General features: G+C 39.6%; 1 protein-coding gene across 2 annotated transcripts; it reads right to left on the reverse strand.

Annotated features, from left to right (window-relative positions):
- Positions 1–3,019: 3,019 nt before the first annotated feature.
- FYB1 (FYN binding protein 1) lies at positions 3,020–110,841 on the reverse strand (the record flags this gene model as incomplete). 2 transcript variants are annotated; one of them, XM_080705230.1, is made up of 18 exons in its annotated part: positions 109,695–110,841; positions 61,289–61,433; positions 45,882–45,928; positions 43,308–43,327; positions 42,817–42,851; positions 41,595–41,715; positions 37,179–37,338; positions 36,293–36,437; positions 31,821–31,843; positions 30,484–30,553; positions 29,578–29,715; positions 27,604–27,629; positions 24,975–25,041; positions 21,516–21,615; positions 20,725–20,887; positions 8,069–8,102; positions 3,993–4,024; positions 3,020–3,042 (listed from the first exon to the last, which is right to left on the reverse strand). In XM_080705230.1, the coding sequence occupies exons 1-18, from the start codon at positions 110,818–110,820 to the stop codon at positions 3,020–3,022; spliced, it is 2,475 nt and encodes an 824-aa protein (XP_080561356.1). In that variant the 5' UTR covers positions 110,821–110,841. The 2 variants fall into 2 exon arrangements, with proteins under 2 accessions (XP_080561356.1, XP_080561357.1); XM_080705231.1 differs by lacking the exon at positions 29,578–29,715.
- Positions 110,842–144,179: the final 33,338 nt, after the last annotated feature.

The following is a 144,179-nucleotide window of genomic DNA, read 5'->3' on the forward strand; positions in this document are numbered from 1 at the left end:
CACCACACCACAGGTTCAGGCTCATGACTCCAAGCAATGGAGTTCCGTCCTGGGGCTTGGACTCATGGGTGAACTCCTCAAGGGCAAGTGTTCATTTCTGTTGCTTGCACCCAAAAATGCTCACTGAACCATTACCGGAGTAGGAAGACCATTAAGAGATTGTTGTTGAAACACGTTTTCTGAAGTTTGAAAAGTTCTTTCAACTCAGGCTATGGAGAGAGTTACAGAAAAGCTGATAAACCCCCAAGGTGAGAGGTGCCTGTTGGGCTCCTATTACTGTGCCACAATTGCCATAAACATGAATGCTGTGACTGTGCTCCAGTGTACTGTAGAAGAACATACATACAGTGTACTATTTTCTCCAAGTTCACAGAATGAAAACTGTCCCTGAATTAAAAAATAGATGCCTGTATTAGAAAATCCAGGATGATTTTGCCATTGAAGGATAGTTTTACAAAATACCAAACAAAAAATCATGAACCACACTGTAACCTAATACTCGTATGTGGGAGCTATATCTGATTGGTTTCTTTCTTTCTCTTATTATTATTTTTTCACTCATTGCAAAAAATGGATTTTCAACCAGATTCTACTGACCTGGTAACTACCAACCAGGGTGATGAGTGTACTAGTTAGTATCAGACACAAAACAAAATGCTTCAGTACATTTTCTCAACCAATTATTGCAATAAACCTATAAACTAGTCATTTTAATACTATATAGAAGAAGAGTCTGAGTCTTATCACAGTTCAGAATCTTGTAAGCTATGTAACCTCATAGCTTAGCTGGTGAACTCAGAAGAGGAGACAGAACCAATATAAACCCTTAAGTATGTAACAAGTTTGTGACCACATAGGCAACATCACCAGGTATTTCCAAACTAGTCATAATAATAAGAATAGGCAATATTTGAGTCCTTATAATATGCCCAGAACAATGCTTAGCATTTCACAGATGTAATAAGAATTTTTAGGAAAACAGTATTTGTAATTCATAGTTTATTTCTGTCCAAATTCATGTTTTATCAAGAAACTTTGCTTCTTAATCATCTCCTATCTCCCTTACAATTTTTATCCCTTTCAACTGGTTCCTTCTAACCAGCTTTTGGATGAGATTAAGTCTTTTCGATCTTAGAAAAGAATTTCCCAGAACAACGTAAATACGACCTTTCTTCACTTTATTTTCCCATATGGCCATCATTTACACCATGTTCCTCTTTTTATGGTAAAATTTCTGGAAATAAATCTCCATGTTTTGTCTCAGTTTCCAACTCCCATTCACCTCTCCATCCCTTTGTGGAGAAGATGGGCTGCCAGAGCCCCTTCAAGGAAAGATTTGCTGCTGCCTGGGGCGGGGGGGGGGGGTTGGCCTTCATCTGTCTGCTTCTTCCATGTGTGCCACAGCTGCAGCCATCTCGTACAAGGTCATGCTGACCTTCCCAGGGTGGCCCACACATGGTGATGAGCTGGGAGAGGGAGGGCCATTTTGGCCTGAAGGGAGATACGCGATGGTGGCATTTCCTCCAGAGGCGCCTTCCAGTTGGCTGAAGTTTCGTCAGGTCTGCATTGCAGTTCACCTCGTTTCCTCTAAATGCTTCCTCTACTTTCTTTTACAAAGATTGATCCCTAATAGACACCTCGAAATACAAACTATCCCAGCATCTGATTCCAGAAAGCCCATCAGGGACACCGGCATAACTGGCTTCTTCCTCATTGCTCTATAAGTCTATCTAAGGTCACCAGAGACTCACATGTTGATAAGTCTAAGAGGCCTGGCTCAGGCATCGAGCTACTGCAGTTCCTAAAGCATCTGACGCAGTAACCACAAAACTACAGTGACAGCCCACTGGGTAACATGTTCTTTGTAGACATATTATTCATTTATTCTTTTATTCTTGAACATACAATGAAAGGCTTCAAATAGCATTTAAAACATATGTAAAAAAAAAAAAAAAAGCCAGGCGTGGTGGTGCACGCTTGTCATCCCAGCATTTGGGACGCTGAGACAGGAGGATTGCAGCTCGTGGACAGCATCAGCTAATAATGAGACCCTTTGCAACTCAGTGAGACCCTGTTTTAAAATAAAGAATAAAAAATAGGGTTAGGGGTATAGCTCAGAGGTAGAATGACCCTGGGTTCTATTCCTAGTACCACACACAAAAAAACAACATAAAACCCCCCAAAACCCAAGACAGAGTCCTTGTATTCTGAGAGCTCCATTTAATGCTTAATCAAATGTGAGGAATGAAAGCACAGAAGAGCAGCTTGCAGGTTTCAAGCTGGGGTGATTGGATGATAGAGAGGTCACACTTGTAATCCCAGTACTTGGGAGGCTGAGACAAGAGGATCACAGGCTTGAAGCCAGCTCAGCAATTTAGTGAGGCTCTCAGCAACTTAGTGAGACCCTGTTTCCAAACAAAAAACAAAATAGGTCTGGGGGTGTAGCCTGGAGGTAGAAGGCCTTTTGGTTCCATCTCCAGTAAAACACACACACACACACACACACACACACACACACACACACACATGATCATTTGAATAAAGAATATAAGATACTATCATAAATAGAGGTACAGATAACAGTATTTATTCTTGTGGATTGTTTTAAAATTTCTTTTTTACATTATTTCTTCTTCTTTATTATTTTTTAAAGACAGAACAGCTATCTCTTCTGAATGATTTACTTTTTTTCTTTCCTTTTGTGGAAGGTGGGGCTAGGTGAGATTGTCTATTGATGATCTAAAAGGAGAATATTGACAGTTGTAGACAAAGCAGAAATGGTGTATTTAATAATTCTTATACCCTACTAATACAGTCTTTTGGGATATTGACAAGGCAGGGAGGTTATTTTAAATTGGCAGTTCAAAATTATAAAATTGTATAAAGTTGATCAGAATTTCTTAAAAAGTGGTAATGGTTTTGTACATTAGTTTTCTATGATACCCAATAACATATACCAGTTAGAGCCCAGACTTCATGTTGGCAACTAAGGAGATAGCAGAACAGAGCAAGCTGAAGACTAGTCATTGTCATAGATGCAACCTGAAGGAAAAAGAATACAAATGTAAATGTACTTTATAAAATATGTACTCGTTCAGTGTTCCAAAGTAATTCATACTCTGTTAGTTTAGGATTAAAAACAGTAGTAAAACAACCCCACTTTATGAGAAACTAGTTAAACGAAAAACCGTGTATTTAATTTTCACTGCTTAGAGTTCGGTTCCAGAAAAATTCCCAGATAGATTTACTCACCATCAAAATGAGACCCAAGATATATTTTTTTGACCTGAAACTTAAATAAATCTGCTTTTTTGTTATTGGTCTGAATGAAGTTGAAAATATAAAATATCAGTATTATTTACTTTAAAACTAAAAAACAAAATCAGTATCACTATACTCACTAAGAGTAATTTAAGTGATAATTTAGAAGTGCATAATGCTCATACTGGTATTATTAGTTATGAAATAAGTACCTATTAATTGAACAAGAGTGAATAAAAGAAATTCTTAAGAGTCATGGCGCCAGCAAGGAGTGATGGTGCACATCTGTAGTCCCAGTACTTGGGAGCCTGATTCAGGAGGATTGTGGGTTTGAGGAAAGCCTCAGCAAGTACTGAGACTCTTAGCAACCTAGCAAGACCCTGTTTCAAAACAAAATACAAAAAGTGAGCTGGGGGGTGCAGCTCAGAGGTAGAATGCCCCTGGGTTCAATCCCTAGTACTGTCTCTCAAAAAAAAAGATTCATGGTACAATAAAAAAAAATCCACCAAATATTTTTATACTTCTCTTTTTAAAGAAAATAAGAGTTTTTATCTTAATTTCCAACCCTATGTGAAAAATAATTCTTCTCCCATGATACCAGAGTGTTTTCCTTTCCTTAAATTCTGATCAGATTGGAAGGCTGTAATTAATCCAACAATCTATTTTCAATATTGTATTAAGAGTAAATTCAGTGTTACCATTCTCCACAGTAGGTGCTATATGAGACTTACCGTCAGCAATATCATCATAGATCTCTCCATCACTGCAAATAAAAAAATATTTTTATTTTATAGACAATGTCTTTCCAACATTAAAGCAGCGGATAGAAGAAAAGGGCAATAATATACTTTTTATATTTTAGGCTTTCAATGGCAAGGAGTTTACATGTTATGTGTTTATAAGTGGAAAGAAGTTTCACATTCCTTTGCTTCTCTTCTTTCGCTGACTTTATCTCATCTTGTTGTTTTAGTCTACAAATGGAATAATTGAAATCTGCCTCGAGTGCACAGAGTAGGCCCTGCCCATCTTTAGAATGTGTGGCCAGAGCACAGCCGTGCTCCCTGAGAAGCGATCACGGTCAGCGCTCCACTAGGGCCTTACCCAAAAACGGGAGCACATTTTTTCATTTATTAAAACCAGATTCATACTTTTTCTTGAATTTCAAATATTGTATTGTTTTCACATGGTTCTAATTATAACTTGTAACTATCAGTTTAAAAAATATAAATATTAGCTATATTACGATAAACAGCCAAGATACTGTTGTTATATAATCCTAAAAATATTCAGGTAGCATCCATAACAGCACTTTGGGCTACCTTTATACATTTCAGGTTTTGCCTGGTCCTGAATCTGTGAAGTATTCTAGTCAACAAATGTATCAAGGCCTTCCTATGTAGCAAAAGGCATAAATATGAATAAGACACAAGCTTTGATTTTAAGAAGTTTGTAATCTGTCAAGCACAGTGGCACATGCCTCTAATCCTAGTACTTGAGAGGCTGAGACAGGAGGATCGCAAGTACAAGGCCAGTGCACAGTAACTTAGGGAGACCTACTAAGGGAAAGAGAGACCTGTAAATAATAAAAATATGACATTATAAATATAAACACAATCTTGAAATATGGGATACCAAAATTCAGAAACGTGAGGTGGCTTTATCACTCAGGCCAGACCACTCTGGGTTCCTGTCCCATCTCTGTGCTTTATCACAAAAGCAGCAGCAGGGCCTTCACACTGTTGCCAACTATGGCAGATGCTGTGAGCGCCTGTGTCTTCTGTTTGGATCCTTTCTCTGAGGTTGAGGGAGGGTTTGGCTGATAGAAATATGATGCAAATGCAAAGAGAACAGATTTTTCTGTCATTCCTTCAATAAATGTTTATTACATGGTGAACCAATCTCTCTCTCTCTCTCTCTCTCTCTCTCTCTCTCTCTCTCTCTCTCTCTCTCTCTCTCTCTCTGCACTGAGAATTAAGCTCAGGGTCTTGAATTGCTAGGCAAATGCTCTACCTATGAGCTACATCCCCAGCCTTTTTTTTTTTTTTAAGATATTCATTTAATGTCTTCTACCTATAACTCCCAATTTCTGCAGAAAATGTTTAAGATGTTAAGATGTGACCTTTATAAAGAAAGAAATGTTAAAAATCATCTAACGGTATATCCTATTCACCCTCACCTGATTTTAAGAGCTTACTCTGAAATCATTTAAATTGCTAATTTCTCCCCTCATTCTATAGCAGCAGCATAAATGGAACTGCAAGATAATACTGGCAAGCACAGCAACAAATTTTCACTGAAAACCCCAAACAGTGAATTCTCTCTCTCTCTCTCTCTCTCTCTCTCTCTCTCTCTCTCTCTCTCTCTCTCTCTCTCTCAGCAATGGGGCTGGAACCCAGGTACATTCTACTTCTGAGCGACACTCCCAGCCATTTTAGTCTTTATTTTGAAACAGGGTCTCACTGAGTTGTAAAGAGCCTCACTGAGTAACTGAGGCTGCCTGCGAACTGTGATCCTCCTGTCTCAGCCTCCTGAATGCTGGGATTACAAGCGTGTGCCACCACGCCCGGCTGTTTTTTCTTTTTCTTTCTTTTTTTTACTTATTTTCATTTTTACATTTTTTATTGGTGTATTGTAGTCATACATCTTAATGTAGTACAAGATGGTGGAGACATACACACACACATCACCCAATTAGCCCTTGCCTAATTCTTGCTCCATTCTCTTCCCCTTCCCTCCTTTTCTTGTTTGGCTTAGTGATTGAGTTTGATATGTTTGTTAAAGTATATCATGAACATTAGAGAATTTCCCTCTTCCCCACTCCCATCCCCTCAGTTAGGTTGCTTTATTTGCTGATCAATAATATCTCCTTCTTTGTCTATAGTTCCTCCTATGACACATTTTTCCCCTAGCTTTTGCATATTAAAGCATCCGATTTCTTATTTTTTGTGCCTGACTAATCTCACTTAGCATAATGTTCTCCAGTTCCATCCATTTTCTTATAAATTACATAATTGCATTTTTCTTAATGGCTGAGTAAAATTCCATTGTGTACATATCTCATAGTTTTGTAATTCATTCATCTGTTGACAAACACCTTGGCTGGTTCCTTAGTTTGGCAGTTGTGAATTGTGCAGCTATGAACACAGATGCACATGCATTAGTTTGGTAGTTTGGTTTCCATTCTTTTTGGGTAGATACTCAGAGGTGGTATTGCTGGATCATATGGTAAATTCATTCCCATTCTTCTGAGGATCCTCCATACTGTTTTCCAAAGTGGTTGCACTAATTTGCAATCCCACCAACAATGTATTAGAGTTCCTACTTCTCCACATCCTCACCAGCGTTTGTTGTTGTTTGTGTTTTGACTGATTGCCAGTCTAGTTGGAGTTAGGTGAAATCTCAGCATACCCAGCACTTTAAATTTTTCTTTGGATACAGGGTCTCATTAAGTTTCCCAGGCTGGTCTTAAACTTGTGATCCCCCTGCCTCAGCCTCCAGAGTAGCTGGGTTTATTGGTATCTATATTTTCTCTTAAGTCATTCTACAGTAATTGATGTTGAGGATGTTGTCCTCTTTGTTACACATTCTTTACATAAAATTTGTATATTTCATTGAACAAAACCCTCTTGAAACATCCTATGCCTACTACTGTAATTGATACTCTAAGGAAAAATGATTATTTTTTTCCCTCAACTCTTTAGTAGTTTGCTGATAGTACTCTTAACATTGATTTGTCTCTTTCTGATTCTCTCTCTCTCTCTCTCTCTCTCTCTCTTTCTCTCTCTCTCTCTTACAGCAATGGGGCTGGAACCCAGGTACATTCTACTTCTGAGCGACACTTCCAGCCCATTTTAGTCTTTATTTTGTCAAATTGTTATGGATAAAGAATTTGGGAATCCTCTTTGCTTTTCCCATTATGGTGAATTCCATAAATCTTTATATTGGTATAAGACCTAACCTGATGAGAGTTTATTTCTTGCACTATGTTTCTTGGAGTCAAAACTTAAAACATTTTGGAGGACTCCAGTGGCACACAGTACCAGGCTGTGACAATATCTATTCATAAGGGGACAATATCTATTCATAAGGATAGAAGGATAGAAAAAAAAGACCACTGTCTTTTTTTTCTGGCCTGTTTCCAATAAAGGCAACACAGTAGTCTACTATGCCTGGCATACACATAGAAATATTCTCAATTAGGGACTGAACTATAAGCTGTTATACTAGCACTTACTATATAGACACTATTTGGTCCCTAATTCATTCAATGCTATCACTATATTAATTAGCAAATGGAAGGTGATTCAGAGTGGTTTTGACCAGTTTTAGTGACTGAGTGGAAAGTCCAATGAGTATTTAAAATTATGAATATATAATCATGAGTGAAAAGGGCTTCCTACCTATTTAAGGTGGCACTTAATGAAAACCTAAACTTTATTATGAATACTACCATATTGATATTAGTATAACATATTATTTTCAGTTTACTTATGATGGTCCAGTAGATTATGTTAAGTGATATTAGTAATCTTTCTTTTTTTGTAGGTCTGGGGATGGAACCCAGGGACATTCAACCTCCGAGCTACACCCCCTGCCCTGTTTTTTTATTCTTTATTTTGAAACAGGGTCTCACTGAGTTGCAGAGGGCCTCGCTAAGTAGCTGAGTCTGTCAGCGAACCGCGATCCTCTAGTCTCAGCCTCCTGAATGCGGGATTACAAGAGTGTGTCACCACGCCCAGTTAGTAATCTTTCTTAAAGAAATTCACAGGACTCTTTTTTCAAATATAGTAGAAGAAAATGGGCTTACTTGTCTACTAGATGACTCCGAAGAACATAACCATCTATGAAAGAAAAAGAAAATAAATTTTATTTACATGTACAGGTTTGAAAAATCTTTAATACTTATTTCAAGAAATTGACAAATGAATAATTATTACATATTTTATTGAATAATTATCTATCTTTGAATATGACCCATTTTAAAAGTTGAGTCCACTTTCTCTTCTTCTTTTTTCTCCTTTTCTTCCTAACTTTTCTCCCTCCAATCTCTCTTTTTTCCTCCATTAACAATCTTTCCTTCTTTCCTCTTTAAATTAAAATAATAATAATCTTTTTCTCTAAACTTCTACAGCTCAAAGCACATGTATCACTCAGATTTTAATCTATTTCTTCAGTGTGTTACTCATATGACCCAGTTTTAGAAAGATTTGAGTAGGCACAGATTAAAAAAAATCTGTTTATATGTATTTAAATATCACCAGATTTAAGACTTAACCTTTGTGATTTTTATCATGTTGAGCAGATTCAGAACTGTGTTCAACTCCTCTTTCAGATGCCATTAAGGTAATAACTTCTTGGGAGAGAATGTTCCTTAAATTGTCACAAAATTGCTCTCACATGTATGGGAGAACTTTCTGTACAGGTTTTTGTCACTTGTGGGTGCTAGCATTTTATATTTCACTATTTATGAAATAAAAGTATTCTTAGAAGAACACAAGCCAGAGATTTTATTGATGCCCAGATTAAGTAGAAAACAAACATTTTTTGCAAGACAACTAAGGTTTTGTTTTCTTTTTATTTTTGTTTGGGGGCAGACCTTGTATTAGCCCTTAACTATAAAAATTTTACTCAGGAAAAGTATGGACTATTTTTCTTAAGAATGTCTGCTGACATCTTACAAACCCTGGGAATTGTTCATTTGGTGTTAGTGCCTACAATTTGTTATATTCTTGAGTTTATTAGTATTATTGCACCTTCAATATAGTCTCTAAGATGGGTATGGTGGCGCATGCTTATAATCTCAGTACTTGGGAGGCTGTGACAGGAGCATCACTGTTCTCGGACAGCCTCAGCTACTTAGTGAGACCTTCTGCAGCTTAGCAAGTCCTTGTTTCAAAATAAAGAATAAAAAATATAGGGTTGGGGGTATAGCTCAGAGGTAGAAGACCCCTGGGTTCAATCTCTAGTATTGCAAATATACATACATACATATATGTATATGTCTCTAAATAATTTCTCACTAAGTCAATCTGTTGGTCTTGTTATATTTCAGATCTAACTTTGTTTCTACATCAGAGTAAATGTGTTACAATTAAATAGGAAGCCATAAGCAAATATTCATACAAGTGAATATTTTAAAAGTAAAACATTTAAATAATACTAATTTTATTTTGCAGTTGATTCAAAATGCAATTATTTTCAAGTACAGACAATTGAAATTATAGACTCAATTTTCAGAAAATAAACTTTTCCTTGAGGTATTCCAGGATTAAAAAGAAAATTTTATAAAACATTTTATCAAGAAGCATCCTGGAACCCAGGGGCATTCGACCTCCGAGCTACACCCCCTGCTCTATTTTTTATTCTTTATTTTGAAATCGGGTCTCACTGAGTTGCAGAGAGCCTCACTAAGTAGCTGAGGTTGTCCGCGAACCGCGATCCTCCGGTCTCAGCCTCCCGAATGCTGGGATTACAAGCGTGCGCCACCACGCCCGGCTTAAGAAGCATCCTAGTTTTTAAAGAAAACTGTTCATAAGCATCATATCTGGGAAAAAAAGAATCAAAGCTATCATTGGATTTTTGTAGTATAAAAGTAATGAAGGTTATATCAAATAATAACACAATAAAGTAATATTTTTCTCAGTATGAAAACTTAGACCATGTTATATCTTCTAATTGCAATTAAAGTGAAAGTAGCAGTAATTATTAATGTAAGAATGCTTATAGTTAATTTCTATGGTCTCTCGGTAACCTTTGATATCACAGATCATTTCAAGTTAATAGAGTATGTTTTTAAATTAAGGGATATATAATAATTTAGCATAATTTTTGAAAGGGGATAAACTCATGTCTAACAAATTATATCTTTATATGCCTCTCAAAAGAAAATAAATCTGTGCAGATAAAAAGCTTGTAGAGCGGGGCGTGGTGGCGCACGCTTGTAATCCCCGCACTTGGGAGGCAGGGACAGGAGGATCGCGCAGGTTCAAAGCCATCCGCGCGCGCTGGTTTAGGAGACCCTGTTTCCAAATAAAATGTAAAAATAGGTCTGGGAGTGCAGCCCGGAGGTAGAAGGGCTTCCAGGAACCCCAGTACCACCAAAAAAAAAAAAAAAAAAAAAAAAAAAAAAAGCTTGTAGAAAAACTGTAGATTTGTTTTTTTCTGAGACAAAGTCTAAGTTTATCAGGCTGGCCATAGACTCCTGGGTTCAAATGGTCTTCCTGCCGCAGCCTCCTGAGTAGCTGGGACCTCAGGCCTTCCCTATCAGGACCTGCTTGAATTAGATTTGTGTGATAGTTCCAGCAACTGAAATAGTCCTTATCTGTATCTATATTTGTGGGTAAAATAAAATTTGAAGTTCTCTAGAGAATAATAATTACAGGGTTTTTTATTAGTTAAAATTGATGGTTTTATTTTAAAATTAGATTTTTTTCTTTAGGAAACAATGGAAAATAAAAAGTAGTAAGCATTTCTATTTTCTATGATGTATTCATGTTTATGTTAATAATTAAGAAATAATGATGTATATGAGCTAAAGTTTTAACATTGAAGTCAATGATATTATGAGTGCCATAAAGTCTCCCAACTAAAATTGGAAGAAAATTATACTATATATATATATATATATATATATACACACACACACATATATATATATATATAATTATAAACTTTTAAAATACTGGGATTAGTCTAGCATCAAATATATTTAAGATTTTTCAAGAAAAAAAATTAAGAACTCTAGAAGAGGCAGGCACAGTGCCATATGCCTGTAACACTACTCAGTGAGGCCCTGTCTCAAAATTAATATTTAAAAAGAGCTGGGGGCTGCAGGGCGTGGTGGCGCACTCTTGTAATCCCTGTGCTTGGGAGGCAGAGACAGGAGGATCGCGCACGTTTGAAGCCAGTCTCGCTGGCCTAAGAGACCCTGTTTCCAAATTAAAAAAAAAATACAAAAATAGGTCTGGGAGTGTAGCCCGGAGGTGGAAAGGTTTCTAGGAACCCCAGTACCACCACCCCCCAAAAAAAGCTGGGGGCTGAGATTGCACAGGTTCAAATCCAGCCCCAACCTCAGCTACTTAGTGACACTCTCAGCAACTTAATGAGACCCTGTTTCTGTTTCTAAATAAAACATAAAAATATAGGTCTGGGAGTATAGCATGGAGGTAGAAAAGTTCCTGGGTTCTACCTCCAGTACCACACACACACACACACACACACACACACACACACACACACACGAGAGAGAGAGCTGTATAGAGTTCAGTGGTAGTGCACTTGCTTGGCAAGTGTAAAGCCCTGAGTGCAATCTTCAGAACTGAAAGAACAAAAAACAAAAATGAAGAAGCCTCCAGAAGATAGTAGAAAATAAAGTTTAAAACAAAGAGAATATGATCACCATTTTCAAAATTTAAGAATTTTTATTTTCCTATGCTTTTAAGTAATTTACTTTTTTTCTGAGGTACTGGGAATTGAACCTAGGTGCATTTTACCTCCAAACTACACCCCCATCCCTATTTCTTATTCTTTGTTTTGAAACAGGATCTCACTAAGTTGCAGAGGGCCTCACTAATTAGCTGAGGCTGGCCGTAGACTCAGCTGTGATCCTCCTGTCTCAGCCTCCCAAATACTGTCATTATAAGCATGTGCCACCATGCCAGGCTTAAGTAATTTACTTTTGAAAATTGAATTATGCTAAAAATTTGCAGGCCTGGACAAAGCACTGTGTGTTAAGAACATGATAATAGTTCTTTCTATGACTAGAAATAGTAGTTAGTAGTTTGTGCCTGCCTTAGCTTTTCTTTTATTGATGAATCTATTGGGGGGGAAGGAGGGAGAGAGAGAGAGAGAGAGAGAGAGAGAGAGAGAGAGAGAGAGAGAGAGAGAGAGAGAGAGAAGGGAAGGGAAGGGAAGGGAAGGGAAGGGAAGGGAAGGGAAGGGAAGGGAAGGGAAGGGAAGAGAGGAGAGGAGAGGAGGAGAGGAGAGACATCAATGACTATGGATTTATGTAAGAAAATGTATCAAGGAGATAGAGTGTAGGATGGTACCGTGCTGCTATATTTTAGTTCCCTGGTGATATGATAATTTAGGGTTCACTAGTTATAAAATCACGTATATGGTGTTTTTTACGGTATTAATGACTTTCAACATAGCATAGGTTTTGCTGTCTAGTACCTTTAAGAATCTCTGTTCAAACTTCATTCTATTAAAAGCATTATTCATGACATTGTCAAAATAAGTGACTTACCATGAATTTTATATAATCTCTCCATTATAGTTCCTAGAAGTATTTTTTGCAGTACAAAAAATACTCTTTGCTGAAATGTTCTATGTGTATTCATCATAGAGCATATTCATAGAAAAAATATTTTAAAAACAAAATAAAAAATTCATCATGGTTCCCTGCCACGTAGACTGGCTGCTGTATAACATTGTGAGTTCCAGGGATTTTCACATATCATGTAAAATTATCACTTGAAGATTTCACATTCACAGAGTAGAACACAGTGACTTGAAGCAAATGTTTTGAAATATGTGGTGGGATAAAGCTAGTTAGGAAGGTAACACCCACCCCCATATGTGCCAATTCATTTCTTCCCAAATGTTTGCTATAGGACAGATGTGTTTCAAGACTAATGACTCACCTTTTAGCAGGATATTGGAAATATAAGGTTAACAAGAAGAAATATAAGGTTACCAAGAAAATAGAAAGTGATCATGTGTTTCTTTCTTTTTTTTCTTTTTTTTTTTTTTTTTTTGCGGTTCTGGGGATGGAACCCAGGGGCATTCAACCTCCGAGCTACACCCCCTGCCCTATTTTTTATTCTATATTTTGAAACAGGGTCTCACTAAGTTGCAGAGGTTCTCACTAAGTAGCTGAGGCTGTCCCAGCCTCCCAAATGCTGAGATTACAAGCATGCGCCACCATGCCCAGCTGAAAGTGATCTTGTGAAAAAGAAATGACTTTTTTTTTTTTTTCGTGGTACTGGGGATGGAACCCTTCTACCTCTGGGCTACACTCCCAGACCTATTTTATATTTTATTTGGAAACATGGTCTCTTAAGCCAGCAAGGATGGCTTTGAACATGGATCCTCTTGTCTCTGCCTCCCAAGTGTGGGGATTACAAGCGTGCACCACCACGCCTGGCAAGAAATGACTTTTACTCCAATATATTTATTTTTTACTTAAAATGACAATAATGTTATTTTCTTATTATTTTATTTGATATATATTCAGAAATAAAGTTATGTTTACTCAATTTGGCTTCATACAGTTAGAAATAATAAAATCATATTGACATATTTACCTATGCAAGGGAAACAAGGTCCAACTTCAAGGGAAAATGCAGACAATACAATGGAAAGAAAAACAACGTGTGGTATATAATACTGTATATAAATTATTTTGGTTTTATAAAAATATTCTCCATTTCTTGTATTTCTCTGCAGTTTCTGGGGCTTCCTATCTGAATGACTTTTAAAAAATCATTTATGTCTATTTGACTCTCTGTACGTATGTATTGAGGCAGGACGCCAGGCTTTGCCCTTCCTTAAAATGATCTTTGGCTAAAAGCAAAATGAGAGGAATAAAGCTTCTTCACAATTTCCTTTTCAGATGTAAGCAAACAGGCAGTAAGAAAGATAAGACAGCCCAAGGCTCACTCAGACATACACAGAGCAGAGTCACCCAGGACAGCGCAGGGTTTCCAGAACAGGCTCTCTCAAATATAAACAGAACAGTGACGAAAAGAAAAACAGTCTAATGATTCATATAATGATGAATTTCTTGGTCTGCTCCTATTATCATGCTTATGTTAGAGAACACACTCCTCATGCATACCCCTCCCTTCCCAAGAGTTGGTGACCAAATGTATAAAAGAGCTTGTATATTTTGTCATCGGTCCTCAGACCCGAAGCACTGCTTGCTGAGGCTTCACTAGTAAATAAAGAGACCTGCTTCCAACTCTGATCTTTGTCACCTAACTTCAGGGACCTTGCTTTCCTGCAACATATGTATGCCCTGAGATGTTGCCTGACTATGTTCCCCAGGCTGGCCTTGAATTCCTGGGTTCACGCAGTCCTCCTGCTTCAGCATCCTGAGTATCTGCTTTTACAAGCGTCAGAGAGACTATTTACATTTTTTAATTAAATACACGTCTAAATTTAATTTTTTTCTTCAGTGAGCATGTGTTCTTTTTAAAATGAAAAAAATTGACTTAAGTAAAGAAATGATTGATTGGATCCATGAGGATCTAGAGCAGTTTAAAGCCCGTCTTTCTGTGAGGCCCAAAGGAAACGGTGAGAGCACCGAGACACATATAACTCAGCTCCAGTCTCACTCCACACTCTCTGTAGAGACTTTTTCTCCAGTGACAGGAGGTGGGAAAATTCATGGCTTATGAGACACTGAGTTCTGGAATAGGCACAAATATTAGCTAGAAATTTGAAACATTTGGGAATTTGCCAGAAATACATATATTTAAGATCCCAACGCCTACACAGCTCGCGTTCCTACACGTCAGTGGGTGAGATTTGATGAAATGTAATAATGAATCTAAAGTGGCTTGTGCTCCATTCTACAATGGTAAGGGATTGTTTCCATCACTACCAGCCGCAGGTGGCTTTCTTTTCTTTGATGGACTGCAGGAGAACGGAAGGTGAGGAAAACAGAGTCACGGTAGTGCTGGGCTACCAGTGCCTTTGTTATTCATCAGAGGATGTGGAGAGAAGGAGCAGAAAGACTCTGAGGTTCCTCAAGGACACACAACAAGCTGACCCTCCCACGGAGGTGACATTAGAGAAATTCTGTCCACTAACCAGCTAAATCACTCAGCTGACTTCATGCCAGTGTCCATATGCCAGACTTTCATCTGGCTACCCAACAACTTCCAAATTCTTGCTGGCAATCTAGCAAGCCCCTCTGTTGGCAATACAATGCCAAGCACGTTTCCTTGAAGTTACTTTTAAGCTCAGAGTCTAGTAAGAGAAACAAACTGGTAAAACAACAATGCCGATTACAGCAGCAGCCGCCGCCGCCGCAGCAATGTCATGGTGGAGCTGTGGAGAGGTTAATCGTGACGGGGTGGCTGGGAGGAGGGCATGGGTTGGCCTCATGTTAGATAACAACTGAGTGGCTTTTAATAGACAATTGTGGGCATTCTTAGTAAAACAAAATAGCATGGTGGGATGAACCAGCAAAATCTATTCAAGGAATGACAGGAACGTAGTATATTTGCGGAGTGGAGGTTGTAGATGAGAGAGAGCAGTCAGTAAGAGTAAGGCTAGATTGTAGAGGGTTTTATAAGCTAGCCTAAAGACTGTGTGTGTGTGTGTGTGTGTGTGTGTGTGTGTGTGTGTGTGGTGGTGGTGGTGGTGGTACTGGGGATTCAACCCAGAGGCATTCTACTTCTGAGTAACACCCTCAGCCCTATTTTATTTTTTCTTTTACTTTGAAATAGGGCCTCATGAAGTTGCTGAGGCTGGCCTTGAACCTATGGTCCTCCTGTCTCAGCCTCCCAGGTACTCGGATTACAAGCATGTGCCACCTCGGCCAACAAGACCTTGTGTTTTTAGTTATACATTTGGTTAGCAGTGTGGTGTGGGGGTTGGCTGAGTGTAAGGAGAAAGACAAACATACCATTAGAGAGGCTATTGCAATTATCTAGGTGAGGGAGGGTTAAATCCATATAACAATCATCCAAAATCGTACAGAAGTAAGTGAAGAACAAATTAGATATTAAGCGAAATTAAGAATGATCAAGTTAGGTGTGGTGGTGCACGCTTGTAATCTCAGCATTTGGGAGACTGAGACAGGAGGATCACGGTTCGAGGACAGCCTCAGCTACTTAGTGAGGCTCTTTGCAACTCAATGAGTCCCTGTTTCAAAATAAAGAAAAAAATATAGGGCTGGAGGTATAGCTTAGAGGTAGAATGTCCCTGGGTTCCATCCCAAGTACAAACAAACAAACAAACAAACAAAAACAAAAAACAACTAATGATCAAGGATACAGTTCATGGAAGGAACACAGAAAGGAGAAAAGGAGAGAATGGAGGTAAAGCCAGGCGTGGTGGCACACCTTTGTAATCCCCACACTTGGGAGGTGGAGACAGGAGGATTGCACAGGTTCAAAGCCAGCTGTGCTGGCTTAAGAGACCCTGTTTCTAAATAAAAATATAAAATAGGTCTGGGAGTGTAGCCTGGAGGTAGAAGTACCATCCCGAGAATTAAGCAGGTATGACAATAAAATCCTGGAACAGTATTTAATCTGAAAGGCAGCAGCAGATATTCTCAGCACTCCTCCCTACCCTACCTCTTGACACCTTGAGTATCTATTGGTTGAAATTTCAATGGACAGCTCATGCATTTAATTTGATTTTTTTCCACACTGAGGCCTTTTCTCTGGCTTCCAGAATTCTCTTTGTTTACTTGCTCAGCATCTGAAATAATTCCTCACCTGCTCAGGAAGAGGCTTCAGTTAACTGGTGCAGAAAAACCCCAATTTGTCTCCCACTGGATGGGATGCCACTGACGCTCAGAGGTCCACAGCAGCATTAGCCTCCAATGACTCGAGAGATAACTCTTGTGATAGCAAGGCCTTGCTGTCTGCTCTTCCTTCCCTGTCTCACTTGTAAAGTCAAACCAAAACACAGTCCAACCCAAAGAAAGCCTTTCCCTAAAAAGCAGCAGGTGTATAAGTGCTGTGGATACAGACATGTGGTTCCCACCCAGCTTGAGGTAGACCCACACACCACCCAAGAATGAAGTCGTTATCACTGAGCTTAGAACACATGATGTACATTGGTACTGAACCAGAAAAAAGGAGAGAGGTAAAAGTTACATAAAACGCTTGATTGTGATCTACCAGAAATATATGAGAAGCTTCGACTATCATTTCAAAATTATGATAAAACATCTTACCGTATGAAGAAGTCGGGCCTGGAGCATGCCTGTAAAACTAGTACTTAGGAGGCTGAGACAGGAGGATTGCAGATTCCAGGCCCTGTTTAAAAAATAAAAGGGCTAGGCGTGTAGTGTGGAGGTAGACTGTTCCTGGGTTTAATCCTCAATATAAAAAGATTTAAAAAAGCTAAATTTTAAGAGTATAGGAGAGGCCTATCAGTATTCTTAATAGTATCTAGAACTATTGATGTTCAACTAGGAAATGATAGTAGATTGAAAATGATCTCTGAATTTCCTTACTCTCACGTTTCACTGGTTCCTAGGAGGATAGGTGTCTCTTCTCTGCATTTGCATTACTGACTCAGTATCTATTACTATACAACTGTAGCCATACACATCTGTTGATGAAGCCATCTGCATCTTTCTTACTCAGAGTATGTCACCTAGACCAGCAGAATCAGTCATCTGGGAGCTCAATGAAAGGTCGATGTAGACCTCGCTTCAGACCTACTGCATTAGAATTTGCATTTTGAACAAGCACTCCACTGATTTGTGCATAGCTCTGAGGCAGTGGAGCATTGCTTTAGATATGATTGTTCCTAGACAAGAGTCTCTAGGGTCTCATGGCAAGATTTTCTTTCATATACCAAGGGCAAGATGTGTCTAAGCTTGTGCACTGGAGTGGGATCCACATGACAAATAGTAGGACAATTCTGTTGTGGAAAATGTGAAACAATTTGGAGAGTAGAAGGAAGAAAACTAATCATTTAGACTCATCATCCTAGCCAGCCACATGAGTACAGTGGTATAATTTCTTTTAATTTAGTTTCTTTTACTTGTGTGTGTATGTGCGTGTTACTGGCAATTGAACACAGGGGTATTCTACTGTCAAGCTCCACCCTCAACCCTTTTTTTAAATTTTTGAAACAGAATCTAACTACTAACTCCTAGATCATTGAAAGTCTTGCTACATTGCTGAGGCTGTCTTTGAACCTGTGATCCTCCTGTCTCAGTCTCCCAAATCCTGGGATTGTAGGCAAGGGCCACTATATCTAACTTACATGATTTATTTTTCTGTTTGTGTGGTACTGGAATTGAACCCAAGGATGTTCTATCTCTGAGCTATACTCCAGCCCCTTTTATTTTAAATTGTGAAACAGGAACTTGCTAAGATATTGCGTACCATTACCTGATTTTTTTTTTTTTTGTACTGGGGATGGAACTCAGGGTCATTCTATCTCTGAGCTACACCCCCAGCCCTATTTTTATTCTTTATTTTGAAACAGGGTCTCACTGAATTGTAAAGGGTGTAAAGTAGCTGAGGCTGTCTGCAAATCATGATTCTCCTGTTTCAGCCTCCCAACTCCTGGGATTACAAGCGTGCGCCACCATGCCTGGCTCATTACCTGATTTTTTTAACATAGGTTTTTGTTTGTTTGTTTTTATTTTTATTCTAAGGTTTGAACCAAGGAGCATTCTACCTCTCAGCTACAATCCAAGCCCCTTTTATTTTTTAACTTGAAATAGGGTCTTGCCAAGTTACTGAGAGTCTAAGTAATTTGCTGAGACTGGCTTGTGATCCTCCTGTTTCAGCCTCCCAAGTACTGGGATTATTGGCATGCACCACCATGCCTGGCTTCCACATTCACTAGATTTATTATTTATCCTACTATTATATCATGATATATTCACTATCATAATAACAATCATTTAGAGTATTAAACTGGAGCTAGGTGTGGTGGCGCACTCTTGAAATTTTTGTTCTTGGGAGGCTGAGACAGGAGGATTGCAGGTTCTTGGTCAGCCTCAGCTACTTAGAGGCCCTTTGCAACTTAATGAGAACCTGTTTCAAAATAAAGAATAAAAAATAGGGCTGTGGATACAGCTTGGAGGTAGAATGCCCCTGGGTTCAATCCACGGTATTGCAAAAAGTGAATATTACATTGTGTATATTCAACATGATATGTAATTGTTTGAAATTTTTTGAACATTTAATAATTTTGATGAGCTTTTAATAGCCCTAGTTTTTTTTTTTTTGCATTTAATGCTATCTCTTAGAGTAGATTCCCACATATGCTAGTTTTACCTTTTCTTTTTTTTTTTTTTTTTTTTTTTTTTTTTTGGTTTTCAGTGGCTCTGTCTACCCAGGACCAAAAGTGAGCATCTAATCTCACGATTCCTGTCTTTTATCTTTTATACCCACAACTCCATATTTTCCTTTGAAAGCCAGTGACACTTCCTCCAGTCACTTTGATCCATTTCCTCCATCTTTGGGTCACAGTGTTTTATTCTTGAAACTCCATTTCTGTTCCTGTCCCTGAGTCACCTTCCTCTCATGTTTTCCGTGCAGATAAAACTCACTGTTATGGGGGCAGCCATATTGGTTATCCAATTTCAAATATAGGACGACATACTTTAAACAAGCTTCTTTTTAAAATTTGACAACAATATTTCCATATGTCAGCTTTCGTAGCCTGGAAAGTCAAGGAGGATGGGGTGGTCTTGTATTTAGTTTGAAAGTGTATTTTGTATTAAGTGCATCCAAATGGGAAAGGAAGGCAAGTGAATTTGCAAGGTAGAAAACCATAAGCTCTAGATGTGAAATGTGCTCTTTAACTTCAAAATCAGGCCAGGGCAAGAGTCATTCATGACAGTAGCACAGTGGTTCTCACTTGCCTATATTCATGAACAAGCCAGGGAGGAAATTAAGCTTACAGTTTCCATCTATTTCCCAAAGCCCGTGATTGGGCAAAAAAAGGGTTGTCCAAGCCACTGCAATTTTAAAACATATACTAGGGTTTTCCTATGCTGTTGGTCCATTGTGGTGTTGTGTGTGTGTGTGTGTGTTTTGTGGTACTAGAAATTGAACTCAGAGGCATTGTACTTCTGAGCTACACCCCCAGCCCTATTTTATTTTATTTCTTATTTTGAAACAGGGTCTCACTAAGTTGCAGAGGTTTCTAAGTTTCTGAGGCTATCCTCAAACCTAAATTTCTGAGGCTATCCTCAAACCTGCGATCCTCCTGTATCAACCTTCCAAGTAGTGAGATTACAGGTGTGTGCCACTGTACCCAGCTTGTAAGTATCTTTCGTGAATCAATAATTTGGCATTACCTTAGACATCAAAGTGTATATATAGTAGGTGGCAAATGCAAAGAGATCAAAATAAAACTTATTTATTTTACCACAGCAAAATCTCCAGTTTCTTGTTTTCCATAACCCACAAAGCACAGAGAAAACAAGTTAGTAAAAACAGTGTGATAGAGCCAGGCGTGGTGATGCACGCTTGTAATCCCAGCACTTGGGATGCTGAGAGAGGAGGATCACGGTTTGTAGACAGCCTCAGCTACTTAGTGAGACCCTCCACAACTCAGTGAGACCCTGTCTCAAATGAAAGAATAAAAAAAATAGGGCTGGGAGTATAGCTCGGAGGTAGAATGCTCCTGGGTTCCATCCCCAGTAACATACACACACACACTAAAAACCAAAAAACCAGTGTGATCACTGTAAGTTGGTGGTTAAGTGCTATATCTATATAGTGCATAGCATAAGCCGTGACTTACATTTTCCTTCTTCATTCCTGCAGAGAACTTTTGTATCATCTGTGCTTTGTATAACTTCAAGAGATTCACCAGGTCTTATCTGTAGCTCTTTAGTCCCCCACTTCTTAGAAGTGAGGGAGGGTGTAACTTTGGTTGAGTATAGAACTCTAATTTCACCATCATACTGGAAAATAATAAAGAAATACATTTAAATTATTGCATGATGCATATTATTATAGTTCATTTATTAATAAATTTATTGAGAAAGTCTTGTTTTCAAAAGACATTTGTCAGGGAGAAATCACTCATAACTTCACCAACATTTTTTTTTTTCCGTACTGGAGATACAACCCAGGACCGTTCTACCACTGAGCTACACCCCCAGCACTATCTCTTTTTCTATATTTTGAAATAGGGTCTTACTAAGTTGCAGAGGGCCTCACTAAGTAGCTGAGGTAGGCCAAGAAACATGATCCTCCTGTTTCAGCCTCTCAAGTACTGGGATTACAAGTGTGCAACACCACGCCCTGCTCCTCGCTGACTTCTTGTGCCAGTATTTTTAGATTATCTTCTTATCAAGATTCAAAGGATACCTAAATTTAAGATGATCATAGTATAACTATATTGTGCATGTATGATCAGATGATTAATTTGTTTTAGGAATACATATAAGTCTAAAATAAAATTAATAGAAAATAAAGGAGCTATGACAAATAATTATAATATTGATGACTGCTGAAAGTGTTATTTACTTATTTTTGGATTGTTTTTATTAGCACTTTGAATTTTGTATGATATTAAATATGACATACTTTAAATTTTTTCCTGAGTTCTTTTTCTTCTCTTTCCTGCTTTTTTAGCTTCTTAGAGTCTTTTTCTTCTGTCTTGGCCTTCCCAATATTGACTCCTTGACTAGAGTGGTAGAAAACACATAAAATAACACTTGGTTTAACAAATAAAAAAGAATAGATTACCACAGAGACTTAATTCATAATGCTAAATTATTCAGCATTGCTTCAATTCATTTTTTCATAGAAGACTAGTACCATTTATTATAATAAAGGATAACACAGAAGAGATTCTTCAAGAGAACACAGATTTTAAATTGTTTTTGAGAAATTCTCTATTAGATTGAACCACATAAAATCACTGAGTAATACTTGAAAGACCAGTGGTTTTATGAGTCAATCTATACTTGAACGCTTCAAATTTTCAAACTCTTCCTAGATAACTAAATGACTCAGCCAGTTTCATAGAAACAGCTAAAAAATAATGCTATTTATTTATTTATTTTTGTTATACTGGAAATGGAACCCAGGGGCATTCTAACTCTAAGCTATACACCCAGTCCTATTTTATTTTTTTATTTTGACAAAGGGTCTCACTAGGTTGATGAGAGTCTCACTACTTGCTGAGGCTGTCCTCGAACCTGTGATTCTCCTGTCTCAGCCTCCTGAGTTCAGAAATTACAGGTGTGCACCACCATGCTTGGCTCAAAAGAATACTTTCTCTTTTGGGGGGGCCTAAATAAAGGATTTGGCCCCCCCTACAAATGGCACTGGGGAGTGGGTCTTCCATACACCACATTTCCCACTCCAAACAAAAGAATACTTTTTATTTTATTTTTTTTCTTTCTTTCTTTCTTTTTTTTAATTTATTTTTTATTGGTGCAATGTATTCATACATCATAGTGGTATAAAGAAAATACTTTTGTAGACATACATGCACATCTCAAGAATACTTTTTAAAAAACAATTTTTTTTTTTTTTTTGCCAGAAGCTGTGGTGCATTCCTATAATGCCAATACTTTAGAAGCTGAGCGAGAAGGATTGCAGGTTTGAGATCAGCCTCAGCAGAATAGCAAGACTTCCAGCAACCTAGTGAGATCCTGTTTCAAAACCAAAAATAAAAAGGACTTGGTGTGTAGCTTGGAAGTAGAAATTCCCTGGGTTCAATCCCCAGTCCAACAAAAACAAACAAGCAAACAATCCTCCCTAAAATGCAATTTTTATAGTTTATAAAGTGTATCTATATATTAATATTTTCATATCTACTTAAAATGGAGCCAGAGGGGCTGTAGAAGTAGTAGTGCAATGATAAAGGACTTGCCTAGTGTGTGTAGGCTCTGGGTTCCATCCCCAGCGCCACAATAAATAAATAAATAAATAAATAAATAAATAAATACATACATAAATACATAAATACATAAATACATAAATACATTTTAAAATGGATCTAGAATAGGAGAAATAAAATGTTAATTAAAAAATCTTGGGTGAAATTAAGATTTAAGATTTTACATGAAAGGAGCTTCTTAAATAAGATGCTAATATTCAACCTTTATCTTAATCACTTTATGAAATTTTCTTTTTGATTGGGTATATCAGAGAAAGACATACTTAAGTGACATTAACTTGTAACTAAAGTTGAGATCCATTCACTAGAGTTAAATACTAATGTTAGGGAGGAGCTGAGAATCTTTGTAGAAAGCAATAACAATAACAAACCTAGAATATTTGTGAACAGTGAAACATTTTACATACTGATAATTATTATTTAGATTATCTAAGATAAAGACATGTTTGTGATCAGTTTAAAATGTCTTATGCTAATTTTTAAAAAATTTTTATTGGTGCATTGTAGTCATACATCCTGATTCTAAATTTTTGATTCTCAGCGTGTAGTTCCTTCACTGGGAACAGAGTCAGCACCGTACTCTGCCTTAAGTCCTGCATCTGCCCTCAGTGTCTCCTGCCTGCTGATAGTCTGAGCGTTTGATGGAATCGCTGGCCTAGATTAGTTCTCTGGGGCTCTCAGAATATACATGAATGTTAAAAATGCTCCACATGCCATTTTTGAAAATGATTTACTTAAAAACAGAATGGTATGTTAAAAAACATAAAATTTGTTTTAAACGTTGAAACTATGCAACGGGTAAGAAAACAGTCCATATCAGATAAAGTTTAATCAGCTGGAGTGTGTTTTGCTGGAAGAAAAGGGCCAGTGTGTGACTCTGGGTTCCTGGAGAGCAAGTGTTTGGAATGTGGTGGCGTTTCTACAGTAATAAAAAACAGAAAAGTGCATTAAAAACTCTCAGAGAGAGGTACGACCTCCTGATGGTGAGGAATATTAAAACTTAAATGTGTTAGCGAAGGTTAGGTTTTTTTTTTCTCATGGAAAACTGAAAAAGCAGAATAATTTTCCTTTTATCTTTCTTATTTGTTGTTCCTGTAGAACTTGATCTTCATATTTGAATGACAGCATATTTGCCTTCAGATTCTTTGATCTTGATACTGTCTCTAGTTCAGTAAAATGAGTTTAACAATGTAGGTAAAAAATAAATAGTAGGACTTTTCTTATGTATTTTTAAGTATGGCTTGGTAGACACTACTTCTTTTTTTATTTATGTACCTTTGTCTCTTAATTAATCCACCATGTCATTTTCTTAGTTGCTTTTTCTTTTGAAAATGTTATGGAGTATTCTTGCTTTTATAATATATATGCAGAGCATCTTACATACTTACTTAAGAATCAGAAAGCATCCTATCAGGTAATGTTTTACCTCAAAAGAATTTGTAAAACGTAATCCTTTTGTGTTAACTGATCTTAACAGATTTTTATATAATTTTAGCCTAAAATTCAATTGAAACCTCAAGAATGGTCTCTGTTCACTGTTGACCTAAATTTCTTTTTTCTTAATGGAACTTTTGAGACTCTGACACTTTTGTGAAAAAAAAAAGACATACTTTAAATTCTTTTAAACAACAACAACAAAATTCTTTTTTTTTTTTTTCCATAAGGGAAACAATGTGGTGGAGGACAGAGGTCGCTTGAACAGGAAGGCTGAGGGCGGAGAGGTAAGACGTTTACTCAAGACAAAAAGGGCTTTGGGGGAAAAGTATAAATAAAAGGAGATGAGTTATTGAGGTCCTTTGTGATCAGGATCTCAAATAGCTTTTCCCAGTGAATGAATGAGCAAATGAATTCAGACATCAGTGAGTCACCAAGCTGAGGCTGGTCAGGAGATAAGGAGCAGAGCTGCAGAGCCAGGGGGCCTGGGCGAGGAGGGTTACAGGAAGAGGGAAGGCGGAGGATGAGCGCAGCAGGCTCACAGACCTAGCAGAGAGGTTGGAGCTGAGATCAGAAGGGAGGACGGAGCCAACGTGATCGCGTGCAGTGGACACGCACCACGTGGGGGCATTTATTCCAGTTGAATTTTCTTGAGCAATCTAATTTCCAATCCTTGACTGTAATGAAGGCATTTTACTTACCTCATCTCTGCTGGTGGAGGAGGGAAATCAGAGGCATCTACATCATCATATACTTCTTCTCCCACGTCTAACAACAGAGAACATCAGGGGTAGAAACAGAGTTGAGTTCTGATGTGAACATTTGCTGATGTTTTTTAATATAAAAAGTGCCTCAAGGAAAATGAGACATTTCCTTATTTCTGTGTAGGTATCTCCTGCAAGCAGTTTGCTTCTCAAAGGAGAAGGAGGACTCTTATCTCCTTGGATGTGAGCATTAAATTTCCCTCTAAAAATAAAACCAAATCCAAAACAAACAAACAAAAAAACCAAACAGTGACCATGAGTATAACTATCATTATTTGGAAACAAAACAAGACAAAGAAATAATAAATAAACATGAAACAGTAATTGTAATTATCTGTTGTTTTATTTTTCTTCTCTCGATACTGGGGATAGAACCCAGGGACATTCTACCTCCGAGCTATACCCCCAACCCTATTTTCTATTCTTCATTTTGAAACAGGATTTCACTGAGTTGCAAAGGGCCTCGCTAAGTAGCTGAGGCTGTCTGTGAACCACAGTGCTCCAGTCTCAGCCTCCCAAACGCTGGGATTACAAGTGTGCACCACCACACCTGGTTTAGTAATTGTAATTATCTGAGTATCCACATGTGCAATTTGTGTGAATAGCAGGCTTAGCACACTTTGACAAACAAAACAATATTACTGGTCATTGGCAAGGCCACATGGAGGTTGAAATCAAGATTCTTACAGGATTTGTGGTGCTTTGATAAGATATGCCATTCTATTTATCTATATTTCTATCATCCATCCACCTATCATCTATCTAATCTATCTACCTACCTTCCTACCTACCTTCCTGTCTTCTATATCTTACATGCTGATCTGTTCTTCATTAACTTTTACCTTACAGTGACATTGGGTTGTACCTATTTCTTTTCTCTTCTCTTCTTCTTTCTTCTCTTCTTCTTCTTCTTCTTCTTCTTCTTCTTCTTCTTCTTCTTCTTCTTCTTCTTCTTCTTCTTCTTCTTCTTCTTCTTCTTCTTCTTCTTCTTCTTTTCTTTTTCTTTTTCTTTTTTTGTACCAGAGATGGAACCCAAGGGCTTTCTACCTCCAGGCTACAATCCCAGACCTATTTTATTTTATTTGAAAACAGGGTCTCACTAATTTGCTGAGAGCCTCACGAAGTAGCTGAGGCTGGCTTTGAACCTGTGTGATCCTCCTGTCTCAGCCTCCCGAGTACTGGGATTACAAGTGTGTACCACCATACCTGGCTGGGTTGTACCTATTTCAAATGAAAATATTATTTCTAAGAGTAAGATACTTCTGATACAAGATATTGAGTAACAATATTGGTAGAAAAGTTGCTATGATCTTAACTGGTTCAATTATTTTTTTCAAACTATGAATATTTTTCTAGCCTTCTTGTTAATAAAGTCAGAAAAAAATGCTTTCTCTCTGAACCCGAGCTGCTCCACAAACAAATTAAACTGGAGAAATGAGATGAAAAAACTACAAAACTTTCAAGGAACGATTATCACAGAATGTTTAAATTCTATCTGGTAGTACAAGGAATCAATTTCCTTTAAAATTTTCAAACTAAGCTGGGAGTGGCGGTGCACTTGTAATTCCAGCATTTCGGAGGCTGAGACAGGAGGATCATGGTTTGTGGCAGCCTCAGCTACTTTGTGAGGGTCTTTGCAACTCAGTGAGACCCTGTTTCAAAATTCAAAAATAGGGTGTATTCACTCCAGTTGCCCCCCCACCATGCCATTTCTGAACGGTATGGGGCTTTAACTGTCTTCTGTATTTCTATCTTTTTAATAAATTTCTTTAAATCTTAAAAAAAATTCAAAAATAAAAAAAACAGGGCTGGGGTTGTAGCTCTGAGGTAGAGAGTCCCTGGTACTGTAGGGTGAGATATTATTAAAAGAAGTGAACTGGGTTCCATTCCCAGTAACACACACACACACACACACACACACACACACACACACACACACACACACAAGTCTGGGAGAATTATCTCTGTTAGACTGCTCTTCTAATATATTTATAAATTAATCTTTTTGAAAGCCCTTGAACATCCTTGTTAGACAAGATTTTATTTTATTCAAGTAAATTTAAAAAACTTTAAATGATTGGTCTCAGCAGCTAAAATCGTAAACTAATTGAAATCATACAAGGAAAAAACTGTGTTACATTTAAAACTTCCCAAATACAATATAAAGTATGCATTTAAAATTTTTAAAAAATTAGATTCAGATGGACTTTGGTGACATAATTTTAGATATCTTGATTGAATGTTTACATATATATTTATGCAAGAGTCCTATATATCCAGCATGGACTAAACTGGGGGATGCTGGTATCCATCCCTTCCATTTATCGCTAACTCCATAGTGGTGCCTCGAAGAATACTCTGAATGCCATTGACCACCCCTTTTTTCTCATCCTGCTAATTTATTGCTGAGAAACCAGAGCCACTCAAGATGAAGTTACTTGCCAAGGTTACATAATTTAGTATTTTCAGCATCAGAACTTTAATGCAGATACTGTGACTCCTTCCAGTGTTTCCCACTACCCCAGCTGTGAGAAATCAAGATATACAGTTTGCTTTTATTACTTACCCAATTGTTTAGTAGGAGAAGGAAAACTGGAAAGAAAATGAGAACACAAATATAATCAGACCAATACGAACCCAGATATTAATTCCTTTATATAGGATAGGTGTGAATTAATAAGAGCCCAGCATCTTCAAAAGGTTAATTGATCTGTTGACCATCATTCTTTTCTTATCCTCCATTTTCCCACAAAGTCTTAGATTCTGTCCACCAATTTGGAATTTAGCAAGACTTTTCTTGTGATCCAATGTTGGCCAAAAATGTCAATGGACTCATTTCATTTATTTTGCCCACAGCCATTGGACCAATGTTTTCAGTTTGTTCTGAAAGCACACAACAAAATAAATTAAATGGACTCAATATTCTGCAGTCCTTATGATATAGATAGCTCTGGTCCCAAACTGTTTCTCTGAGTTGAAGAGTTAAAAATGTGGAGTAAAAATCAACAGAGGTCATAGGACTGTGAGCACATTTCCTGAAAACATAGGTATATACCCCAAAACAGGAGAATGGAGAATAAAAAAAAATATACCCACTTAAACTGTAGGGTGAGATATTATTAAAAGAAGTGAACTGAAATCGGGATTAGGTGGCATTTAGTTGCAACACAGAACGACTTTTGTTTTTATTTATTTATGAACTTCTAAGGGTATACACATATGTAAACCATGGAGAGAATTGTGCACAGGACAGAAATGTCTGGTTAAAGTAGAGCATGAGGGGTCATTATATCAAATTATCCCATATCAGAATTGGGTGGTATATATTGAAGCAGAAAAAAAGTCTCTTTTATTGCTAAGTAAGAATTTTATATGAGTAATGCTGCTCAAAGATTTTTTTGTTATATCTTCTTAAAATTTCAAGTGTACTGTTTATTGACTAAGGTTTTGGTGTTTTGCAAAGGAGTTTAAAATTAGGAATGTTATTTGGAATTAACAACTTTATCTTCAGTTAAATGTGGTGAATACTACATTAGGTACCTATAAAACAGGACTTTCTTGTGCCAGAGAGCATGATTAAGATCTTTCAAATTTAAATGTATGGGATATACATATAAATATGTATAAATATGTACAAATAAATATATGTAAAGGGCTATTTTGGGGCAAGAAAGGGAAACTTGCCTTTGTTTTCATTTAGACGAAAAGGATATTTAGGATAATTTAGTATAGAAGTGTAATTCATATAAGAATGAAATATCACCATTGTGGAAGAGTTACACAGACTTTATTTTTTAATTTAAAATTTTTTTTGTGGCATTGGGTATTGAACCCAGGGGCATTTTACCTCTGAGATACATTTTTAGCCCCATTTTATTTTTATTTGGAAACAGGATCTTGCTAGGTTGATGAGAGGCTCCCTACTTCCCGAGGCTGTCCTTGAACCTGTGATCCGATCCTGCTGATGCAACCTCCCACATACTGGGATTACAGATGTGTTGCCACCACACAAGCCAAAGACTTTAAAACTATATTAGAGAAAAGAAATTACAAACTGTATCCTTTACCTCTAAGAAATTAATTTTCAATAGGAAATACATATTTTGATAAGGAGTCAATATAAAATACTATGTACTTTATGTATTTTATTATTTATAGTATTGGAATTATAAGCCCTTAGATGAATACTATACTTAAAAATCTTATTATTAAATGGAGTATGTATTCATGTATGAACATGTAAGTATAATCGTGGGAGTGCACATGTATAATTGCTGTGTTTATACATGTTTGTGGGGAAAGTAAAATATATCTTTAAACCTTATGGTGACTTTTGAATACTTGGGCTCCTCTTATGCAATTAATTGTGTGAGTTTAAGCATGACATCATACATGAGTCTAAGATGATTAATGGGAAATAACATTGACATGGCTTAAGCCTATCAGGATTTGATTATTGGTTACAGAATATTAGTAGCATTCATTTTAAGTTAATATTAGTGTAGTTATTGTGCACTAAGTGTGGTTGATTGACTCTTACGATGAACCTTCATTATTGTCTGACTCAGACACTTTTCGTTTCTCTCGTATACTTTTCTTTTTGTCATCTTTTCCCTTTAATATCTTCAAAATCCCCCAGGACCACGTGCTACTCTTCTCTTCATCCTGTAATGTGGAGCTTTGAAGCACGCAGGCATTGATCAGAATGCAACAATCAACAGAACGTGAGGACGCTGGGCGGACACTCGGCATTTTTACGACTATGTTGCTCTTTGTACTCAACGAGACGGTGATGTTCAACTTACAGAGGTTGGGGTTTGAATAGTGATTCCACTAGGCTGTTTACTTTTTTCTACTTAGTGGTATTTCTCTTGGTTCTTCAAATATAAAGCTAAGTCAGGATCAGTTTAAAATATCAATTTAGCTTTATTAAAACTAAATAATAAATCTTAAAAACTTTAAAACACCATTTCAAAATGATAAGAGAAAATGTATTATTAACCCAGATGACTATTATTTTTATAAAATTTTATTACAAATATAAATATATTTATCATGAAGCTAAAATATTAATATTCAGTACTGGTTCTGCCACTAATAAGAAATGTCTCGATTTACTTGGGTTGCTTATAATTATATTACTGTAAAAAGATAGCCATATAACTGATAAACACCCCAGAGATAGCTATGAAACTATTATTGATTGATAAATAAATGATTAGAAAAGGTTTGAAAAAAACATCCGTAACATCGTAACTCATCCTTTTCATTTTGTTTCTTTTGCTAGAGTTGTTGAGATCCTTCCAAACAACCTATCATTTCTGGGGGATGTTATAAAGAAGACAGTATTTTGTTTCTTATCCTAACTGCAAATCAACACTAAACTCCATATATATGCACACACGTGTAATATTTTGCAAAAGGGCAACTCACTAATTATTCTTACCTATCATTAGCATCCTCCTCTTCTATTCCATCATAAATGTCGTCATCATCTGGTGGTGGTGGGAACATTCCTTTATTTGGATTACAGAAAAAAATCTCCTGTTACTTTTATAACTTGATCTTATAGTGGTTACTCAGATTTTTATAATAAATTTTTCTTATTAGACTGCAGAAAGCATCCCTCTCTCATATTAACCACTTAAATAAAACACTTTAATTCCCCAGTTTTACACACATAACAGGTAAGTTAATTGATTTGTTGCTAATTTTATACTAATTTCGAGGGCTGAAGTTATAAAAAGGTGTACTTTGAACTTGAAATAAAAGAAATGGGGGAGAATAAAAATGAGAAAAAGAAAAACTGAATAGGGGATAAAGTTAGATACTTATTGTGGAAAAAGAGAATAAATGAAGGAATAATGATAAAAGCTTAGTTAACAATGAGTGCAATTCAGAAAAATATATTGAGCAAAATATGATTTTAAGAAAATAAAATGGAATTAAAAGTAAATCTGTACACTGATGGTTGTTAAAACAAAAATGGAAGATGACATAGTAATAAATATGTTTTAAATTTAAACCCTTATTTCATTTGTTATGCTATACTTTTCAGAAACCTTGCTATTTGATAAACATTTAACAAATACTGGTACTGGGGTTCTACCTCCAGGCTACGCTCCCAGACCCATTTTATTTTTTTATATTTTTATTTGGAAACAGGGTCTCTTAAGCCACCAAGGCTGGCTTTGAACGTGCGTGATCCTCCTGTCTCCACCTCCCAAGAGCAGGGATTACAAGCGTGCGCCACCATGCCCAGCTTAACAAATGTTTTCTAAATACCTTCTATGTACAGGAATATGTGCAGTGAACTTGAAATTGAACTTTTAGTATGAGAACTTGAGTCCTGTGAGCTTTTAATTCAAATCTCTAATTTTGAGTCTTTAGGAGCCGTCGTCAAGGTAACCATATAAGTTTTCATCTAAACAAAGGTATTTGTGGTAGTGAAGGAGCATATTATCGCTAACTGCACTCACTCAGACAGTTGGAATAAACCAAGACTGCCAGACAGTTGGAATAAACCAAGACCACCCTGGGCACGCTGGACCACCCCACGCACATCGTGAGCTTGGAAGAGAGACGTGACTTGCCCAGGACTAGAGTCCAGGCCATTGACTTCCAGGCCAGTGTTCTTCCTTCCTCTACACCAAGATGCCCTCCATAACTGGCAGAATGAATCATTTTTCATGACTACACTCAAAAATGCTGAAGATGTGTAAAGAAATATTTTGAGGATTTGCAAAAAACTTGTAAACAGTGATAAAAAGGCGAGTGACTTACCTCCACTTCCGCTCTGACTATGGCTAGAAAAAACCAAACATAATTATCAGTATGTGAATTACTTAGCTCTCAGAAAGAGAAGTACATATACGGCTCAGTTATGTAAGAGATAAATAACCGTCTAGTTACAAGTTGTCCAGATGTCATAGGTGAAGAAGATGAAAAATGTTTCTTATCATAACAGATGCATAATAACAAGGCAACATAACAAAACAAAAACCAAAAAGAAGCAAGTAGGCTACTACAGATGATATTCAAAACAATGATGTTCTTTGCTTTGAACATTTTCCCATGAGGCAGTTTTCAGATTATATATTATTACATCAGGCCATAGATGGACTATTAAAAATACCCCTAGAGTATTCCAGGAGTAATAAAGGGGAATAATCAATGCATTAAATTCAATTTTCTTTCTATATCTGAGAATAAAAGCATTTTATTCATAGTCCAATAGCATTAAACTTTTTTTTAAGGAAAAAATACATATATATTTTACAGTACTGGGGATTGAATTTAGGGACATTCTACCTCCGAGCTATACCCCAAGCCCTATTTTTAATTTTATTTTCAGTCCTGGGGATGGAACCCAGAGACATTCTGCCTTCAAGCTACACCCCAGCCCTATTTTTTATTCTTTATTTTGACAGTGGGTCTTACTGAGTTGCAGAGGGCCTCACTAAGGAGCGAGGCTGGCTACGAACCTGCGTGATCCTCCTGTCTCAGCCTCCCAAGTACTAGGATTACAAACATGTGCTGCCACGCCTGGCCCAGACATATTTGAATTGTACCTTACATATCATTTTTTAGTCCAATGTTTAGATAAGTTAGATATTTTTTATTCTTTATTTTGAAATAGGGTCTCACTGAGTTGGGTCTCACCGAGTTACTAAGTAGTAGCTGAGGCTCTCCTTGATCTGTGGTCCTCCTGTCTCGGCCTCCCAAATGCTGGGATTATAAGCGTGCACCACCACGCCTGGCTTTTTATTCTTTATTTTGAAACAGGATCTCACTAAGTTGCAGAGAGCTTCACTAAGTAGCTGAGGCTGGCTGTGGTCCTCCTGTCTCGGCCTCCCAAATGCTGGGATTATAAGCGTGCACCACCACGCCTGGCTTTTTATTCTTTATTTTGAAACAGGATCTCACTAAGTTGCAGAGAGCTTCACTAAGTAGCTGAGGCTGGCTGTGGTCCTCCTGTCTCAGCCTCCCAAATGCTGGGATTATAAGCGTGCACCACCACGCCTGGCTTTTTATTCTTTATTTTGAAACAGGATCTCACTAAGTTGCAGAGAGCTTCACTAAGTAGCTGAGGCTGGCTGTGGTCCTCCTGTTTCAGCCTCCCAAGTACTGAGATTATCAGAATGTACCACCACGCCCAGCAAGGAACAATACTTTTAAAATTGAAATATTTAGGGGCTTTTAAAAAATGGGTTAGCTCCTGAGTCTCTAAATTTAGATTAACTGTGTTTCTTTTTATTTCTATTCTATTTGTACTTTCTCTATTTTAGCTTTTAAAATGATCTCTTTTCTTGCCTGTAGTTTCTGCTAACGTATGTATGCCATGAGAGCAAAGGAAATGTAGACTGAGGACTATAAAATCCTCAGGAGTCTCTAGTCATTCAATTCCTTCTTATGCAGAAAAGAAACAGAGGCCTTGAGAATTTAAGTGGCTTGACCAAACCCATTTCTCCATCCAACAGCCCTCCCTGTACCCCTATTTTTGGCCTTTGGATAATATTCCAGCAACAGATATTATCTTGATATTCCAACCATATAGGAAAATGGTATTCTCATACCTGATTCCTTAATGTTCATAATCACTAGAAAAATTGATCTGATACAGCCCTTTGGCTCATTTGGAAATAAAACATACCGCGGCTAATGGAACTTTGTAAGAAAACATGCTATAAACATTATCCTCTATAAATAAGAAATTGGTTCTTGAAGTGAAGTCTACCCTGCACTCGTTTATGTGCCATCTTCACATCTCTTTTCTCTGACACCTTCCTCTGAGCGGGGACCTGCAGTCAGAATCAGTTACATTCTGCCTGGCCTTGGCTCCTGGCAACTAGGTTTTCTCTTGGAGATTCTCATACCTAATTTCTAATGAGAATGGTGATGGTGCACGAGGAACAAAGCCGCCACCCATCTTTTTCTTTTGCAGAGTATTTCTCCAACTTCCTGTGTAGAAGATAAAACCCCTGCCAGGTGAAGAAGAGGTGGGGAGAGGGGGTGGGGAAGGCGCTTTGCTGTGTGAGGAGGGAGTGATGCCTGCCTTTGCAGGGTCCTTTCCTTCAGTGTTTCGGAGTCATGACAGAATTTGTTGTAGCTGAGAAGACAGAGGGAAGGACCTGTGTCAGGGCCTGTGCTTTGTGTGAGGCGCACAGCCATCTCCCTCACCCTAGGGAACCTGGGAAGATCAGGTAGGGGGTGGGAGGCGGCAGGTGAGGGAGGAGGGCCAAGGGTACCCTGGTGCCTCCTCTCCTTATTCTGGCTCTGGCCAGCTGCGGGCTACACTCAGTGCCCTGTCTTTCCTTTTTCTGCTAAGGACAAAGACTGTTCTGTTATGAGAACTCTGCTAGCAGCAGCTGTAGCTTCAAAAATAAAACACATATAGAAAGAGTTGCTTCTTTAGTTTTCTTATTATATATGCATACAAGAGGGATAGCTGTTAGTAAATATTGTAGTTCTATACTTATTTATGATATTAAGAATTAAAACCACACACCTTCTCCAAACCCATCCTTTTATTAAATAGAACACTCTTTTTCTGCTCCATGTTTACTAAGAGCATGTCTTTTAGAGTTATAATAAATATGGACTGGATAAAATGAATAAAGGTAATAGCAATAGCTTTGGAACATGTTTACCTACAGTGGTTAAATATTACTTTTAAGAACATCATTTCTTTTCTATGGGCCTATTTTTTTTCTTGAATATATATGCTAGGGTAAATATGTATTTGTCAATAAAATGGGTTTCTTTAAATTCCCCAAAAGAAAAAATTTTTTTTTTTTTTTTTTTTTTTTTGCAGTACTGGGGATGAAACCCAGGGACATTCTACCTCTGAGCTACACCCCCAGCTCTGTCTTTTATTCTTTATTTTGAAACAGGGTCTCATTGAGTTGTGAAGAACCTCACTAAATAGCTGAGGCTATCCATAAACTGTGATCCTCTTGTCTCAGCCTCCCAAACGCTGGGATTAAAAGTGTGAGCCACCACACCTGGCTGAAAAATGCATTTAAAAAAAGACAAATAAGGTCAAATATGATAGCACATGCCTGTAATTCTAGCACTTGGGATGCTGAAACAGGAGGATCATAGGTTTGGAGCCAGCCTCGGCAACTTAGCAAGACCCTCTACAAGTTAGTGAGACCCTGTTTTAAAATAAAAAATAAAAATAGGGCTAGGTTGTAGCTCAAAGGCAGAATGCCCTTGGTTTAATTCACAGTAACACACCCACACGTGCACACGTGCACAAACACACAGATGTACACACATACATACACTAAAAGGTAAAAGTAAAGTATTTGCACTGGTAATATACTATGTATATTCAGGTCCAGAAAATTCTGTAAATTACATAATATGAGCATTGAAAACTTTATCCCCCTCCAAGACTGGCATTTACTGACTCTCAAACAAGGTCGATGTGGTTTTTGTTACTAAAGCCAAATTAAGATACGTAAACTCTAGTGCATGCACTATAGGCTTTGACATATATTGCATAATTTATGATTATAAAATGGTGAGAAGGCATAGCAGGCTATAATTCTTTTTAGAAAGACAAAACTACCAGGAAGCAATATAAATTAAGCTTAATTGATGACATGAAGTAAAAGAACATAAGAGGGAGATTTAATTATTTATATATAGATTATGTATGTTTGGTACTAGGGAATGAACCCAGGGCCATTCTGCCACTGGACTACACCCTCAACCCTTTTTTATTTTTTATTTTGAAACAAGGTCTTGCTAAGTTGCTGAGACCGGCCTGGAACCCGTGATCTTCCTGTTTTACCCTCCCAAATACTGATGTTATACCTGGCTTCTTCATATGCTTTAAAAGTACATTACTAATTTGGTAGTTTTGTATTTTTTAAAATATTGATATTTTAAAAGATTTTCCTTTGCAATTTGAATTATGAAGAATGCAGACACAGTTTTACCCAGGTAAAGATCTAGCAGGATGATGCTTTTTGAGATAACAATAGAGGTTCCCGAGTTTCATAAGGAAAGTCACCGTCTCCAGAGGCCCAAAGCAATGATAGTACTATTCAACACATATAACCAAAAAGTAAAGCAAAAGACTATGGCTTTCCAAATGACTTTCACCCATACTGGGGTTCTCATAAATGGTGACTGAGTTTAGTGATAGCATCAGGAGATATGCAAGGCAAAATGCTAGGATCTTAATCAATCATCTCTGACAAGGAAACAGTTTGTTCTGCCTTCCGATACGTATGCACACATACCTGTTGCCAGCATCCTGCTCTGCGACATCATCGTACACTTCCTGGTCATCCTCAATAGGTTTTGGGGAAATAGTGCCGAGAGAGTTTTTCTTCTTCTTTAAAGAATCATAGTCAATCTCTACAGAAGTTGTTTTAATATAGCCATCTACCAATAAAAAGAAAGGCAGCTTCAGGGAACTGTCACTTACATATTTTAAAGTTGTGAATAAAATTTTAGTTGCAGACTTGCTATTTGAAATTGCCTTTATTATTTGCTTGCAATTCTGAGTTATAGACCTCCCAGGTAGAAGCATGTTTTACTGTACTCCACCAAAGTTTCATCCCGCTACACTTCAGAGTAAGCCTAGAGCCTATTTAAAATATTCCCCAATGAGCCTGAAGTTGGTGGCGCATGCCTGTAAATCATAGTACTCTGGAGGATGAGATAGGAGGATCACAGATTCCAGGACAACCTCAGCAATAGAGCAAGACCCTCAGCAGCCCAGGGAGACCCTGTTTCAAAACAACAACAACAACAAAAATAAAATAAAATAAAATAGGGCTGGGTATGTTGTTCAAAGGTAGAATGTCCCTGGGTTCAATCCCCAGTAGTAAAAAAAAAAAAATTCCACAATGATTTCCATGAAACAATTTTTCTCCTTTTAACACGAATGAAGAAAATGCTGAATTTTGATTTTTCTTGAAATAACATAAAACTTTACATTGTTCTTTACTAAAAAGAGCACGATGAGCTGAAGATGGTACTGATTGCTGTTTTACATTTTCCTGTCTTTATTCTCCCCCAGTAATACACTCCTAACTTGATGATAATTGTTCTGGAAGAATCTCAACATTTAATATTGTCCCCAAAAGAAGATACTCTGAAGTCACAGGGAGGTGCACTCACATGACCCCCTTGCTGTCCTGCCCAGCCATTTCCCTTCAGGGTTGTCTGTGATGCGGATTATTTCAATTTCCTCTCCTTGCTTGAAGCTCAGTTCATTCTTTCCTCCTTTGACGTCACAACAAGCTCTTGCTTGATGGATGACTTGAATGGGGCCTGTTAGCTGCATGGAGCAAAAAATTCATTAACACGTTCATTACGTTAATTACTACTCTTTACTTTTAAGGGACACAGTGTGGGAAGACAAGCCCACAACTTGCTAACCTAGAAATAGAGGGCTAATGTCATTCCTGGTGAATGTTCTTAGAAGGAGAGTTAGAGGAAAATCACTGAGGCCAAGCAGGGCCAGCCAATAACAGGTGAGCATGTGCTTGGGGCCCAGGAGAGATTGTCAAGGCGCTGTCGATGCTAGGACTCTGTGGGAGGCCTGCAAAGGCCACCTCAAATAATTGAATATCGTTTATGTGCAATAATCTATGCAAAGTACCATGTGTTTTTATAGAATGTGCTGGTGGTCTGTTTGGTAGATGGAGGTTTTCTTCATTTTACGTTATGTTGCTGTCTCTCTCTCTCTCTCTCTCTCTCTCTCTCTCTCTCTCTCTCTCTCTCTCTCTCTCTCTCTCTCTCTCTCATTCTTCCTTTCATCCTGGGGATTGAGTGAAGCCTGGCCTTGCATGTTAAGCCTGTGCATCACCACTGGGATATACCTCGTGCCCCTTGTGTAGTTATCTTGATCTTTGCAGCAAAGAGAAAGGTAGGTAGGTAGTGGCGGTAGGTTGTACTTTTGAGAAAAGCAATTTCTTTTCTTTTCCTTTCGGCTTTTTCTTTTATGTCAACTGTTTGTCTATACATTTGGAATAGATGTTACTTGCTATAAACAAGATACCATTTTAGAAATAGCTTTGTAAATAAAAAACAGTAAAAATATGCTTTGTGAGGTTTTTTTTTAAAATAACAATAATATCCTGAAATAGTGTGGTGGTTTCTTGACAGCAGGGAAATAATCTAGTTTCCAACAGGAATACTAAATTTCAGACTTCCTCATCCTAAATTGGTGTCTTCAACAGATTTCCTAGATCTTTTGATATGCATGGTGAGTTTTTGAGGAACTGCTACTTTATTTTATTGAATTTATGATGCCATGAATTATAAGACATATTATTAATTAGGTACATAAGAAACTTATATTATACTATGCCACGATATTGATGAGACCCAATTCTCAAATTTATTTAATTTTTTTTCTTACCTAGTATCCATTAAAATTTGTGGGAGGAATATAGTTTGTAAAGTCTTAGTCTTGACAAAGTTTTGAGTTCATAGTTATTGGTATGACTTTTTTTTTTTACTAAAAACTATGTTTTGAATGAGTGAAATAATGAAAATATCATTTTCCAGAACAAAAAACAAATAAAAGCCTCACATGATTCTTTGAAAACTATAAAGCAACTATAAAACTATAAGCAACCGGTTCATGAAAAATGTAACATATAGCCAGGTCTGGTGGTGAACACATATAATCCCAGCTACTTGGAAGATCGAAGCAGGAGGATCACAAGTTCAAGGCCAGCCTTGGCAACTTAGTGGAACACTTTTTGTTATTTTCTTTCTTTCTTTCTTTCTTTCTTTCTTTCTTTCTTTCTTTCTTTCTTTCTTTCTTTCTTCTTTCTTTCTCTCTCTTTCTTTCTTTCTTTCTTTCTTTCTTTCTTTCTTTCTTTCTTTCTTTCTTTCTTTCTTTCTTTCTATTTCTTTCTTCTTTTGCTGTACTGGAATGGAAGCCAGGTGGCATTCTACCTCTGAGCTATACCCCTAGTCCTATTTTTTTAATTCTTTATTTTGAAACAGGGTCTCACTAAGTTGCAGAGGGCCTCACTAAGTAGTTTAACCCAGATCCTACTGTCTCAGTGTCCCAAGTACTAGGATTACAGGTGTGTGACACCATGCCTGGCTGGAACCCTGTTTTGAAATAAAATTAAAAATATAAAAAGTCTAGGATGTAGTTCAGTGATGAGATCTTGACTGATGTGAGGTTCTGGGCTCAATCTTTACTACTGCCAGAAAAGTAAAGTATTAGATTTCTTTCCTTCTTTCTCCCTCTCATTTAAGGAATTCGTTTTTACTTGAAAAATATAGCCATGCATTCTGCATGAGTAAAATATTTATTCACACTGAATTATAGTTTTACCTATATATAGTGAGTTTTAAAAGTTAAATGAAAATCTATAATAAATATAGTGGTTTTGTGCAATATTTAATTTCATAAAAAAATTTCTGAAAAGTTACCACTTATTCTTGCTCTAAAGAACAAGAATTTGAGTCTCAGAGAAGTTAAGTTATAAATCTAAGATCATGCCGAGAGTGGTGGCGCATGCTTGTAATCCCAGCATTCGGGAGGCTGAGACAGGAGGATAGTGGTTCGAGGACAGCCTCAGCTACTTAGTGAGGCCCTTTGCAACTCAGTGAGACCCTGTTTCAAAATAAAAAACTAAAATATAGGGCTGGGGGTGTAGCTCGGAGGTAGCCTGCCCCTGGGTTCCATCCTCAGTACTGCAAAAATGAATGAATAAATAAATAAATAAATAAATAAATAAATAAAATAAACCTAAGTCACATAGCTCATCTGTGCATATGGAATTTGTATCCACATCTGTCCAACTGACTTAGAGTGGTATATTTCCCCTGTACCATGGTGTTAAACCTTTGCTTTCATATGATAATTGTACTGGGAAATAATATATAAATAAAAATTTGATAATTTAAACTATAATTTAAATGGTCCAAAGGAACAAATATTTAACATCATATGAATTCTTTCTTTTTTTTTTTTTTGGTCCTGGGGATTAAACCCAGGGTCATTCTATTCAAAGCTGCACCTCCAGCACTTTTTATTTTGAAATAGGGTTTCACTAAGTTGCTAAGGCTGGCCTATCTCCTGTGTCTGCCTCCCAAGTACTAGGACTACAGGCATAAGCCACCAAGACTGGCATACAAATTATTTTCAAAGTGAAGAATGGTTTTGTAATTCATATAATCACCCTATGTATATTAGAGACGCTGGACCGATCCCAGCTGGGCTATGTCACCAAAGATGGTATAACTAAGAGAAGAAAGCCTATGAGTGTGGCATTCAGTGGTGACAGTAATAGGAGTCACATGATTACCAGTGATCTAGAGAATACAGAAATCAGAAATCAAGGGACACAAAGAGGGATTAGAAATAGCAGGGCTCAGAAGTAAGTATGTATATCAGCTTAAAATAGAAGCAAAAATGTTAAGTCAGCGTCGGACACACCGAAAACCCCAGCTACTGTGGAGGTTGAGGCCGGAGGGTCACAAGTTCAAGACCAGCCTGGGCAACTTAATGACGCCCTGTCTTAAGGTAAAAAATAAAAGGGGCTAAAGATGTAGCTCAGTGATAGAGTGTCCCTGGTTCAGTCCCTAGTACTAGAGGTGGGGTGGGGAAATCAAGCCCAAACATCAGCATCTAAAGTCACTAAAGAAATGTTATTCTGAGAAAGTCTGGTTCATCCAGGAGAGCTTTGTGTGTCTCTTGCACCACGACATTACCTGCCACCAGGAATTCTATGTGGTCCTAAACTCATGGCGTAGATAGGCTAATAAGTAATATGTAACAGAGAGCCAAGTTGGACTTAAGTAAAAAATATTTATTCATTTGAACAATGTAAAATTTCCTGGGTACTTACTAATTATAAGTCCTGTATTTCATATATATATATATATGTGTGTGTGTGTGTGTGTGTGTGTGTATACACATATAAAATATATATGCATATATATTACACACACATGCTATGTGTAGGTGTATGTGGTACTAAGGATTGAACCCAGGATTGAGCCTTCATCCTTATTTATTTTTGCTTTTGAAACAGGGTCTCATTAGGTTGTTGAGACTCTTACTATATTGCTAGTGATGTCCTGGAACCTGTGATCCTCCTGTCTTAGCCTGCCAGGTACTGGGATTACAGATATGCACCACCACACCTGACTACAATTATGTTTTTTTGGGCTTTATATTTTTAGTGCAGAGTTGAGATGGTGCTTGGGACAAAAATATTGTTATGAAGGTAGGCCTTGTTTCGAAAGTAATATAATTCTCCAACTATGTTGGTTTTCAAGCATGGTGCCCCTCTCATGAAATTTTTGTTGTTGTTGTTGGTATTGGGGTTCCTGGAAGCCCTTCTACCTCCGGGCTACACTCCCAGACCCAGACCCATTTTTATACTTTTTTATTTGGAGACAGGGTTTCTTAAGCCAGCGAGGCTGGCTTAGAACCTGCACAATCCTCCTGTCTCTGCCTCCCAGGCGCGGGGGTTACAAGCGTGCGCCACCACGCCCGGCTACCTCTCCTGAAATCGACAAAAGGATGTTATTGTTACCCATCACCAAGCAAACTCTTACTTTAAATTTCTTCTTTAATTCTTGTTCTTTCTTTTCCTTCTCCTTCTGTTCCTTTCTCTCTAGCTCCAATCTCTTCTTTTCTTCCTTTTCCCGTTTTTTATCTCTCTCTTTGGATGCTTCTCTGTGAACACAAATTGTTAGGTTGTCTCTGCATCTATAAGCACCATGTGTCAGGACTCACTATCCAGGGAGGTTTCTACCCAAAAGAGAAGTTGGTCTCTGAAGTGTGGATGAAGGTCAAAATCCTGGTGGTTTTTAAAGTGACTAGAAGGCACAGAGCTGGGGACATCTCCCAGTGGCTCTTCCTTCCCTGACAAGTTGTGCTAGCAAGGGAAAGGCACTGTGAGCAAGGCCCTCCTGCATGCTGGCATTAATAAAATTATTAATTTCCCTCTGTCTTTTATGGGCATGCACAAGTAGTCACTCAATCAAGATTATGCAAATCTTGATTCAGAAACATAAGTCAAAATTGGTTGAATAGAAACTATGTAGGTAAAATTAAGATATCTGAGCTTGCCGGGCGTGGTGGTGCACGCTTGTAATCCCTGCGCTTGGGAGGTGGAGACAGGAGGATCGCGCAGGTTCGAAGCCAGCCGCGCTGGCGTAAGAGACCCTGTTTCCAAAAAAAAAAAAAAAATAGGTCTGGGAGTGTATCCCGGAGGTAGAAGGGCTTCCAGGAACCCCAGTACCACCACAAAAAAAAAAAAAAGATATCTGAGCTCAACATCTGATAAAAAATGTTTATTTCTACTTTTACCCACTAGCATTTCGTAATTTTAGACCACCTAGAAACTCATTTTGGAGCCATTTTTACCCCGTGATAGTAGGTTGTAATGTCAGCAGGTGTGATGTTAAACTCTGTCTCACAGCCTGTGCCCAGGTGAGGAAGGTAGAGCCCCCAAATCAATTCATTTGTTTAAGGAACCACCAATAAGAGGAAATACAGATTCCTATGTCTGATTTCTTGTCTATGGTCTATTTAGTAGTCTGAAGGTCTCTGGCCTCTCACATCATAGATTGTTAACAAAGTCCTCTGTAAAATCCTTAGAGAACTAAAGAACTTTCCATGTTTTGCATTGCAATAAAGGTTATCATTACATGCCAGTCACTTGAACAAATACAGCTCATTCCTCTTAGTGTTTGCTATGTGCCCACGCTTCCTCTTACAAAACATTATATTCCTCTTAGAAGAAAACTCTTTTGGTAAAAATGTAATTCATACATGTCTTCATATGTTTCTCCTTCACTTTCTTTTTCCTGCCAAGAAAAACATGAATAATGATTGATTTTGATTCTTCAGAAAGTAACCTACACACATTTCACTGATCAAATATTTTGTAAACCAAGTGCTTATGAGTTTATGTTATTTACATATATGTAAGTTTGGTTTGTTTGATTTTTTTTAATCTTTAGAGACAGACTAGGAAAGCAACCCCCAAAAGATTTCATTTTGTATTTTGCTGTCATTCAGACGTGTAGCCAGACATGAGTTCACGTTCAGCACCACAACATACAACATTACACGAGTCAGTGTACTGGCTGCTCTTTAACGTTTCCAGCATTTTAGATGAAATAAGATTGTAAATGAAAAAAATATCATAACTACTCATAAACATTTCAATTTGGTTTATGCCAACAGGAAGTGAATAATAACAATAATTGTCAAATATTCTAATTATAGTAGGTTAGTATAAGAAGAAAAAAAAATCTGACCTCATCTAGATTTCCAGGACCTAAAGGATTAAAAAGAAGATTAAATTTAATACATTATAGTTAAGAAACACCTTAATGTGATCATTAGATATTACTTGATAATATTCAAATCAGTTTATAATCTAACAGAACTCATTCTTTTATCAAGGACATAGAAGAACAAAATAAAATACATGCCTTAGATTACCCACTATGGCTTTTTTTTTTTTTTTTTTTTGGTGGTACTGGGAGTGGGACCCAGGGGCTTTCTACCTCTAGGATATACTCCTAGACCTATTTTCTATTTTATTTGGAAACAGGGTCTCACTAAGTTGCTGAGAGCTTCACTAAGTATCTGAGGCTGGCTTCGAACCTGTGCGATCCTCCTGTCTCAGCCTCCCAAGCGCAGGGATTACAAGCATGTGCCACCATGCCCGGCCCACTATGGCTTTTTCAAAACTTGAAACTTAATTATAAAATCATTTTATTGAATTTTATAAAATAATGCAAAAACCAAAATATAGTTAAGACTGCTTTATTCCTTTTTATATAAGGCAGATACATTTGGTCCTATGAGCCTATGTGGAGCAAATATTATAAAAATAACAAGAAGTGCTGGGTATGGTGGCACACCCTTGTAATCCCACCACTTAGAAGGCTGAGACAGGAGGATCATACAGGTTCGAAGCCAGCCTCAGCTACATAGTGAGGCTCTTAGCAACTTAGTGAGACCCTGTTTCCAAATAAAGTATAAAATAGGTCTTGGAGTATAGCCCAAAGGTAGAAAAGCCCCTGGATTCCACCTTCAGTACCACACACAAAAAACAAAACAAAACAAAACAAGAAGTTCATACGTTCGACTTACTTGATTTTAGGGATTTTCTCTCATGTAGCAAACAAATCAAGTTAATTAGATTTAAAAAAATATTTTACTGCTCAAAAATGTAGTGTTATACCAATTATCCCAGATACCAAGACATAATATAATATCAAGAGGAATAATATAATAATTTTAAGAGCAATTTAATAAGTACAGTATAGTGTTGGTAAAAGAACAGAAAAGGAGGCCAGATAATAGACCATAGAGCCAGTGACACATACAGAATTACATATATAGACTCATATAATACAGCTATATATGTATATGTATATATATATATATATATTTGGTGTTATATATATATATATATATATATATATATATATATATATATCCAAATACACACATATAGAGTTTATATAGTATAATGGTGGCCCTATAAACTAATGAGAAAGGGATGTACTGTTTAGCAAAACTGCCTACATATATACTATAAGAACAAAATAGTTCATTTAGTATAATGGTGACAATATAAATTAATGAGAAAAGGATGCATTGTTTAACAAAACTGCCGACATATGAGGCAAAAAATCCAGATTTCTACTAAGTTCTCAAAGGGAGTCTGCAAAGAGGTCAAAGACCTGAATACAAGTGATAAGGCTCATGGAAAAAAAGGGAGAACAGTTATATTTCCTAGAAAGAAAAGATTTCTTAAGCAAAGCTTAAAATAAATAAATTGTAAAGAAAAAATTAATGAATGTGATTATAACAAAATTTAAGTTCAAGGAAGGACAGCATGAAATAAATTAATAAACAACTGATAAAATGGGAGATGTTTGCAGTGTTTGAAATTGACATGGGATTAATACCTGAAATACAAAGGAATTCCTGAAAGTCAACCAGGGAAAGATGCAAGCCCAAAGGATGGAGATGGGATTGGTCGAAGGATTAAAAACTGGCAACTTACAAAAGAGAAAATCACAAAGATAAATCATCAAATGAAGTATTTAAACTCAAGAGTAAGAATGATAAGTATAAATACTAATATGTATTAAAATATTTATGTTAAAAGAGATGTAATTTTATACATATAAGACTGGGAAAACACTGGGCATCTTAATGATTTAATGTACTGGAAAAGGCACCTTTGTGTGGAATCTTTGTTCCTGTTGATTAGAATGTAGACAGGTGCATCATTTTTGAGGGTATTCCTGACCTACTCAGTCAAAATAAGTATTCCGTAGCTTCTGACCAGCTATTCCGCTGCTGGGTATATATTTCACAGAAAGTCTCTCAGAGGTCCATGTGAGTACCAGAAGATGTGCCATAGTGTTATCTATAGTAACAGGAGGCATTAAAATGAGGATGCATCCCACAGAGTACTGCATAGTATTTAACAACAACAGAGTAAGCAAAATATGGTGTCAAGGATGGGCCCAGAACACATTGTATGCTGAGTATTAAAAAAAAAAACAACAACCTGTAACACACTGTTTATTTAAACTAAATATATGTGCATGTACCACATAAGAGAATATGTATGAACAGACAGATACACGTTAAATACATTAGAATATTTTTTATGGTAAGAGAAGAAAGGGAGTGAGTTATAAGAATACAAAGAAATAAATAAGTCAAAGAACAGAGGTCTTGCTTGGACCGGTGATGGCATCCGCACATCAAAGACACTAGGAGAACGATTGATTCAAACTTCTGTAATTAAATAAAAATAACATAGTGCATTTATTAAACACTATACTGCTTTTTCTCCTTACCATCAGAGTGCATGCCACCATCTTGATTTTCTTCATTTACAGGATTTCTGAAAGCAAAAAGAAGAAAAAGTGAAAATAGAACAGGTGCTTACTTAAGCTGAAAAAGAAAAAAAAATACTGTTGGCATTAATCTTTTCTCTTTAATTTTTGTTCTGGTTTAAAACTTCCGATATCACTAGAATGAAATTTAGTCTTATTTTTATGCTGCTACCGTGGCAAAAAAAAAAAAAAAAAAAAAAAAAGAGCCGGGTGTGGTGGTGCATGCTTGTAATCCCAGTACTTCGGAGGCTGAGACAGGAGGATCAGGGTTCGCGGACAGCCTCAGCTACTTAGTAAGGCCCTCTGCAACTTAGTGAGACCCCGTTTCAAAATAAAGAATAACAATATTGGGCTGGGGGTTTAGCCAGAGGTAGAATGCCCCTGGATTCAATCCCCAGCGTCTCCCCCCAACACAAAGCAAAACATAGCTGGGCATGCCGGTGCATGCTTGTAATCCTAGCATTTGGGAGGCAGAGACGGGAGGATTGTGGTTCGAGGACAGACTCAACTACTTAGTGAGACCCTTTGCAACTCAGTGAGACCCTGTTTCAAAAAATAAAAAGACTCGCCAGGCATGGTGGCGCACGCTTGTAATCCCTGTGCTTGGGAGGCTGAGACAGGAGGATCGCACAGGTTCGAAGCCAGCCTCAACTACTTAGTGATGCTCTCAGCAATTTAGTGAGACCCTGTTTCCAAATAAAATATAAAAAAAGGTCTGGGAGTATAGCCCGGAGGTAGGAAGCCTCTGGGTTCCACCCCCAGTGCCACCAAAAAAAAAAAAAAAAAAAAAAAAAGACTAAGACTAAAAACTAGGGCTAGATGTATAGCTCAGAATGCCCCTGGGTTCCATCCATAGTACCAAAAAACAAAAGAAGAATTAAGAAGCTTGTGTGCATTTGGGGTGGATTTGGGAAGTCATGTTTTCCACTAAACCTGTAGTAAATCAATTGTTTAACTCTGGGATTCTGAAGGTATTTCATAGGTTCCATGGCATATGCACCAAATGGAATTGGTCTTAATCCCAACTCCTTTCTCTTCTCTAGGTTTATATCTGTCTTTCCTCCCATACTCTTTGGCTTAGACTTCAAGGTGCTTCCTCTGAATTGCTTAACCACAACAAAGTCTAGGCTATGGGTAAATACAGTATTCATGAACATTTTGAATTTTTTAACATAGTACAAGGAATTTTGTTGATTGCTTTTTCTATAATGCAGTTTATGTTTCTTTTCCCTCTGAATGCCCTATAGATTGGTAAATGGATGTGGAGGTGACTTGACCAAGTTTAGTTCTAATTTTATATTATTGTGCTATTTTGTTTGGGGGTAAGATTCATTTCTAGATTATGGTATATTCTTTTACTGGAAGCTCATAATATCTACTTGACTCTTCTTTATTGGATGTGAGACACCTCTGGTGCTCAAGACCTAAAATCCTTACTTTTCAACTAAAGTTTTAAAAGTTGAAATTACCATTTTAAAACTGAATAGCCTCTCATTTTTCTGCTTCCATTAGAAATACATCCTGGCGTACTTAATGTCTCTCTGGCCACTACTCCACAATTTCCTTTGTGTTTTTTTTTTTAACTTCCCCTCCTAGTGATGATGTTCCTTTACCTGTGTGTTCTGTTCTTGACTCTTCTTTTTTTCTCCCCCACTCTGCAGTTATCCCTGAATGATTTCATATACTCCCATGGCTTCTCCTCTTATCTCAGTGTTGGTAACCTTCTTGTTGAAATCTCTGGCCCTCTTACACTCTCTGGTCTCTTGTCTGAATTTCAGACTATTTTGATGGTCTCACACAGTTCTGTATCAACATCTCAGAAACAGGTTCTCTTTTCTTTGCCAACCCAAACCTGTTCTCCCTGGTAGTTTTTACATCTTGGTGTATGGCACCACATTCACATATCCACACACGCACATAACAAAGTAATCCTCCAGTTCTGTCATTTTCCGTATTTCATATCTCTTATACTTCATTTAACTCTTCTATCTCTCACTTTTCTCCTGATAGATGCAAGAACAGGATCACATCATTTCTAGCTATGTCCTACACTAGCCAATCTGGCCAGTCTTCTAATGATCAGCTCCACCTCTCTCCACCTGACAGTCCCTTCTCTAACTTTTGCTATAATCTTTCTAAAACAAATGAAAACACGATCATATTACTCTCAAGATGAATACTCAAAGCACTCTGAGAATGAGAAAAGAGTCTTGGGTCCAAGAGAGAGACACTATTTGCAAAACAAACCCAATTTGAAGAGTGTGTGCTAGCAATGTCTCCTGAGCATAAAAAGGGCTCTGTGGACATATTTGTGGCTTATGAAGAATTTTTATTTTAACTTAAACATTTTTCCATGGGTTTTATTTATTTATTTTTGGAACACTGGAGATACACAGGCAGGGTGTGGAAATGATATAAGAAAAATGAGCACCTTGTGTTTACATGGCTTGGAGTCTGTCCTGCTCCCCAATAGGGTGTATTTCAACACTTCCATGGAGGTCTCTTATCCTTAAAGTTTCCATTTATGGCCCTTTTTCAAATTCACTGAGCTTTCGTTTGATTTTTGATCATGATAAAACACACACATCGATATTAACCATTATAACTATTTTAAGGTGTGCAATTCAGTGTCATCCTGTACATTCACAATGTTGTGTAACTATTCCACCACAAGTTCCAAAATTTTTTTTTTTGTACTGGGGATAGAACTCAGGGGCATTTTATCTCTGAGCTACATCCCCAGCCCTATATTTTAGTCTTTATATTTTTTGAAACAGGGTCTCATTGAGTTATGAAGGGCCTCGCTAAGTAGCTGAGGATGTTTGCAAACCCAGATCCTCTGGTCTATTCCAAGTGTGCGCCACCATGCCCAGCCCTCTGTTATTTTAATTGGAGCATTGTAGTCATGCATCTTAATGGGGTGTAAGATGGTAGAGGCACGAATACACACATCACTCATTTAGCCCTTCCCCAGTTCCCACCCTCGCCTCCCTTGACTCCTTCTCATGTTTGGCTTAGTGATTATTTTGATATGTTTGTGAATGTACAGCATGCGCATTAGGGAATTTCCCTCTTCGCCCCTTCTATCTTCTGCAGGTCACCTTTTTTTATTCATTTATAGTATCTCCTTCATTGTCTAGAGTCCCTACTAGGACCCATTTTATCCCTAGCTTCTGCATATTAGGGAGAACATCTAATTGTTTACTTTTTTATTGACACAATATTTGTGCATATTCATGTAGTACAATAAAATAATCTGATACTTGCATGAAACATTTCATGATTAAGTCACAGTAATTACCATTTCTATTTTCTCAAATATTAATCATTTCTATGTGTTGGGAACCTTGAAACCCTTTATTTCTAGATATTTTGAAATATATCATAGATCGTTGTGGACTATAGTTACTTTATTATGCTATGACCACCAAAACAAACTTCTCCTATCTGCCCAGTTTGGGGTGTGATCCAGGAAGAATTGCCATGGACATACATGTCTCAGTCTCTACCTGAGATATAGTCTTTTTTAATTGAAAATTAAATTTATATTTGCTCAGCTATCTATTTAAGTAACTATAAAGGCCCAGTTAATCAATGTATTAAATTTGTCCTGAGAAAACATTTTATTCACTTAATTTGCTTTTATAGTTCATGGAAAACTTGGAATTTAGTATAGAAATGATGGGATAGACTAAACTCATCATAATTTTTTGTGGAATGTTTTATTTTATTTTTTTTTGTGTGTGTGGTACTGGGGGTGGAACCCAGGAGCTTTTTCTACCTCCGGGCTATACTCCCAGACCTATTTTTTTAAATATGTACTTTATTTGGAAACAGGGTCTCACTAAGTTTCTGAGAGCTTCACTGAGTAGCTGAGGCTGACTTCGAACCTGTGTGATCCTCCTTGTCTCAGCCTCCCAAGCACTGGGATTACAAGCATGCGCCACCACGCCCGGCTGTGGAATGTTTTATAAATATTGAAATACTATATATAAATAAATCTCTTAAATATTTGTAATATTTAAGACTTGTTATATGAGAGAATATTCAATTTAAAAACTGTGATTTAGCTGGGCTTGGTGGCACATGCTTGTAATCCCCGTGCTTGGGAGGCGGAGACAGGAGGATAGTGCAGGTTCGAAGCCAGCCATGCTGGCTTAAGAGACCCTGTTTCCAAATAAAAAAGTATAAAAATATAGGTCTAGGAGGCAGAAGGGTTTCCAGGAACCCCAGTACCACCAAAAAACAAAACAAAACGAAAACAAAAACAAAACTGTGATTTAAACTTTTTAAATTTTATTTGAGAAGTAAGGATTTTATTTTTTAAATTTTATTTATTTATTTTTTGCGGGTCTGGGGATGGAACCCGGGGTCATTCGACCTCTGAGCTATACCCCTGCCCCATTTTTCTTTATTTTGAAACCAGGTCTCACTGAATTGCAGAGGGCCTCACTAAGGCTGAGGCTGTCCGCGAACCACGATCCTCTGGTCTCAGCCTCCCAAATGCTGGGATTACAAGCGTGCACCACCAAGCCCGGCAGAAGAAGTAAGGATTTTAGATCTTAAGCATTAGTGGTTGCTCACATTTAATAAAGGAGAGTTAAGTGAATATTATGAGATTTTGATAAAAGAATATACCAAAATTTAGGAATGTGACTTACCCCAAAACAAAACAAAGCAATAATATAAAATTAGAACTAAACTTGATTAAGTCACCTCTACATCCATTTACCAATCTATAGGACATTCAGAGGAAAGAGAAACATAAACTGTATTATAGAAAAAGCAATCAACAAAATCTAGGCTACAGCTAAATATAGTATTTGTGAACAACTTGAATTCCTCAATGAAAAAATACAAGAAATAAAAAAAGGAGGTGGAAGATAAATCTGTATCTTACAGAGAATTATAAAGTATATAAGCCAACAAAGATGCATAGGCTTTGAATTCTTATTTTAACAAACTTAAAACACTCATACAATGTAAGAGGCAATTAAAAATTTGAACCCTAATTTGTTATTAATACAGTCTTTCTTGTAGAGATGGCTACTGGAATATTTGTGGATAAAATTATATAGTCAGCTGTGTTTGTACATACCTGTAATCCCAGGACCTAGGAGGCTGAGACAGGAGGATTGCAGGTTTGCAGCCAGCCTCAGCAACTTATTAATGCCCTCCACAACTTAGTGAGACCCTGTTTACAAATAAAACTAAAATAGGGCTGGGGACAGAGCTCAGATGTAGAATGGCACTGGGTTCAATCCTCAGTACCACACACAAAAAACAAATTAGATATTTGAATATTAATATGGATAATATCAATATTGAAATGCAAATATGATATATTAATAATGTAAAAACAAAGAAAGGTTAAGGTATAGATGAAAAAAGATTGAGCATATGTTTATAATTGCTGAAATTGAAGATTGGGATGTAGCTCAGTGATATCATGATGCCTTGGTTTTAATCTCTATAGTAATTGCTGAAGTTTGTGAAGGGGACATGAGCGCTCATTACAATATTGACTCTAGTTTTTATATGTTTTAAATTTTTAATAATAATTATACATTTAAAAAAGTATAAGAAGCCAGGTGTGGTGGTGCATGCTTGTAACCCCAGTACTTAAGAGGTTGAGACAGAAGGATCACAGGTTCTTGAGCAGCCTCAGCTACTTAGTGAGGCCCTACACAATTTAGTGAGATCCTGTTTAAAAAATAAATAATAAAAAATAGGATTGGGGGTATGACTGGTGTTGTGGTGCATGCTTGTAATCCCCATTCTTGGGAGGCGGAGACAGGAGGATCGCACAGGTTCGAAGCCATCTGTGCTGGCTTAAGAGACCCTGTTTCCAAATAAAAAAGTATAAAAATAGATGTGGGAGTGTAGCCTGAAGGTAGAAGGGTTTCCAGGAACTCCAGTAGTACCACCAAAAAACAAACAAACAAACAAAAAAAAATAGGGCTGGGGTATATCTCTGAGATAGAATGCCTCTGGGTTCAATCCCCAGTACCTCAAAAAAATGTATAAGAATAATTCAATTGCCAAAGCTATTATAATATTTAAGAGAACTGGATGTGGTTTAATTTAATAGATTTATGAGCCACAGAAAGTTTTAGCCTAGTGGGGTCATTAAACTTGCCCATTCAGTTGTTTGAAATGCTTAAAAAATGAAATTCAATATATTTTATTTATACATGCAATATGAAACATCAGAAGGAGTTTAATTAACTAAACTTATAAACAGAGCTATCGATTTGAAAATGTTTAGTCTGAACCACCTGATCTGTCCAATCATCAGAGATCCTCCTGAAAATAATTATTTAAATAAAAATTACTGGATATGTAAATAGATCAATAAGTTATGCAATATAAATGTAAGAAAAAAAATGTAAGTACTTACGATGAATTAGGTCTTTGCTTTATTATTCTTAATAAACATTGGCTAAAAAGATATAAATACTTTAGGTATCAAGAAATACTGATTCAGCCAGGCGTGGTGGAACACGCTTGTAATCCCAGCATTCGGGAGGCTGAGACCTGGAGGATCACGGTTCGCGGACAGCCTCAGCTACTTAGTGAGGCCCTCTGCAACTCAGTGAGACCCGGTTTCAAAATAAAGAATAAAAAATAGGGCAGCGGATTTAGCTCAGAGGTCAAATCCCCCTGGGTTCCATCCCCAAACCCGGAAAAAAAAAAAAAAAAAAAAGAAATACTGATTCTATAAAAAAAAAATCAATAGTCGTTTTCATAAAATACAAAGGTTCATACAATCAGCTCTGTTTTTTATGTTTTTTTTTCTCATATTTCCCCTCTTCTATCATTTCTCTTCTAGTAGTGTCTCGCTGGACACACTCTGTTTTTCTGTGTCTCCTTTTTCTGGACTAATCCTTCCTTCTAGTCATGCCCTCTGTGGCCTTTCTGTAAGCATTTCCTAAACACTGTCTCCCCTGCTCCCCGAGGCCCACTCATCACTGCTTCTACATGTCATCCATCCATCTTTTAGAGTAATTATCTTGTACTACTTTGAAATTATAATCCTCTCACTGCCAGACTATAAATCCCTGACAGAAAAGGATTGTCACTTTTCTCAGTTAATTTATTATTAAGATTGTAATTTTTAGAAAGCTATTAGAATAATTTCTGCCATGATAAGCCTTTGATTTTTTATGAATTAATAATGTGACATTAATAGCAAGAGAATAAACTAACTTTTATTACTAAAGTTAATTATTATCATTCGAGAAAAGATATTAAACCACTGGAATTATAGTTTACTTCTGAAAACACCTGATAAGTAACAAAAATACTTGTAAACGAAGGGTAATTGAATAGTACATATATATAAGTATGCTTGTACATTTATGCAAGGCATTTATTACCCATGCATAATGTGTGCTTGTATACATTAACTTATGGACCCAACGTTATTGCATATAAATCTTAATGTCATTTTATATAGGTCTGAATGTATGATCTGTGTAATATTTAAAAAATTCAATAAATATGAAGTAGTGATCACAATAGCAAAGATAGTGAAGAATAAAAGGGAAAAGAGACGAGGCTGAGAAATAGGTACACACATCCTGAATAAAGCCAGATCCAGCCGTCACCAATTGCTCAAAGGATTCCAGGCTTTGAGAAAGCTCTGCAGAGAGGTCAAGAGAAAAACAATGGAACTAGTCACAAACAGTCAGAGAAAACTGAGAGGGAGGAAGGAAAGGAGAAGAAAAGGAAGCTTATCAGTTGTGATAAGAAGTCTATTCAAGAAGGCCTGTCACTACAGTTGTTTGTTTTTATGCCACAGCATATGGAATCAAATAGGAAAGTGACGTTAATTTAGTATTATCACTGTCACTTTTAGAAAGCTCTCAGGACTCTATTTCCTGACATTTAAAGATATACCGCTGTTGCTATTTCTACATTATTTGCTATTCAAGAATTTAGTTTTTAATTACCAGGATTTTTGTTTGTTTGTTTTGTTATTTGTGGTACCAGAGATTGAACCCAGGGGCATTCTTTCTTTGAGCTACACCCCCAGCCCTATCTTATTTTTTTTTTACTTTGAAACAAACAGGTTCTCACTAGGTTGATGAAAGTCTCACTACTTTCTGAGGCCAAGAACCTGCGGTCTTCCTGTCTCAGCTTTCCAAGTGCTGGAATTACAGGTGTGCACCACCACGCCCGGCTGCATTTTTTGTTTTTGTTTTTTGGAAGAAAAAGGAAATCTAAGGGACACATGAAACTGTGATACTTGCCTTTATCGAGAATGAAATCCTGTGGCCTTTTCCCTGGGTTAAGTTCTATACTTAACCCATGAGGAATTTTTAAACCTATGACTTGCTTCAAAGATTTCCCCATGGAATTAGGTAAGACTATCTGGCAGTGGACACCTGATATGGAAAATCTCAAGTTCTGGAAAATTTGAAGCATTTCTAATGACTTCAAAGGTTATCTTGGTAAATTCTTATCTCCAAACAACCCCTTCAAATAAGTATAAATGACTTCAGGGGGAGAAGTATTTACTCTGCCTTTTCTAAAACTAGTCACTTTCCACTTTTTACTATTTCTGATGACCTCACTTCTGTCTCGTTGCTATTAATAACCATGTAATTTGTTTAATCATTGGTTCCGTTTTCATCCAAGAATTAGTTATGCTGCTAAAAATCATAATTCCTTTTAAAAAATGGTCCTGAGCAATGTGCCACATTAAAAGCTGTTCATTTCCACATTTCTAATGATAAATGTGATTTTGATCCATCACGAGTCTCCAAATGCCTGAGTAAGAGAGCAGAAGAAGTAATGGACTGTTTTCTGACCACTAGGTGGGGAAATAATACAATTTAAAATATGTATAACTGGCCTCACGGCTGAATTTTTGAAATTTGTGTGATTTCTGATTCTTACCTGCCTTCAGTCTTTTTACACTTTCATGGCTTCGTAACCCAAAGAGCTTCAGAAACAGGCAGCACAGGCTGCAGGTGATAAATAGGTGCCCTGTCTCCTGAAATTCCTCCTTTGATCCAGTTAGAGATTCCACTGTCCTCCCCTGGGAGAACTCCAGGCCTTATCAGTCATTTGTGTTTGGGGCGGCCAATCCCTCACTAGGTGGAAGCTGTTCCAGTCCTGGATTCCAGGAATTCTTTCCTCTCTCCCATTATCACCCCCCCCCCCCTTTACTGGATTTTTCCCACCCACATATAAACATATTGCTATTTCCATCTTAATTTTTTTTCTTGATCTCATGTCTGTGAACAGTTATTGTCCTCCCCACCTCCCCACTGTTTTTTTTTTTTTTTTTTTTTTTTTTTTTTTTTTTTTTTTAGTACTGGGAATTGAACTCAGGGGCATTCTACCTCTGAGCTACACCCTCAGCCCTTTTTATTTTGAAATGGTCTTGCTAAGTTGCCACAGCTGGCTTTGAACCAGCAACCCTCCTACCTCAGTGGATCCCAAGTCCTGGGATTGTAGCTGTCTATCCTGGCTCTCTTCCGTTCCTTTCTTCTCTTCTTTCTGAGCTACTTGGGTCAGGCTGGTGCTGACCGCCCACTGACCTCTCTCAGCAGCTCCTGCCCCACCTGCTCATGGCTCCTGTCAGGTGCTTCCTGTCCTTGGCTTCCAGGAAGCCTACTTCACTTGTTCTTTCTTTTTTATTCTCTTTGCCTCTCCTCCTTCTAGGCCTCCTGGAGTTGAGCGGTTTCTTTGTATACTCCTTCCTTGGTCATCTCAATCAGCCTTTAAGTGTGGGGTATGTTCTTAAGACTCTCAAATCTATTTTTAAGTCAAAACTTTCTCTGAAATACTCCACTTTTTATACCCAATCGCCTCCTCAACATTTTCACTGAGTACACCAGGCATGATGGTGCATGCCTATAACCCCAGGACTTGGGAGGCTGAGACAGGAGGACTGCAGGTTTACAGCCTCAGCTACTTAGGGAGACTCTGTTTCAAAATAAAACATAAAATAGGGCTGGGGGTATAGCTCAGAGGTAAAAATAAAAAATCCCCTGGGTTCAATCCCTTGGACCACAATATATATATATATATATATATTATTTATAAATCCATAATCTGGATACTTCTCACCTTTGCTCACTCCTCTAACCATCATGGTTCGAGCCAGCTCTAGACTGTGGGCACTGAGGCCTGGCTGGAGGAGGTTGAGAACAAAAGAACTCCAGCAGTGGTAGGAAAGTGACGCTAACCATCCCCCTGCCCCAGCCTCATAAATCTGCCTGTCCTGGCCCCTTGGAAAAGCCACGACTGCCTAGCTCTTCTCCCCTTCCTAATGTCCCACAAAAACCTCCTAGTCTGTGATGCAGGAGCCCCTGACTCTTCATGGACTCTCTCAGTCAGATGTCTTTTAAATTTATCCCCAAATAAATTCTGTTCCTGCTGTCAAGCTGTGCACTCCTTGTCCTGATATTTACTAACACATAGCTTCCCTGCATTTCTGCAATATCTATCTAGCTGGTTTTTCTGCTTTGACATTTTCCCACCTACTGTACAGATGTTAAGATGATCTTTCACAAAACATAGAAGTCAGGTGCAGTGCCACAGGCCTGGAATCCCAATACCTGGGAGACTGAGACAGCAGGATTGTAGGTCTGGGGCCAGCAAGACCCTGGTTCAAAAATTGTTTTTTCTCAAAAAAGGGGCTGGAGGTATAGCTCAAAGGCAGGATACCCCTGAGTTTAATCTTCAGTACCATAAAAAATAAAAGTAGCCGGACGTGGTGGTGCACGCTTGTAATCCTTGTGCTTGGGAGGCAGAGACAGGAGGATCGCGCTGGTTTGGAGCCAGCCTCACTGGCTTAGGAGACCCTGTTTCCAAATAAAAAAAATATAAAAAATAGGTCTGGGAGTGTATCCCGGAGGTAGAAGGGTTTCCAGGAACCCCAGTACCACCAAAATAAATTAATTAATTAATTAATTAATAAAACAAAAGTAAAATAAAACCTAGAAGATGTCATTGCTCTGTTCAAGCTTCCAGAGGTTCCTATTTCACTTGGGGTGAGAGCCAGGCTCTATGACATCCACAAGGTCCACCTAGACTGTCTCTTTTCCTGCTGTTACCTGCCTTGCTCTCTCCTCTCTGGTCCCAGTTACCTCCTCCCTGGTCCTTGAATACCTTGGGCCTTTGTTCTGTCTGCTCTGCTCTCTGTGCTGGAACAGTCTCCCCGACATCATCAAGCCTAATTCTTTCAATTCCTTTGCCTCTTTGCTCAATTGAGTGACTTCACCTCTCAGTTAGGTTGCAAACAGCTGTCCCCATGGACTCCCCACACTCCCCACCTAACCCTGTTCTGTTTTCCCCCTAAGCACTTGTTACTTCCTAACCTACAGGTTGATTTTTATTCCTTTTTTATTCTCTTGCCCCCTGCTTTGTAAAGACAGGAGTCTTTGTTTTGTCCACTGATACTTCCTGAACTTGATTTCGAATGCACAAAGGAGCAACTAAAAAAAAATATTTGTCAAATGAAAGTAAAGAATCTAATAGATCTTGACCTGAGAGTGAGCTTTGATTAGAGGGAGGAAAATTTGTAGGCCGGCATAGGGAGCATTTGGGAATACTTCATGTAGATTATTTTGTGGGGGTGGTACTGGGGATTGAACACAAGGGCATTCTACCTCCAAGCCACACCCCCAACTCTATTTATTTATTTATTTATTTATTTATTTATTTATTTATTTATTTAGTGTAGGAATTGAACCCAGAGGCATTCTACTTCCAAGCTGCCCCCCAAGGCCTATTTTAATTTTTTAATTTTTATTTAGCAATAAGGTCTCGCTAAGGTACTGAGGCTGGCTTTGGCCATGTAGACATGTCGAAGGGTGGCAGGAGGAGAGGCACGAATCACCTAGGCCGTCCACATTTCTACCTGGAGAGCAGCCTGTAAACTTCCCTTTCCTGTGAAATGCAGGTCTTCTACTTTCAGTATCAAGACCATTTTGGTTTCATTTCCTCTATGTGCTTATCTAGCTTCCCCTTCCTGGGGGAAGTTCTCTAACTTAGATATTTCTTCATTGTGGAATTTACTTGAGCCATTTGATAGGAGCTTGAATATTTTTTACACTTTTTTCCTTTCCTTTTCGGTACTGGGGATTGAGCTCAAGGGCATTCAGTCTCTGAGCTACACCCCTCTGCCCCCTTTTTTGTGGTATTGGGAATTGAATCCAGGGGAACTCTACCTCTGAGCTGTTTAATTATTTTAATTTTGAAACAGGCTTTGGCTAATTTGCTGAGGCTAATCTTGAACCTTTGATCCTCCTGCCTCAGTCTCCCAAGTGACTTGGATCACAGGCATGCACGACCACACCTGGCTGACAGTTTTCTTTCAAAGAAAACTTTAGCTTATGGATGTCCTCAGCTCTCATGTCTTCTCTTTTCTTCATCTGCTAATTAAATTCAGATGCCCCAGCTATAGATTATCCAGGCACTATAACATCCATCAGTTTGCTTCTGTTCATTTTTCTTAAATAAGATGTGTTTCTGAGACTGTCAACTCTTAGATAAATCACATCTTAATAGAAGTTCTTAGTCAAATGGAAAGAGAGATGAGGTAAATTTTACTACTATTGATAGATTTTGCTAATATCTGGTGAAAACAATACTATAAGAACTTGAGCCTGGCTGTTGGTAGGTCTTATTCAATTTTGTCTTCTTTGTAAAAACTCCTTGCAAAGCTGGAAAATTGGTGAGCATCCTGAGGAAGTAGTAGCCCATGGCATAGGGCTGTTTTTGAAATCATTTCTTCCTTTGACAGCTTATTTTCCTACTTTATCATGATGGATTCCTGAGAGGAGGTTTGCAGAAAAGTCACTACAGAACATCTGGTTCTGTATTTTTTAGAAGAATCTACTACCAAGGTTGGACCATTGTATATAAAATGGGAACTCAGCTTCTATAAGATCCATACACTGATATAAAGAGTTTAATTGACAAGAGTGTGCTTTGCTGTGATTGGAATATACAAACAATGTGACTTACGGTTTAATACCTGCTTTCCTTCTAGGACTTTGGTTTTTAGTAGTTGCTAGGCAGAAGGTGCCTAAGTGACCTAACTCTAGTGGACACCCTGGGCACTGTCTCTGGTAGGCTCCTGGAAAGAAGCTACATGAGACACAGAGTGCATTGTCATAGCTGGAGCAAGGCACACTTTGGTGAGCCCCTCCTGGTTTGCAAAAGGAGACCATCCGAAGCCCATGCTGGAACACCTCCAGCTGTTGCCTCTACCTTCCCTTTATTTCCTGCAAGGAATCTCAGCTGTTAGTGGTACTGTGTGTTGAGGTCCAAGAATCCTTTCAGTGAACTATCAAATTTTTGTTTGGTCCAGGGGACCACTGAATATTGCTAAATACTTGTCCTCGCTACAGTTTCTTCAATCACACAATTACCAGGCTTCATGTCTTATAACTTTTCAGGAATTCATCCTCACATCATTTATTTAAGTTACTCACTGGAATTACACTATATCCAAAAGTCTCTCAGATTAGTAACTGGGACAGGATCACATAATAAAATTCAGAAGCACAAAGATTGAAATCTAGTGAGTTAAGTTGGTCAGAGTAGGAAAAAGTAGAAAAAACAGAATTTTATACATCTGAAAGGAAAAAATAAATATTTTTACATATAACTCAGGCATATATGAGAATAGTTTTTTTTTTTTTTTTTTTTTTTTTGTAGTGCTGGGGATGGAAACCAGGGGCATTCTACCTATGAGCAACACTCCCAGCCCTAATTTTTTATTTTTTATTTTTGAAACAAGGTCTCACTGAGTTGCAAGGGGCCTCACTAAGTTGCCGAGGCTGTCGTTGAAGCGCGATCCTCTGGTATCTGCCTCCAGAGAGCATAGTTATTTTAATTAAACTAATTTTGTTTAATCCTTACATGAGTAGGCAGGTACCTGCTACTCTTATTTTGTAACTCTTATTTGGGTCACATGGGGGTACTAGAATCTTAAAATTAGCATTCATAAACTCAATTACCTGGATAGACAGTTAATAAAAATGCACAAAGAAGGCCACATATAAGATAATAACCACCTACCTGCTCTAGCATATTTATTTACTAACTTTAAACTCAAAGAATGCATAATGAAGTGATACTAGCAGGAATGTCTGTGATAGATGTGTTTTCAATACCTGCTTTAAACAGTAACCACAAAACACTTAAGGAAAGCTATCAATCTGATATTGTTCTTAACAGTTTTTATCAGAGGCATTACTGATAGAAAATATATTTACTGTATAGCCGTTAACTTGGTAAGGGAATTGAGGTGAAACAAAACCAAATTGTATTCTGTTAGTATTTACTTATTTTTAGTATAGAAAAACAGTGTGAAACAATTTTTTAGAAGAGGTAAGGAAAGATCTAACATTTTTGTCATAACAATCTTTGTTGAATCTTGGGCATTCTCTATCTGACATATATCCTCAGCCCTTTAAAAAAAAATTTTTTTTTTAAATTAGGGTCTTGTGAAGTTGAGGCCAGCCTTGAACCTGTGATCCTCCAATGTCAGTTTCCCAAGTACTGAGATTACAAGTATGTGCCACCTTGCACAGAATTTCATTTTACTTCATTATTCCTCTTGCTTTTTTCTCAAGCAGCTATTCTGGTAAATCATGAGTAGAGCCCATGCATACAAACCCATGGAAGTGACATTTCTAAAAAGTCAGAAGTGACTTTGAAGAAAATTTCAGCAAGAGTAGACTTGAATGAAAGTTTTCTAGGTTCTTAAAAACCCAAACAAATTTCTGAAGGATAAGAAAAAAAAAAAACCTGTATTTTTAACCCAATTTTAATTTAATGAAAGCTATTTAGCTTAGTGGTTCAAAGCATACATTTTCTCTGTCCTCAGACTAAGATTGATTCACATTTCTCCTCTGCCCTATATTACACTATCATGTAATCTTGGAGAAGTTATTTGGCCCTTGTGAGGTCCCATTTTCTCATGCATGCCATGATAATAATGCTACCAACTCGATAAAGCTATAGGGATTACATGTAGAAAGTGCCCAGCTCATCCTCTGAAGTTAAGTGCAGTTAGTGATGATGATAACAGCGGTTGTGATACTGGTGAGTAAAATGGTGGTGTGCTGATCTACTCTACTAAGAGAAGATGGTACTGATCTGCTGATCTCAAGGAGGTTTTAGAACTCTACAAAAGTGGTGGAAATTTTCTTCAATGAAGAAACAGATAAGTGAGAGTTGCTCAGACATAGAAGGGAGGAGGAGATGAGATTTGCCTGCTCTTCCAGCCCTTCTCTCTGCCAGCTTCCCACAAATGTGCCCCAGAAGTTTGCTATGGAACCTTTGGCCCTCTATGGCAAGATAGTGTTGAAAAAGTGGCAAGATCATCCTTTGCTTACTTTAGGTCAAAGGAAGGCTTGATGTTTCTGGGAGGTAGGCTCGGGACTGGCGGTTGGGTTGGGTGACATGCTGGCAGGGGTGGCTGGCTGGCTGGATGCGGTGGTGGCAGGGCTGTTGTTGAATAAGATGTTTGGCCTTTGGTACCTAAGAAGCAAAGAAAACAGTGTCATGAGTTAAGATAAATCTCCACAACACAAAAACTGCCCATTTGAAGTATGCAGAATCAGGAATCTTGACTCTAGCCATGTCAAGAAATACGAATGCTTTAAAGAATCTAATGTTTTAAGTATCATGGAACCTGGTTTTTAAACGGTCCATTTCATGAGATAGATACATTATCACAGTTTAATCCTTGTTATTAAAAGAATTTTTCTTTCTTTTTTTTTTGTGGTACTGGGGGTGGAACCCAGGGGATTTTCTACCTCCGGGCTATACTCCCAGACCTATTTTATATTTTATTTGGAAACAGGGTCTCACTAAGTTGCTGAGAACCTCACTAAGTAGCTGAGGCTGGCTTTGAGCCTGTGCGATCCTCCTGTCTCAGCCTCCCAAACTCTGGGATTACAAGCGTGCATCACCACGCCCGGCTTAAGAATTTTTATTTTTTTAAGCTTTTATAAACCTTAGCTTTAATATTCTGGATTTTGTGAACATGATTCCATCAACTTTCTACCATATTCTCCATAATTTTCCAGATATAATTTTTAATTGGAACTATTATTTTAGACCAGAGAGGTTTAGTTTTCATGTCAGCTCTAACAGGTAACACACATTTTTTTGGCAATTTCCTTACATCTTTAATAAGATGTATTTTATTTGGAGTATATATAATATATTATATATTATATAGTATATATAATATATTATATATTATATATAATATATATACATATATATATAGAATCTTATATATATATTATACTGGGGATGAAACCTAGAGGCCTTCTACCTTCAAGCTATACCCCCAACCCATTTTATTTTTTATTTGGAAACAGGGTCTAACTAGATTTCTGAAAGCACCAGGGCCCTCAGCCCTATTTATTTATTTACTTTTTTCTTTTGAAATGGGTCTCCCTAAGTAACAGCATGCTGGCCTCGAACCTGTGATCCTCCTGCTGAGTACTAGGATTACATGCATGTGCCATTATGCCTGCCTGAGGTATGATTTTCAAATACAGAAACCTAAAAGTATATATACAAAATAATTCTAAGGGAGGAGGTTGCATCAAGCACAAGGAAACAAAGCGATCCAGAGATGCAGTGTCCTGAGGCCCCGGCTGTGCAGCGCAGTGGGAGTTAACTTCAGCGTCATCTTTGAAATGGGAGGGGCTGGAGAAGCTACAGGACCTCTGAGACAAGGCGTTTGGAGAACCTAGAAAACCTCCCAGATCAACAGTGCTTGGATTGCAGCTGCCAACAGCAACATCTGGTCCAAATAACCAAGAGGCACTAGAGCCTGAGCCTGAGTGCTGAGCACACCCCAATTTGCAGGCTGGCGGCTGACCATCGTGAGCTCTCCCTGGCCCAGTGGTCCTGAAAAGCAGTGTTTTGGGAGATGGCCTGGTGTTCTGTGTCCTTCCTCACAGGCCTTATGTGACTCATGATGCTCTTCCAGCATCCTCATCACCTCTTGCCTGTCTTTCCGAGCACAGACTCCCTGGTTCTGCCATCAAGCCGTAAAGCGTTTGCTTTCCTGATAAGCTGGCTCCATGTCTTGCAGGGCTTGTCTGTCTCTCTTCTCCCAGAGGAACTGCCCCATGACTAACCTTCACATTGGCCACCCTCCCATCTGACCCCTGCACCTGTAGACACGAAACATCTCTTCTTTTTTATACTCAGCATTCAACTGGATCCTTGGAACATTCTCCATTCCTGGTCATGTTAGTCTGGTGGGCACACTGGTACTCTGGGGGTCTAGGGATAGAGCCCAGGGTCTCACACCTGTGAGGCAAATACTCTACCATGGATCTATACCCTGGCCTGATGCCAGCAGTTTTAGGGTTCCTCTTGCTGTCCTCATAATGTCTCTGATGGCTCTGTCCTTTCTCTCCATGTGTCCCCCTCAGAAACCTCAAACCAACCATCCCATAGCCTTAGCTTTTGTGTCTACCGACAAGATTTTAGGGTTGATATTTCGGCATGTTCTTTTCTCCAAAGCTCAGGTCCTGCACTTCCTCCTGTTGTGTTTTCTTATCAAACCCAAAACAGCCTCAAAGTAAACTTCCCCTTTCCACGCCCACTGGTTCCCTCTCAGATTACGGAGGTGGTCAAATAAGTCTCTATATATTGAACATTCAAATCCAATAGGTGGATTAGTAAAAAATGGAATCCTTCTCCTCCCACAGAGAGCCTAGTTTTTAATTCTCCTGTTCCTTTGCCACGTGGTGATTGGATGGATCCCTGGTTTCTTATCCCCCCTTGCCACTCTTACCTCCTCCCATCCATTTGCTGTCACATTCTAACCCAGGCTACCATTACTTAAAGTCTTAATTGTAATTGTATTTTGTTGGTATCTCTTAGCCCTTTGTATCTACCATGCTATTCAACACACAGCTTGGAAACTCCCTAGAAGAACACCTTGGTCATCTATACCCTCCTGCTTAAAACTATCCATTACTCTTCTTGTTTTTGCAGGGTCTGGGAGATATGGCGACAACTCATAATCTCAACCACATCTTCATCATAGTTATTCCTTATATATCAATTTTTAAAAAGCTACATTAAAGTAAAACAAAAACAAGAAAAGAACACGCTGCTTTATTTGCTCATCTGTGCCAGGTAGTTTGAAGAATGAGAAATAACAGAAATGTTTGTCTCAATAACCTGAATTTCTAGATTCTAGTTTCAGGCATGTATAGTCTATGCAAGCATAGTATATACTGTTTGTTTAAGCAAGCTGATAGTGCGATGGTTTATATTCATTTACTTCAAATGAAACTGAAGTTTTCAAGATTTGGTTTTTGCCCCAATTTTCTTTCTGGTGTGAATGAAACTTTAAAAGGCCTCAATATATTTTAATTATTATAAAAAAATAATAATTCTAAGGAAAAGCATCTTAGTTATTTTTCTAGGGAAAAAGGCAAATAGAATAACCTTAATGCAAATAAACTATATGCATATAAAATATATAGTTACTAACAAGATTAAATGAATATGCATTATTCATAATAACATCATTCACTAATAACTACTGAGTTGCATGCATTTTAGAACCATTACCTAAATAGAAGAAAAATATTAGCAATTTGTGACTTGCATTTGCGTGCGTGCATGTGTGTGTGTGTGTGTGTGTGTGTGTGTGTGTGTATGTTTGTATTTTAGGGTGGAGAGGGAAGAAAGGAGGAAAGGAGAAATGGCCAGAGAGTGAGAGATAGATAGATAGATGATAGATGGATAGAGATTGATTCTGGGGATTGAACCCAAGGGCTTTCTACCTCTAAGCTACTCCCCCCTCAGCCCTATTTTATTTTATTTTACTTTATTTTTAAACAGGTCTCACTAAGTTCCTGAGAGCCTTGTTAATTGCTGAAGCCAAGTACTAGGATTACAGGCATTTGCCACCATGATAGCTTGTGACTCACCTCTTTACAGAGAAGATTTTGATATGCGGGCAGCCTTACCACAGGACAGTGAACTCAGGTCTGGAGGTGAGAAGCTGTAGACACAGTTTGGGGAGTGGCAAGTGTTTTGTTTTGTTTTGTTTTGTTTTGTTTTGTGGTACTCGGGGTGGAACCCAGAGGCTTTCTATACTCCCACACCTCTGGGCTATACTCCCACACCTATTTTTTGGAAACAAGGTCTCACTAAGTTGCTGAGAGCCTCACTAAGTAGCTGAGGCTGGCTTCGAACCTGTGTGATCCTCCTGTCTCAGCCTCCCAAGTGCGGGGATTACAAGCATGCACAACCATGCCCGGCTGGCAAGTGCTTTGAATTAGAAACACTGGAGGAGGCCTAACATGGAAGCCTCTGGGCCTTTTTGCTTGTATGTAGGCTTAGAGACTTCCAAATGAGGTCTCTGTGGTGGATTCCTTGTGTTTTGTTCCCCTGGCATCTTGTCTCCTTCCCTTGGTTATTATAATCTGAGCAAAAATCCAAGGGCATCTTTGCTTTTTTACTGAACTTGAAACAAAAAGGTGACTTTCTGTTGCTGGCAGTTGTATTGCCACCACCAAGCCAGGGCTTGCCTGAGAGTATAGTAGGGCTGGAAGATGCGAGAAACTGGTTGGATTTGAAATAAAAATTACCGTTGGAAAATTGTTTGATTGGTAAGATTTAATGAGACACTAAACTAAGAAAGTATCTTGTTCCTCATCAAGACTGGGTGAACCTATATTACAGTCTTCTTGAGTTACACTAATAGATATCAGGTATTTTGCTTTGCAAACTCTACAGTCACTTTCAAATACTGTAAGGAACACATTTGCATATATACAAAATAATTCTAAGGAAAAGCATCTTATTTCTTCTTGGAGCAAAAGGTGAGTAGGCCAACTTTAATGCAATATGGTTAACTATAAAATTTCAAGCTGGATTTCATAATGAATACTAAAACACAATTAGTTATACTGAGATTCTCAAAATGAAGTGTTTTTTTCATATGGAAGGAAGAGATATATTGAAATATACTAAACTAAAGAGAGACAAACAGAAACTAAATCAGTAGGGAATTTCAGAAAGTAATGATATTAAACAATCTCAGTTAAACAATTTTAGCCAGGTACCATATTGGGCACTCTCTGCACACTTAAACTCAGGGGCATTCTACCTCTGAGCTACAGCCAAGCCATTTTTATTGTTTATTTTGAAACAAACAGGATCTTGCTAAATTGCTTAGAGTCTTGCTAAGTCTCTGAGCCTGACCTAAAATTTGTGATCTGTCTCAGCCTCCCGGCCTCCGAGGGTTTACAGAGATGTACCGCGGCACCTGGCCTACATATGCTTACTTATTTCTCTAATCAACCCAAGAAAGTATATATATTATTATCTGGTTTCCAATTGATATTTAGGAAAATTACCCAAGTTTAGATAGTTATAAGCAGTAAATTGGGGTTCAAATTTAGCCAGAAGTTGAGCCCTTGATCCTATTTCTTGTGCTGTCTCTGCCCTTTCTGTTGTGTTCTCCTGCTTCAGAAGGTAATGGCATGGAAATTACTGGTATGTTCAAGTAGACATATTAACAACTTTCCCAAGATTGAGGGTGAGCCCAGATTTTTTTTATTTATTCCCTTTTGCTTAGTGCGATTTTATGAGTGTTTTCAGTTTAATGCAGGGCAGAAATGTCTTTAGAGACTATATAGTTCATATATATTGGTGTTTGAAATAATGTATTTGCGATCCTTCAGAATTTGACTTTGGAAACCAGATAGCAGGAGTGTAGACATTCTGGAGCTAGTGTAAAATAGGCTTCAAAGAGGACTCGTGTGGACTGGTAGGGGGAAAGAAAATCCCTTGAGAACTGGAATTGGGGAATTTGAAATAAAGTCATGAAGGGGAAAGAAGCAAAAGTTTAGACTTTAGTTGGCATCAAGACTAAAATGAATACTCTGACCTACATATGAAACTTCCCCCCAACTCTAGGTGGTCTATGGGTTCAAGATCTTGAAACTGAAAATATAATTTGGAATCCCTTCCTCCAACAATGACAGGATGGATCCCCATAGCTAGGGGCAGAGCTGTCTTGTGGACAGTCAGGAGGGCTCAGCAAGTGGGCCGATCGGGCACTGCCCACTCTCTCCTGAGACAAGAAGGAGCTGGGCTCTGGGCATATCACAGCAGCTCAAGGCTGCAAGAAGAGAATAACGTGGATTTTGCTAATAGAGTTTGAACCACTAATGGCAGAAGTGAGAAAGAATTGACGTGTGTGTGTGTGTGTGTGTGTGTGTGTGTGTGTGTGTGTGTGTTAGGAAACAGTTTGTGTTGGTTACCAAAGAAATGAGGAGGGCTGGGAATGAAGGGGAGAGAAATCGCAAAACCTTTTAGCTCTCAACGATCTAGGAGGTTCACATCATTCCTTCAAATTTTTCATCCCTTTTAATTTTGAAAGTTCAGAAAAGCCAGATGGGCGGACCACTAGAGCCATTCTGTGATGAGAAAAAGAGTAGGGACAGTTCTATGAGTCAGAGAGTGCCCAGGGGGCAGGCTCCAGCTCACTGACACACAGGATACCCTGAGTGGTGAGATTTTGTCAGGTTCTAAAATTCTATAAACAGAAAAACAGAATGGAAGGGAAGGGAAGTAGAGTGGGAAGAGGTGGGAGCTGGTGAATACTGAGGACACAGAAAGGAGAGCTCAATACCCATAGGAAATAGAAACTGTACTATTTCACAAACTTTGCATTTTAGATCTTTCTGCCAGCCAAAATACTGGCAGAATATTATCACAATACCCTTGCAATGCAAAGAGCTATAAGAACTCAAGAAATCTACCCTGGGGGCTCTGATCTTAGTGCCATTTGATTAAAAGGGTAGCTATCACCTTGATGTCTTAAGAAGTCTCAGGAATAGAGACCTAGCTCCGAAGTTCCTTTTAATCTGTGGATTCCTTTATGAAACCAAAGACACTCTGCCATATTGCTCCCAGTTACCACAAAACCCTAATCCTAAAATGGCATTTATTTATTTATTTTATATTGATTTATAGCATTTATTTGTTGTATTGCAGATTGAACCCAGGGGCATTCGAACCTGTGATCCTCCTGTCTCAGCTTCCCAAGTTTTGGGATTACAGGTGTGTACCACCACACCCAGCTTGTCTGGCCATTTTTTTTTTTTTTTTTTTTTGCGGGCCTGGGGATGGAACCCAAGGGCATTCGACCTCCAAGCTACACCCCCTGCCCTGTTTTTTATTTTTTATTTTGAAACAGGGTCTCACTAAGTTGCGCAGGGCCCAAGTAGATGAGGCTGTCTGCGAACAGCGATCCTCCTGTCTCAGTCTCCCAAATGCTGGGATTACAAGTGTGTGTCACCATGCCCGGCTAGTCTGGCCATTTTTAATTCTGACATTGTTGGGATGTCTTTGTAGGCATTAGAAAATGGTTGATTTTTCCACCAGTTCTATCACCATAGAGCTATTTGTTTTTGGCAAATCAGTTAACCTTCAAGTAGTTTCTCCATGTGTCAAATGGAAGTAATATGAACCCAACCACTTTATAGTGGTTTAAGGATTAAATGAATTAATAACTGAAAACACCTTTAAAAGCCTGAAGCATTGTATAAGCATAAAGGACAGTAAAAAAATAAAATAATTTCTGTTACCTTGACTTAAACTTTGAAAGTCATTCACACAAGTTCCTCATTCACTTATTTGGAAATTATAAAATATTTGTCCCAGAATTTAGCCATTGAACTGGCAACTTGGCCTATAGACTTCTATTACCCCTGGGCCTGGTAGGCACATAGAATCGTCCATCCAAATAGGAAGCAGAGCTCTAGCATCTGTATATCCCTTCCAGAGTGTGGACTGGAGAACTGGAACCAAGTAATTTGTGATATGATGCAGGTGGACCCTTCATGGAACCTCTTACAGTCGCATGGCCACGCGCATTCATTTCCACCCAACTAAACTGACTTAGGCTTTCACAGGACCAAGTTTTACGGAGACCTTAATGAATTTCCCATTGAGGTTGTTTCCAGCTGCCCCACATTTCCAGATCCTCCCCTTGTTTTCTTCATTCACCACAGATAACTTTCCTATTTTTACCAAGAACATGGGAACACTCCACCTGACCAGCCCTGCTCACCCTTTGTTTTAAAGTAAATTTTCTTTATGTCTTGCTCTCCTTTATTTTCTTTGTTCCTGGTTCTCTACAAAAACATAATGCCTCCTTGCCAATACTAACTGATGTTCTTGGTTCCCATCAGTGCCTGCTTCATTGTACAGTCTGCCCTTTCACTTGCATCAAGGAAGAAATATTTATTAAGCTCTTACTATGTGCTCTGGGCTGTGTGTTTTATCTTTTAAGATACCCTTTCCAGCCAGGTGTGGTGGTGCACGCTTGTAATCCCAGCATATGGGAGGCAGAGAGAGGAAGTGAGGCCCTTTGCAACTCAGTAAGATCCTATCTCAAAAATAAAGAATACAAAATAGGTCTGGGGGTATAGCTTGGAGGTAGAGTTCCCCTGTGTTCCATTCCCAGTATGACAAAAAAATTATATATATATACCCTTTCCATCTTAAACATAATCTGATCTCCTCTACTCCAGAAAAACACAGCATGATCTCTTAGCCCTTATCCCCACCCTAGATAACCTACTGCTCCTGAACCTCCTTTTCGTAGTCAGGCTTCTTGGAATGAAAGTTTGTATTTGCCACTTCTGTATTGTTAGTGTGTTAAGGTGGTCTCATGGTAGGTGAAGAATGAAAGGGTTCTGGAGGAGTAAAGAGGCTTTGGTTTGAATTCAGACTCCATAACTTTTATGTTAACCTTCTATTTTTTTTCCTTTCATTTTCTTTTCTTTTCTTTCTCTCTCTTTTTTTTGGTACTGGGAATTAAATTAAACTCAGGGAAATTTTACTTATGAGCTAGGTCTCCAGCCCTCTTTCTTTCTTTCTTTCTTTCTTTCTTTCTTTCTTTCTTTCTTTCTTTCTTTCTTTCTTTCTTTCTTTCTTTCTTTTTTTTCAATACCGAGGATGGGACCCAGGGGCATTCTACTGCCAAGCTACACCCTCAGCCCTATTTTTTAGTCTATTTTTAAAATCTTTGAAACAGGGTCTCACTGGGTTGTGAAGGGCCTCGCTAAGTAGCTGAGGCTTTCTGCGAATCATGATCCTCTGGTCTATGCCTCTTGAATCCTGGAATTACAAATGTGTGCCACTCTGCCTGGCTCTTATTTCATTTTTGAAACAGGATCTTACTAGGTTGATGAGAGTCTCATTACCCGCTAAGGCTGTCCTTCAACCTCTATTACAATGGTCTGTAGCCATGCCCAGCACCTTCTATTTTTCTGAATTACTCAATATGGGGACCTGGGTAGTTGCTTGACTTCTACAAGACTTCGTTTTCTTATCTGTGAAATTGTCATATAATCCAATTTGCAGAAGCACCTGACACATTAGAGATCTTAATAAACGGTCCTACTCTTCTTAGCTACTACTTGAGTCAGTAGTTTGCTTCACTGCACTCTACCCAACTATATTGTAATAAAGCTAAAATAAAACAAAAAGACAAAACCAGAACTTTCCCCCCAAACCAATCATCCCTACACTTGGTTCTGTTAGAGAACTTTAGAAGAGAATAAGAAGTTTAATTCTAAATCTTTAAATCTACTTAAATTAAAAAAACATAAACCAAATCATTCTTTCACATTCTTGACTCTTAAACACCAGAAGCAATTTTTAACATCATAAACTGAATAGTTTAGTAAAAAGGATACTACTCGTAAACCAGTAGTCTACTTTTGGCCTCTAAAGATTTATCTGTACTGGACTTTCAATTTAATAGGATCATATGGTAGTTTACAACAGTTTTTTTTCCTGTTTTTTTTTTTCCTTTTTTTGATGATACTGGGGTTCCTGGAAACCCTTCTATCTCCGGGCTATACTCCCAGACCTATTTTATATATTTTTTTAAAATTTGGAAACAGGGTCTCTTGAGCCAGCGAGGTTGGCTTTGAACCTGCCAGATCCTTGACTGTCTCAGCCTCCCGAGCAGGGTGATTACAAGCGTGCGCCACCACGCCCAGCAAGTTGTTGTTGTTTTTTTATTTTATTTTTTTGCAGTTCAATCATGTAGCAGATAGTAGTAGTTATTTCTTCCTTTTTTTCTTTTTTTTCTCTTTAGTCCTGGGGACTGAATTTTGGGGCATTCTATCTCTGAGCTACACCTCCAGCTTTTTATTCTTTATTTTGAAACAGAGTCTCAATAAACTACTGTGCACTGGCCTCAAATCTGTGGCCCTCTTGTCTCAGCCTTCCAAGTACTAGGAGTACTTTATTCATTTTATGACTAAATTATATTTAACTGTGAAGATCTATCACATTTATTTATCCATTCATCAGCTGATAGACATTTAAGTTGTTTCCAATTTTTAGCTATCGTAAGGGTACTCCTTACATAAGAGTGCTACTATGGACCTTCATGTAGAAGCCTTTGTGTGGGTCTGTATTTTCATTTCTCTTGGGTATATGCCAAGAGAAGGTTGCTAGGTAACTCCATGTTTACCCTTCTCAGGAATTCTAGGTTGTTTCTTATTTTTTTTATATTTTTTGATGGTTTAGACAACTGCAATTTAAAAATTATTCTTGTGTTTATATCTTTGAACATAACTGTAAATATAAGACAAATTCCTACAAAGAGGAGTTTCTAAGCCAAAAGAAATTGAGCATTATAACATTTTGGTAAATAATGCCATTTAGTGAGATTTTGCTAATGCATGTGTCCTGTAGCATGGGAGGAGAATATCTGTTTTACTATAACCTTACTAACTTTGTGTGTTATATATTTTAGGTCTCATTACTAAAGGGGAAAAATGGCATACAATATTACAATTTAACTTGCATATTTATACATAAAGCTAAGGAACTTTTTATATGTCGATAAGATGATCTATTACTGTGCAAGTGTTTCCTTTGTAAAGAACATTAGAAGTACAGGAGGGGAAGGAAAGCAGGGAGAGGGAGGATCAATGAAGGAATCACTTCCATTGACATTGTATACATATATGAGAATACCAGTGCTGATCACAATACCCTGTATGGGGAAGGGAAGAGTGGGGAGGATGCTGGGTAGAAGCCCACCAAGTGCTGTGTGCATGTATGTTACTATCGCTGTGAACTACATTATATGAGATTATTATGTATCAATGAAAGATTAAAATAAATAATATCAGAAGTACAGTACCTTAGACAAGTAGCTGGGAAAATGAAAGTTATTTCTTTTATGATTGGTATTTGACCTAATATAGGCTATCATATACAGTACAGGCATATGACTAGATTGTGCTATGCAGGTTAAGGTGTCTTGAGATTTTTCAGAGCATTCTAAGCAGCCTTCAAAGGTAGGACTTGAAACCTCTAAGTCGCAGGCTTAGAAAATCTAGTTTCTCGGGATTTTTCCTTGGCTAATTCAAAGTATTCTGTTCTTATCTTCAAAGGATTTGTGAACCACAGTGGATGGGAAATTTTGAAAACCAATCTCGTTGAAAACAAAGCCCTGTAACTATATTAGTAAGAAAGTGTTTGCATTGAAAGCAAGCTGCCAAGAAAATGTTGGCCAGCCTAGATAAGTCTGTCAAAATGGAAAGAAAAGTAATACTGAAACATCAGTGTTTGCCTAGTTAATCAAAGCAGAAATGAGGATGGAGGTGAAGAGGTAGAGATCAAAACAATAAGATGATCAATGAGAGGAAACCACGTAAAGAAAGGCTTTGATCACCATCTTAAACTCCTGCATCTCAGACCTAACTGTAACAATGTCACCAAATGCTGTTTTTTTGTAGTTCTTAAAAATTCCCTTCCTCAATAACTTCTTTGGCTCTAATTGTAAATTGTAAACTTTTTATAAATTATATAATTTTTTATAAATTATTTTGTTTTTTCAATTAATAAAATAACATGAAATTTCAATTAGGCAATAATTTGACAATACATTGTCAAAATTTGAGTCCTTTCTTTTTAAAAGAATGTTAAATATTCAATACTGTGTGGTTAGCATTTTAAGAACATTAAATTTTTTTTTTTTTTTTTTGAGGTACTGGGGTTGGAACCTAGGGGCATTCTACCTCTGAGCTACATCCCCAGCCCTATTTTTTAGTCTTTTTATTTTTTGAAACAGGGCCTCTCTGAGTTGTGAAGGGCCTTGCTAAGTAGCTGAGGCTGTCCACGACTCGTGATCCTCCGGTCTCAGCCTCCTGAATGCTAGGATACAAGTGTGTACCACCATGCCCAGCTTCGGCTTTTTTTTTTTTTTGAAATAGGGTCTTGCTAAATTTCTGAGGCTGGCTAAGAACATTTAATGTTTAAATGCTTTATTTACTTATTTATTTATGGTACTGAATATTTAACCCAGTGCCACTCTACGTCCAAGCTACACTCCCAGCCTTATTTTATTTATTTATTTTTAATATTTATTTATTTATTTTTATTTTTTGTAGTACTAGATATGAAACACAGAGGCATTCTAACTCCAAGCAACACCCCCAGCCATATTTTTTTGTTCTTTATTTTGAAACAAGGTCTCACTAAGGTGTGGAAGGCCTCACGAAGGAGCTGAGGCTGTCCATGAATGGCAATCCTCCTGTCTCAGTCTCCCAAATACTGGGATTATAAGCATGCACTATCATGTCCAGCTAATTCTTTTTCTTCTTCTTCTTCTTTTTTTTTTTTTTTTTTGAGACTGTCTTTGTCTTGCTAAGTCATTGTGAGTTTTGCTTAATTGCTGAGACTGGTCTCAAACATGCAATACTTCTCTCAACTTCCCAAGTTTTGGAATTATAGGCATGAGCTACTATGCCCAGCTTAGTTTTTTTTTTTTTTTTTTTGGTACTGGGATTGAACCCAGAGGCATTCTACCTCTGAGCTCTGTACTCTCACATTTATTTATTTATTTATTTATTTAATTTTGAAACAGGTTCTCACTAGGTTGATGAGAGTCTCACTACTTGCTGAGGTTGTCCTCAAACCTGTTGAGGAGATAGAAAGGAAATAGGCAGATAGGGAAAAGGCCTTGGTAGAAAAAAGCTAATTTCCTGAGTTTCCTGAGGGGCGACAAATGCCTGAAATTCCAAAGGCTCAGGAGATAAGAAGGCCAGAGCTTCACAAAGCCATCCTGAGTTTCCTAATCAACAAACCCACCTAGCAAGTCTGGCATTCCTGAAAGGAGACCCTTCAAAGGACTTGCAAATGCCCTATGCAAATTCTCCTTGGAATCCCAAAGTCACCCTAACCACAAATGGACTTGCAAGCGGGTCAGGCATCGGCCAGTCAGATGGCAAAAGTGGGGGACTTTCCCGCTCCGGACCCCCTCCCCTTTTGGGGAGCTATTCTCTCTCTCGCAGGTCGTGTTGGCCATGAGAGAAGGCAGAGTGCATCTGAGGACACGTGGCTCGGGCGGCTCTCGAGTAGTGACCTGAAGGCCTCTGCTGGACATCATGGCTGACCAGGCCCCTAGGGGTGACCTGTACCTCTTTTCTGGCAGATCGCGTAGACTCTGGGAAAAAGTAGTTTGCAACTGATGGGCACTTGGCTCGGGCGACACTCGGGTAGTGACCCTGAAGGCAGCTACTGGACCCCGGAGTTCCGACAGCCCCTATGGGGTGTTCGGCCACTTTTCTCTATTCCCTTCTGGCAGATCGCGTGGGCTCCGGAAGAAAGCAGCCTGCACCTGAAGGCAATTGGCTTGGGCTACTCTCAAGTATTGTCCTGAAGGCAGCTGCTGGACCCAGAGTCCCAGCCCCTTTGCGGCTGTTCAGCCACCCTTGCCCCATTCCCTGCTGCTTCCAATAAACCTTTTACTCCCCTTCCTGAGGTCTGCGGGTGTCATTCTTCGCTCTCTGTAGACAAGAACTCCCCGGGGTTTTCTTGCAAGAACACAACACAACACAACACAACACAACCCCCCCCCCCCCCCCCCCCCCCGGGTTCCTTGTTTTCACTGTGATCCTACTGCCTCAGCCTCCCAAGTATAATTGTACTATTTATGGGTACAGTGTGATATATTGGCGCATGTATACATTGTGTAAGGATATTTAGGTTACCTCTCTTCCCAAACATTTATCATTTCTTTGTGACAAGAACATCCAAGAACATCTGGAATTTTTTTCTGGCTATATAGGTTAATAGGATACAATATTGTTAACTTCCACCCACCTCTGTGCAACTGCGCACTAGAACTTTGTATCCATTAACCCATCTCTTTGCATACTCTCCCCCTGCCCTCTCTAGCTAGAGTAATCACTATTCAATTCTCTACTTCAGTGATCTCAGCTTTATCTGATACTCTGTGTGTGTATGTGGTATTGGGGACTGAACCCAGGGGCATTCTACCTCTGAGCTACACCCCCAGCCCTTTTTAAAATTTTATTTTATTTTTTGTTTTTGAAATGAATTCTCCCTAGATTGCTGAAAGTTTTGCTACATTGCTGAGGCCGTCTTCAAACCTGCACCTCTACTGTCTCAACCTCCTGAGTACTGGGCCATGCTCAGCTAATTTTTTTTAAAGTAAACAAACAAACAAACAAAGAGCTATAAAGAAAATACTTATAAAGAGAATTTGTCTGACAAGTGTTTCATCAAGGAAGCCACTCTTTCTAATAAAACTATGAAGTTTTCACAGGGATACAGTAACCTCCCAGGCCAAGCCAGGAGTCCTAATGCACCAGAATGGCCGACAAAGAAGGCAGAGCGTCTGGGATGTGCCTGGACAGAGCAAATCTGGTCAGTAGGACTTCAGAGGGAGACTGGTCAAGTCATCGCAAACCAGTGTAGTTGCAAGAGATACACTATGTAGGCAGACTGAATACAGAGGAAGCATTCTGTTCAAAAATCAAATGTTAGTTACTTTCACTATGACAATGACTATTGTCCTTGCTGGTTTTGGAAGGTCACTTATGTAGAGAAAGGAAGGCCCTTGAGTCAAAAGATAGCTCTTGGTTCTGAACAAAAAAATCAAGACTCAGAGAAACAGAAATCTATAGAAGAGACAAAAAGAAGAGAAATGATGAAAGCCACAGATGTCAGGGCACTGAAGAGGGCCAGAGCAGGCTGGAAATCTTCTTGGGCAAGTCTGTCCCTTCCTCCTTCCCTTTAAAAACAAACAAGTATTTCTAATTACCCAAATCAGGTTTGACTCATTCCTGGAATGAGCTTTACAGTACAGAGAAAGTAGAATTTCCCATGAACTCTGACTGCCCTTTACCTTCATTTTGCCAGAGGCAACTGTTGTTTATCCCTGCAGAACTTCTTGTAGGCATTTTATAAGCTGTGTAAGTAGGTGTAGACACAGCTAATAAAAACCTACACAGTTCTGCATGCAGAACATTGTCTTGTGTGCCTTGGGCCTCTCACTCTTGGTAGCAGTGCCAGAGTTTTCCATGCGAGGGGCCATCCGTGGTTTAGTTTCCTTGTTGACCCTTAACAGGGCTACAGTAGCATCTACTCATATGCTTCCCTGAGTAAACATGGAAGGAGTTTTCTAGACTCATCTCAAAGGAGAATTGCTGAGATACAGGATTTGCATATTCTATATTCCTTTCAGGCTCTGTCAAAATGCCCTCAGCAAGGCCTCAGCCACATCCCCTTGCTGAGGCCTGTCTTTTCAGAGCCTTTGTTTCATGACATTTTGCATCATATTTCAATTTCAAGAACGTAATTGCTAAGTCTTTCCAGGCATAAGTTTCATTTGTAAAATTACAGAAATCTGACTGTAATCCAATAATGACATTAGTTAACAGTGCCTGTCAAAAACAAGCAACCAACACTTAAGGAACGTAATGATTGCACCAGTATTGGGAATGGCCTAGGAAGATTTGAGAAAGCTCTGATTATTAATCAGTATATTTCAAAAATTGGGTGAGGGGCAGATCTGTGGAAAGACTTGGTTTCTGTCAAGAAGCCCGCAACTATTGTAATGTAAATTAACCTAGCTAAGAGTAATTAACAAGTGGAAAAAGAAGGGGAGCTAGGACTTCCTCATTCTAAAGGCAGGTTTACATAATAATGGATAATCTAGTTTGAATGGGAGGAGGGCATTGACCTTCTGGGCATAGACCAAAGTTCGGTGGGAAAATCAAGGGGAGGGACTTTACCTGTGTCAGAGTTATGTAAAGCAAGATGGAGGATGTCATGTCTATAAAAAGGCTGTTCTGTGTTTTGTATTTCAGTGAATTCACTTGAAACACGCCCCCATGCCACTCCTGAATGGCATGGGGCTGTAATTGTCTTCTGTATTTCTATCTTTTTAATAAACTCATTTAAATCTTCAGCAAGAGTCCGAGCTACTGCATACTTATTCTTAGCTCAGGAAAGGAACCTGTGGTTTTTTTGAGGGGAATTGTTTCCAGGGTCTAAAAAAGGTCCCAGGGGCTGTTCCTCTAAACGGTAACACTCACCCCCAAACAGTAACATTCATCTTAAAACCGTAACAATGATCTTCCCTTATTACAGATTCTCCAGTGGAGGGAGAATTAGTCAAATGATGTGTATTTGTGTCATGTTCTTGTGGTGTTAATAAACACAGCAATTAGTAGTATGTATTTAGCTGTTGATTAAACCTGTTTCTCCTTCTTAAACCCATATTCATATTCTATACCATACTCAGGAATATTTTATTTTGGTATTAATATGGTATTGTGTCTTCTTACTACTTTTCTACTTTTCTTTCTAAAATTATTTTGAAATCTTTTTCTTTGGGGGGGGTCATAGTTTTGCTTTTTCCCCTCTCTTTTTGGTAGTGGTACTGTGGATTGAACTCAGGGATACTCTATCTATGACTATACCCCCAGACATTTATATATATATATTTGGTGGTACTGGGGTTCCTGGAAACCCTTTTCCTGGGCTACATACCTATTTTTTATACTTTTTTATTTGGAAACAGTGTCTCTTAAGCCAGGTCTGGGAGTATAGCCCGGAGGTAGAAAAGCCCCTGGGTTCCACCCCCAGTACCACATACACACACACACACACACACACACACACACAAAGAATTTTCTTGGTGTAACATAGTGAAATGTAAAAGTGATATATTCATATATGCATACAACATCTCTTGATTCCTTCTGCACCCCATCCTGCTACCTTGCTCCTCTCCCCCTGCACATGTTAATGAGACTGGTAGGAATACCTTCGTATGTGAACATAACACTATTGGTGTGCTTCTTTCCTCAAGCCTCCCTTTTACCCTCCTCCCCCATTCTACTGTTCTATTGGTCTCTCTTTTCATTTTTATAAGTGCTTTCCCCCCTTATTTTCACTCTAGCTTCCGTATATGAGAAAACAACAACAACAACAACAACAACAACAACATATGACTCTTGTCTTTCTGACACTGACTGATCTCAGCATAATGTTCTCTAGTTCTGGCCATTTTCCTGAAAATGGCATAATTTGTTCTCATTGGCCAAGTAAAATTCCACTGTGGTATATCCACCATATTTTCTTTATCCATTTGTCTGCTGACAGACACCTAGGTGGGTGCCATGATTTGGCTATTGGAAATACAGCTTATTTTGACCCTCAATAATATGGTACAGAGAGTTGCTCTGGCCATTACTTACTCTTTCTCCAGATGCCGAAGCATCCATGGGCCAAGCATAGTTGAGGTAAGAGAACTTGGGAGTTATGAGGTGGGACACCACATTGTTAACAGTTTAGTAATTGGATGGATGAGGAGGTGACAAGTGTGTGTGTGGTGAGGGAGGAAGTTGAGGGAAATGGGAACAATCAGAACATGACTTCAGGAGATGGTAGATGCAAAGACTGGAGACAAGAAGCCAGACTGTGGCCACTCTGCTGTAGACACCACTTTTCTATGCAAAAGAGAGCAAACCAGGCAAAGTAGGTTCATTAGAGGAGTAGAATCCCTTTTGATCACCTACTCTATATTATGAGACAAATGGCTAAGGAGTTAGAATCTTCTACAGACAGAACCCTAGAGCCCTAACATTGAAAGTTCTTATAAATTTATTGTTCTATGCTTTTCATAGAGTTTGGCATAAATAAATCTTGTTTATTCTTTATGAAGCCATCTTCTTGCTTTTGCATATGACTTTGAAATACACAAGGAGAAAATTCCTTGGACCTAGGGATGATATAATATAGAAAAACCCTTAAAACATCTTTATTCTTGCCGAAGAAGAGATTCAAAGTCTAGATAAGTTTAATGACTCACTCAAAGACACAAAGCTTAAAGTCATGAGGACTGAGATGAAAATTTTACATTCCTTATTTCAGTTCTTTCTACCAAGTCACAAAACCAAAACAATAGAATTTCTTTTCTCTCTCTCTTTTTAGTTTGTTTCAAAAGCATAGAAAGAGTAAAGACAAACATCCTCCTTGTGTTAAGTTTTCTCACATCTCAATGGTAAGAGAAGAAGCTAAGAATCCAGGCAAAATAGAAAATAAACAACTACTGGACTGAAGACACAAAGCAGAGCCTTTCCCCTTCCCCTACACAGATATAGGCCCCTAGTTTTGTTTTTGTTTTTTGCTTTTTTTGTGTGTGTGGCAAGGAGCCTTGAGGTTTCCAGTGGGGATGGGTGTCTGTGTTTGCATGTATTCACTGCCATGATTCTAGGGGGTCACAAGAGAATTCATTTCCCAGGAGAAGAGGAATTGTTTTTTTTTCTTTTTCTTTTTTCTTTTTTGCAGGTCTGGGGATGGAACCCAGGGACATTCTACCTCTGAGCTATATTCCCTGTCCTATTTTTTATTCTTTATTTTGACACAGGGTCTCACTAAGTTGCGGAGGGCCTCACTAAGTAGCTGAGGCTGTTCGTGAATCGTGATCCTCCAGTCTCAGCCTTCTGAATGCTGGGATTACAAGCATGTGCCACCATGCCTGACTGAGAGGAATTGTTTCTAATCAAGTCCTTGAGTTATGAAAGAGAAAGGGGCTACAGGTTAGGAAGGGAGGAAGAATGGAGATTCACCCAGGCAGATCCTACACTGATTGCTGAGCCTTCTTTATGGAAATTTATACATGCATATGTATTTATACATATTGTTTTTATAGAGAATCCAAGAACATTTCAAAGCAGGGCCCATTTGGTAGGGCGAGGGGTGTGACAACAGCAACTGAATTAGGTGCCTATCAGACAGAGTTGGGAGAAGACCCCTGCTGGCTGACTGATGATAGCAGTGACCAGGGCTGAACTGAGTTGACCCATCTGAGATAGGAGTGACTTACCTGAGCTGGAGTGTGTGGGTGTCTGATGGCTGCAACTACCTGGGGGCTTCTTTTGGTATCATTAAGGGGAAATTGCTCCTTTTAATCTGGGAATTATAAGAGAAAAGTTGCTGCGAATGTATGTGGACTCCTTGTTCTATACTTTCTTTATAGACTTAACTATTTCTGCTCTGTGGGGTATTTCTAAGAGGCTTTAGAACCCACAGGCTCCTAACTACCTAGGGTTCTTCTTGGTCACTTTTTAAAGAATGCTGGCCAGAAAGGGACTCTCAGAATTCACCTGCTAGTGGTTTCAAATGAGAACAGGGCAGTACCAGCTCCTATAGAAGTATTTGAAAATTCCTGTGGGTCCAGGGGTAAGGAATTGCCTTAGTCATCATATTGGGTAGTAAGCGTTGCTGGCTCTTCTGTATCAAGAGGTCATGGAACTCCAAATCTCTGCAACAGACAGGAGAGCTCTGCCCCATGAGGAATAGTGTCTCCCACAATGTCAGTGGCATTCCAGAGCACTGAGTAACTTTGTGGATGAGATCCAGAGGCGAGACGTGTAGGGGACAGGTAGCCTTCTTCAAATGAAGCATCCTTTCTAAGGGAGGTGCATTCTGTTGCGCACAGTGGTTTCTTTATATCTGTGGCCTTCAGAGAAACTTATTTTTTTTTCTATCTGCCAAAAAGCAGTGTGTTTAGAGAAGAACACTGCAGCTTCTATGATCAGTAACATTAACAAAAGCAAATCTAAACTTTAAAGTAAAACAACTAAACATTTAAGAACATGCGAACTCTGGAATGGTTGTACGATCAGTCTTCATTTGGCACCAATAAGCAATCGCTGGTGACTTTACTTTAAAAGTGTCAGTGTTAAGAGTGATAGACACTATTTATCTCTAAAGTAATCATAAAGTGTGGGAAAGGAAGCAAAGACTGGAACATGAGAGGTTTTTAGAAAAGAGGTTTTTCGTTAAAGTTACAAGTAAAATAAAAATAGCAACACGACTTCCTGATTTTCAGGTTCAAGTCGTTTCAGGTGCTGGTCTTTTGGTTTAGCTTTCCAAGTCCATCTGAATTGAGATGGTACAGGTAGCTACAGTGAGGCTTGAGGAAGACCACAACCAGGTTTCATCTTGAGAGTGGAAATGGAAAGGTGAGGGGCCAGCCTAACTTCCAGAGACTGGGTAGTTACAGTTTCCACCAGACATGGCGTGGGGGGTGGGGGTGGGGGGAGGCCGTTATCCTTGTTTTAATATCTATGGTGTTTCTGACTTTGAAAGATATAGCCTGTCTCAGGAACTTAGGTCTGGCAAAGGTGGAATGGAGCTTTTTGATGGCTGTCACTATTTCCAGGCATTCACTGCTCATACTTATTATTTCAGACCATCTTGAATGTAGTAACATGGCCTTGTAGGCCAGAGGCTAGCTAGCGGCCTACCTGGTTTCCTGAGGGCTGTGGCTAACCTCCACAGTTGTTTTGTTAATGTCTTTTTGCTGCCTGTGCTCCTGCTACTCAGGGAGACCCCTATTTCCTTGGGGGAATTAACAAGCCAAAGAGGTCTGCTACCTACCTGTTCCTTTCAATTTACAGATCTCTAGCACCAGAAGGCACTTTGGGGGTGGTCTCCAAATGAGAAGAGAATCAAAGAAGTTATTTGTCCAGGAGCTCCTGAAGTCAATACAGTTGAGTCCAGAACAGAATCTCTTGATATTAAACTCAACTGCACCATCCAGCTCAATAACTACAGTTTTAATTAGATCATTTGTGCCTGGCAGTGTTCAAATTACTGGTTGTTCTAGAATCAGGGGTTTATTTAGAATGTGAAATTATTTTTTCCAGTGAATTGTTCAGACTTTGCAATTGCTTTACTGCAAGCTTTTGAGCATATATCTATATATGGGTACCGTTGAAATACACAACATGCCTCACCGTGTCTCTCCTGTCCTTGAAGTTGTAGGTGCATGTGCATGAGCTTTACAAGATTAAATGCCTTGCAGCTCTGGCTAGGAACAACAAAGTTGCTGAAGCTGTCAGAAGCTGCAAGAATACCCACTTCCTATTTTACTGGTGATGTGTTTTTGCAAAGCTGGTCTCATTCAGCTTCCCCATCTCTAGCAAATTGAGATTTAGAACAATGGCTTTGAGTTCCTTTTTTTTATGCTGCTCTGTACAATAAAACATCTTTCCTAGCAAGCACAGAATATTTTTTTCCCAGGGAATTTGAACTGTAAGTATTATCTGCTACTCCACATTTATCTCATGTGTCATTTTTCCTAAGGTTAATTCCTAGGGTCATTGGTCCTATTATTTTCAGAGAAAAAAATGTTTTCTGGTCAAATACGATTGGAAATTTTTGCAAACCATTTTCTATTTTTGATTTTTATAGTCCTCATTAATGTCCTAAATGCCTTATAATAAAAACCAATTTAACTTTGCTTACCCCAGGATTTTCCAAATAAGTATGCATCACTTTACCCTCTGGAACATTTATGAGCATAAATATTCATGCAGAATTCTTAATACGCTATTCTTTTTAAAACTTTAAAACTGCATGCCTCAGACAAGAAATAACATTTATTGGGTGTGTATTGTATACCTTACAGTATTCTAAGAAACTTAAGGGGATGAAATTTTTTAAAAGTTTAAATATCATAACATAACCAAAATGCCTAGGGTTGGGCTAGGGGTAGAGCATGGCACTAAAGCACTTGCTTAGCACGTACAAGGTTCTGGGTTCAATTCCCAGGACCCCTGCCCCCAACCCCCCCCCCCCCCCACACACACACTTTTAAAGGCCTAGGATTCAGTTTGGGCTATTTTTTTTTTTAAATAGTTTTGTACTTTGGGTCAATCACCTTAACTCTGATCCTCAATATCTTCATTGCAAAATGGGGAGAATCAGAATAGACTGTGGTAGATCATGAGGAGAAAATAAGAATATTAAATGTAGAATATGCAAATAAAGTAAAAAATACATGAGCAATACTTAGGGTTTTCTTTTTTTGTTTCAGCTGTACTAAGATAAAAAAAATCGAAGTCCTGCTGTTATATTTCTGATAACAGTTGAAGTTCATTTAAAAAATCTAAGGAAGAATTACCTAGAAAATTACTATTGACTCTTGCTGCAAGTTTCCCCTCCCAGTCTTTAAAAATAATACTGTAGTTTTTTTATAGGTAATTGATAATTTTCTCATATAATCTTAGGAAATATATGTCTTGGAAAACAGATTATTTTGGAGACCACACTGAAGATTTACTAAGTATTAAAATGTCCCTCTCAGCCCTATCTGTTAGTTGGATAGGACATACCATAATTTGTATGTAGTGTCCCATAGAAATATGAGTAAGTGCTGTTCTCACAGTAGCTAACAGAAAGTCTTTTTTTTAATCTCATAATAATCATAACAACAACACATAATTTTTGTGGAGCGCTGACTACGTGCTTATGGAAATAGTCATATAATCTCCCAACAACCTTGTGAGGAGAAAGTGTTATCCTCATTTTATAGGTGGAGAAATAGATGGAAATTCTTAACTTGCCCCACGTTCAACTACAGGCTAGATCTTCTTTTCTATTTCCAGGAGCTGGAGGAGAAATATATAAGGTTTATCTTTTTAGCAACTTTTTTTTTCTCCCCAAGCCTCACTACATGTCCTGTCAAGAATGCAAGTTACATAGGAAGGTTCGCTTTGCTGCACTGCCCAGCTGGGCCTGTGTGTGCGAACGTCTGCCCCGCCCTGTCCCTCTTCTCCACCACCCTCCTCTTCTCTTGCTTGCATGGTTTTCCCTTTTTCTCTACCTTTGTGGCTCATTTTAGGCATCATTGTAGATAGGAAGTCTCCCCTCCCTTTCCCTCTAGCACTATTTGAGTCTTCAAGCACCTGCTATCTTCTCTTTAGCACGTACCACATAGTAGTTCAAGCGCCCATTTACTTGTCCGTGCTCCTGTTAAGAGGTACATCTGGGAAAGTAAAAAAACCACCTGTCCTGCCGGGCGTGGTGGCGCATGCTTGTAATCCCCACGCTTGGGAGGCAGAGACAGGAGGATCGCGCAGGTTCGAAGCCAGCTGTGCGCACTGGCTTAGGAGACCCTGTTTCCAAATAAAAATGTAAAAACAGGTCTGGGAGTGAAGCCCGGAGGTAGAAGGGCTTCCAGGAACCCCAGTACCATCAAACAAAAACAAAAACAAAAACAAACAGCAACAACAACAACAAAAAAAAACCCACCTGTCTTAACTCCGTTCAATCCCTAGGGTCTGGCACAGTACCCAGCATGAGGTGGTTGGTGCTTAATAAATGGTTTTTGTTAAATAAAACCATCCCATTCTGCAATGGCTTGCCAGGTCCAAAATGATTACTTGTCACCTGCAGTTTTCTTCTTCCCAGGTCATACACATCAGACCCTGTACTGCTACTAAAAGAAATGAATGTTCACACTTGAACTGTACCTCATCTGTCCTGTTCCCTTTTCATGGGCTCACTCACTGTTTCTCAGTGCCCTTCTCTAATGCTTATTCTTATTCCATCCCTCTTGATCTTTTGCATTTTGAAGGGAGTTTTTGAAGCCACACCGGGATGAGCACGTACAGTGAGGTGTTGGCCGGGACTCTCAAAGCAATCTTTGCTGGAAGAAAGACCTGGCCTGGGAGGGAAGGCTGTGGGGCAGGACTTTCCCCATCACTAGGTTGATGAGAGTCTCACTACTTGAGGCTAATCTCTAACCTGCAATCCTCCCGTCTCAGCTTCCCGAGTACTAGGATTGTAGGTGCACACCACTACACTTGGCTATAATATAGGTTTTAAAACAAGTGTTCTTTCAAAAGCAAGAGATGATAAATGACCGGTTCTGTTTAGTTAAAAAATTGTACACAAATTATAGGTGTTTTATTGTCAAATATTAATGAATGTTTATTCTACATACATCTTTCAACATCAATAAATATACATATTTTCCTCTAAATGTAAGGTACTATAAAAACAAATTTGATTCCATTTTAGTTAACTTTGATTCTGCCTTATATGCTGTTAGTATTTATTCTTAAGACAAAATTATTTTCCACAGACAGTAAAACTTTCAAAATTTCAAATAAATAAATACTTCTGTGGTCTTTAAGGAGCCCTCTTTTTAGAACTGGAGATTGAATCCAGGGGCATTCTATCTCTGAGCTAAACTCTTAGCCCTATTTTTATTTTTTAATTCTTTATTTTGAAACAGGATCTCATTAAGTTTTGGAGGGTCTCACTAAGTAGCCAAGGCTGGCCGCGAACCTGCGATCCTCTTGTCTCAGCCTTCTAAATTCTTTTTTTTTTTTTTTTTTTGGTGGTACTGGGGATGGAACCCAGGGGCCTTCTACCTCCGGGCTACACTCCCAGACCTATTTTATGTTTTATTTGGAAACAGGGTCTCTTAAACCAGCTGAGGCTGGCTTTGAACCTGTGCGATCCTCCTGTCTTAGCCTCCCAAGCAAGGGGAGATTACAAGCGTATGCCACCACACCTGGCTCAGCTTTCTAAATTCTATGATTACAAGCATATACCATCACATCTGGCTTAAGGAACACATTTCTTAAAGTTTTTGTAAGTTCTGTGGATAGGGACAATAGTCATTATGCCAAGTAATTGCTTTTCTAGGAAAAAATCCAGACAAATAATTAACTTTTTAGGATGATTATCTTATTTATTGCCAGGTGCAAACTTTATATTAGCATATACATCCTGTCAATACCAGAAGACGGTTGAATTTTTCACTCTTTTTTTTACATTGTGTAAGACTTTTTTTTTTTTTTTTTTTGGTACTGGGAATTGAACCCAGGGGCATTCTACCTCTGAGCTACACTTTCAGCCTTTTTTTTTTTTTTTTAATTTTGAAACAGGGTCTTGCTAAGTTGCTGAAGCTGGTCTTGATCCTGTGATCCTCCTGTCTCAGCCTTGCAAGTATTGGGATTATAGGCATGTGCCACTATACCTGGCTGGCTGACATTTCTTTTAAAATAACCCAGTAATATTCACATAAAAATAAAATAATAAAAATAACCCAGTAAGTATTTTTCTGCTGGTACTGATTAACTGCAGTTAAATGCCCTACTAATGTTTTCTCCCTTAGGTACCTGATTAAAAGTCCACTGTCAAGACTGTAGGCTGAGTTGCCTTGTGCAGTAAGCTCTGCTCACCCCTACCTCTAGAAAGGATAGGAAATGTAACTGATTAAAAAAAAATGATCACGTGGGAAAAAAAGAAAGTAAACCCACAGAGGGCCAGAAACCCTGAAGAATCCTAAAAGGTAGGTTTGAAGAGAGATCAGATCAAAATGAAAACAAAACCCCCCCAAAAGAGAGAGAGCTATAAAAGTGGGCTTCACATGCAGAGATGAGGAATTCTGGATGCCAACAGGGACAATGGTGGTCATTGAAGGAACGAAGCAGAGCCAGCCGGGCACTTTGACTTCTACGCAACAGAAATATGGAACACATTGGCTGAGCCCTTGGTGAGCGAAGTGGAGTGGAGCTGCCATGTCCAGGAAGCGTCCACCCTGAAGACCAGCCGCTCCGCCACCTCACCCCACAGCGTACTTGGTTCTCCTTTGTTTCAGTAAACCTTGGATCTTCCCCCAAGCCAGTGACAGGAACAAAAATGGCCATCTCATTGACTCTCCACTGCAAGCCTGTAAGCCAAGATCTCCAAGCATTAAAAAGGTTAGCCAGTCCCCAAAAGTCAAGGGTGGTGTGTTCTCTCTCAAATGTGGAAGCTAGAGAGAAAGTAGAAAACAAAGGGACTTCAGATCATGTAGGACAGAGACAGTAGAGGAGTAGAAGGAGATGGGAAAGGGGGAGGAGAAAAAGAACCAAGTTGAAATAATGCTATGCCCATATGCGAAAGTATCACTGATGTGCGGGTTGGGTAGCGGGGTGGGACCTGAAAGGAAAGATACTGATACCTGTGTCTATGTTTGTGTGGCTTTAAACCTCACTATGATGTATAATTACATCGCACCTATATAAGTATGAAATTAACTAAAGAAAAGATTTTTAACTGTTTTTATCACAAAAATGATATGTATCTGAGGTGACAGATATGCAAATTTGCCTGATTTAATCATTCCATATTGTATACAGATATGGAAACATCACATTGTACCCCATAAATACATACAATTATTATTTGTCAATTAAAAATAAAATAAAACATTAAATTTAGAAAAGGTAACACCAAGCATGGAGAACTCTAAAGTCAATAAAGAGCTGATATCTAAGGAAACAATTATATAGCAGGAGATATGTGAAAATACACAAATATACTGCATATAAAAGAGGATCAAGTTAATAAGATAATGGAAATCTTTTGTGCTGCATGTATGTATGTATGTATGTATGTATGTATTTATTTTTGTGGTACTGTGGGTGTAACCCAGGGACACACTACCTCCGAGCTATACCCACAGTCCTATATTTTATTCTTTATTTTGAAACAGGGTCTCACTGAGTCGCAAAGGGCTTCATTAAGTAGCTTAGGCGGTCCACAAACTACGATCCTCCTGTCTCAGCCTCCCAAATGCTGGGATTAAAAGCGTGCGCCACCATGCCTGGCTTTTGTGCTGCAGTTATTTATTTATTTTTTTGGAAGGGGATCTGGGGATGGAACCCAGGGACATTCGACCTTGGAGTTACACCCCCTGCCCTATTTTTTATTCTTTATTTTGAAACAGGGTCTCACTAAGTAGCAGAGGGCCTCGCTAAGTAGCTGCGGTTGTATGCTAACCACGATCCTCTGGTCTCAGCCTCCCGAATGCTGGGATTACAAACCTGAACCACCGTGCCCAGCCTGTGCTGCACTTAAATGTAAAAAAAAAAAAAAAAAAAAAAAAAAAAGTGATTTAACATCTGCAATAACTGGATGACATTTTTTCTAGTACTGATTGATATCTGAGGCAGTTGCTGATGACTACGATCTATTGTTTGGGTACTTTCCAATTGTGATCTCTATTGGAGTTTTCTCTTCTTTTCTTCCTTAAAATATGATTAAATTGCTGACAGTGGCTTGAGTCTTTAAACTGTGCTGAGTACTTTTTTACATTTTCTATTTGCCATCACAATAACCCTATAACATACTTATTCTCTCCATGAACAGATGGGAAGACTGAGGCTTACGGAGGGAAGGAAGAATTTCCTTGGGAGCCCAGGGTAAGTGTGGAGCTCCTACTGGTACCCAGGTCCTGCTAGCAACAGAGCATCTGCTCTCTTAACTCTCCCTGATGAAAAATGATTGTGAAAGCTCAGGCATTTTTTCCAAGGGGGGAAAATGTACTCTTATCTTTATAATACCCCTCACTTCTCCTAGATCATTCAGTATTCACAGTGCTGTCTGTAAGCTCTCTTATCAACTTCACAGCAAGCTTAAGAGATGTTTCCAGTTTACAAAAACCAAGTGACAAGTCTGAAAAATAGGTTATTTTTTAAAAAGTCAGTGCCGCATTCAACTTCTCCTTTTATCATCAGGCTCACAAACACAAAGATCTGTCAGTGGCATTAAAACAGGTGAGTGCTTTCTTCCAACTTGCTAATCTTTGAAGATTCAGTTAGAAATCACTATTAAAAAGGTACCCCTTATTTTAGGACAATTGTCTGGCTTTTTAAAAATTTGTTTTTGCAATGGTCTGATTTAAGTACCATTTGAACATAGGCCTATTTTATTTTTATTTATTTTTATTTTTTATTTTTTCCATATTTTATTTTATTTATAAGTGGAACATATTGAAAATGGTGTACATTTAGATTGTGCTTCGTGCCCTCTCCCCCCATTTCCCTTCCCCCTTCCCAATAAAGAGTGTCCAGGTTACCATGCTATATTTATACTATTACACATATTCAGATGTAGCTCCTCCATTGAACAACCTCAGCTTTCTTCCTCTCCTATCCTTCCATTCAAGCTTTGCTGAGATTTCCCCTCCATCATCTGGAATCCTTCTGGTATTACCACTACTCCCTGGCTTGGGCATATTAGAGAAAACATATGTCCCTTCTCTTTCTGTGCTTGACTAATCTCACTTAACATAATGTTCTCCAGTTCCTTCCATCTTCTTGCAAATGCTATTATTTTATTTTTCTTTATAGCTGAATAGAATTCCATTATGTGTATTTCCCATAATTTTGCAACCCATTCATCAGTTGATGGAGATCTAGGTTGGTTCCATATTTTGGCTATTACAAACTGTGCTGCTATGAACATGGGTATGCATATGCTAATGTAGTTATCTGATTTCAATCCTTTTGGAAAGATACCCAGGAGTGGTATAGCTGGATCAAATGTTGGATCTATTCCCAGTTTTCTAAGGGAATCTCCACACTGATCTCCATAGTGGCTGAACTACTCTGCACTCCCACCAACAGTGTAAAAGAGTTCCTCTTTCCTTACACTGTCACCAGTAATTGTTGTTGTTTGATTTCTTTATGCTTGTCACTCTGATTGGGATTAGATGAAATGTCAGCGTAGTTTTGATTTGCATCTCCCTGATGGCTAGTGATGTTGAACATCTTTTCATGTTATCTATTGGTAACATAGGCCTATTTTAAAGACTAGATTGTTGATACATTAAAAACTATTGAAGAGTAAGATGGATATTGTTATTGGATGGTGAGTTGAGATCTGAACAGTGAGATAACTAAGCAAGTATAACCGGGGCATTGATCCAATTTGGTACATAAAACACTCAGTTTATTTGGTTCCTCCTGCCCCTTAGCTCTGGTCAGCCTAGGTGGGTAGGAAGAGCTATAGCCAAGCACAAGACCTCCTGAAGAAACAAGCGGGGTCCCCTTGGGCAGGACCGAGAGCTCCACAGTCATTGTGGCCTCTATTAATAGATTTTCAAAATCTATTTATCTTAGTACTTTTATTTTTCTCTTAGCCTTGAATACTACCAATAATACTAAATATGTTTTGTTCAAGTTTAGTAATTAATAATTATGTCAGCCATAGGAAAAACTGTGCAGAGCAAAACAATACTGCAGGGCAGAAGAGGGTGAAAAAAAAATGAAAATGAAGGGGAATTGGGAACAGAAAAAAAGAAGAGAGAAAAGACGGGAGAGGGGGCAGGAGTCCTCGATTTCAGGTGATCTGTGGTGGCACGCTACTCCATTCTCTGAGGCTGAGTTTGTTGGCGTGTACAACGGAACCACTGTGTGTTAAAACTGTGGTAGTTAAAAATGGTAGTGAAAGAGCGGCAGCCTTCTCGGGGACGCCAGCCACGAAAGGGGTAATGCTTGCCTGAGCCAAAGACTCCCAGGAATGGGCAGGGGGGTGTCAGGCCCCCAGCAGTGGCCACGGGGGTGCCTCCTCAGATGTTAGATATCTGAAGAGCACTTCACACTTTCTTTAAGGAAGCAAGTGTGGAAAACCAGGCATAGAATGCTTGCTTGAAAAGATTACTCTCTCATTTGTACTTTTTGAGGTGATTACTGACTTCTAGCACCCTGTCTCAATGTTATTTTGTCGTTTCTTTTGGGTTGAGAAAATACCCTCGCTCCCAAGGCCTTCCTGTCCCCATCCCTCACCTCTGTCCTCACGCTGTGTATTTATTAATGTGATCCAGGAACGATCTGCATTAGAATTACCTGGCAGAGCTTGATAACTATTCCAATTCCAGACCTCTTGAACTAGGTATTTGGGGGGGGGGTGTTCTTATGCAATTCAAAGTCAAGGTTCAATTTTGATGTTTCCTTGATCCTTTGGAATACATGACAGATGCTCTGTTCACCAGAACCCGTATGCCTGTCAGCCAACATTCTCTTTAGAGACCTCTTTAGGGTTCCCAATAATCAGGAAGACATGTAGGAGACATATAAGAGACAGGGATCGGCTGGAACATTCTTATCAGATTTTAACTCAGGAAAGAACCTGAAAAATTTCACATCCTAGGTCTGGTAGATTAAGTTACCAGCATTATTATTTTTGAAGGGCTTCTAGTTATTAGGCACTGATAGACAAAAAGATAAGACCATCTGCCACATCAATTTTGGGCAATTCAGCCCCTGCACTTAAATCGGGATGGATCAAATTCTCCTGAAGATAGTCTATTCATTAGCAGTTCATTTCTAGTACTATAATGACTATCAATAGAAAAGTAAAGTAAAACCTCCCCCACCTCCCCAGCCATCTCTTCTCATCTGCTCCTCCTGGGGACAGAGTCCTCTGAATAAGAAACTTCTGCTTATACAAAGATAGACAATATGTATGGAGTTGGAGGGTTTGGGTTGGAGGCAGCTAAATTGCTCTGAATAAGGAAATGGAAAGGGTGTTTTTATTTTTATTTTTCTTTGAAATCGAGAAGGACAAGTTAAAGAAATGAGAGCCTGAGCCACAGGAAGAGGCAGGAGGCTAAGCTGCAAAATAATTAGCTGTCCTGGAAAAACAAAGGGTACGTGTATTCCCTTTTAAGCCTCTAGCTTTGATGTAACAGAATCCTCTGACTCTTGAAACTTTAGTGAAATCTGTCCCGTGAACAAGCCTTCAATACGTAGTTTGCAGTGATAACTAAGGGAAATTGCTGAGCCGTTGGTTGGGTTATTGCAGTATAGCACACTACTAGAGAGACAGCACTCAAACACATCCAGGTTAGAAGAAGCAGGAGGTATTGGCCCAAACTGACCTTGAGACATCAAGCTCCTTGCTTACTCATTGGTCTGCACAGAGCACGAGATTTTCCTGTGAAATATGGGATGCTGTGTAGAACTGGCTGTATTCTGATTTTGAGGAGCACAGTAACATAGCTTCTGAATTTCCTACCTTAGCTTTCTATTCCAAAATCACATTAACTTTTGTAATTTTCTGTGTGTTCTTTGTGCCAAGCTCGGCATCCTGTCTATTCTTCCGATCTTCATAAAGCCTAGCATTTTCTATGGGGTTCATTGACCCAAAAGAAATGAGATTTGTGGTGATGGTAGGATGAATGCAAAAAAAACTGGATTATTTAAATTGAGAAAGATGAGGAAAGCAGAAAAATGGGGAGACTGATGGTTGGGGTGGTGATGGGACCTCATATTTGTTAGGTTTAGTTGCATAGGCTGCCTCTTCTGGTAATATCCTACCCAAACGGGAGGAGCACTAGGTAGTCACTTAGGACTAAGGAGTAAGGATTCCATGACTGTTAGGGAGAGACCCATGCGACATTTAGAACCATCTGATCATACGCTTCTCTGGCTGGGCTGCTTAATTTTACCCCATGAGGACCAAGAACTTAACGTTTTAGAGAAAGCAAACACAGCCCCTTCCTACAAGAGGGGATGGTGTCTGGTTGTTAAATAGTTCATATCAGGTCCATAAAATCCTCTCCGATTCAGAGAAATATGGACAATTGAAATAAATCTCACAGACTGGCCTTAGTCTTTATATGAATAACTACTTTTTTTTTTTTTTTTTTTTGGTGGTACTGGGGTTCCCGGAAGCCCTTCTACCTTTGGGCTACACTACCAGACCTATTTTTACATTTTTTTATTTGGAAACAGGGTCTCCTAAGCCAGCGCGCGCGGCTGGCTTCGAACCTGCGCAATCCTCCTGTCTCTGCCTCCCAAGCGCGGGGATTACAAGCGTGCGCCACCACGCCCGGCTGAATAACTACTTTTTAAAACATGTCCAAGGAACAGGCCATAGGAGTGTGTGTGTGTGTGTGTGTGTGTGTGTGTGTGTGTGTGTGAGAGAGAGAGAGAGAGAGAGAGACAGACAGACAGACAGAGAGAGAGAGACAGAGAGAGACAGAGAGACAGAGACAGACAGAAAGGAGAGAGAAGGAGGAGAGAGAGAGAGAGAGAGAGAGAGAGAGAGAGAGAGAGAGAGAGAAGAGAAAGAGAAATTGGCTTTCTTATCTACTTGGAATGAACCAGAAGTTAAAGTCTAGGGAGGAGAGCAGGATGAAGCAGAAGTCTGGAGAAAGAAGCTGGAGCATATATCCTCAATAAATACCTGCCTGGCCTTCCGTCCTTCCTTCCCCTTCTCTTCAGATTTATTCTACCTCCAAGCTGCACCCTTAGCCCTTTAATTTTTTTTTTTTTAATTTTAAGCAGGGTCTCACTAAGTTGCTAAGGTCTTACTAAGTTGCTAGGATGGCCTCAAACCTGTGATCCTTCAGTCTCAGCCTCCCAAGTACTGGAATTATAGACATAGCCACCACACCCAGCTCAAGGCAACAATTTGGAGGAAAGTTAGAAAGTTCTGTAGTATCATAAAACAAATCACTGGACTTCCGGGAAGATGGCGACCGAGAAAAGCGGGGCTTAAGAGTCCCACTAACAACCAATCTCCATTACCACAAAAAGAGCGCCTTTCATAGCCAGAAAACACCATCACCAGAAAAACAAAAAAACCACCAGGCTCCAGAGAGAAAGCGGACTGAGAACAGAGCTCAGGGCCACAGAGGAGACACACGCGCCCGAGGACGCGGCAGCAGCGCCATACTGCTGGCGGCAGCGGCGAACTCAGCGGATGGCTACAGCAAGCCGAGGTGAGCCGATGCGGAACAGCCAGGCGGGATCTTTCGGCGCAGACAGCATTTAAAGCTCCCAGTGGCTGAGCTCAGCACACGCTGCAGGGATTCAGAGTGGAAATCAAAACCAGAGAAGAAAAAATACGCCAGCCTCATGGCCGAGGGCGTGGCAGAGGCGCCATATTGCCACCGGCGGCGGCAGCAGCAGTGAATTCACCGAGTCCAGTACAGCTACATCTACGTACTCAAGAACAGTGAGTCAAATTGCGGGCCACAGAGGAGAAATCCCAGTATTGTGCCTCCTGGGACTTGACCCAGTGAGGGAGTGGTGGTGGCAGAGATATCACACCATAGGAGAGCGTGCAACCTGGCACCCCCCATAGTTTAAAGCAGCCTCTATCGACTCCCTGGGTCGGAGACTCTGTGATACAACCCAGTAAAGGAGTAGTAGGGTCTGAGATAATACAGACTCGAGATCCAGAGCACCTTAAGTGAAGCCATAGTGACCCAAGGGAAGAACCCAGAGAAGGCACAAACCTCCGAAATCATGGGAAAGAGGAATAACACTGAAGTAATGAATGTGCACAACCCCACAACATCAGAACCTGATAAAACAGAAAATCAGAGATTTCTAGAAGATCAAATCAGGAAAATCACTGTAGAAATAATAGAGGTGCTTCGAAAAGAACTCAGAGAGAGCCAAAAAGAGATAAAGGATGCAATTAATGAAGTAAAGGCCTCAATTCAAAGCACAAACAACCGATTAGACCACATGGGGAACAGAATCTCGCTCTTAGAAGATGAGCAATCCAAAAATGAATGCATAGTTTCTAATCTAGAAAAAGATATCCAACAGCAGGAATCTGACATTGAAGAAATATGGGCCCATCTTAAGAGAGCTAACCTAAGAATAATTGGAATAGAGGAGGGAAAAGAAAGTGATACCAAAGGGATCAACAATCTCTTCAAGGAAGTAATAGCAGAAAATTTTCCAAATATAGAGCAAGAGGTTGATACACAGATCCAGGAAACTTATAGAACTCCCTTTAGACAGGATCCGAGAAGAGGATCCCCACGCCATATAATTGTCAAAATGACCAATGTGGAAGCCAAGCAGAGAATCTTAAAGGCAACAAAAACAAAGGGCCAAGTGACATTCAGAGGCAAACCAATTAGAATCACTCCAGACTTCCCAAACCAAGTCATGAGAGCCAGAAGGGCTTGGAGTAACATATTCCAAACTCTGAAAGAAAACAACTTCCAGCCAAAAATTTCCTACCCAGCAAAACTTTCTATCAAATTAGATGGAGAAATAAGAAGCTTCCACGACAAACAGAAACTGAAGGAATTTATGTCTTCAAAACCAGCACTAGAGAAAATACTCAAAGAGATTAACTACAAAGAAGAAATAGGTAACACTCACCAGAACCAGAGAAACAAGAGTTTCCATCCAACAGACAACTAAGATTGGTTATCTGTGGAGATTCATTATTTATGTTAGTCTTTTACCTATCTCTAAATGGTATTGTTTGCCTTTATTGTTGTTAATTTTTAGGATTTCTAGTTGGAATACTAATATACCTTCAGATATAGCATTTGGAAATATTTTATCCCATTCTATTAGTAACTTTTAACTCTGTTTACATTGTCTTTGGATATACAATATTTTCTTTTATTTTTTAGGGAGTTTGTATATTCTTCTGTTGCCTGTGCCATTGAAATCATATCCAAGAAATCACTGCCAATTTCAATGTTGTGAGGTTTTATGACCCAGATTTTCTCCTAAAAGTTTATAGTCTTAAGATTTATATTTAGGTCTTTTATCTAGTTTGAGTTAATACTTGTATGTGGGATTAGGTAAGGGTCCAATTTTATTCTTTTCCATGTAATTATTATTTTTCAACAATATTTAGTTAAAAGATTATTATTTCCACCACCAAATCTTCGTGGAAACCTTGTCAAAAATAACTTGACAATATAGGGAAGAAGTTAGCTCTAGGCTTGTATTTAACTCCAATGGTCTATATATCTGCCTTTAGAACAGTACTACACTGTTTCAATTATTGTAGCTTTATATGGTTTGAAATCAGAAAATATACATCTTCTAGCTTTGTTTTTGCTTCGAGATTGTTTTGGGTATCTAGAGTCCATATTCCATATCAGGATAGATTTTTTTCTGAAAAATAAATATATGATAGTTTCACCTAAAAAAAAGAAAAAAATATTCTCTGGTAAGAAAGAAAGCAAAAAGAAATATTGAAATGTTATCTTTAAGTCATCAAAAGCTTGGTATCAGACAAATGAAACTGTTATGTGAGATTATCATTTTTAATTTTGGATAAATTGCTATAATACTAGATGTCAACCACTAAGCCAAGCATGGGAGGGAGGGATGGGGAGAGAATGGGGTGGGGATCGGGTGGGGGCTGACTGGGTGATGTGTGCATGTATGTCTACAAAAGTTTGTAACCCACTATGATGTATGAATACAGTGCACCAATAAAATAAAATTTAAAAAAAATAATAAAATAAAATAAAATTGAGACTATCAAAAAAAAAATAAAACAAATCACTAAAGTGGACTCCTTTGGGCACTGATTTAGGTCTTCTTCTCTACTTGTAATAGTGGAACACCTCTTCTTCTGGCATAAGGTGAACAAATACTCAAATAAATTTGGATGTCTGTGATAGTTACCTGCCTTGCCATTTTTTTTTTTTCTGAGGGGCTAGGTTTTTTTTTTTTTTTTTTAATAAGCACCTGCTCATTTGAATCATATCGACACACAGCTTTTGAAAATCAGATGAGCCATTATCATTCTGAGATTTATAAGAAAATAAGAACAGTGACAATCGGGGTATGTGTGCCCCTCTTCACCTCAATAGACCAACTCCTAACCCTAAAAACACACACGCAGTTGTCAGGACCAGGGATGAAAATGTTGTGGTTCAGAGCTGCAGCTGCCAAGATGCAGGCTGTTGTCACGAAAACGAACAGCTGATTCTAAAGGTCCTTCCTCTGGGGAAAGAAAAACCTCATATGGTTTTTGGTTCAGATTATTTTCCCCCTAAAACCAGATGTTGCGTCTTCAGTTGCTTTTTCTTGATAGCATCTATCGCTTTTTGGTGTTCTAGATGTTTTCTGTGCTTTGATATGACAGACAGAATGGAGTGTAGTGGTCTCTTTTCCTTTGGAGACAATTTATTTTTATTATTTTTTTGTGATACTGTGGATGGAACCCAGGGGCATTCTACCTCCGAGCTACAACCCCAGCCCTATTCTTTTTATTCTTTATTTTGAAACAGGGTCTCACTAAGTTGCAAAGGGCCTCACTAAGTACCTGAGTCTGTCCTCAAACCGCGATCCTCCTGTCTTAGCCTCCCGAATGCTGAAATGACAAGGATGCGCAACCATGTCTGGCTTCTTTGGAGACAATTTAAACAGAAGAAAAACTGTTTCTTATCTATATTTACTAGTGGTTATGATAACAGTTAAATGCTCTAGCTTTTGGATTCTTGTTATCTTCCTTATTTCCCATCTCCTGGGATAGACAATTTAGTGTTCTAGGTGGTTCACTGGATTTGGGAGCTATGCCATAATTTTCATGATTGCATTTTCCCTAAAAGGGAAGAAAATGCCCAGATATTTTTATAAAATAGGTGGCTTGAGTACCTGAGGCATAATTTTGTTCTTGCAAGAGCCAGAATTATACTTTGGTTATAGAAGTTGATTCTATTTTGTTTTTAAAATTAAAGAAATAAAACCTTAAGCACAAAGACTTGATTTTAGCACATGAATTCCTCATATCTGAAATCGTTTTAATCATAGCAAAGACAAAGAAGCCTTTAATGCCACATACATGTTCCAGAAATCTAATCCTTTAAAAAAGTTTCATCAGACTTAGAAGTTATTTTTGCAGTCTGTACAAAGCAAAGTATCAGCTAGTCAGTAGGCAGACTAAATAATAGGACGTACAGTCATCCTATTATTAGTTTTTTTTAAATTTAACTTGTGTAAGAGCAATTGAAAATAAATCAGGAAGACCTTTTGTTTTGTGTTTTGTTATTAGGCTCATGCATTTGTATTTGATTATGAAACTCTTCAATTTTCCTTTCTTAAGCAAGTTCTGATTTCATTTGAATGCTTTTAGTATTTTATAAATTGAGTAATTATGTGTTTGATCAAATTTGGTATGGACTAAAATATTTCATAATGCATTTCACATTTGGAGGGTAATTCAGACATCATAAAAGCCATTTATTTTATGTTATAAAAGGCCATAATTTTGATATTGTCTAAATGCTACTGAAGTTGATACAGTGACAATGATTTAGGTTCCATTTCTGTGTATCTCTTAAGCAGCTTAAGCTACATTAATTTTAGCCTCTTGACCACAGTAAAAGTCCTGACAGTTGGGCAATATTGTCCTAACTATGTGTGTTTTTTTTGTTGTTGTTTATTGTGGTACTGGGGATTGAACCCAGGCTGAGCTATATCTCCAACCCTATTTTTCTTTTTTAGACAAGGTTTCCTTAAGTTATTATGCTGCTGGCCTCAAACCTGAAATCCTTCTGTCTCAGCCTCCCAAATACTAGGATCATAGGCTTGTGTCATGGTATCCAGCTTAAACTATGTTTTACAGCAAATTTTATTATCATAATATGTTAACTGAGAAAAGGGACAGTCTGCCTTACAAGCTTGGTGGGTATCTCTCTTCATAAGGAAACTTTTCTGGATAACTTAATTGACAAGTGTGGACTATCCTTGAACTAAGAAATTAATATTAAAAGAACAGCTGATTTCAGTGCAGAAAGAGTCAAACTGAGTACCAAGCAAGTACTAACCTAGATTTTGAATCTCAATTTGAAAGTCAAATTGAGTACCAAGCAAGATACTAACCTAGATACGACCAGGGATTTTTTCCCCCCTGAGTACTGGGGATTGAATCCAGGAGCACATCACCAGTGAGCTGCATCTCCAGTCCTTTTTATATTTTTGAGACAGGGTTTCACCAAGTTGTCAAAGCTAGTCTTGAACTGGAGAACCTCCTGCCTCAGCCTCTGGACTTGCTGGGATTACAAGCATATGCCACTGTGCTTGGTTTCCAGGGGAAATCTTAATGGGAAAATTGTGTGGGCTCTGAATACAAGCGCTTTGCTTTCCCTACAGGCTGGGTGCCCTGCTGACTCCCTCCTCTTCTGTCTCACTCTCTTACCGAGAATTCCTTCTTTTTTCTCTTCTATTTTTCTTCTCTGTTCTTTTCTCTTTTTCTTTTGAATTGGGATCTCACTAAGTTGCTTAGAGTGCCTTCAAACTCATGATCCTGCTGCCTCACCTTTTGAGTAGCTGGGATTACAGTGTGTGCCACCCACCCAGCTCCAGGATTCTCTTAGCGCTGATAAAGGTTTAAACTGGGACTGCTGCCAGGCCCTTTGCAGGCTAGCTGGGGTCAGACCGTATCACCAAGTCAGGATTTCAGCCCCACCAGATAGCTGGGTTACACCCATTGCACTTTGGTTGTACCCAGACTCCTCCCGGCAGGAGGCTTGAGGAGGGCTCGGGTGGTCACCTGAGCGCCCTCGGCCAGTGTGCGTGGTTGGCATGAGATGAGGTGCATCGGGCTCCCTGTTGATGCCTCCTTTTCCCATCTCTCTGCCTGCCTTGGAAAGGGGTGGATTTCTTTTTGAAAATGTTGCTAATTCTTAGATTATAGCTAAAGGACTTATCTAGCATTAAGTAATGATGGAAGAAACTTGCAAAATATCTCTCCTCCAATTCCCAAATAAAAATAGTGAAACTGAAGGCAAGATAAACATTATTCAAAACTTCACTAACAGTCACCTTACAAGAAAGATAAAATCGACTCATGAATACACTTTAAAAAGTGGTATATATGGTGAAGAGGTTCTTGTGCCAGAGTAGGCAAGCTGAGCTCCCTACATGTTAACCAGGTGAAGATGGTGATTCCAGAAGAAACCCTGAATTCTAATATACAGGGTATATTAGATACAGATAGTAGACTCAAGGTTGAACGAACAGCCTGAGGAAGGTCAAGGGAAATCCACAAACATAAAAGCTGTAAGGGTGCAGTGGTGTATCCCTAGCTGAGTACTTGGGAGGCGGAGACAGGAGGATTGAAGGTTCCAGGCCAGCCTCAGCCACTTAGTGAGGTCCGCAACAACGTAGGGAGACCCATTTCAAAATAAAAAAATAAAATACGGCTGGGGTTGTAGCTCAGAGGTAGAATGCCCCTGGGTTCCATTATCAGTACCACAAAAAGAAAACAAAACACAAAACCAAAACAACAAAATACATTGACAGGATCATACTACAGGCAGAAAAGGGATCATCAGCTGCCGAGGCTGGTCATTCCCTGGTAACAGGAAGCCAAATAAGATCACAGAAAATGAAACAGAAGCCGGGTGTGGTGGCGCACGCTTGTAATCCCGGTGCTTGGGAGGCTGAGACAGGAGGATCACGCAGGTTCAAAGCCAGCTGCGCGTGTTGGTTTAGGAGACCCTGTTTCCAAATAAAAATATAAAAATAGGTCTGGGAGTGTAGCCCGGAGGTAGAAGGGCTTCCAGGAACCCCAGTACCACCAAAAAAAAAAAAAAAAAAAAAAAAAAAAAGAAACAGAATCCAGGTCCCCTGGACGAGCTACCCTCCAGACCGGCTCGGCTGTCTCTGCAGCACACACATTGAGAGCAGTGCTCAGAACTCAAATCGCAGCTGTGAAAGGAAGATAAATTTACCGCATTGGATTAGAGCTTGTAGATGTGCTTGTCATCCATGAGCCAGATCTAAAGACATGGTGTGATCCCTGTGCATATGGAACAGACAATCCCTGAAAGCCCGAGAACAAAGAGCATTATCTCTCATGACGACAGAGTGATTCACACGGACTTATCGGGCCGAAGTTTCCAAATCTTAAGGACAAACTTTTTATTTTAAGATTCCAGACAGAAAAGCAAATTATTTTTAAATTCAGATTGGCCTCAGACTTCTCTTCAGTACAATTAAAGTAGCAAAGTTTTGAAACGGGGAGCAAATAGATTGCTTATCAAAGTGAAAATGAAATTGTATAAAAAGCCCAAGGGATGCCATTGAGATATGGAATAGCAAGGGAGTTTGTTGGAGAGATCAGGGTTTAGACTGAGGAGCTGGTTTGTCTTAGACAAACAGAAGAGAGAAGTTTAGAATTTGATGAGGATTACAAATATGAGCAGGCGTGGTGGTGCATGCTTGTAATCCCAGCATTTGGGAGGCTGAGCAGGAGGATCCAGGTTCATGGCCGGCCTCAGCTACTTAGTGAGGACCTTTGCAACTCAGCGAGACCCTATTTACAAATAATGAATAAAAAATAGGGCTGGGAGTGTAGCTCAGATGTAGAATTCTCCTGGGTTCTACCCCCAGTACTGCAAAAAAAAAAAAAAAAAAATAGAAGTAGTTTATAAGATTTTATCAGGGGCCCTTGTAGTTAAAAGAGCCATCTTTCTGAGGCTTTCCTATTATGGGGTTAAATCCAGGTAAGCTGCTAAATTGGTTAACAGTGAATCGATCCTCAGGAATTTTGACCTGGTATAAAAGGAAGACCAAGAGGTCTGATGGAAAACCACTTGCCCGTAGATCAAGAAGGGCAGGTGAAGCAGACTGGGCTCTAGCTGGAGCTGAAAGTGAAGAGTGGGTGCCAGCCACAAGGCACGCCAGGCCCTTGGAACCACGTGGCCAGGGCCTTGCTGCTGCCTCAAGCTGAACCACGATGGAGAGTAACTTCCAATTCAAGGCTGTGGCCTGAAGGGCTTTGCTGAGAGCTATGTTCTGAAATAGCCCTGACTAGAAGATGTTTCAAATACAGTGTCCTAGGATTTGCTTTTTCTGTATACCCATGGACATACACAATGCACAGTGGTATATTAATTTCTGGAGAAATGCTGTTGCAGAGAAAACTATTTATCCCCAAATTTCTAAAATATACTTGAGCATAGAATCCCTTTTCCTTGTAATAGCTAGGAGCAGTAATTTGGAAATTACTGCTACACGCTGATGTAAAACAATACTCAATACATACATGTGTATTAAGGCCATGTTAAGAGACTGCATATGAAAGGAGAATACAGGAGAGGAGAAAGAAGACAGCTTTGCAGTCTGCAAAGGAAGACCCTACCTGCTCCCAGAAACAAAGTACTTGAGAAAAAATAGCTCGAGTTTTTTTCCTCCTCCTCCTCCTCCTCCTCCTCCTTTTCCTCCTCCACTTTCTTCACTCTTATTGTTTTTTTCTTTTTTCTTTTGGTGCTAGGGATTGAACTCAGGGCCTCATGCATGCTGGGCAAGTACCGTACCCTGAGCTGAACCCCTTACCTCAGCTCAAGGTCATTATTTTTTAGTGGGAAGTAATAGAAATTGAACCTAGGGAAATTCTATCTCCAAGCTAAACCCCAAGCCCATTTTATTTGAGACAGAGTCTCACTAAATTGCTGAAGGTCTTGCTAAGTTGCTGAGGCTGGCCTCAACCTGCAAGCCTGCTGTTTTAGCCTCCCCAGTCCTGGGATTATAGGAATGTGCCATTACACCTAGTTACCCTCCTCTCCCTTTTATTCCCCCTGAGTTTCCAAGCTACACCCCCAGCCCTTTTGATTTTTTGCTTTTTTAAAAAAAAAAACAAAAAAAAAAACCAGAAACTTGTTTGGTTATTGAGGGTCTTGGTACAATATTGTGGCTGGTCTTAAACCTGTGATCCTCCTGTCTCAGCTTCCCAAGTACCAAGATCACAGTTGTGCAACCACCATATCTGGCTTTCTTTTCATCTTTATGTGTCATTTTAGTCTAGCTGACAGCAATCTGATATCAAAAAGAGCTTAGAAGAGGGTGCGGTGATACATGCCAGTAATCCTAGTACTTGGGAAGTTAGGACAGGTGGACCACAGAGTCCAAGGTTGGCCTCAGCAATTTAGCAAGACCCTGTTTTAAACAAACAAATGAATAAACAAACAAACAGGGCCGGGGGTATAGCTTGAAGCTAGGATGCCCCTGGGTTCAATCTTCAGTACCATCCCCCAAAAAAGAAAGTTAAAGAGGGGCCACGCCTTGCCATGGGCGTTTTGTTAATGACCTCTGGGGCCCTGGCCTTTAACTGTTAAAGTGCTCGTTTTTACAGTTAGCATATGGAAAAATGAATCTTGGTTTCTCTCCAGTAAGAACAAGACTACAATCAGGGTTGAATTGAATATTTCCCAGCAGATTTTTACTGACTCCTACACACAAACCAACAGTGGGGCCTGGGGTTCTAAAGGACTCACACTTTGCTGTGGGAGCCTTATTCAGTGCTTTGGAAGAAGTCCTGTGATGACTGGTCTGGAAAGGTGCCAGAGAAAGGTTATTTCAGAGAACATTTTGATATTTTTAATGTTTTTGGTAAAAAAAAGTTTTTATAATTTTAATTGGCTCTTAGAAAAATGTTGTTAGCTTCATGTTCAGAAAACAAGATGTTATGGTCATGCTTATACTTACCAAGTGAGTAAGCTTAATAGATCTGCAAGACGGATACAAGATAAGATTCATTTTGTGCCAAAGCTCCATCAGTTGAGTACAGCTCTAGAAGCTGGGGCTACTCAGTTTGTTAAAGTAGTACTAAACTATAGAGATGATGATGGTGATGAGGATGCTTGGTACTGGGTATTGAACCCAAGGGTATTTTGCCTCTGAATTATGTCCTCAGTTCTGTCTATTTTTTATTTTGAAACAGGGTCTTTCTAAGTTTCTGAGACTGGCCTCAAAGCAGCAATCCTCCTGTCTCAGCCTCCCAGGTACTGGGATTACAGGCGAGCACCATCACACCTGGCAAGAGAGTATTAGAATTTAATACTAAAAGCTCTGGGAACAACCCAGTTCTGACTAAATAGACTTTTGTGGGAGGACAAATCTAAGAAATTAACAAAGTATTATATTATTTCTATGCTCCAAATGAGAGAATAAATAGTAAGGAGACTGTCCTCTGTCATAATGAAATGTCGGGTGGTATTTGTAATTAGACAAAAAGAAGGAATATTTCAAACAAAAGCCAGAGAAAGGAGAAGAGAGGAGTGAGGATTCTTTAGGCATCATTTCTGCTTCATGTATGATTTCACGACACCCTGTGTTTCAGGAGATGCTGCCCAGCAGAGAGCGAGGGACGCAGTAAGGGCGGGCTGTGGAATCTGAGCTTCATGAGGGTCGGCGCTGGCCCAGAGTTATGCTCTAGTCTGGCACGTTACAGAGCCTCGCTGAGCTTTGGTTTCTTCATAGCATTCCATTTAATGGACTGAGAGAAACAAACAGGGCAAAGTGTACCTAATAGATGACAAATCCTCAGCACATTTAAAATATGTGTAATAGTTAATATACTAGACAAAGATGATAAAAGATGGAAGGTACAAGATTTAGGGCAAAGGTTTAAGAAATTGAGTATGAAACTAGAAAAAAAGAAATGAGGTGGAAAACCATGAAAATAGAGTTTTGGAAGCCTATAGAGTGATTAGATAAAGCTTAATTTGAACAGTAGTATATTTCTAATAACAACAAAATGATCTTTGAGTAAAGTCTCAAAATTTACTAGCATTTTTTGCTCTAATTGATATCTATTAAATCTTAGTGGATTAAAAATAGATTAAAAACATTTGGCAATAGATTTTCATGTTTTCTAAAGCATGTAATCTCTCTTTCCCATCTCTTTGCAAGCAAATGAATATGTTTTCTAGTTATACCATGCAGTAAATAATTTATCTCAAAGCACTGTGATATGAAAATTCATGTCTAGCCAGGTGTGTTTAGGGCATGCATTTGTCAGGATGGAATTAAAATCTCCAACCTGGCAAAATTTTAGGGTATGTGCCCATGCATTTTTTCCCTGGAAGCTGCCAATTTAAGCAGCCGTGCCTGATCATGATCCATAACAAATTGGGCAAATTTTTTTCCTTTTCAAACTGACAGGTAATTGGAAGGCAAATGCTCTCTGGAAACAGTGACCTTGAAAAACTGCCCTTGATGGTACCAGACCTGGGGTAATGGCCATCGATTCTGGCTTTGCTTTCGCTCTCCCATTCTGGCTGAATCAGATGCCTTCCTGTGGCCTCAGTCAGGAGGAGGGGCACGATCTGGGGGCGACTGTTACCTGGTACCACCTGGATATCACCTACTGCTCTGCACCACCTCTTTGCTGGGAAGAGAGCACCTGAGGGAAGATGTTCCAGGGACTTACGGTGACAATCTGTCTTCCCGCAATGATTAATGAATGCTTCATCTTAATTTGACTTTAATCACTGACAAATTTAACGATCACAAACAGAAGTACATAAAATGCAGTTTCCGAGTCCCAGAATAATCTTTATAATATGAAATTATCAAAACACGATAAGGCTGGTAATACAATTTTAATGCTAATAAAAATAATAAAATTATAGGCAGTGTTCATTCATTTGCTATTACTATATCCAGATGCTATAAACATAATAGTGCTTTACACATAATCTTACTTAATGCTTATAATCTGCCTGAGAAATAGGTGATATTATCTTAACTTCTTTTGAATGAAGAAAACTTAGACTGGAAGAGATAAACTTGTTTAAGGTCATATAGCTAATAAATAAATGAAGGGTACTTAAAACCTAGGTCTACTAACTCTAAAGTCTATATCATACGCCAAATGACCCTAATATTAGTCCCTGTACTATTAATACTTCAAAAATTAGTAGCAAGCCATGCATGGTGGCTCACGCTTGTAATCCCAGCATTCGGGAGGCTGAGACAGGAGGATCGTGGTTCGTGGACAGCCTCAGCTACTTAGTGAGGCCCTTTACAACTCAGTAAGACCCTGTTTCAAAATAAAGAATAAAAAATAGGGCTGTGGGTATAGCTCAGAGAGAGAATGCCCCTGGGTTCCATCCCTAGTATCGCAAAAATAAAAATTAATAGCCTAGACAGTGTGTACCTTGGTTTAAAATGAATTTATTGACTGTTCTACCTTATGGATAACATTGTAAGTGTTGAAAAGATAACTTGGAGAGGACTTTGATAAAGTTAAAATTATATGTGTGTATTCATAAAGATATAAGTATATATTCAATAGAAATAAATAATATATGTACACACCAGTATAAGCATGCAGTTCCACACATTATACAGAGGTAGGATAGTATGTGGATAAAGTGTGCAGCCAGGAATCTGAAGAGCTGGCTTTTTATCTCAGAGGTGTGACTTATCCAAAATCACACCGCCTGTCCTCAGCCCCCGCTCATGAAATGAGGAAGATAATTATGCATATCTGATTCTTAAAATATCTTTCTCACCTAAACACTATAATGCAATATAAGACATATTTATATACCTATATATTTAATAATTTGCCACTTATATACTCTAAGACGACAAATAATAGTTGGATTTTTTTGATGCACGAGAAATTTAATTCTTTGCCATTCATCTTGCTATCTAGCTGTTATATGACATGAACTTATACTTTCTTATACTCATTTATTTTTATCTTCCTGCGTGGAGTAGTAAATTACCTACCATTTCTGTAATTTAAAAAATATCAGTAGCAGGATCAGGAGCCAAGCAGGCCTGACTATCAAAAACATTCTCTGCATTTACAAAATAAACCTGTGCTTTATGGCACACACGCACAAGTTTGTTTTCTGCATTTTGTTTCTGTGTGTGTGTGTGTGTGTGTGTGTGTGTGTGTGTGTGTGTGTGTTACTGGGGGTGGAACCCAGGGGCTTTTCTACCTCCCGGCTATACTCCCAGACCTATTTTTTTTTTTTTTTACTTTATTTGAAAACAGGGTCTCACTAAGTTGCCGAGAGTCTCACTCAGTAGCTGAGGCTGGCTTCGAACCTACGCCATCCTCCTGTCTCAGCCTCTCAAGCTCTGGGATTACAAGCATGCGCTACCACGCCCGGCTTGTATTTTGTTTCTAACAGAAAATATTTAGAAAAGTATGTCATTAAATCAAGTAGGCTAGTAACTCATTTATCAGAATATTTGCAGCTCTAAAGAATATACAGTTATTTTAATAATGCAAAACGATCTAAAGGATTTAGAATAGGTGAAAAGAAATACAGACTATTATTTTCTTAAATAAAGCAAGAGGGCCTGGTGTGTATGTGATTGGTAGATTCACTTGCCAGCAGCACCGCCACATGCCCACACAAAAGCAACAGTGCACTGCTTAGGATGTGCTGCTCCTTGCGTGCACTGCAGAGGATTGCACCTGCGTTTCTATTTACTTGTGTAAGCGTAAAAGAAACTCTGTCTTGCAAGGACTCAGGTGACTTTTCTTTCACCGTATACTATGATATATTTGCTGCTTTTTGAATCAGGGTGAATTTCTAAAACATAAAAACAAAAACAAAAAATAACTTCAAAAGTGTTAAATGCTTTTTTAAAACAGTGAATACTTTTAAAAGGCATTATTATGAATCTTTTTTTCTTTTTTCTTTTTCTTTTTGGTACTGATTGAATCCAAGGGCATTCTATCTCTGAGCTATGCCGTCGGCCCTTTTTATTATTTTTATTTTTATTTTATTTTTATTTTATTTATTTTTTATGGTACCAGGAATGGAACCCAGGGGCTTCTATCTCTGGGCTATACTCCAAGACCTATTTTATATTTTGTTTGGAAACAGGGTCTCACTAAGTTGCTGAGAGCCTCACTAAGTCGCTGAGGCTGGCTTCGAACTTGTGCGATCCTCCTTTCTCAGCCTCCCAAGTGCTGGGATTACAAGCATGTGCCACCACACCCGGCTTATTATTTTTATTTTGAAACAGGGTCTCAGTTAAGTTGCTGAGGAATTGCTGAGGCTGGCCTTGAGCCTACAATCCTTGTGTCTCAGCCTCTCAAATACTGGGATTACAGGCATGTATCACCACACCTGTCTCAGAATTTGAAGTTATGAATCAGTGTGCTTTAGCCAGATACTAAGTTGAGGTTCATTTACATTAAGAAGGATTAAGTTTTGATTTGTGGAAGAGAGTGGAAGAGGGAACTGGCTGCATTTTGGAGTACAGTGTAGCTGATACAGTCAGGAGTAGAGAGGTGACCTCATCGGGGAAATCTAGAACAGAGACCATGTCTGGGGAAAGGGGTGGCAGGGAGGGAGGGCAGGGCAGGGCAGGGCAGGGCAGGGCAGGAAAAGGGCTTCGAAGGGGAGAGAAAGAGGATAAGAACAAGTCTGCCTCTTTGGCAGTCTGTCTGGTCTGACAGTGATCTGTTGCACAGAGAGCCACTGGTGCGGACTTGGTCAGGCCTGCAGTCAGGAGCTTCCCCAGCATTTGTGGAAACACATCCAACAGCATGGTGCTGGAAGCGACACCATGCGAATCTGGAAGAGGAGTGGAAACGAAGACAGAGGGCTTGGGAGAAGACCCCTGGAGATCTTTGCTTAGCTTAACCATCTTTTCTGGCATGAATTCACAGCCATAAGTTGTGGGGTTATGTTATCCATTTTTTTTTAATCTGTGCTATGGAGGAAAATAAAGAGACTGTTTAGAGGTTCTCACAAAAATGACAGCTGCAAGTTATGAATAAGTGTGAGAATACAGTGACAGATGAGGAGGAGACACCATGTTACACCGTAACAAAGTGGAATCTTACAGAAGACAGATAATCATTGAGTCTTTCCAAACTTTCCTTTTTTTTTTTTTCTTCTTTTTTTCTTTTTGGTACTGGGGATTGAACCCAGGAGCATTTTACCTTCTGAGCTACAAATCCAGCCTTATTTATTCATTTTTATTTTTTACTTTGAAAGTGGGGCTCACTAAGTTGCTGAGGCTGGCTTTGAAGGAACCTGCAATCCTCTTGCCTTAGCCTCCCAAGTGCTAGGAACACAGGAACCCACCACCATGCTCAGCTCTGAAAGGGACCAGAGGCCCAGGCTTGCCTTCTTAATGGAGGACTTGATCAATAATCTGTTATCAACAAGGAATATGCTACCCTCAGTAAGATGACCCACTGAACATGCTTCCACAGTGCCCAAGTGAAAGACAGCTGTGAGGTCTAGAGCTGCCTCCGATGCGCCTTAATTTTATGAGGAGGAACGTATATGCCTGATAGCGATAATGTCCCTTGTGATCATCTTTCTTCCCTCACCTTGTAATAACCAGTAGTTGCACAACATTTGCCAAAAATATCGATCATCTCAGTCATGAGTAAGCTTCTCTCATCATGAAACAGGGTCACAAAGCTTTACCAACTCACTTGGCATTCTACACATTATACCACGTGCCACAATACTGCAGTGACGACTCTGGTTAGAAAATTCAACTGCTGACCCGGAAAGAGAATAATGCACCCGTTTGTCTGGCTTACTTTTCTAGCTACATACTACTTTATGAACCAGAAAACTTATAGGAGAAAGAAAAAGAAAAAGAAACATCTAAAATGTGAAACACACAGTACCATCTCTTAAGAGTACTGTTTGTCGCTTCACCAAATGTTAGGAAGCATGATGAATGATGGAGATATTTGAAATGATCTTGAAGAGGGTTTCTCAATCTCCGCACCACTCACATTTGGCCTGGGTAGTTCTGTGCAGTGAGGGGCTGTCTTATGCATGGTAAGACGTTTAAGAGCATGCTTGGCCTCTGCCGGAGAGATGCTAGCAGCATCCTTCAAAACATCAATCTAAGGTCACCTCCAGACATTGCCAATTTGCCCCTGGTTGTCAAAATTGCATCTGTCTGAGAAGTACTGACTTAGAAGTTTGCTCACTTATGGGGGTAGCTCCTTGGTGGCCGGGAGAATATACCCCAGTATCTTGCAACAGAAATAAAAGCCAACTAAGGAAGTCAAGGCAATGGTTATCATTAAGCAAAACCTCTAATTGATGACATGGATGTTATTTCCTCCCCCTCTCCCCCAGCTCACCACGGCATCATCTCACAGAATGCCCACGTAGAACTCTGGCTTCCTACTGTCTCAAGTACAAACAAAACATGCCAAAGCCAACCATCACATCTATACACGAGTCCCAGTTCTAGAATCATTCCATGTTACGAGTTTCCCTCCTGGGAAGTTACACCACGCTCTGCTGTGGAACAGACCCTACTGATTAGCAATAGAAAAAAAACCACTCACTGTGGGCAGAAGCAGCCTTTTGGAATTTCGTCAGGTCCACGTGTGGGGGTCTGCTGGGCTTTTGCGGAGGTGGACCCAAGACAGACAGGGGAGGCAAGGGCTTCTGCTTTGGAGCTGTGGAGTTCTTGTCTCCCTTCTCCTTCTCTTGACCTTGGGCCCAGGGTCCCCCCGCTGTCAGCTTGGAAGGTGTCTTGGGGAACCTCGCCGGGGGAGTCCCGGAGGCTGTTTCTTCCTGGGTCGCCTTGCTCGGGAAGATGTTCTTACTGGCATCTATCTTTGTTTCTTCTTTTTTTTCTTCACTATTTCTGGGAAAGCCCGGGGTTCCTCGGCTGGCAGCAGGTTTCAGAACCACTCCAGGAAACGGGGAGCTAGACATATCACCTCCCTGGCCTTGATTTTCGGGGGCTCCTCTTGCTGGTTTTAAAGGGCCGCCCCTGGACTTGGCTCCTAGCACTGTTGCGGGTCCTCTCTGTGCGGACACACTCTTCGCGGGGCTGTCGTCTTCACAGGAGTCTTGGGTACCCAGGGATGGCTTCTGGCCAAAGGTGGGTTTGGGGAAGACGGGCTTGGGGTCATGATCTGGTGACGCTGACATAAACTTGCTTTTAGCCCCAGCCAGCTTTGGGAATGCTTGCCTTTGTTCATTTTCTGGGGCTGGCCCCGGCTTCGGGCCTGGGGTCTTTGAGTCATGGTCTTGGTTCACGCTGTGAAGTGTTGGCTTATTCCCGGGAGGCCGGGGAAACACAGGTTTGGAATCTTCTTTGGGCAAGTTGATGGGCTTGGGGCCCACCGGTTTCAGGAAGCCCACTTTCACCTCAGGCTCTCTGGTGGCCGAGTTGACAGGTGTTCCAAATCTTTGGCTCACTCCGGTAGGCTTTAAAAATGGAGGTTTGGGCTCTTTTTCAGGCTTTTCCTCAAAAGTGGGTTTCACTGCCAAAGGTGGCTTTGGGGTCCCAAACTTAGACGCGTTGCTGGGTCCTGTGAGAGGGCCGGCATGGTCTTGGTTGTTGAACAAGTTCTTTCTTGCCTGTATTCCTGAAGGTGAGTTTTGCCCTGGGACTCTGAAAGGCCGGCTGTTGAGCGAGACCTCCTCAGTTGGGTTGATGCCCGTGTTAAACTTCGCCATGAGGGACTTCACATTGGCTTTGCCATCCTACAAGCAGAAAGAACAAAAACTAGCTGACAGCCAGAAGCCTCGCTTGCGCTGTTTAACATACTATACTATAAAGGGCTTCCTGGTTTGAGGCCAGCAGCGCTGCCGATTGGTTAACAAGATATTGTAACATTTAAGTTCCTCTATGGCAAAATGAATTGTGAGTTTCTTGAAAAGGGGAGGGCTACTGTTGTGCATAAACATTTTTTTTTTTTGGTCACCTTAGAGTGACTTGCTCATTTTTTGCTAAATTTAGAACTTTATTCTTTCTTCTCACTGTTCTAGTTGGATTTCCCCTGACTCGATATTTTTTGCCTATTTTTTCTTCATTTTAAAAAATATGGAAGTGACTAACAAACGAATTCTTTCCTATTTTACAGCTGAGACTCTTGTTGGACACTACACTTAAAGAACTGAAAGTTAGCTCTGCTGTGAATGCATCCTGCCTGCTTTACACAGCAGAGCCCGTTTAGCATTTCTGTGGTTTGTAACAGTTTTCTTTCTTTTTCTTTTTATTTCTGTTGTACTAGAAGTCGAGCCCAGGGGCACTATACCCACGAGCTACACTCCAGTCATTTTTACTTTGATTATTATTTTTTTAAATTTGAGACACTCTTGCCATATTACCCCAGTTGACCTTGATCTGGGGATTCTTCTGCCTCAGAAGAAATAGCTGGGATTGCGGGTGTGTACTACTGTGCCCAGCTGTAACACTTTTTTTGTTCTTATCCACATTTCTTAAATCTACTTCCAAGCTACAACCCCAGCTGTATTTTATTTTTTATTTTGAAACAAGGCCTCACTAAGTTATTGTTTATTTTGAGCACAAGGTCTCACTAAGCTGCTGAGGCTGGCTTTGGACCCGCAATCCTCCTCTCTCAGCCTCCCCAGTACTGGGACTCCAGGTGTGCCCCCTACCTACCCCTCGTGTCCTATCCACATTGAATGTCTCCTCGCTGTCAGGGAGATCAGCAAAGCGACTCACTCCATTTTGCAAGTAAGTCATAGACTGGGATTGCCTAGTTATTTATAAATATTAAGTGCTAGTGAATCCACTGTATCCAGGTTATTAGAAGAACCAATTTTCTTTCAAAATTGGTCCTATCTAGAGGCACACAGGTAAAATGACAAGGAAACAGCTGGGATGGGCTGGGAAGCCCCATTTCCAGAGCTTTTCTGTCTTTCATTCTTATCTCTTCTGTGTTGACATTTTTATTCCTTCTCAGAGGTTCTGCTACACAAGCTCTGCTCTCTTGGTCTAGAAATAGGGCATTACTTAGCAAAGACAGCAAGTCTTTTATGCGAATACAATCCCACTTACTCTGGGAGAATTAGTGGTGTGATTTCACTCTCAAAAGCAAAGTGTTGAAATGTTCTAGTTCTTTTAGAAATATTTGAAAGTTTGAAGCCTAAAAAAAAAAAAATCACCAAGGATACACACGTGGCCATGACAATCTCCCTTTTCACGCTTTAAATTTCACCTAGGAAATTTTTTTCTGTTTCTCACCCTGCCCCCTCCACTGATGGCTGCCACATACCCGAACACATTTCATCTTTCAAGGCTCCACTGAAATACCACAAAACTGGCTGACGGGGTTTGCTGCCTCCTCTGAACTCACGCGGTACTTTAGGTGCTCACACCTGCTTGGAGCTCTTTTGAGAGTTAGAAGAACCACCATTTAGTGGGCAGATACATGTGTTTGATTCTATGTTGTTCTGTCTCGTGGCAGTTTGAACACCATGGCATTATCTAATGCCACGTTCAGGAAAAGGCATTGAATATGCAACTGTGGGGGATGCCATGGAAAGATCATGGGGAGTGGGTTTAATTCCGTTCATGAGAAGAGTCTCGGCTGCATCACCTATAAAATGGGGGTAACAGCACAGAACTGCAGGATCCTCATGTCCTTTAGAGACAGAACTTGTAAACTGTGGGTCTAGCTCCTAGCATGGGCTGAATAATGGAACAGTGACGAGGGGGTTAATTTTTTTTTTTTTGCAGTACTGGGAATGAGACCCAGGAGACATCCTACCTCTGAGCTACATCCCCAGCCTATATTTTAAATTCTTTATTTGGAAACAGGGTCTCACTGAGTTGCAAAGGGCCTCACTAAGTAGCTGAGGCTGTCCGTGAACCACAGTCTTCCTGTCTCAGCCTCCCGAGTGCTGGGATTACAAGCGTGCGCCACCAGGCCCGGCTAAGTAACATATTTAAAGGACCACAGGCCTGTCTAGGGCTCCTAGATCTAGACATTGACCTACTCTGTTTTGTCTCGCTACAGTATGTTCTAGGGCTTGGCCCCCTCAGGGTTCTAACTTATGTCCAGGGAATGAAGGTTTGCACTGAGCCAAGTACTCTGTGAAATGATTCAGGATAAAATGGCCGCAGAGCAGGAATTTGTCACCTTCTCCAAACTCTAGTTCCTGTGTGTTGGCAGGAAGAGGAAACCTGACAAGACTCTCACTTTCCAGCTGGACTGTTGTACCTTTAATTTACTCTCTTACATCTGAACAGCTAAGAGCTTGTTTGCTGACTTGCTTTCCTTTACCACTGTTCTAGCCTCAAGCAATCCATAAAAGTGAAATGTGGAAAGATAGCAGAAGTAGGGGGATTTTGGGTGTGGGGGGAAGGGAGAGGATAGGTTCTCCTTGAACCATCAAGGACATCACAGTTGCAGAGGACATTGAACCTCAGCACAAGAGGCATAAAGCATCAGATAGCAGAGGTGGGGATGTAGCTCAGTGGTAAAAGTGTATGCTTGGCATGCATAAAGTCCTGGGTTCAAGCCCCAGCACAATAAATAAGTGCTAAGTGCATTTATTTGGATTTTCTACCAACCTGGAAAGAAGTCAGTCTCTGAAAAATATTTCTTTGATTTTCTTGTTTGTATTCTAGATTCATAAGGCTGCTTAGTGGGATGGTTAGGAGCATAAACTCAGACCTGGATTTGAATCTTACTAGTCTATTCACCTCCATAATGGAAATAATAATGCCTAGTCATAGGACCTTGGAAAGTTAAACAAGTTTCTGTTTGTAAAGCACTTTGAACAGTATCAGCACACAGGAGGATTTCCTATTTTTATAAAATATATGAAACTTTTCAAACCATCCATTTTCCCTCTCACCGCACTGATGAGGAAATGGGAGTCTATTGTGTTGCAACTTCATATCTTGGATTTCATGGGGAAAGTCCAGGAAATACTTTAATCCATAGTCAGATTCTAGGTCCTGTTTTTAGTTTAGACAATATGGAAGTCATAGGTTAGGAATTGGGATGTAAGTCTTTTGACTGCCAACCCAGAGAAAAGCACAAGCTCTGAAGTTAGCAACTCAGGGTCAAACCCTGACCTTGCACTTGCCCTGGGATCGAGGATGTGAGTTCAGTTCTCTGAGGCTCAGTTTCCTTCGTCTCTAAAATGGTAACCCTGTCTCTCACAGCATTTTTCTTTGATCATTTTTTTAAGGATTAAATAAGTTAATGTATGGAAAGTTCTGAAATACAATTGTGTGTGTGTGTGTGTGTGTGTGAGAGAGAGAGAGAGAGGGAGAGAGAGAGAGAGAGAGAGAGAGAGAGAGAGAAGGAGAGAGAAGGAGAGAGAAATGCAGAAAGATAGCAGGGAGATTTTGAGTAGAGGGGGAGAAGTGGGAAAGATGGGTTCTTTCTTGAACAACCAGGGACATGACAGTTGCAGAGGACTCTGAACCTAGCGCAGGAAGTATAAAGCACCAAGTACTGGAGGGAGGGATGTAGCTCAGCGGCAGAAGTGCATGCTTGGCATGTATATGGTCCTGGGCTCAAGCCCCAGTGTCCTCCCCCAAAAAAGATACCAAATGCAAAAATCGGCATATATATATATATATATGGCATCTATATGATGATTGCAATATATGTATAATTTGCATATACATATAAAATGATTGATTTCATTGTTTCTAATTCACTGATCACATAATATGATTATTTTTTCAATTGATCAAATTCTGAGGTTATAAACATTAATGTCATGTCCTAATTTTAAACAAATGTAACTAGAACAAACATATTTTTTACATGTGTGTGTATGGCACTGGGGATAGAACCCACAGCCATTCTGCCTCTGAACTACACTCCCAGCCCTTTTATTTGTATTTTAAAACATCTCACTAAGTTATGTTGGCCTCAAATCTATGATCCTCTAGTCTCAGCCTTCAAAGTACTGATATTTCAGGCATAATATCAGGTTACAAACATATTCTTGAATAACATAATACAGTAATAATGTTTGAGTTTGGCTTACCCATATTCAAAAAATTTTCACTGGATTTTGAAAAATAAGGAAACCAGAGGCATTAAGTTCCTCTCTAGGATTCCTTGAAGAAGGAGTCAAGAGGACCTGAGTCCACCTGCAAATCGGCAGTCTGTACGCAGCAATGATGTGATCACAAACACAGCTGTAGAGATTGTGTGCTCATCACCATGGTTAATATGTTTATTAGATAAGATTTTTAACACCCAGATTTACTCTTACCAAGTCTAGCTAGAGTTTTTTCCTTGGTGATAATAATGAAAAGTCAAAAATGATAAAAACATTTTCCTGTTCTGAGTTTATTGCAGATTGGGTACTCATTCCTTTTCCCACAATTATTTTTGCTTAAAAAAAAAGGTAGGAAGGTAGGAAGGAATAATGAATATTGTTTGATGAAGTGGAAAGTACACCTCCAGCCCCAGTCCTGGTTCCCCAGTGCTCGGTGACTGTGTATTCTGTTTTACCTGTACAGTGTGAGTTTATGCCTGTTGTTCTGGGGTAATAGTAATAATCTCTTCTGTTCTCAAAACTGGTTGGATTTAAACAATAAACTACATAGTGACTTTACTTGGTTCCCCTCTCTAGAGGCAACCATTGTACCAGTTTCTTGTATATGATAAATGATGTATATGCAAATATATGTATAGCACGTCCTTATACACATACATTCTTCTTGTTCCCACTTTTTACACAAATGGAAACCTTGCTTTGCATTTTGCTGTCTTCCAGGGCTGACCTTCAGTTGATATGCACCAGTGCCACCGGACGCATTCTGATTGTTTGGTACCTGTGCAATTTAAGTTGTGAGGTATTTTCAATATTAACTTTGCTTTCTCCCTTGCTCACTGATACCTATTATTGTATATTATTTGTAGGCAATTTTTAACTGTTAATGGTCTAAATATTGGGCTTTGACTTATTCTTAAGGTATCTTATAATTTAAAAGAACTCAATGCCTATGATATTTTAGATAAAACAAATATTTCATCTGAAATTGTGTGAATTTTTCCAAAGTCATTTGCTCAGCCCAGACTATGAGCATACATTGCTCTATTTATACAGATCTAATTGTAGAAATCCTCTTCAGAGAAACCAGTTTCCTTTAGCTCTCATATAGTCTGTTCTTTCTCAGAATTATATATTTTCATTGGCATAAATGTACATGTTTACTGTTGTCTCTGGGAACATGGCTGTCAGCAAAAATGCTTTTGTTATATCTTCTGGATTTCAAGTTTATAGCCCCAGATTCCAAAATTGTTTTTTTTTTTGTGTGTGTGTGTTTGTGTGTGTGTGTTGTTGTTGTTGTTTGCTTTTAGCAATCTACATTAAGGCAATCAACTTATTGCATAGCTAAACAAAGGCTGGATTGGCATGAAGGACAGACATAAAAAACAAACTTACATATCTAGAAAGTGTTTCCTTTAGTAGCCAATTCATCTACATAGTTTTGTACAGAAACTAAACATGTGCTATCTCCATTATTTGGAACAGTTTTTAAATTTATTGTGATTATGTTCATGCTTTTAAACATGTCTTGGCTATCAAGCTAATCCAATGGTTCTCAGCTAGTGGACTGTTTCCTTGCCTAGGGCATGCGTGGCAATGTCTGGAGGTATTTTGGAGCAACGTGACCATGTGTGGGGAAAGTAGAGTGTGATGGGCCTCTAGGCAGCAGAAGCCAGGGATGTGGCTTATTGTATCCCGCAGTGCACAGGACAGCCTCCACAAGGAACCTCAGGCCAGAATGTGGATGGTGCTAAGGTTTCAAACCCTGAGATAGTGCTATGGCTCTTAAATTTAAATTACTGAAAATACTTTACCATAAGTCTGCTTTAAAAATTTTTAAAAACAACGCCGGGTGTGGTGGCGCACGCTTATAATCCCTGCGCTTAGGAGGCGGAGACAGGAGGATTGCGCAGGTTCGAAGCCAGCTGTGCTGGCTTAAGAGACTCTGTTTCAAAAAAAATAAAAAAAAGCATAACATAAGTCTGGGAGTATAGCCCGGAAGTAGAAGGGTTTCCAGGAACCCCAGTACCACAAAAAAAAAAAAAAAAATTAAAAAAACAAACTATATTCTAAACCCTGTGGATAACTATTATATAGAAACTATTTACTAAAGACTACAGCTAGAGATGATTTTTAAAATTACATGCCTTTGAAAGGCCCATCTTTAATATGTGTTTTAAAGCCCAAGAGAAATAAAAGGCCCATGGACCATCGATAACTAATGAATCTAAAGTAACTTGGGAGCTGAGTATGGTGGCACATACTTTTAATTCCAGTACTTGGGAGGTTAAAACAGGAGAATCACAGGTTTTAAGTCAGCCTTAGCAACTCAGAGAGACCCTTAGCAACTTAGAAAGATGCTGTTTCAAAATTAAAAAACAACAACAACACAAAGGGCTGGGTGTATAGCTCAGAGGTGGAATGCCCCTGAATTCAATCTCTAGTGAATTCAATCTCCAGTGCCAAGACCCAAACAAACAAAAAACTTTACCTCCATAAGAAGTATTGTGTCACTTTTGTAATTAAAGCAAGAGGAGAATAGATCTCTTGTGTGGCTGCTGTTACTCTTCCTAGGATAGAGCCCATAAAAGAAAACAACTAAATGTCTTCACTTGCTTGTATATAATGGTTTTGACCATGAGAGAGGTAATGAATACCAATATTTACCTGAACCGGTTCTTAAGAAAATCACTGATGATATATATTTTCTATGTCCGGGTTTTCTTTGCTATTGTTATGTTGAAATAATGTTACTTATTACCCATGACTTCCTTGGTCTGAATTGCCAGTTCTTCTCACTGAATACTGTCCGCTCGGGCCACTGCCACTAGAACCCACCTCAGGGTTCCATGCGGTGGCATCAGAGAGCAGTGAGGGGGCTCATGCATAAAGGAAGCTGGACTTAGCCCTACCCATGGCTTCAGGGATTGTAGCCAAGGCGCAGGGAAAAGGGAAGGAGGCAGGTGTTGTGGGTGCAGGTGACACTCTGCACAGGAGAACCCCAGCCTCTCTGGAGGTGTTGACAGTGCTGCTCAAACCTGGGCCCCACTCTGCCAAGGACTGACCAGGAGGCATAACAAAGACTGAGAAGATAGAAAATGCTTCCCTAAGCTGGGAAAACTTCCTATCTTTGAGGCAGGAATCAGGCTGGTGAAAATGTGTAATAGACTCAAGTAGCTCAAACTTTGACAGAGTAATGGCATTCAGCCTAGAGGCAAGCTCAGGTACAAGAAACAACCAAACCCTCCATTCCTTCGTGTGTGTGTGTGTGTGTGTGTGTTACTGGAGACTGAAGCCTGGGTCATTCTGCCTCTGAGATGTACCTCCAGCGCTATTTTTAATTTTGAAACAAGATCTCACTAAGTTGTGGAGGGTCTCGCTAAACTGCTGAGGCTGGCCATGAACCCGCGATCTGCCTGTCTCAGCTTCCCAAGTACTAGGATTACAGGCATGCACCACCATGCCCCGAAACATGCACACATGGGAGAGCTGTTCTTTCTCCTAATGGGGACTTGATCTTATTATATACAGTAACTTTGGAAAACACTTCTCTTTTTTTCTTTTTTATTGGTGAATTATTGTTTTGCATGATCGTGAGATTTGTTGTCACATATTTGCACATACTTAATTTGGTCAATTTTATTTCCCAGAATTCTCCCCTCCCCTCTTCCTCCCTCCTCCTGTCTCCTTCTTCTACCCTAATAGTCTCCTTTGTTCATGAGATTCCCCCCACCTTCCCTTTTCTCTCTAACTTCCATATATAAGAGAAAAAAATGTGACCCTTGACTTTCTGATTCTGGCTTATTTCGCTTAACATAATGCTCTTCAGTCCCATCTATTTTCCTGCAAATGACATAATTTTGTCTTTATGCCTGAGTAAAACCTCATTGTGTGTACATCACATGTTTTGTATATTCATTCACCTGCTGATGGGCACCCAGACTGTTCCACAATTTTGTTATTGTAAATTGTGCTGCTTTACACATGGGCATGCATGTATAACCATAGTATACTGACTCTAATCCTTTTGGATAAATACCAAAAAGTGGTACAGCTCAGTCATGAGATGGTTCCATTCCTAGTCTTCTGAGAAACCTCCGTCCTGATTTCCTTAGTGGCTAAACTAATTTACAATTCTATCAACAACATGCAAGTGCTCCTGTGGACAAGATAACTTCTGAAATCTTAAATATTACTAAAACTCATTGTTATCAGAAGTTACATAATCAAACTGTTCTCATTGCTTTCACTTGTAAAGTTAGGGTTAATGGAAGCTAGCTGCAAATAAAGTGCTTGTGACGAATTCACCGAGTCCAGTACAGCTACATCTACGTACTCAAGAACAGTGAGTCAAATTGCGGGCCACAGAGGAGAAATCCCAGTATTGTGCCTCCTGGGACTTGACCCAGTGAGGGAGTGGTGGTGGCAGAGATATCACACCATAGGAGAGCGTGCAACCTGGCACCCCCCATAGTTTAAAGCAGCCTCTATCGACTCCCTAGGTCGGAGACTCTGTGATACAACCCAGTAAAGGAGTAGTAGGGTCTGAGATAATACAGACTCGAGATCCAGAGCACATTAAGTGAAGCCATAGTGACCCAAGGGTAGAACCCAGAGAAGGCACAAACCTCCGAAATCATGGGAAAGAGGAATAACACTGAAGTAATGAATGTGCACAACCCCACAACATCAGAACCTGATAAAACAGAAAATCAGAGATTTCTAGAAGATCAAATCAGGAAAATAACTGTAGAAATAATAGAGGTGCTTCGAAAAGAACTCAGAGAGAGCCAAAAAGAGATAAAGGATGCAATTAATGAAGTAAAGGCCTCAATTCAAAGCACAAACAACCGATTAGACCACATGGAGAACAGAATCTCGCTCTTAGAAGATGAGCAATCCAAAAATGAATGCATAGTTTCTAATCTAGAAAAAGATATCCAACAGCAGGAATCTGACATTGAAGAAATATGGGCCCATCTTAAGAGAGCTAACCTAAGAATAATTGGAATAGAGGAGGGAAAAGAAAGTGATACCAAAGGGATCAACAATCTCTTCAAGGAAGTAATAGCAGAAAATTTTCCAAATATAGAGCAAGAGGTTGATACACAGATCCAGGAAACTTATAGAACTCCCTTTAGACAGGATCGGAGAAGAGGATCCCCACGCCATATAATTGTCAAAATGACCAATGTGGAAGCGAAGCAGAGAATCTTAAAGGCAACAAAAACAAAGGGCCAAGTGACATTCAGAGGCAAACCAATTAGAATCACTCCAGACTTCCCAAACCAAGTCATGAGAGCCAGAAGGGCTTGGAGTAACATATTCCAAACTCTGAAAGAAAACAACTTCCAGCCAAAAATTTCCTATCCAGCAAAACTTTCTATCAAATTAGATGGAGAAATAAGAAGCTTCCATGACAAACAGAAACTGAAGGAATTTATGTCTTCAAAACCAGCGCTAGAGAAAATACTCAAAGAGATTAACTACAAAGAAGAAATAGGTAACACTCACCAGAACCAGAGAAACAAGAGTTTCCATCTAACAGACAACTAAGATTGGTTATCTGTGGAGATTCATTATTTATGTTAGTCTTTTACCTATCTCTAAATTGTATTGTTTGCCTTTATTGTTGTTAATTTTTAGGATTTCTAGTTGGAATATTAATATACCTTCAGATATAGCATTTGGAAATATTTTATCCAATTCTATTAGTATTGCCTGTGCCATTGAAATCATATCCAAGAAATCACTGCCAATTTCAATGTTGTGAGGTTTTATGACCCAGATTTTCTCCTAAAAGTTTATAGTCTTAAGATTTATATTTAGGTCTTTTATCTAGTTTGAGTTAATACTTGTATGTGGGATTAGGTAAGGGTCCAATTTTATTCTTTTCCATGTAATTATTATTTTTCAACAATATTTAGTTAAAAGATTATTATTTCCACCACCAAATCTTCGTGGAAACCTTGTCAAAAATAACTTGACAATATAGGGAAGAAGTTAGCTCTAGGCTTGTATTTAACTCCAATGGTCTATATATCTGCCTTTAGAACAGTACTACACTGTTTCAATTATTGTAGCTTTATATGGTTTGAAATCAGAAAATATACATCTTCTAGCTTTGTTTTTGCTTCGAGATTGTTTTGGGTATCTAGAGTCCATATTCCATATCAGGATAGATTTTTTTCTGAAAAATAAATATATGATAGTTTCACCTAAAAAAAAGAAAAAAAATATTCTCTGGTAAGAAAGAAAGCAAAAAGAAATATTGAAATATTATCTTTAAGTCATCAAAAGCTTGGTATCAGACAAATGAAACTGTTATGTGAGATTATCATTTTTAATTTTGGATAAATTGCTATAATACTAGATGTCAACCACTAAGCCAAGCATGGGAGGGAGGGATGGGGAGAGAATGGGGTGGGGATCGGGTGGGGGCTGACTGGGCGATGTGTGCATGTATGTCTACAAAAGTTTGTATCCCACTATGATGTATGAATACAGTGCACCAATAAAATAAAATTTAAAAAAAAAAAAAAAAAAAAAAAAAAAAAAAAAAAAAAAAAAAGTGCTTGTGACAAAAGCTTTCTCAAATGTGGTTGATGGTAAGTTCCTGTAGAGATGGTGAAATTGCAGTGAACTTTTGCTTCCCCATTAAGACTTTATAAATATTTATGTACTTGGTGAATTATTTAACATATACATCGTTTCTCCTATAAGATGTAAAAGCAGATACCTAGTATTATTTTCCCTCTTGAACAACAGCACCATCCTCCCAAACAAATGCTTTCTTGAGGCTTGGCACATTTCTCCCCATAGCAAGAGTTGCAGGTTCAGCTGATGGCCTAGGATTGATCACACAGCTGGTAATTGGGAAATGATTTCCTCTGCTTCTTTGTTGGCCCCCAGTCCTGACTTCACTGTTAAGAGGCCTCTAACAGGATCTCTATTTCATTGCAAATGGGCTGTGACCGTTCCAGTCGGCTGAGCCTTTGAGGCTGGAGAGAGCACCATGCCCATTTCAACAGGATGTGGGAACTTGTCTCTCACCACAAATTGAGTTCCTGGGGCGGGAGCAGGCTGCTGCAGATGCCAAGCAAGGGCACGGGTAGGAGGAGCTGGTGACGGAAGCAGCAATGACAGCCTTGGTGGGGACAGCTCTCCGCGACTTAGGAGTGTGAGATGCCAAGCCAGCATACCCCGACCGCCAGCAGCACCTATCCTGGTTGCTTGCCTTTAAGGTGGAGCGGTGTTGGAAGAAGCACCTGGCATCCGTGGGGCCTCTCTGGGTGCTGCATGTGCCTGGCCATCTCTCATTTAGGAGGACGGCCCGAATGCCTTGGCAGAAAGCCTCTGCCTGTGTTACTGAGCCTTGTCACATCGCCGTCTCTGATGCTATCCCAGGAACCTGCTGCTCTGCACAGTGCCCTTGTTTCTATTGTGTCCTCTCGTCTAGGGTGACTTGAAGTGGAGGAAGCAAGAGAACTCAGCAAGTTGTAAAGCGCAGATGCCACGGCCCACTGCCCAAATGTGGTCGCCTTGCTTTCTCCAGGGGTCTTCGTCACTTGGAGTTCTGTGTGCCCTACGTCTCTAATGACTAGGACCCTGAAAATCACCATCAGTCTACCAATCAGAACCTTCAGGTCTTCTCTTCCTTGTTATTCTACCAAATAGCTTCTGCACAAGCACAGTTTCAACTCTGGCAGAGCCTCTTAAACATGACTTTTTGTGTGTTTCTGAAGTCTGTTAGGTTGTTAGTCTTTGACATCCTAAGTCAATGGAATGGTGTTAAGGCATAGAGACTAGAAGGGAGGATGTCAACATCAACAGAAAGACTCAAACCCACTCGTTTTAGCTATTCCATTTTATGTACTTTTCATAGCAGATTTAGCTTAGGTTTGCCTAGGATTGCTTATGTTCCTTTAGCCTGCAGTAACTGAAAGTAGCAAATGAGAAGATGGTCTTGGGGAAATTTACATTTCAACTAATGAACATGTAGATAACTTAAAACAATGTTTTCATGAGCTGGGTGTGGTAGCTCACACTTGTAATCCCAGTATTTAGGAGGCTGTGGCCAGCTTCAGCTACTAGTGATGCCCTCTGCAACTTAGTGATACTGTGTTTCAAAATAAAGAGTTAAAATGAGGCTGAGGGTGTAGGTAGAATGTACCTGGGTTCAATTCCCAGTATGGCCAAAAAAAAATTTAAAAAAAGCATGTTTTCATGAATATCTCATTAGTCGCTAATTTGGCTCTTAGGAAAATGTTTAATGTATATTCCATGTTATAGTTAGATATAAAATAGCCTCTGATGAACTCAAGATTGTAATCCCAGTAGTTGATAAATCCATGTTAATGAATTTGTCTGGATGGTGGCCTGGGGCGGGAGGATGTATCTGAAGAAAATGGGTCCCTGGGGCTGCACCCTTGGGGATTGTATATGGTTCCGTCTCTCTTTTTCTTGCTTCCTATTTCCAAGATATGAGAGTAAAACCTTGCTCACCACCTCTCTTTTTTTCTACTGCCATGCCCTGAGCTCAGCGGTCCCAGCCTCACATGAAATGAAAGCCAAAATCACCAAGCAAAAACATGAGCGAATAAATTTTTCTTCCTCTAAGTAATGTGGTCAGGTCTTTGGAGGATAGCAGTGGAAATGCTAAGGCACTCTGCAACACAGTAAACGTTCTCTTATTTTCCTTGTTCTTCCAAGTGTCTTACTCAGAAACCTTCATTTCAGCTACTATTTCTTGTGGTTATTCTGTTTTTCTTTTCTGTGGTGCTGGGGATCAAACCCAAATATGTTCTACCTCTGAACTACACACCCAGCCCTATTTTAATTTTTATTTTGAAACAGGGTTAAGCTAAGTTGGCAATGCTGGACTTGAACCTCTGATCCTCCTGTCTAAGCCTCCCAGGTACTGGAATTATAGGCGTGGGCCACCACACCTGGCTATGGTTGTTCTATTTTATTATATAAGTAGTATAAACCTGTGAAAGAAATTTCATTTTGCTAAAAACATGTGACGTTTGAGTTGGGATCTATGGTGCATGCCTATAATTTCAGGTACTCAAGAGACTGAGGCAGGAGAATCACTAGTTTGAGGACAGCCTGGGCAACTTAGAGACCCTGTCTCAAAAGTAAATATAAAAATTTTGCAATAAAGTTTTTGGTGGCTGAGGAAAATGTTATTGAAAAAAAAAAGGGAGAATTAAAAGATACTGTATCCTTCCACTAGCCTCTATATCACTCTCATCACACAGACACACATTCCTGGGGAGTAGATGTTTGTCCTGGGCCAGGAAGTCAGAAACTTAAAGTGCACGGTGTCCATGGGCTGGGGTGGGCTGGGGGGAGGCCATCTGTGAGGTTTTCTAAAGACTTCTTTCCAGAATGTGAAAAGATCTTTGTGAAGGGAACTACAGGCATCAATAGGTGAACCAAGACAGCTGGCAGTTGCTCCTCAGGGAGGGATCCAGAGTTTGACTTGAGAAAAGTAAACACTTGGTGGGGAAGATTCCATGAACAGAATTGGCTAAAATGGTGACATCTCACCCTACTGAGTATGACACATGGGCATCGGTGTCGCCCTTCTCACCTCTTCCTGGGCCTCTAGTTTCACTCCTACCCTGTCTCTTCTGCTTTTGAACTTTGAAGAAAATGGAGCAGTATTAGGACTAAAGAACATAACCACTTCACACATCTTAGCTCACTTTCCCTCTCTTATAATGGCACAGGAACAAGACCCTGCCCGGAGATGAGACCTTGACTCACCTTTGTTATCCTGGGGCTCTATGCCGGTCCCACCTTTTCTCGGGAAGAGCGTGATGCTCTTCATTTAAAGCATTTTGGTTTCAAACTTCTTGCTCTTAGCGCCTAGCCACGCTCTTATTTCCAGGACCCACCCCCATCTTCCATGTCTACCACTTGTTAGAGTTTATATGACTCTTTACACCATTCTAGAACAACAAGAATTAGCCAGACAGCGTTGAGAGGACTAGATGAGATATTCTATTTGAAATTTTGGTATAAAATGTGGTTATTAGTTCTAATAATAGGATTAGTAGCAAGTGCAAAATGCCAAACTCTAGAAGTTTTCTCTCAGTGTGTGTCTGTAGAGTTTGGGGGAAAAAATTAAGATGGTTTATACCCCAGAAAAAGCTACGGTAGTAAAGTGATGGATAGTGGCAAGGAGCGTTCAGAACTCTCAGGAGAAGATGAATGACTGGACATGGGAGAGCAGCAGAGGCCACTAGAAAGATGGGGGTCCTGAACGTAACAGATAGGACAGGAGAAAGAGATTATGATTTGAGGTTTTCCATGGCTAGAAGCAGAAGAGTGGCAATGCATTTATACAAAATTAATTCTGTCGAGATAAGAAAAGCAAAAACAAGGTGTTAATATCCATGGTTAATTCAAAGGATAGAAAAGAACAACATGAAACAATCTCTTCCCATTTTATGATTTTCTAAGTACTGAATGGTTTTTGGAAAGAATGAAAGAATTACAAAGAGAGCCACTGACTAATTTTGAGTAGAGTATTTTTTAATTAGAAATTTAAACTATATCCATTAGGAGGATGATGATAAAGAACATAAAACACTGTCACGACTCACATTATGACGTGAGGCTGTAATGCACCAATAAGAGCATATAAAAAGTTTGAATATATAGAATGAAGCTATTAAATAACATCTTAATAACTGATGTAAAGATCACAGATTTCCTAAAATTAAAGCTCTTAGTAAACAACAACAAAAACAAAAACAAGTGTTGGTGAGGATTTAGAGAAATTGAACCCTAAAGAAAAAGAAATTGAACTGCTGGTGGCAATATAAGATGGCACGGCTGCTGTGGGAAGGAGTATGAGGGCTTTTCAAAAATTTAAACCAAATCATCACACGAGCCAGCAATGTACTTCTGGCTCTCTACCCCCAGGGGTGAGAGCAGCCCCATGCTGCCATCTGTGCACCTATATTTACAGTAGAGTTATTCATAGTAGCCCCAAAGTGGAAGTAACCCCAGGATCTGCTGATGGATGAATGGAATAAGGAAATGTGGTGTGTACATGCCTTGAAATATCATGCAGTCCTAGAAAAGAAGGACATTCTGACATATGATATAAACTTTGAAGACATTGTACTATGCAATGGAAAGGGTCAGATATTGTATGATTCCACTTATATGAGATACCTAGGGCAGTCCAGTTCATAAAGACACAAAAAATGGTGGCTGCCAGGGCTGAGAGGGGGGAGAGGGAGTTCGTATTTAATGGATATGGAGTTTCAGTGGGGGAAGACAAGTTCCTGAGATGGACAGTGGTGATGCTTGCACAACCATGTGAATATACTTAATAGAAAAAATGGTTAACACGGCAAATTTTATGTTATGTACATCTCACCACAATATAGAAGCTTAGTAGTTAAAAAGCAATGTTTGGCAAGGTATCAAGTTAAACTAAACTGGCCATTTGATTTAATTTAGTAATGGACCAATGTCAAATATCTGATATGAATAGAAACAATTCATGAAGACCAACTTGAGGGATGTGAATGCAATCCTCACTACTAGTTTTTGTTCACTTTGCAGAGTTGGGGATTGAACCTAGGGCCTCCTGCATGGTAGGGGTACACTCTTCAACTGAGCTACGTCCCAGCCCTAAAGTTGTTAATTGCCTGAGAGGGTAAATAAAGGCATTTGGGGTGATCTCCATGGAGATGGAAAGAGGGAAATTGGCGTTCTTTTGAGCTGCACACACTGTGTGCTTCAAACCGTTCTGCATCACTCTTCTAAGAGTTTCTTGCTAGGGAATCACCAGCTCAGCCAGCCAGCCATAAAAGTGGAATGTTACAACAGCCAGCAGTGTGTTCATATGCAAAGATGATTAAAAGCACTGGAATTCTGGATCCTTACTGACCAATACCTGTCAAAAGTGTTGCAGAAATTCAGTGGTAAGAACTAGTTCACCTTCTGGGAGAGCCCTGATTCAGCATGCGTGGACGGGATTGGGGTACAGCTGCTGGCTGCTTGTCTTTATGAATTTTATATTTTCCACATCCACTGTGGTAGTTTAAATGTAGTATCCTCCCCACAAAACATATGTCTATGTCTTGAAACCTATGACGGTGACCTTACTTAGGAAAAGGGCTTGTGCAGATGTAATTAAGGACCATGCACTGAAGTCATCCTGGTAGCACTAAATCTAATAGCAAGTGCCCCTGTAAGATAAAGAAGAGGAGGAGAAGGTGATTTAAAGACAAAGGCGGAGATTAGAGTGGTAAAGGCACAAGCCAAGGAGTACCCATGGCCACCTGACGCTAGAAAAGTTGGAGGAACGGTTCTCCTGTAGAGTCTTGGGAAGGAGCTCGGCCCTGCCAGCACCTGGATTTCAGACTAGAATATATTTCTGCTGTTGGAGCCACTCAGTATTTGGTACTTTGTGACAACAGCCAAAGAAAACTAGTATAACCTGCTCCTCCCAGTCCCCGAATACCTTTGTGCTAGATTTCTGTGAATATCCACATGGATGAAGTTTAGGAGAAAGGGCAAAAAGTTCATTTCAGAATTACCTTTTCTGGGCCACCATTTGTTGCCCCTCACAGAGGTGGCACCTAGATTGGATTAGACCTGGCTCAGAAAACAAAACAGGGAATGAGTTACCAGCAGCAGGCAAGCTTCGATGATGTTTAACCTGTCCTAGGAAGCAACATGTGCTGCTTGGACTATAACCTGGAACACGGGTTTCAGCAACATTAAGAAAGTATGCTCCACAGTCCCACAGCTCTGTGTCTTCCTGGTTTCCTACCTGTGCAAAGAGTCTGGTTAACAGAGGGAGAAATGCAGGACAAGCCTGGGACTCTCCAGATTTATCAGTGAAATCCTAGACCAGCTTCTGATGAGCAGCTGAAATCCCGCAGCTTCTAGGGCTTGCCATTGGATTTTCATCCATGCCTAGACATGTGCTTGGTCTATTCCTGGTAGTTGACACAGAGGCTATTTCTACCTCCACTTTTCATCAGCCGGCTGCCCATAACGTGCAGCTGGGACAGGCTGGACACGCCCGGGACAACCCTGGGTAGTTGTTAAATAAAGGAGAGAAAAATGGGCTTTACAGGTGGATGGATGTTTAATTGGAAGCCCCTGCCTTAGAGTCATAGTGTTTGAAGAAGACATAGCTTCAAACACCAGTGAGTTCAAGCCTTTATTCCACAGAAAAGAAACAGGGTCAGTGATTCATCTAAAGGACACGCTGGACTAGACTCTGGGTCTCCATCCAGTGGGCTTCCCGCTGGCCTGCACTGCCTGACTGTGGTGGAGCTACCAGCTTCCCACCGACTTGCTCTAAACACAGCCACACCCAAACCACCCCAGGCTGAGGACTTGGGACACTGCTTTCCGTGCCAGACTTGTGCCCAGGAGGTTTTCATGCATCACCTCCTACCAAATCAAAGAAGTTACTGTTCTCCCCAGGCTACAGATACAGAAACTGAGCCACAGAGCAATTCCTTCATTCACTTGAGGGCCAGGCTGGGGCATGGCCGAGCCCACTCCAAACTCAGATCTCATTCTGGAGCTGCAGCTGATGTGCACTTTGCCTTTGGACCGCTAGGTGTCAGTGTGGCCACTCTGCCAAGAAGCGCTCACTTGGAAGACTAGCTAATTTCCCGGAAACCAGGAGTCCAGGGATGAGGTCTCTGAATTGCAGAGGGAGCTGGGGAGAACTTGAGCCCACTAGTAGTTGCATAAGTGGGTGAAAATGACTTCAACTTTTAAAGTGATTTCCCAAGGGAAGTGCAATCCTCCCCAGCCTTTCCTTTCCTTTCCTTTTTTTTTTCTTTTTTCTTTTTTCTTTCTTTCTATTTTTTGGTGGTACTGGGGTTCCTAGAAACCCTTCTGCCTCCGGGCTACACTCCCAGACCTATTTTATACTTTTTATTTGGAAACAGGGTCTCTTAAGCCAGCACAGCTGACTTCGAACCTGCGTGATCCTCCTGTCTCCGCCTCCCAAGCGCAGGGATTACAAGCATGCACCACCAAGCCGGGCCGCCAGCCTTTCCTTTCTGAAAGAGAAGATGCTCCTTTCCAGGCTGTCCCAGGAGCAACCAGGATTCCTTGGATACTCATTAGGCTCTTTAATGGCATGCTTTAACAGACATGCTTTTATTGGAAAGAACAAAAACCTCTTCCCTCTCCCCTTTGCCCAGCATGTGTCACTAATTTCTTGGGGCATCTGACTGTTTGACATTTGTGTCTCACCCTGCTACCTGTGCATGCTTTGATCTACATGAACCCTCCCCTGGCATCCTCATAGCCGGGACAGCCCAGGCCATACTCATCTATTTTTCTACACAAAATAAATGGTGTCTAATGTCAAGATAATTGAAATAGCAATGCTAGTCTTGCCTCTTAGTACATAATAAGTGCCTAAAATATTATCCCTCTCAACAACGCTATGAGGCCAGTACTCACACTACAGCCATTTTATGAGAAAACTGAGACAAATAGAAGTTAGGTGGTTCTGTCAAAGTCACGCAGCAGATAGGAAGCAGAGTCCGAGGTCTATTTTCTTTTAATTACTTTCCTACAACTCTAGTTAAGAAAAAAAGGCCTTATGTATTTTTTAGAAGCAGGAGAAACAGATGGAGGAGGACCAAGGTCTCCAAGCAATATTCGGAGGGACTGGTCACCCTGACGAACGTCTGGGCTGACTTGTGGCTCTTTCTCATCATTTCTCTGGCTCCTCGGGGTTTCCTCTGACATGGCAGGGTTGGTGGCAGCGTGGCCTCTTTGTGCAGCTTTTTCCCATGAGTTCTCACCCCTGCCAGATATTAAGGCTTAGGAGGAATTTGAAAGTAACTCTTCCCCATCTAAAGGAGGCCCACACATTTGTTATAAGGCAGAATGAAATAAATCCTCCCCAGTCTCCAGGCTGCAGGGCTGTATCTCTGGTTTTGTTGCAAGACTTCATTTAATACCAGTAGCCCCAGAGGTTTGAAGGCCTGAGAAGCCCTATCTAGTTACAAAAGAGCAAGTGACAGGCACATCCCTCGACACATTATTATTGGCTGATCACCCTTCTGGCTACAATGAGACTGAGGTTTAGATTCCAAGGACCATTTCTTCTGCTCTTTTCCACCGTAACACACCCTTTCTGCAGTTATCCAACTAGGACAATCATGCTGCCAGGTTCAGGAAGTGGCATCTTTTCTGGCTTTAAAACCTGGGTGTCAATGTTACCTGACTCCTGCAGAAGAAGGTTGGAGGGAAGGTTCATCTATGAGTCTTCCTGGGCTTGGGCCTGGCTCCCCTCCTTTTGCGGCTGCCTCTGCTCTGCACCGTGGGATCTCAGAGCCCTGGCACTTTGTGATGCCCGGCAGGGGCATTGTCCAGGGGAATAGTTGGGTGAATCAGCCCTCCCTCCCCCACCAGGCTATCTTAGAAGGGAAAAATTCTATAATGCCCTCAGGATATTGAGCAAGAAGAGGAGAAAGAGGGGAACTAGAAAGTGTCTATTCAGCCTGTAAACTCCTGCTGACATCCCCAGCAGGCATGTGATATTAAAAAGAGCAAAAACAAGGCTCCCCTGCCCGCCACCATGGTGTCCAAGAAGAGGAACCCGGCGCCATGACCTGCTTGGACACCCGAGGTGTCTCCTACAGCGGAGGTCAAGGAGATTGGCTTGTGATTAGGAAGATCCATTCCAAAGTGTGGAAAATTTGGGACCTCACTCTATGGTCTGGAGGTGAAGTAGGGTGCTCGACTCCAGCCACCGAAGGAGTGCTGTGTGTGCTATAGGGCCCAGAGGATACAATCCTGTCTGCTTCCCATTCAACTATTCTTCAAACTCTGGATAAAATGGAGTATTCAGAAAATAATCCATGTTAATCTGCATTAAGAAACTAACCAATGGAAGACAGGAGGATCGAAGGTTCAAGAACCAGCCTTAGTGACATAGTGGCACTCTCAGCAAAACGAGTGAGACCCTGTTTCAAAGCACAACACTAGCAACAACAACAAATAAAATTTTAGCAAGTTGTGGTTGTTAAATGTATCTCCTCTATCCTCCTTCTACTCACTAGTTTGTTTACTAACTCATACATATATTTATTCATTAACATTAAATGCCAACTGTATGGGCCAAGAACTTCACAGAGTCTAGAATGGTGAACAAGGCATGGTCTTCTCGGTGGTTCACGATCTTGTAGCAGTTATGGGAGAGGGTCCGCTGTCCTCCATGTCTGGTTTTCTCTTTGCACAAGGAGGAGTCCACAAACTATGAGCCACCTAACAGACTTGCCCTGTGGTGTGTTTTCTACAGGGTCTCACTGAGTTTCGGAGGTCCTCACTAAGTACCTGAGGTTGGCCGTGAACCCTGATCCTCTTGTCAGCCTCCCAAATGCTGGGATTACAAACCTGTGCCACCAAGCCCGGCAAGAATGGCTTTTACATTTGAATTTACTCATTTATTTTTGGCACTGGAGATTGAACCCAGGAGTACTCCACTACTGAACTATGCCTATATCCCTTTTTATTTTATTTTGAGTCAGGGTCTTGTTAAGTTGCCCAGGTTGGCCGTAAACATGCAATCCTCCTACCTCAGTCTTCAGAGTAGCTATGATTATAAGCTTGTACCACCATCCTCTCCTTTTGATGGGGAAGAGCTACTTTCAAATTCCTCCTAAACCTTAATATATATATATATATATATTAAGGGGACCTTAAATATAATAATATATAAATATAATGTATAATATATAAATATATATAACATATTAATATATAATATATAATATAATATAAAATATATATTAATATATAAATATATAAAGTATATATTAACCTTAAAATATATATTATAAACCTTTATATATATTATAAACACACACATATATATATAAAACCCAGGGGCATTCTACCTCCAAGCTACACCCCCAGACCTATTATTTTATTTTTTAATTTGAAACAGTGTCTTAACTAAGTTGGGGAGGACCTCACTAAGTAGCTGAGCCTGGCCGCAAACCCATGGTCCTCCTGTCTTAGCCTTCCAAATACTGGGATTATGAGCATGTTCCACCATATCCAGCTGCCTGGAATATTTTTAAAGGCTATAAAGCACACAGAAGAAGGGGGAGGAGGAACCGGAGCAGGAAGGGGAGGAGACCAGTGACGCCAATGATGATAACAACAACAACAATTGTATATGGCTTAACATATTTACTTTCTGGTTTTTTGCAGAAAACATTTGCTGCTGCTCATTCTATCATAGGACAGCTCTGCTTTTGGTTGGCACACAACTACATAGAACAAGACATTTTCTAGTCCCTCTGGCCAGAGGATGTGGCTGTGTGACTAAGTTTTGGTCAGTAGGAGCTAAGCAGAAGTGGTTAGGTAGCTTCTCGGTGCTGCTCTGAGACGGGCCTGTACACTTCCCTCTCCGCTGGCTGGTGTGTTTGGGGCCCCAGACGTGCTGGTCCATGGATGCTCAGGGCAGTACTCTAGGAATGGCTGAGCCAGAAGATAGATCCTAGGCCCTGCCCTGGCACGAGGGCCAGCCCTACTGTCTCTGGATGATGCTGGGTGGTTGCGAGGGAGGGAACATGAGAAGGAGAGAATTGAACTTTTGCAAATCAGTCGTTGTTGGGTTTCGTTCAGTGCAGCCAGACCTGTGGTATGACCATGATGGAGAAAGCGTATGAGGAGCCATGGCACGCTGCAATGCAGGTTTAGGTCAATGGATGGACGAAATGCTACGGAGTACATAAGACCAAGAATAACCACAGAGCAGAAGCAGAGGAGATGGGAAACGTTACCTGACATGAGACACTCGGTCTTGGGCAATGTTGGGTTTGGAATTGTTTCTTCTCCCTTCCAAAAACCTCCTTATGAGACTCAAAACAAAATTAAACAAACAAATTTACAAAAGCAAGGGGCCTACCCTGCCTTCACAGAATGTACCTTTTCCTCCTGCCTTTGACTGTTTATCTCCTACTCATGCTTCAAAGCCCACTATAGCTATCACCTTCTTCTGAACTGAGTCCCATGAGCCTGGGGCAGGTACCTTCCTCTGGCTTTCTGTGCTATTTAATTGTTGGAGACATGTCTACCTTTCCCATGAGATCCTGAGCGTCTCAAGGACTGTGGCTTATTTTTCTTGATTCCTAGCTTCTAGTATATTGCCTGCCTTATAGAAAGTATCATATAAATATTGGGAATGAATTAATTTGTTGGAGGCTGAGGGCAGCTTCCTGGTGGTGGGGGTGTTGCTTCCTCATATACTGTCCTAGGGCAGGGAAGGTGAGCGCAGCAACTTATATCCATTACCTCTGTGTGTGAAAAACATACATTTCAAAAATTTGCTGTCAAGATAGGTGTGGTAGGACATGCCTGTAATCCTAGTACTTGGGAGGCCAAGGCAGTAGGATTGAAAGTTTGAAGCCGGCTTCAGTAATTTAGTGGGGCTGGGGGGTATAATGAATGCCCCTGGGTTCAATTTTCATTAACACACACACACACACACATACACACACACACACACACACACACACACACACACACACACACACACTTTGCTTTCTAAAATGGTAGAGAAGAAACTTATAAAGTTTTAATTAAAAAATTGGAGGCTGGGCATGGTGGCCTGTAATTGTAGTACTTTGGAGGCTGATACAGGGGATTGCAGATTCAAATCCAGCTTTAGCAACTTAGCTAGGCTGCCAGCAACTTTGTGAGACCCTGTTTCTAAGTGAAAACCAAAATAGGGCTGGGGGTGTAGCGAGGAGGTAGAATACTCCTGGGTATTGGAATGTTTCATTTGATACAAATGGTTGCTAAAGTTAGTGACAGCATTTGAAAGGTGTGAAGACTTAATAAAAACAACTAAAATGCCATGTGGTGAGTTTAATGACATGATGGCATATTCTTGAAATAAATGAATAAATAAATAAATGATATTTGCTGAAATCTATGATATTTGATTTTATATTATTATTAATTACATAATAATTAACACTCCATTTCCCTATTTTTATTTTTGATTTATTTTTATTTTTACTTCTTGTACTGAAATTAAAATCAGAGGCTTTCTATCTAAAGGATATAACCCCGGTCCTACTTTTTCTTTTCTTTTTCTTTTTTTTTTTTTGCGGGTCTGGGGATTGGAACCCAGGCACATTTTACCTCTGAGTTACACCCCCTGCCCTATTTTTTATTCCTTATTTTGAAACCGGGTCTCACTGAGTTGCAGAGGGCCTCACTAAGTAGCTGAGGCTGTCCATGAACTGCGATCCTCCGGTCTCAGCCTCCCAAACGCTGGGATTACAAGCGTGCACCACTGCACCTGGCTCCTACTTTTCATTTTTATTTGGAAACACGGTCTCACTAGGTTGATGAGAGTCTCACTATTTGGCTGAAGTTGTCTCAGCCTCCCAAGTACTGAGATTGCAAACGGGAGCCACCATTTCTTTTTCAAAAACTTAGATAACATGCCCCAATTTTTTGATATCCTTAAAAAAAATCTGTTGTGGTTTGATGAATCCATGCAGTTGAATTTTAATAGGTTCAATGTCATTTCTTTCAAGAAGTAGCACTTCTTTCTGGGCTTGAGATACTGAACAGGCAATACCTGGCCTCATCTATACCTGTGGATATATTTTTCATGTAAGGAATTTCCGATTTCAACCAGAAACTCATTTTCCTGCATAATGACACTGATTAGGGGAATGAGCATACACGGACCTCCTCTTTTTTATTTTTGTGTTTGGTGCTATGCATGAAAACCAGGGGTCTTGCACGCTAGGCAAGCACTCTATCACTGGGATGCACCCCATGCCAGCATGGTCCTGATGATTCCCTTTCCTCCAGGGACATTTGCTGCTCAGCAAGGGAGTGGACTTGGTAGCAGACCCATCTTCTGATGGAAGCCCAGTATGCCACCTTTCCTCCACATTCTATGCAGGACTACTGGTAGAGTGAAATGTAGCCATGTCCTGTCTATTTACCCACCATTTGTTAACTGGTAGCCTCTTTATTTTCCTGCACAAGGAAACTGACGTCTATTCTGAAGCCCCTCTGCTGGGCTCCTCTGGGCCCTTTGCCATACTGTGTGTCCCTTCAGAGGGATGTTCACAGTCCTGCCGAGAACAGTCTTCCTTTTCATAGCAGATGTGGCAGAGACTGTCTCTGATGTAGGACTTTTAGGACACCATGTAGCACTAGTATTTTTTCCTTCATTTAAGGAAAAGAATACAAAACACAAAGGGCATATTTTTCATCTATAACCCGTCCTGAAATGGTCTTAACTGAAGGTGAAATTGGAAATAATCATTCGCATTATGTTTCAAAAGTGAAAGCAATTAGATTGGACTAATATTTGCATATGAGGTTTTCATTATTTTTGTGGCTATGCTTCACTAAAGGCTTTCATAAATTACAGGAAAATCTGAGCAATTATATAAAATATATCACTGAAAGATCTCTTAAAATAAAACATTAGGCCTTCTTAGATTTGTTGCAGAATCATAGCTAACACCCAAGTTCTGTATATTTTATTAAATGCTCAGGGCTTCCCCACCCCCATACAAGAGTAATTCTAGGCAAATGATGAAGGTCTCCATGAATAGCTCATTCTTTGTGGATGCGAATACTAGCCTTTTGTTTCTCTACCCTATGCTGCCCTATTGTGCAATATAAGGAAATAAAACACTTTTTTGTGGTACTGGGGATTGAACACAGGGACATTCTATCTCCAAGCTATACCCCCATCCCTAATTTATTATTTATTTTATATTTATTTATTTATTTATTGGTGGTATTGGGGTTCCTGGAAGCCCTTCTACCTCCAGGCTACACTCTCAGACCTATTTTATATTTTTTTATTTTTGGAAACAGGGTCTCTTAAGCCAGCATGGCTGGCTTCGAACCTGCGTGATCCTCCTGTCTCCACCTCCCAAGCACGGGGATTACAAGCATGTACCACCACGCCCGGCTTTATTTTTTATTTTGAAGAAGGGCCTCACTAAGTTGCAGGAGGCCTCACACTGAGTAGCCAAGGCTGGCTGAGAACCTGTGATTCTCCTGTCTCAGCCTCCTAAGCATTGAGAATATAAGCGCGAGCCACCATGCCTGGCTATAAAACACTATGTAAGAAAATTATTGAGTTGGTGGGGGATGTAGCAGAGATAGTGCAAATGAGTTTACACTTCAATTTATCACACCAAACGTCAAGTATCTATTTAGGACATCAGCATTTCTGTCTTTATAACACATCCACATTCCTCTGCTGCCCCTCTCTTATCTCACCCTCACTTCTATCCCAGGTTGAGAAATCTCACCCTATCCCATATCATCAGCAAGATCACTGCTCTGAGGTATTGACCTGTTCCTGCCTACAGCTTCTCAGTGCACCTGCTTCTCCATTCTCTAAATTAAATACTGTTTTGAATATTATTACTCATAACATTTTCCCACCATTAAAAATGATAAAGTTAATGTTTTGATTCTTAAAGTAGTAAACAATGGGAAACCAATGGCTAACCCAGAAGTCCTTTTAGAGAGGCAACATGGTCCTGGTGGCCAGGCCACCTTAAGGACCTCAGTGACTTCCTCAGTAAAGAAATGGCGAGTGTGTTTGGGAGTTCAGCATGGTCCTGGTGGTTCCCTTTACTCCGGCAACTCAGGTTCAGTGGGAAGACAGACAGGGGAGGCTCCACCTCTGTTCCTCAGCAAAGGAGTGGATTTGGCGGTAGAACCAGGTCTGGCCACTGCCGAGAGTAATGAGTACCAGATGAGGCTCAAATCAATCCGTGCCCTTCTGAAGGCGCGTCATGGGCCTGCTGACATCTGTTTGGTTGTCAAGAGCTTTGTCTTTAAGCCAAGTTCATCCTAATCACAGTTCATCAAAGGTGTGTATTCCTCGAGGGAGCTCATTGCCGGCTGTCATGAACCACTGTGCGCCCAGACACATTGCTAATTAAGACGAGAATGGTTATGTAGGAAGGGATTAAACAATGGGTTCTGCTTATTTTCTTTGACTTTAGCAGCAAATTCCTGTTCTTCACCTCAAATGCCACGCACATGTAGAAAAACATCACAACGTGCATGGTGTAGACTGGCTTCTATTTAATGCATGGAAAAAAAGAGAAAGAGGTGGCTTTTCTCTCCTTTCCCCTGCCCTCTCTCCTGCTGACCTCCACTGCTTTCTTTGAACCTCTTCTTTCTTCTGCTTCTCAGGAAACTATCTGGTCAATGTCAAAGAATTTTCCATCTCTGAGCTTCTAATATTCTACAAACGCATTTGCATTAGGAACAGACAAAAGAGACTTGAATAATGTCCAGGGGTTTTGCTACATGAGATTTTACTAAGGAACAAAACCTTCTGAAAGGCATCTGTGCTCTTAGAGAAGTGTGTGTGTGTGTGTGTGTGTGTGTGTGTGTGTGTGTGTGTGTATCAGAACTGCCTGCTCCCCCTTCTCCTGTGTCTTTTCCTGATTGTCATACAGAGATTAATCAATGAAGATTTTGATGTATGAGCATGCCTTCCTAATATGTGAATATTTATTAATAAGCCCTGAGATAAAAATTAGCCCATTAATTAGTCTAGGATAATTAGTCTAGGATAATACTCCAGAGGTATAGGCTCTTATGTAGTCAAACCATAGCCCAAGATAAACACCAAAAGGAAAGTGAACACTCTGCCTCTCAGAAACTGCCAGCTCACCTCTGACTTGGGTTTCCCCACCGCCAACTGGTCTAACTGGTCTAGCCAGTCCAATATATTTTCTTGCCTTCCTTCCTAGTGCAGCTCCTGAAGGCTCTCTGCCCGTGCCACGCCGGTGAGCGCTCCATACTGCTTCTCATTGTGGTTCATGATTCATTTTTTGCTCAGATGAATTCTGTTAAATTCCTTCTGACTAATGTTTCTTCTAACAATGTACACAGTCTACTACCTACCAAATAGACATTATCCATTAGAAAATATAATAAAAATAGAAAATAAGAGATGGGATTTTTAAAATATAAGATTTCTAACAATTTTTCTTCATGTCCAAAGCATTTGTCTAGAACCCACCAGAACACTGGTGATAAGAGCAGAGAGAGAAAAAGACAGCGCTAGGAGTTGTCTTTCCACAAAACCACAGTGCTCTCCACGGGTTGGTTCCACCCAATTGATTTGGTTAAAGCATTCCCTTTCTCAGCAAGCAATGTGCACCAGGATCCCTTCCCATGCCCCACCCTGCATCTGATCCAAAGCCGGCTTCCTTCCTTACCCTGTTGGGCTCCAGCCACATGGCTTCTTGGATCCTCAGTGCTCACTTCTGAGACCCCACTGTTGCTCTTTGGGTGAGGTGCTCAGGTAGGGGACATTTCCCCTGAATGTGCAACAGGCAGCACAGTGGCCTACCACGTGGGCCTGACACTCAAGTGAGCCGAGGACCAGCTTTAGACTCCTTTCTCTGACCCATGTGTTCACATCGAGTTAGTATACACTGTCACTTCTATCTCTCAGTATCTCTTGAACTGCCCTTCCCCTTCTATCCATGACTGCTGACTTCACCGCTTCCTGCCTCCTTCACTGAGGTGGCTTCCTTTGCAATCCTTCCTGGAAGGGCTGGCAGCATGATCTTCCTATATCAACTGGACCATGTTCGCTTAAGGCCTTTCATTTGAAAGGATCTCCAACCCCAGAATGAACAAAAACAAACAAAAACAAACCAAACAAACAACAAACAAAAACAACCCACGAACCAACCAACAAACCCCTCAAAGCAGACTTCAGTCTAACTGCTTATTTGGCGCGTAGGCTTTTCTTCCCACCTCTTCAGTTGTGCCTGGTGTTGCTTCTCTCTTAGGTTCCTTCTTCTTCACCCAAGCCAGGCTTTTCCTTCAACCTCAGATCGCATTTCGCCTCCTTCACCAAAGCCTTCCTTGCTCCTGTCTCTGAGCCTATCAGGGAATGCGCTTCATCACGTGCAAAGGTGTTTTTATATCTTGGTTCTACTAGAACTTGCTGGGCGTAGGGTCACTTCTTAATTTAATTCTATGTCTTTAGTCCTAAAACTTCAGGGTATGTAAAATAACTAAAGGTTAAATGTCAATGAAAGAAAGCAAGCATTCTCCATCGCTTATCTTTCTAAGCCCGATGAGAGAGCACACCAATGTGAGCTGAAGCAAAGGCCACGCTGCTCTACTCTTGTCCGTGGGACTTTTGCTGGATTACACCTGGGTGCAGAGGATATGGCTCACCCCTTGAATGTGGCCTGCAGACCTGCTTCTGTCACCTCTGTGTGTGTAAACACACGCATTAACATGTAAGAACACACCTACACACATTCATCTAATGCATATTCACTATGAGCCATTAAAAATAGTTTTGGTCAATCTGGACATTCATTTTTTGGGGGGTGGTAAGGGGCAGCAGTGGGGGGAAGAGCAGCAAGCACTGTCTGAGTGTATGCCATTTCCAATCTATCCACATAAAAATAAAAATTAAAAAATAGTTTTGAAAAATGTAAAAAGATGGGATAACTTTTCCTAGATTAAAAGATACCCAAACAGACATAATAATTAAATGCAATAGATTGATCTTGGTTAGATCCTGGTTTGAATAATTACAGGTTATAAAATAACTTTGAGACCATTTGAGAAATTTCAATATGAAATTTCATAGTTTTGATAATAGTATTACAGTTAAACTAGAGAATGTTCTTACTCTTAGAAGATGCCTGCTGGAAATATTAAGAATAGATGGCCACAATTTGCATAATTTACATTCAGATGGTTCAGGAAGTAACAAAACCTTAATGATTCTGGGTGAATCTAGGTGAACGTTTCCTACATGATGGCTTAAACTTTTCTGTAGATTTGAATGTGAAACAATGAGGAACAGTGAAAACTAGAGTAATATTCCCCAACCATTCAGATGTCTGGTTTTCTGTGAGAAGTCTAAGTCTCCCAGTGCAACAGTTGGCTGGAGCTCTGAGGAGCCTTCCTACTGGCCATCCCACATTGGGCTCACTGGCTGGACCCCAGCAGTCACTTGGTTTGCAAAACATGATATGGAGGCCACAAGCCTTTAAAATTCTTCTCCTGGCTTTTTTTCATAAAACTATGTCTCTTGAAACACACAAGACTGATCTAAAGCGTCTTCCATTGGGAAAGACCATTTCCCTTGAGAGAGTCATGGGAACCAGAGAACAGAAGGCTGGAGCAAGTTGGGAAGGTTGTGTCTATTCAGGACACACACATGACACCTAGTGCCTCTCCCCAAGATTGATGGCCAGATTGGAACAAGAGGCAAAAACCTCAACAACAGAGAATGGCTTTATGTAGAACAATCACATTACCTCTTCTGGGACTCAGGGTCCTGACCACTCAGATCAGGATGAGCAGAACTGACCTTGGTTAGTAGATAAAAAAAAAATCAACCCTCAGAAGAAGCCATTGAATCATGAAGGAAAAAATCTTTGGGGCACAATGGTGGGGAATAGGCATAAGGAGGAATAATGTCTGGATTTCAAATATATAGTATTATTCATTCTTTATTTTATTTTATTTTATTTTACTTTTTTGTGGTACTTGGGATGGAATTTAGGGGCATTCTACCTCCAAGCTACACTCCCATCCTTATTTTTTATTCTTTATTTTGAAACAGGGTCTCACTGAGTTGCAAAGGGTCTCACTAAATAGCTGAAGCTGTTGGTGAACCACATGATCCTCCTGTCTCAGCCTCCCAAATGCTGGGATTACAAGCATGCACCACCACACATGACTCTATTCATTGTTTATTTTAGTAAAGTCTTTGAGCAAGCATGACAACATCTTTGTGAAGTCTTGGTAACAGATACATTGTCATTTTTTATAAATTGTGTTTTCTATTTTCAAAATTTCTCAAAACCAATCAGTGGACTAAAAATTTGTTTCAACTGTTTGAGCAAAATTTTCCACAAATACTTATACCAGGGATATGCCAACATGGGAAACATTGTCACCTATAGTGATGTGCTGTTAGTTTTTCTTTTCTTTCTTTTTTTTTAGAACTGAAGAAAGTAGATAATATAATCATAGGCTCTGCTGGTTTTCTTGAATACTAGGAAACACAGATTTTAATTTTAAATGACCAGGATCATGTTTTCTGATCTGGTATTTCCCCTTAACTCCCCAGTAGCTAAAAAGGAAGTTAACAAATTAAAGCAAATGACAAAAGATATATGGTATCTTTCTTACATATGATAAAAATTCTTTTCCTCTTTTTTTCTGATCCTAGAAGCTAATAAAGCAAGATGCCCCATTTATTATGTAATCTACCTTTTTATTGATTCTAGAAGACAATAACATTTAAAACCACAATTAGTAGCACTACAATTGATGGCACTTTCAGCTGAAGATAGTCTTCTTTTATTATGAAATTAGTTTGGTCATTTCTCCATTCTAATTCCCAGAAATGTGTGAAAATAAAGTGGGATAGTTAAAGAGCTTTCCTTTTCTAGTGGCTAAAGGTCTTATCTCTGTGTGAGAGGTGTGGCTGAGACTCAGGAATTGGGATCGGTCCTGATCAAAAGTCCAGTCTCATCACAGAAGGATCCTGGGATATGGGAATCACAGGAAAGTTAAACTGGATCTCTTAGCAGGAAGGAGATGATGCCCCTTTACTAAGTATAGACTTGATACACAGTAAGAGTATAAGCCTGATTGAAATGGGATTGAGTGTACACTGTTCCCCAGGTGGAGAAATGGAGACAGCCACCACTGGCTGCCCGCACCTGATGGCTAAGCTCCTTTGTCCTGTGAGCTCAAGCTCTGCAGAGTGATGACGGTGGCTATAAAATGAGAAATTCACAGAGAAACGCACCATTGTGCACACCTGAACGGGAACAGACACCAATAACTGACCTGAGCTGTATCAGTTTGCAGACAATCTAAGCAGAATTAGTTGCAACTGAGGCCCAAGAACTTCTGAATGATCTCATAGTGCTTTCAGTATAAACCAACTCCTCCTACAGCGAGGTGGCAAAATGATGGCCCTCCCCAGACATTGATCTCTGAATTCCAGGAACTATGAGCATGTTGCATTATATGACAAAGGGGAATTTTTAAGAAAGTGATTACTTTAAGAACATGGACATGGGGAAATTACCCTGAGTTATCTTGATGCTCCAACGTAATCACCAGGTTGCTTATTCACGAGAGCCATGCCATTTCTTGTCTATGAAGATTTTCTTTGATGTTTATGTCTTCCCCTCTGGCTTTATGGAGGTATAATTGACAAAAGTTATATTTAAGGAGCACAGAATATATTTTGAGGTACATATATGGTGTCACCTCAGGATCAAGATTAATTCACATATCCATTGCTTCATTTAAATGCAAACCATGTAGTTTCTTTTTTTGTTCATTAGTTTTTTGTAGTGAGAATATTTAAGGTCTACTTTCTGAGAAAATTTCAAATATATCATACATTATTATATAATTCCTCTGCTACACATTTGAGCTTCAAAGCTTTTCCGTCTCCTAACTGAAAGTTTATTTGTACCCAGAGAAAAGCATAAAATAGCTGGACATGGTGGCACACACCTGTAATCTCAGTACTTGAGAAGTTGAGACAGGAGGATCAAAGGTCTGAGGCCAGCCTCAGCAACTTAGCAAGACTCTTAGCAACTTAGTGAGACTCCGTTCCAGAATACAAAAGGCTAGCAGCATAGGTCAGAGGTAGAATGCCCCTGGGTTTAATCTCTAGTACAAAAAAAAAATTAAATAGACATCTGACCTCTTTTCTGGCCTTATTTGCTATGGAGAGAGAGAAAGAGACAGAATGAATTAGATTATGATTTTCCTTGCATAGGATCAGATAGAATTGACGTACATAAAAATTGCCATTAGTCCCCAAATGCCTCTAGATCTTCATTCTTCAAACCTTTCCCTGCTGACAAGACTAGCAGTCCCTGGGCTCAGGGATGCCACCAGGTTTCTGTTGAGCCTTAGGCCCTCATTGCAACCCCTAGGGCCAGGGTCTCCCCTGACCCCACTGGGCCAGAGTTAAATTCCTTTAGTTTTTACTTGCTATAATCCTTAATCCTTACTACTTGGAGTACCGAATCTTAAATGGTGGCTTGTTTTCCTATAACAAGCCATGTGCCATGACTGATGAGGCTCTGTGTAAGTTTCACATTTGTTCAATGACTATCTACCATCTAGCTGCTTCCCTGTCCACCCACCCACACATCCATCTATTCAGAAAACATTTACTGTTAAACATGTGAAATAAGGATTATTATCTCCATCTCACTGATAGGCAAACACAGATATGGTAACTAGTTTTTAATTTCTCTGTACCTGCGCTGTGTTTACCAGTTGGACTTGACTTCCAGTCTTCGATCCCTAAGTCCGTATCCTATCTTGGTAGTATGTTGCCTCTGGAGTTTGGAATCCTGGGCCCTGTGGGTGGGTATTCAGTGACTGCTGTATTTGACCTGTGGAGGAACTAGTTTGGTACAGAACTTTAGCATTTCATGCTATAGAGCTGGTGAAGCAAGTTCGTCCTCTCCAGCTGCAGAGCATGTTAAAATCAATGCTTGGTGTTTCCCCCAGATTCTAGAGCACAGGGTACCTAGCAATGACTAGGCCATATTTTGATGTCTTTACTGAGAGGAGTGCCCTTAGACTATAGCAAATTCCAAAAAATTTTAAAGCTGTGGAAGACCTTCGTGCAAATGAAATCTTTGTTTAAAATTATATATAAGCCGGGCATGGTTGTACACACTTGTAAGCTCAGTACTTGGGAGGCTGAGACAGGAGGATCAGGGTTTACAGCCAGCTTCAGTTACTTAGCGAGTCCCTGTTTCAAAATAAAGAGTAAAAAATTGGGCTGGAGGTATAGCTCTGAGGTAGAATGGCCCTGGGTTCAATTCCCAGCAACACACACACACACACACACACACACACACACACACACACAATATATATATATAATTTAAAATCACTTCAGTAGAGGTAGGGATGATATCAGAACTTCTTATTTCCTCTAACTCCAATGCTCTAATCACCTT

The sequence above is a fragment of the Muscardinus avellanarius genome (assembly GCF_963383645.1).
Source record: "Muscardinus avellanarius genome assembly, chromosome: 1".
Taxonomy (NCBI): domain Eukaryota; kingdom Metazoa; phylum Chordata; class Mammalia; order Rodentia; family Gliridae; genus Muscardinus; species Muscardinus avellanarius.